This window comes from Malania oleifera, chromosome 5 (genome assembly GCF_029873635.1).
Source record: "Malania oleifera isolate guangnan ecotype guangnan chromosome 5, ASM2987363v1, whole genome shotgun sequence".
Lineage (NCBI taxonomy): Eukaryota > Viridiplantae > Streptophyta > Magnoliopsida > Santalales > Ximeniaceae > Malania > Malania oleifera.
Genome location: NC_080421.1, coordinates 34,487,715 through 34,631,893, shown reverse-complemented (window position 1 = coordinate 34,631,893; position 144,179 = coordinate 34,487,715). Strand labels below are relative to the sequence as shown.

Sequence of the window (144,179 nt, the reverse complement as noted above, 5' to 3'; positions counted from 1 at the left end):
TTTGTCAACGAGTTGCTGATTCTGAATTCAGACAAGTATCGGTTTCTTTTCATCGACGAGAACCCTGTGTTCGTCAACGAAGTTTGCACATACCTCGTCGCCGAGTGCCATGTATTCGTCAATGAGGGGTGCTCTGAACTTTTAGGCACTCTCAGTATATTCTTGTCGATGAGAACCCTGTGTTCCTCGACGAGGGCATGTGTTATACTCGTCGACAAAGCCCTATGTTCGTCGACGAGGCTCTTCTTTCTACTTTTAAAAAATCCTTTTAAGTTCTAAGTAAAAAAGTCCTTATATATATTCATGATGAATGATCCCTGATTCATTGTAAGATGTCTTAAATTTAGTAAAACATGTTTTGAGGGAATGTGTGTGTGATATACCCATTTCTTGCTTTGAGTTACTCCATATACAAGGGATTTACAAAGATAAATTATCTAAGTCTCACACTCAATCTTTAGAACACTTGCATACTATGTAGAGTCCATGAGTTCTTTGGTTTGAGTGGCTAAGCTTTTGGTCATGTCACGAGTTGCTTTTGGTTGATTTGAAACTTGCATGCTTTGGTGTCGTTCTGTGCAACTGAACAGGACTAGAGAAAGAGGTTAGTAGCCTTAAAGAACTGCTAATGGGTTGTTGTCATCAAAACATAGTTGGAATGAAAGACCCTTAACCACTTGGTCTAACAATCTTCATTTGGAACAAATGGATATGAAGACTGTGTTTCTTCATGGTGACTTGGAGGAATGAATTTATATGGTACAACCGGAGGGATTCAATGAAGACGGTGCTTCTTCAATGATTGCTGTGTGTATGTGAACAAGCTTGACGATGGTTGTTTTATTTTGTTGTTATTGTATGTCAATGATATGTTGATAGCTGCAAAAAAATTAATTGAGATTAATTAGTTAAAGGAACTGTTGCATAAAGAGTTTGACATGAAAGATCTTGTTCAGCCAAAAAGATACTTGGGATAGAGATTCGTCGGGACAGAACTGCAGGGGGGTTATAAATATGTCAGGGCAATTATGTGGAGAAGGTGTTGGAGAAGTTTAGCCTGGCTGATGCAAAACTTGTGTGTACACCTTAGCGAGTCATTTTAAGTTGTCTACTCTAGATTGCCCAAGTATGGATGATGATATCTAGGACATGTCAAAGGTCTTCTATGCTAGTGTTGTGGGGAGTTTAATGTATGTCATGGTGTGTACAAGGCCAGACTTGGCACATGCTATGAGTGTGATGAGTAAGTTTCTTTCTAATCCAAGTAGACAACATTGGGAAGCCATCAAGTGGATCTTTAGATACTTATGGGGTACATCGGACAATGGCATCGTGTTCGGCAAGCAACAGGGTAGTCCTTCAGTTATAGGGTTTGTAGATGCTGATTATACAGGGGATATGGATGACAAAAGGTCTACAATAGGTTATGTTTTTACCCTTGTAGGAGGACTTATATGTTGGAGATCCATGGTTTAATCTCTAGTGACATTGTCCATAATTGAAGCTAAATATATGGCAGTTGCCGAAGTTGCAAAGGAAACCTTGTGGCTTACTGGTTTGGTCAAAGAGTTAGGATTACAATAAGATGAGGTTGTGTTGTGTTGTGACAGCCAGAGTGTTATTTACTTAGCAAAGAATTAAGTGTACCATGCTAGAACCAAGCTTATTGACGTGAGGTTCCACAGGGTTCGGGATATGATTACTTCGGGTGGACTTATATTGGAAAAGGGTCATACATCTGAAAACGCAGCGGATATTTTGACAACACCAGTCACTAGTGAAAAGTTCAAGCATTGCTTGAACTTACTCCATGTCTCCAAGTGATAAAAGGGAGACAAACTCAATCGAACGTTCTAAGTTCAAGGTGGAGCAATCAGATATGTTTTTCAAGTCCTCCTAAGGGGCATATAATCATCAAGGTGAAGATTGTTTTATTTGTGTGTGACTTTTATACTTAGTGGGGCTCAAAGACAAAAGATGAAAAGCATAAGTGTTGATGTCTTGTGCAGTGCAGCAATGACTCGTTGACGAGTGTGCCTCACTTGTCAATGAGTAGATACCGAGAGCCCAAAAAATGCAAAACTTCTAAGATATCGAGAGTAGGAAAATAAGAAATTCAAAGACTCGTCGATGAGAGAGTCTCACTAGTCAACGAGTGGACCTCTCTGTCTCGCCGATGAGTTCCTTGCTCTTCGACGAGTGCGCTCTAGGTTGGGAGAAATAATTCAAATTTTGAATAGGAACATTAGGATTGTTGGGTATTTGGAGGGAAGCCTCCGAGGGGTTGTTATATAAGTTCTTCTGGGCATATTTTGACAAGTGTGAGATCATTGTATCAAGTGTATTGTGTACTTTCATTTTCATAGTGAAATTTTTGTGCCAATTGCTCCCGTGGATGTAGGCTTTGCCGAACCACATATATTATCATGTTGTTTTCTTTATTTGCTTTCATATATATTGGTTGTGCATAAATTGAGTCTTGGTGTTTCATCGTTTGATGCAATTTACATATTCCGTTGTGCATCATATACTCAATTTCTACAGCAGACGTTAAGAACTTGATAGATTCATTGAATTACCTTAAGTATCTCATCTTAATAAAATCCAACCAACTTAATTTTATCATAATTTTTAAATATATTTTTTACAAACATAAGTAAAAGTAATTACATGAATTTTGCCTTATAAATCATCATTTAGAAAAGGTTTGAAATTAATGTTTTTTAAATGCAATCAATGTTAAAACATACATATAAATATTAATGCTAAGAAATGATTGATTGACGAAAATATGACCCATACTGCTCTTAACAATTGTCACATAATTTTTAAATGCAATTAGTGGTAAAACATAATTTCACTCATAATCATGAAATATCGATATAGACACCGATGGAATAGATAGGCAAGAGACATTCATGCTCAATGATAACATAAAGACTACTTATTTTGTTCAAGTAAGAGAACACTATACAAGTCATGACGCAAGTAATTTGATAGTCATTTACAAATCCCTCAAGAATACATGTAAAGCCATCTCTCTCCCCCATTAAATCCCTATTACATTGTCACCCCCTATTCCTAGGGTCCGACTTGAGAAATCCTCCAACCGTTCAGCTACTGTGAGAGTCGAGGGAAAGTCACGAATCCCTTGCCTTCGCGGCCATGTTTTGAGTCCTCGAAGGAAGTGGAAGAGTCCGTCAAAATGCGCCATATCCTTAATGTCGAGCATTAGGGTTTGGAATTGTAATGCCCCGAACTCGTAAACCCAGTCCGGTGCATTATACCTAATTAAAAGTGTCATGAGGCGCCCCGAACCCCCCTTATGGGACCCGGATGCCACATCATTCATTTTCCTGTACCTGTTATTCCATTTATAATTATGCAGCGAAAAACATAACTACAATCCTCAATCAATATAATACCATATTTTTCTACATTTATCTACATTCCAACATAATTCATATAATCCACCTGTATTCCCATATAAACATAAATCCAAGAACATAAACCACAAAACCCAGTATTCACATTCATTCATTTCTCAGATGACTTAAAACATAAAACATAAAGCATAAATTCATACATCCCAAAATATCATCAAGTTTATACCCATTCCCTTCCTTTCTCTAACTCAAAAATGCTATATTAACCTCGCTCTCTAAGCTCAATTCCGTGGAGGTCCTAAAAAAGAATAATTTGTATTCGAGTGAGACACATCTCAGTAAAAGAAGAAACAATATATTAAAATAGTGTGTGGCTAACATGAGATTTGTATATAACATATAAAAATCATCATTTACATTTAATCATAATTTCTAAAATCCTTTCCCGAGCCTGATCAAACACATGCAAGGTATTTTACCAACGAGATTTCCTAAGGATTGAGGTGATTACCCTCCCATACAAGTAGCACCCATCTGCTATGATACTTAGGCAACCCGAAGGTCACAACTAAAGTATACCAGGGCACTCACCTTACTCAATAAACCCTCAGGTGAAGAAGTAATTTCGTACTCACATAGTTCATACAATGGTTTACCAGCAAAGGCCCCCGAGAATAAGGAAATCTACCTGCTCATACAAGTAGTTTCCCTTTGCCCTAGTACGATATGTAGCCTATAGGTACATCTAATACCTACTAGGGCACTTGCTTTTCTCAGCAAGCCCTCGGGCGAAGAGTTTGCCCCGCTCGTATAAATATATTTATCATAATAGCATGAATACTGATACTACAATATACAATTCATTCCTACTTTAATCCATATTTGTTATCTCTTTATATACACCTTTTCATGTTCTAAATAGTTCATACTACGTAGTTCGCTTTCATAGTTCACATACATAAAACTCATATAAAGTCCACATTACATGGGTCTCATGTAAAGTCCAACCTATGTGGATCTCATGTAAAGTCCACATTATGTGGGCCTCATGTAAAGTCCACATTACGTGGATCTCTTGTAAAGTCTACATTAGGTGAGTCTCATCTAAAGTCCCCACATCACGTGGTTCTCATGTCATATACATCATCTGCAACAGTCCACATTGCGTGGATCTTGTGTAAAGTCGACAACACGTGGATCTCATGTCATATCAAACAATACACATGCAATACATTTTTTTTATCACATTTTAGTATTCCTAACATCTCATAAATGTACATATCATAATTTATCACATAATTTCCATTTTACTCAAGCCACACAATTTAGTAGTATAATTCAAATATGTTTGTTAAAATAAGTCAACCCTCATTTATTATTCTTATATTAAAATTATACCTTTAATTTCTTACGTAATTATCCTAAAAAATCTTCCACTTTTATATGTCCATTTTCACATATACATAATAAATAAAACAATCCTAGGCTCAGAATACGTAATTTAAACGGTTGGCATTTTTAAACCCATAAGAAAACATATACATATATATATATATATATATATATTCGTAACATACTTCATTTTCCAATTAATTCATAAAAATATGATTTAATATATATTTTTCCTTACCCGCTTTCTTGAACTACGCCAACAAGAATCCCCAAAAGATGTCTATGATGCTCACCTGGACCCTGGTTCAAAAACCCTAGTTTAATTAAATAAATCTTGAATAAACTATTATTTCTACATTTTCTCAACTTAGGAGTGTTTCCCGAAAAAGCCCAATTTAGAAAACCGTTTGCTAGATGTGTAGGGAATCTTCCCTAGAACACCATAGCGATCTCTAATTGTTGATTCAGGCTGAATCGGGGCCGAAAAGCTAGAGAAAAGGCAGAGGGGTGTTTTAGAGAGAGAAAGGACAGAGGAAAATGTAATTTCTTCTCCAAGAAGCTTCCCCAAACCCTTTTATACTCGACCTTGCCACGTGGCCTCGTCGACGAGAAGAGAGGGTTCGTCGACAAGTCATGGAAAGAACTTCATAGACGAGGAGATTCATTTGTCAATGAGTCTTAAAACCTGAGATTTGCTCATTCGACATCTTCTCATTGACGAGGAACTAAACTTCGTTGACAATCTTTTCAGAATACTTGTTAATGAGGACATGTAACTCGTCGACGAGGTCTGCTATTCCCTTTCTTCCAAAATTTTCCCTTTTCCCCTTTATTCCTTATTTATCTATTCCATTTATCATTTTCCTAATTATTTAATCATTAAATTTTTTTGGGTTGTTACAGGAATTCCCCTACATAACTCCCTATTGATCCTGTCTGTCGTAATTTATATACCTTGCAACGCGCCATGTACTCTGTATTTCTTGGGTAATTTTGTTCTTTTAAGGCATGTTTAAACTCTTCCCAAGTATTGATGGTACATCGGTTGTTTTGCATGTCTTCACATTTGGTTCTCCACCATAACATAGCATCCTTCGTAAGATATACCGTTGCAATGTTAACTTGGTCCTCCTTTAGGTCAATCCTTGAGCACTTAAAGTAGTGTTCTAGATCAAAGACAAAGTTGTCTAACTCCTTTGCATCTCGAGCGCCCCCACAACATTTTGGTTTTGGCACCTTAGTACGAGTTTCCCCACAAGTATCAATAAATGTTACAAAATATTTTTTGCCTCCTATGGCAGGTGTACCATTGACTCACTCGAAAAATGAGTAGCTCGGAAGCTATCCCAAGTATAGGAGTTACGTCGTGTAATATTAAGCCTAAGGTCTAGATCGTCTCCTCAGGGAATGCGTTTTAATCTCAAAATTTACGTTCATCCAATCAAAATTAAAAATGTACTGAACTCAGTTCAAATTCGGGATTTTTCAGAATTTTGGAGACTTAAACAAAAACTTAAATTAAAGTCCTAAAACTAGCATGCTTCAATTTAAAGAGTACGAATGGAAACTCTAATCTACCTAAGGAGACATCAAAACACGCGCTAATTAAAAAATGGTAACATTGATCATGGAATTAAAGCACGTAATGGAAACACAGACAAAATTCAAATACAGATTAAAAGAAAAAAACTTTAATACAAACCAAGAACTTGAACCAAAGTTTAACTATCAATTGACTTAAATGAGAATAAAACACAATAGAAACATAAATAAAAGGAACTAAAGGAATGATAAATAAATAAAAGGAGTTAAATTAAATCCATCCAATCTAATAATAACATTAATTAAAAGAAACATAAATAAATAAATATTAAACTCCACTAAAACAAATTAAAATAACTTAACACCCATTCAAACAATCTTCAAAATTCTAATAAACAACTAAAGAAGAGAAAAGAAATATTTTTTTGCAATTGAAAACAAAAGAAAGAAAATAAAAGAATACAGAAGAGAGAGAGAGAGAGAGAGAGAGAGAGAGAGCATGAGAGCTCGGCCATGGCAGCAGATGCAGATGCTGCTCATGCTACTCGGATATCTGGCTATGCAGGAAAACTCTCGGGTGCTGGCAGTGCTGGAGTGACTGGTCGTGGCAACTGCTGTTGTGGAAGAAGGGAGCTGCTGATCTGGTGGTTGCAACAGTGGCCGAGCACTGGTTCTATGCTCTGCTTCTCGGCTGGTGGCTTCTGTGGTTAATCTGCAAAGGAGATCCCAGGCTTGCTGCTGGAGTTGCTGATATGGGGCTGGTCGTGCTCTGCTGAGTAGAGGGCTAGCTGGAATGCTGGAGGATTGCAGAGGAGGGAAAGGATTAAGGGAGCAGGAGCAAAAGAGTGAGAGAGACAGATGGGAACAAGAAATAGCAAGAATAAGGGAAGAAAACTAACGGAAACAGAGGGGAAGCAAGGCAAGGAAAATAAAACAGAGTAAGAAAGAGAACAGAGGAGTGAAAGAGAAAGGGAGCAAAGAGTGTGGCTGGGCACTGCCCAACAGGGAAGAAGGAGAAGAGAAAAAAATATTTAAAGGGAGAGGGGGAAGGTAGCCCTAGCGAGACCTGCGACCAGAGTTAACCCGATTGGAGCTGACCCGGCTTGCATGGCTGGGTCATATCACATATCCTTATATATATTTTTTATTATTTTTTTTGTTCTCTGTTCATCACCAAATTTTACCCTTTTGGAGTCCGTTTCTCATAAAATTTAAAACATAAAAGTTGTAGATAATCTTTTTCTTTTTCTCTAGAAATTTGAATCTCCTTAATTGGAGCTTGAACAAAAAAGTTATACACAAAATACGAACAGGTGTCGGTTTTGGTTTCCGAGATTTTTCCTGCAACAAAAAATTACCAAAAATTCATAAATTGTGCAATAAAACTCAAGAATGATAATTTTGGCACTTTATTAAAATATTGAACAAATTTTGACATTTAATTAAAAATATAAACCGTAAAACCCGGGTTAAGATGTCCAATTACGCAGTTTTGATGCGTAATCAACCATGCAAGTCAAATACATCACTATGCACAAATTGAAGTAAAGAAGAAATTCTGGAAGTTTTGTTAGGAAAATATTTTCTAGTTCTTTTGGTTTTAATACATACACTGCACTTATCATCCATGTCATTTACATATCTAGGAATTATTTCCATATTAGTCATATCATGCAATTTTGTAGTATTAATATGTCCTAAATGATTATACCATAAATAAAGTGAATCAACAATATAAACAGAAACATTCACTTTATTTATATTAAGTTTCAACATACCCTCACGCATATAGCCTTTTTCCCCCAAAGACTCCACCCTTGGAGAGTACAAATTTGTCAGATTCAAATACTAACTTAAAGCTAACTTATTAAGTAGGCTTCCAGAAACTATATTCTTCCTAATTTTTTGGACATGGTATACATGAATGAGAGCTAAAACTTTTCCAGAAATAAATTCAAAAGTGACATCTCATTTGCCTTTGACTACAGTAGTGGACGAATTTCCAGTGTAGAGAATATTGCCATCTTCCACTGGTTCATACTTTGAGAATGAACTCTTGCCTTTGCAAACATGTCTTATTGAACCTGAGTCAATCCATCATGCACAGTCATCTTCAACAACATTGATTTCAAAAATCAAAGTCACAAACTTAGTAGAGTTTGTTCCATCTTGCTTTTTCTTGAGACGACAACACTCATTTTTGTGGTGTCCATGTTTTCCACAATGGAAGCATGAACCTTTCTTTTTATGATTTTGGTTATTGACAAAATTGAACTTCCTCTTCAGATTCCCTCTCTTAGGATGTTGAGGCTATTTAGTAGCGTCCTTCTTCCATCATATACACTTTGGAAATATGCTCTTCTGGAGTTTTTTTATTCTGCCTAAACACTTCCTCAATTTGGAAATGTTGGCCTAATAGTTCAAGGGACATATTATTCTTCCTGTGCTTCAAATATTTTCTAACATCTTTCCATGATGGAGTTAAGTTATCAACAATAGATAAAACAGAAATACATTCATCGATTTTCATATTATGTTGATTAAACTAGTTAAGGATATGTATAACTTCATGAAACTACTCTACAATAGGCCTACTATCAAGCATGGTAGAATTGAAAAAAAAATGTAGTCAGAAATTTCTTACTAGTCGCATCATTTGTTAAATACTTAGCCTCAATTGCATCCCAAAACTCTTTTGTAGTAGCCATATTTTGATAGAGATCGAACAAATTGTCTGACATTGAACTGCAAGTGTGGCCTTTGCATATATAATCATCTTGTTCCAATTTTAGCCTAACACGTCCTTGAGCCAAAGTCTCATTCTCATTCACTGTAGGTTTGAGGGTAGTCAAAACATAAACCACTTTGAGACCTACAAGAAGAAAGTGCATATTTTTTTGCCAGCGCCGAAAATCACTTCCATCAAATCGTTCAAGTTTGACAAAATTCGCAGCGAATTCCCATAAGGTTAAAGAGTCATCCATTTTGAAAATAACATGTAGTGATTCCAAAAAAAAATTTTAATTAATTAATTAATAATTAAATAATATAATATAATATAATAATATATTAAAATAATATAATAATAATAATAATATTATTATTATTATTATTATTATATATATGAGCAATCCTTCCTGAAAAATTAGGAAGGATTCAATTAAATTGATATAGAGAGCCCCCCTTATTCTCGCCAACTCTCTCTTTCTCTCTCTCCTCTCAATTTCTCTCAAATCTTCAGCCAAATCGACGATCGGACACCACCACGGAGTCCTAACTTTGATCCTCATCATTTTAATTGGAACAAATTCGTGGTTTGGGGATCCTAGGCTCCACTCCAAAGTTAAGGTAAGAAAAATGAATTATGTCTGTCGTTTTAGAATTTAACCGATTAATGGGAGCGTGTGAACCTGGGAATGTTAAGAAAGTAATTATTCCCAGATTTAACTAATTAAACTAAAATATATGATTACAAGATTTTGTGCTCCGAACACCACAAACATTAGTTTAGGATCCTTGCAAGCACATTCTTAGTATATAGGTATGGGGAATAAATTATGTCAGACATTTTCTAAAATTTAACCGATTAAATTATAATATGTGGTTACAGAAATTGATATATATGTTTTCTAGGTATTTGGAGATATGAAAATTGGATTTTGGATTATTATTATTATTATTATTATTATTAGTTGATTAAACCTTAAAGGAAGATGATTCATTTTATTTTTAGTGAAGTGTATGTATATTCTTCCAAACAGTTATTAAACTATGATTTAATACTCAAATTGTGTGGCATGATTTTTAGAAAAGTTGTATAAAAATTATGGAATTATGATATATGGTTGTGTGCTGAGATATGATATGATATGATATATATATATATATATATATATATGATTGTGTGCCGAGATATGCTATGATATGATTTCATACAGAATAAATTGAAAACATGTCAAATTTTATACAATTATATTATATGAATTATTCTATATGGTAGTAGAGCCCTGATGGTCTGTTTCATTGATGTTTGGATCACAGTACCATAACTATGATAAATCATGCAACCACACTACTCGGGAAGGGTGTTGGTATTGGAAGTCGATTGGGCCTGCGGAGAGATGTTGATCGCCTCTGGGTCCGGACTAGGCTGCGGTAAGTCAATCATACTACAGATGCTATTGACCCTATGGGTCATACCCAGTTTTGATAATGATAAATACTCTTTTTATTTAATGGTTGATTGTGTATAGGATCAATTGGAAGTATCATATGGTGCACGCACATGAACTTGAAGAAGATAAAGACCCAGAACATTTATTTGTTGTAATTTAATTGATTTTTATTCGGGTCTGTAATAGTAAATAGGAAATGGTCTATAATAATCAATGCATTACATGCATGATAGGGTAAATAAACTCAAAGGATTATTGAATGATCTCAGGTCGACCGACGCTAGATTTTTGGGATTAACTCACAAAGACCATAGATTGTTTTTAGGACCCTAAATATTGCATAAAAAATGTCCCCCATAGTCTTGAAACTAAACATCATATAATTAGGGACAATTTAGTAAAGGGAAAAAGACCGAAATGCCCAAGGATGGCATGTTCGGTCGACCGAACTCAATTACATTGAGATCTTCGGTCGACTGAACCCCCACTAGGTCAATAAGTTGACCCTTCGGTCAACCGACTAGAAATGTAAAGCGTTGTTATGGTCAACCGAATTGACACGTGGGGATCTTCCTACCATACGGTCGACCAAACCTAGCCAAGCTTATATAGCTTGGTCGACCGAACATCCCTGGGGTCAAAAGTTGACCCTTCGGTCAACCGACTAGAAAATGAACTCCAACGCTCTGGTCGACCGAACATCCTCGGGAGAAGGCCAACCGCCTGGTCAATCAAACCTCCTAACTCAAAATGATCTGGTCGACCGAACCACGTGGATTTGGAAAATTGCCTTCCACCTGATCAACTGTCCTTTTAGTTCGAAATACTCCTAGTTGACCGAATTGAGACACTCGGTCAACTGAACCTTAAGTACGGTCGACTGGTGCCTCAAGTTAGCGAATTTCACCGAGGTTAAAACACTATTAAAATTTTATTAACCTCACTTAAACTCTTTCTAAAATGACCAATATATCCTCAACAGTTATAATTTTGGAGAATTCTATATATACCCTCTCATTTGCAAAGATTAGTATAAGATTAGCAAAAACAATTAGCAAATTTTTTCTAATTTTCAAAAGCTCTATTTCTCACATTCAAGCTTCATTTCTTCATTCTTACTCATCCTCATTGCAAACCTTGCTAAGTAAGAGTGTTTTTGTGAGTTTCTAGTTAAGCTTACACTTTCGTTAGTTCTAGTTGATTGAGATATATTTTTACTCGAGAGTAAGCTTGAGTTTTTCTAGGAGACTTCATTTTAAGTCTTCCGTAAAAAAACTTCATTGAGCTTGTGAGTTTTGCACATTCATTACAATACCCAAAGAGTTCATATTGTGTTTTAGTTGCGAAAAATATTTTACAAATCGTTTTCAAATATCTCTTGTGCTTATCTTTGAGAAATATTTTGAGATATTTGCTTGCGTACTAAAGATCTTTATTGCTATATCTTTTGATTGATATTATCATCTTGACACAAAGATCAAATAATTTTTACAAACCATTTTTGAATCTCTCTTGTGGTTTATTTTGAAAAAAATATTTGTTGAGATATTTGAAATATTTTTGTGATCTTTGTTGCTGCATTGTGATTGAGACTATTATTTTGACCCAAAGATCCTATTACCTATACTCTCATATACTGATTGCAATATTTGCACAAATCTTTGAGAGTAGACACTAAGACTACATTGAGTTTATCATATCTTATCATTTGGTAGTGTGTTGATTATATTGGTAATATCTGCTTTATGTAAGAAGCATTAAACGTGTACGCACATTATTGGTTAAATTTTTTGTATTCCGAGCACATACCTGAATAGGGAGACTATCTCTGTTGAATAGTCCTGAATTGGCTTAAACCGAGTTGGGAAAGTTAGGTGCACCATCCTAGTAAGGTGTAGGTTGAGGTTAGTTTCGTTAATTGACCTAGCTGTAAATGGTGCTGCTCCACCCATTAAGTGAGCTTATAGTGTAATCCTTGTGTGGGTGTGCCAAGGCGGGGACGTAGGCAGTTTGCTGAACCTCGATAATATTTCTGGTGCCGTCTCTTTTATTGCTTTATTGTGCATGATTGGTTAAATTTCTATTATAGTTTAAATTCTGCTGTATATTCACATTGATTTATCTTATATGCACTAGATTGACCTTCGACTTGTGTAATACTGATGTTAATGGATTGACCTAGGGGACAAAATTTTTAAATACCAATTTACCCCCCCCCCCTCTTGGAATTACAGTAAAGCCAACAGACGCGTGCAATTTGACTTAGCTTGGTGGTGGACCAGCCATGGCTAAGTCAGGCCTTCGGGCCGCACAACCTAATCATGTGGGGATATTACATGATGATGTATGAACGCTCATTCTGAGGAAAATTCGTTATGTATATGTATATGTATATGTATGATGATTTAATTATTGCAGAGAATTATGTGTTCGATACGACATGTTTTAAAAAGGAAATATGTGTTTTCATTATATATAGGTGTGAATTCAAGTTATATGTTTTGTGAGTTAAATTTAATTAAATAATGGATGTATATTTGGAACACTAAAACTCATATTGCCACACACTAATAATAATTTATTCCTTCTTATTGAGAGATGTCTCATCCTAAGAATATTAAACATTTTAAGAAATCCAGATAGCCGAGCGAAGCAAGCTCCGATGTAGAGGAAGCCTAGTTACTGTAGTTCATGGTATGTGTTTTTGGAATTGGGGGATATTTTATGGATTTTTGGGGGTTTATGTAACACCCCGAACCCGAAAACCTGGTTTGGGGCGTTATACTTGAATAAACCGTGTTTCGTGGTGCCCCAAACCCGCATGGTAGGACCCAAGTGCCATATAATCCATTTTCCTATACCTATTATTCCATTAACAATTACGGAGCGGAAAACATAACTACAATCCCCAATCAATATAATACCAGAGTTTCTAACTATAACATCCCAAATAATCCATCCATCAACCTGCATCTACATATATATACATATCTCCAACATTAGGTATTCACAACCATCCATAATTCAGAAAACTTAAAACATAAAACATAAAAACTTAATACAGCTCAAAAATATCATAAAGCTTATACCCTTTCTTTCTAACTCAAAAATAATATAACAACCCCGAGCTCTCTAAGCTTGATCGCGTGGAGGTCCTGAAAGAGATGAATTTGTATTTGGGTGAGACACATCTCAGTAAAGGAAGAAATAGTATATTAAATCAGTGTGTGGCCAACATGAGGTTTGTAAATAACATATAAAATCATCATTTGCATTTAATCATAATTTCTAAAATCCTTTCCCAAGCCTGATCAAACACATGCAAGGTATTTTACCCACGAGAATACCTAAGGACTAGGGTGATTACCCGCCCATACAAGTAGCACCCCTCTGCTATGATATTTTAGGCAACCAATGGTCACAACTGAAGCATATCAAGGCACTTACCTTACTCAGTAAGCCCTTAGGTGAAGAAGTAATCTCATACTCACACAGTTCACACAATGGTTTACTAGAAAAGGCTCTCGAGAATAAGGAAATTTACCCGCCCATACAAGTAATTTCCCTCTACCCTAATATGTTATGCAGCCTACTGCTACATTTGATACCTACTAGGACACTTACCTTTCTCAACAAGCCCTCGGGCGAAGAGTTTGCCAGGCCCATAAACGTACCATGTTATACTAGCATACATACTAATACTACTGTAATACATTATTCTATTCGTCATTATTATGTATCTCTCATTTGTTCATGTTCTTAACTTTGACATTTCTTAGTATTTCACTTTACATGACTCTTTCCCATTTTATATTGTTCACATTTCATTTCCATTTCATTTCATTCTTTCATTTCATTCTTTCATTTCATTCTTTTCATTTCATTCTTTTCATGCTTTTGTACTACAACTCCTTTTAACTGTACATCAGTTAGTCCACATAGATATGTGCTAAATTTGCTACTACAACTCATTTTACCTATCATCAGTTAGCCTACAGCTCCTTTCAGCTCTTCATCATTTACATGGTTACATTAACAATCACATGCAGTATAGTTTATATAACATTTTCTTTCTTGCTGCATTCCTTGTATAACCTGTATCTCATACGCATAATATAATTCAACACAGAATTTTCATTTACTCATGCCACACAATTTAGCAATATATATTTCAAACATTTTCTGTAAAATAAGCCAACCCTCATTTATCATTCTTATAATGAAAATGTACATTTAATTTCTTACACAATTAACCTGAAAAACCTTCCTCTATCATCAGTCCATTTTCACAAATACGTATCTAATAAAATAGCCCTAGGTCCAAAAATCATAATTTAAATGATTGCCATTTTAAACCCATACAAAACATATATATATATATATATATATATATATATATATGTATATAGACACACACACACACACACACACACACACACACACATAATATAATCCATTTATCCGTTTAATTCATAAAACCTAGTTTAATATATTTCCCCTTACCTGCCTTCTTGAACTACACCAATAGGAACCCTAGAAGATGTCTGTGGCGCCCACCCGAATCCTGAATCAAAAACCTTAGTTTAATCAGATAAACCCCAAATAATTTCTACATTTCCTCAACCTATAAATCTCAAATAAGCATTTAAAACCTCAAAACTAAGAATCCTAACCCTTACCTTAACTTTGGAGCGTTTCCCAAAAAACCCAGTTTAGAAATCTGCTCTGCTAGATGTGTAGAAAATCTTTCTTAGAACACCGTAACGATCTCTGTTTGTCAATTCAAGCTGAATCCGGGCTGGATTTGAATAGAGAAGGTAGAGAGGACTTTTTAGAGAGAGAAAATTAGAGGGAAATAAGTTTTCTTCGCCATGAAGTTTTCTTAAATCCTTTTATACACGGTGTTGCCACGTGGCCTCATCAATGAGAAGACAGACTTCGTCGATGAGTCATAGAAGGAACTTCGTTGACAATATATTGCGTTCATTGACAAAACTTAAAATCCAAAATCAACTTACTTGAGATCTTTTCATCGATGAGGGACTAAACTTCATCGACGATTTCTAAAAGAACACTCGTCGACGAAGACAGGATATTGGTCGACGAGGTCTGTTGTTTTTCTTTCCAAAACTTTCCCCTTTTTCCCTTTATCCTTTATTTATCTATCCCATTTATTATTTTACTAATTATTTAATCATTGTAATTTCTCAGGTCGTTACAGTTTATATGTATATTTATGGAGACTTTAGAACTCTGGTATTGTATATAAGGATCACATGTGTTATGTTTTTCGCTACATTGATAGGATGTATTTATGGACAGGTGTATCCCCGGTACCCCACTTTGAGTCTAGGTTGACTTTGTTGATATTATTATTGTATCAGAGTATTTTTATAGTGGAATTTACAGGGTTGTTACAATTATGGTATCAAAGTCTAGGTTGCTAGGTTCTAGAGACTTCAGTGGATAGCAATACCAAAGTATAGGAATGGATCTTGATGAGGGTAGGAAATTGATAGACTAGGAATTTAGAAAGTCATTATTGGAAGTTAAGTTAGAATCTTGGGTTTTGGTTTTGCAGCCTGGAAGCGGGAATCCATTGACGGTCTTCTATGATTTTCCTGCAACGACGGTTTCAGGAAAATTACAGCAAACCATTAATGGTTTTTGTTTCTGAGCAAAAAGACTGGAACTTGAGACATCAGCTGGTTGGATAGGTTTAAATTTTTGTGAGTAGAGGTTTGGTTCTTGAAATGGTTATGTGTATAGTTAACAAAAGGGTTAACGAAGGTTTTTTGGGCTAAACCGTTGATGGTTTTGTGTGGCTGGTGCAAACTGTCAACGGTTTCCTCAAAATAGGCTCTTGGGATCTCAGTTTTTCGTCAACGGTTTCATAGGTCACGAAAAAACCGTCAGCGATTTTGTGTTTGAGCTACGTGTTAATGCTTATATTGAAGATGTAAAATGTTAAATTGTTTTCTTAGTTAGATAATAGTACCTGTCACATTAAGATATTGAAATTCTAAAACTATTTTTGTCCTATATTCAGGATGGACCCGAGAAATAATAACACAAATGCTGGAGGTAGTAGCCATGTAAGGGATTCCAGCTCGGGTTCCAGTGACTCAGATCAAGTCTTGCGTAGCGTGGCTCAGCAGGTTATGTCAGAGATAACACAGAGCTCCAAGGAGCAGGGTTGCCCGCCAGTAGATTGGGGCTGCACCATAGAGAAGTTCACCTAGATGAATCGCCCGACTTTTCCAGGAAGTGCCTACCCAATTATAATAGAGAATTGGATGTAGGAGATTGAGAAGATGCTAGCAGTATTGCATTGCACTGAGGAGTAGAAAGTTCTCCATGCTACATTTAAGCTGACAAAAGAGGCTGAGCAATGGTGGTCAGCGATGAAGCTCCTGGAAGAGTAGAGGTCAGTACCTGTAGTATTAACCTGGGGACATTTTAAGGAGATCTTCTTTAGCCGGTACTTTCCCACCTCCATTAGAGATGCTAAGATGGAGGAGTTTCTGAACTTGACCCAAGGTCATCAGATAGTGCAATAGTATGCAACTAAGTTCATGGAGCTATCCCATTTCACCCCATTTATAATCTTAGATGAGCTCAGAAAGCACAGAGGTTTGAGAGAGGCCTGAGATAGAAGATATATGATCAGGTGGCGGTATTGTAGGTGCATGATTTTTCGGAGTTAGTGGATAAAGCCACCATAGCAGAGATGAGTCATAAAAGAGGCACAGGGGTACTGAGTTAGAGGAAGAGGCCCATGCCTCTTGGTTTTTAGGCGAGTACAAGTCAGGGATAGTGGAGGAGAAACAATGTGGGCCAATGGTAGGTAGTGGAATACCGAGTCCCTTAAGGTAATCCAGCACCCCCTACTTGCCCTAGATGTAATAGGATACATTCAGGGGAGTGTTGGGATAGGATAATTACATGCTATCGATGCGGTCAGTTAGGCGACATGGCGTGAGATTGTCATCCGCCACCAAGCAATGCTCCTGCTTCTAAACAATTTCAGGGAAACTACTAAGCACCTCAAGACAACCAGCAGAGAAACACTACTCGGGTGCGGGTCTACTCTCTCACACCATAAGACACAAAGGCAGCAGGCAATGTGGTGAAACGTACCATTTTTATTTTGTCATATAAAACTGTTATTTTCTTTGATTTAGTGGCGACTCATTCATTTATAGCTTGGGAGCTTATTAAGTTATATGGAATATAAGCTCAGATAATGGATGTCGGTTTATCAGTGGCTACACTGATAAAAGTTGTTGTGGTGTGTAGGAGAATACTTAGAGATTGTCCAATCAGTATTCAGGGGAGGTCACATCTTGCTAATTTGGTGGTCCTCAACATGCATGGATTTAAGGTGATCTTGGGGATGGATTGGTTGGTTGCTAACTATGCCAATATTGACTGCTATAGGAAAGATGTAGTCTTTAGACCTGCAGGGGAGTAGGAGTACCGATACGTTAGGACGTGCGTGCGCTCCTCACTACAAATGTTATTAGCTATTCAGGTGATGAGATTGCTTCTGGAGTGATGCTAGGGATACCTAGCCTGTGTGAAGAAAGTGTTAGAGGGGGAATTAAAGTTAGAAGATATCCTGATAGTGAGGGATTTTTTTATGTGTTTCCAAAATATTTTCCGGGGTTACCTCCCGATCGTGAAGTCGAGTTTTCTATCAACCTATCTCCAAGAACAGCACCGATCTCTAAGGCTTCGTACATAATGGTTCCAACGGAGTTGAAAGAATTAAAAGAACAGTTATAGGAGTTATCGGATAAGAGGTTCATCAGACCCAGTGTATCCCTATGGGGTGCACCAATATTGTTTGTTAAAAATTAAGATGGGTCAATGAGGATGTGTATTGACTATAGGGAGATAAATAGTGTGATGATTAAGAAATAGTACTTGCTACCCCATATTGATGATTTGTTTGACCATCTCCAGGGAACACGAGTTTTCTCTAAGATTGATCTTTGATCCGGGTACCATCAAGTGAAGGTCAAGGCAGAGGATGTTGCAGAGGATGTTCCAAAGACTGCGTTCCGAACTAGGTATGACCATTATGAATTCTTGGTTATGCCATTTGGACTAACTAATGCTCTTACTGCATTTATGGACCTGATGAATAGGATCTTCCATCAGTATCTAGATCGGTTTGTGGTGGTGATTATTGATGACATTTTGGTTTATTCAAAAGCCCCGAGGATCATGAGAATCATTTGAGGATGGTGCTTCAAGTGCTTAGAGAAAGGAATTTGTATGCTAAGTTCAAGAAATGTGAATTCTTGTTGGAGCAAGTGGCATTTCTGGGACACATAGTATCTAGGAATGTATTTCAGTGGACCCGAACAAGATAGAGGAGTAGTTGTTTGGACAAGACCAAAGAATGTCCACAAGGTCAGAAGTTTCTTGGGATTGGTGTATTCCCAAAAGGGGGGTGCATTGGGTATTTAAAAATTTTTCCTCCTAACTTTATCCAAATCAGCAGTATTACGCAACCTAAGATTTGTCTATGCAATTATAAATCCAATCACTCACAATAATAAATCACAAACATTCAAGTGTAGAAATTTAAATTACGGAAATTAAGAGCAAGCACAAGAAATGTTATTGGGGTTCAGCCAATACTGCCTACGTCTCTACCTCAGCTCACAAGCTCGAGGATTCTACTAATACTCACTTAACAAGAGGAGCAGCACCATTTACAACCAGGTAAAATTCACAAGGCTGACTTCAACCTTTACAAACTCTCCTTGCGGGATGGAAAAGGCCCTAGGTCAAATTCACAGGGTTGACCCCAACCTGATCCTTATGGGCTAGATCAAACCCCCTCAAGCCATGCTTGGAATACAATCAATGAGTATGATATTTTACGTACAATTCAAATGCCTCTCAACTAAGCAGATTATGTACCCGATTTAGCACAGTATAATCAATGCACATCAAACAGATAAGAACTATAAGTTCGGTACAAATATGTGCAATACCACTCAATGTAATGTCACTAAGCAATCAAGTGCAAGAGTGTATTGTCAATCTATTTTTGAAACAATATGCCAGTATATATATCAACCAAAGATAGGGTTTCAAAGTTTTTGAATAATGTGATTAAATATCTCAAAATGATATTCTCAAAATATAAGCACAAGAGATATTAGCAATCCAAGCTTGCAAAAAATGTTTTCTACAAAAACACAATACAAGCTCAAGAGTCTTGCCATAATACTCTCAAAATTTTCTCCACAAATGAATTTATGGATTAAAATCAATGGGAAAAATTTATAGCTTACTCTCACAAGAAAATCAACATTCAATCAAAACAAAGAGAGTATAGCTTGTGTAAGGGATTGTAGGTACTCTCAAGATAATCTCACTTAACAAGATTTTGCAAAGGAATAAGTAAAGGAGGAGTATTTTGACTTGGAGTATGAAGAAGGGCTCTCAAAAAATTCAGAGAAAATATTTGCTAATTAAATCCCTAATCCCTCTTTAATTTTTGCAAATGAACACATATATATAGTGTAATATCCTTAAAATTTTCACCATTTTTTTTTTTGTAATAAATTACTCCAATACCTGCATGTAATGGCACCCCTATGCAGCAGAAAAGCATAAATCACATAACCACATATACATATATTTACAATACCAAAATTCAGTATTTTCAACCATAGCTATATAAAACGTCTCTCTCTCCAGTGTCAACTACTCAAAAGTACAAAACCCTACACAAAACTTACCCTATAACTAGGGTGACCAAGTGATCTCTATCCGCGAGCCTAATCTGCTCGCCTAACTGGCTCACCTGAAAAATGTTAAAGTAATGAGGTGAGTCAACACTCAATAAGTGGAAATATGCTATTACTAGTGCATGGCGACCAAGTCATAAAATTATAATAATAATATTTAAAAACTGCATAATCTGGAAATTCTGTACAACACATGCATAAAACTTAAAATATTTGTATCCTTTGAACTTTCTATCATTCATAGTGTTACATCATACTATATACAATAAAAGTTGTAAAAATGTATACATATACATAACTGTTTTCTTTCCCTAGGACTCTATATGTCATTATTTGACCCCTCATGACAGGGTTGTGCAGCCTTTAGGTGGGACTTAACCTGGTCGGCCCTCCAGGTAAGTCACTATACTCTACACTACCTCAACCTAGCCAAACTGCATACTCTCCTAGGCACGAGACTGGCTGTTACCTCGTCAAACCGGCTTCCTCAACCCAGCGAACTAGGGAGCTGCATACTCTCTCCGAGCATGACTGACGGTACCCACACATTATCTGAGATATGTGGTTGCACTCTATCTATATCTAGCAACGGTACCGTGCTCTATATTCTATATTTATACTGTATCTATCTGTAATCTTTTCACAGGGATCTGATACTATATATATACATACTATACTCTTTATACTGTTTTCATTATATTTCCAAAATAACCATAACACTGTATTGTTGTACTGTAAATATTATAATATCTATAGCATCTTGATGTTATAACTGTGTAATCTGTCTGTATTTCCTTTTTATATAATCTTTTTGTACTTCCTTTCTGTATAATCTATGTGTTATGGCATTTAGGAAAACATAACTTTCTATATATACTGTATATACTATTCTGAATAAATATTTGTATACTAATATGTATATAACTATCTATATAATCATCTGAAAGATATATATATATATATATATATATATATATATATATATATATATATATATATGCAAATTGTGTCTATATAAAATCTGCAATTTTCTCACTATATCTGTATAACTTGAAATACTGAAAAACTATATAAACTCCATATCAATATCATATACTCAGGCCACACATGCTTTAAAAATTCATATCTTGTATAATATCTGGTATACATGCATACATATATAAAATTTCTAATAACATAAGTAAATCTCCTAGCATAACATATTTTCCTTACTTGATTTCTGCTAAAACCCTTCTACTGTAACAAGTCCTACACCCGCAGGGTTCTCCACTCAATACCCTGAAAACCATAAATCCCAAAACAAAACATTACTATTTCTACGTCTATTACATTTCTTACAACTGCTGGAAACTCAAATTCTGAATAAAAGACCTTACCCTAGATTTGGGATAAATTTCAAATCAACTTTCCCCATGATCTACTTCGGCAGACTTGCAGAGAACTTCGCCAGGAGCGTCGTGGTGGTCTCGGATCTTCAATCCAGCGAGCAATGGGGCCAAGATCGAAGAGAGAAGGGGAGGGAGTCGTAGGAGAGAGAGAGAGAGAGAGAGAGAGAGAGAGAGAGAGAGAGCGAGAGAGAGAGAGAGAGAGAGAGAGGAGGAGGGTTTTGCGCTGAAATTCTGCGTAAAACTGAGTTTAAGCACTATTTATATTGTGGGATTCGTCGACGAGCCACGAAACCTCTTCGACGAGTCCTTCAATAATTTCATCGACAAACTTCCTCCCTCGTCGACAAATTTCAGTCTGTCCCAAAAACCCTTCTCGGTATCTTCTCGTCGACGAATCTTGGTTTCGTCGACGAAGCCCTCTTATATCCTTGTCGAAGAATCCCCTGTGTTTGTCGACGAGGACCTGATGATTTCCCCCGATTAATATTCCCAAAGTACAATGCCGTTGATGAAGTTGACTACCTCCTTCTACTACTGTTTCCATTTCCCTTCATTTTTATTATTTAAATACCATTTTTATTATTCGGGTCCTTACATATAGCCTCACTTAAAAATATTACCGTTGGGACATAAGGGTAATAATTAAAATTGTTTTAAACATGTTTAATCAAAATAACCCTGATTTACCCTTAATTACCTGCGATAAAAATAGGTCAACCCCAGAATTTTGGTCGACCAAGCCATAGGTTCGGTTGCCCAAACAGACACATGAGAAAAAATAATTTTTGAAGTTCGGGTGCCTGAAAAATGGTTCTGGTGGCTAAGTGTGAGGTGATTTCCAATTTGTCCAAGGTTTGGTCACTCGAACTTAAGTTCAGTCTATTGAACTTACACTTTCGATTGCCTGAGCTCAAAATGAACTTAAAGTTTGGGCATTTGAGGACGCTGGGAAAAGTCAAGACTCAGGTTCGGTTGACCGTGGAACTTTAGTCCAAAAAAGTTCGGTCGCCCGAGCCACAGTAAATATTTTGACTTTTCACCTGTTCGATCGACCAAGGTATTTTCAACGCACAAGTTTGGTCGCCTGAAGCCCTTTCAAACTTGAGATTTGGTCTAGATTTTGGTCCTAAGTTACCCTGGTTTGCATATATATTATTTATAAGAATATGGATATTTTTCCTAAGTGATTGTGCAAAGACCTAGAGTCTATCTAAGGACTTTTTACTTATTCCCAAAAATCCGGTGTCAATCGATTGAAGGGTGATCCCGAAGGTCAATCTATGGTCTTTAGCTTATAATCCCTACCATGCATGACATGCATTAATTATTACAGACCGATAAATAATTAATATTGCAGACCCTGAATGAATGAATATAAAGAAAGTAAACACTTTGGGTCTTCTTTTTCTTCAAGTCAATATGTGCCACCACATGATTTTGCCAATTTGATCCTGCACACAAACTTAGCAAACATTAAATACCTTGTATTTTTCATTATCAAAAATGAAATAGGACTCAAAAAGTCAACATGAATGGGCCACTGAATGTGAACAAAGTTTCCAAGAATTGAAATAGCAACTCGTCATTGCTCCGGTTCTGATCATCCCATCAAGAGATGGTGATTTTGTGATTTATAGTGATGCGTCTAGGAGAGGGTTTAGGTGCATACTAATGTAACAAGGGAAGGTTGTTGCATATGCTTCTTGGTAGCTCATAAAATACGAGAAGAATTACCCAACGCACGATCTAGAATTGGCAGCAGTAGTTTTCGCGTTGAAAATTTGGAGGCACTATCTGTATGGGGGTAGGTGCGAGATCTTCACAAATCACAAAAGCCTTAAGTACTTTTTCACACAGAAGGAATTAAATATGAGATAAAGAATATGGCTTGAGCTGATTAAAGATTATGATTGTACCATCAGTTACCATCCAGAGAAAGCTAACATGGTAGCTCATGCGCTGAATCATAAGTCAGGAAGTGCATCAGTATTAGCAATAATAATTCAACATCAGATCAAGATGGATTTAGAAAGATTGGGTGTGAAATTAGTAGAGGGAGATCTCCAGGCACTCATTGCCAATAGAGTAATTCAGCCCACTTTACAGGAAAGAATTAAAACTGCTCAGATAAAAGATATGGAGTTAGTAAAAATTGTGGATAAAGTGTGAAGTGGACTAAGGCTAGATTTTAATATCTCAGATGGTGGAGTATTGAGGTTCTGTACCAAATTATGTATACCTGACGATGTTGAGATTAAAAGAGCTATTTTAGAGGAAGCACATCGTTCCCTTTATACAGTGCATCTTGGAAGCACTAAGATGTATAGGGATCTACAGGAGTCTTTTTGGTGGAGTAATATGAAGAAAGAAATTGCTCGATATGTAGATTAGTGCTTGACATGCCAGCAGGTGAAGACTAAGCATTAGAGACTGACGGGATCGTTACAACCACTTCACATTCCCGAGTCGAAGTGGGAGCATATTTTTATGGATTTCGTTATAGGATTACCATTGGTACTTCATACATAAGACGCTATCAGGGTAGTCGTTCACTGATTGACGAAGACTGCCTATTTTCTTCCAATCAAAGTTAACTATTCTATAAGTAGATTGGCAAAATTGTATATACAGGAGATAGTTAGATTGCATGGCGTACCAATGTCCATCGTATCAGATTGGGACTTAGGGTTTACATCTCAGTTCTAGAAGAGTTTGCACAGAACCTTGGGTTCTTAGTTGACATTCAGTACAACATTTCATCGTCAGACCGATGGACAGATAGAGAGGACCATACAAATACTAAAGGACATGTTGCGGCCCCATATGTTAGATTTTGGTGGTAGCTGGATCCAGTGTTTGCCACTGGATTAGTTTTCTTATAACAACAGCTATCAGGCTAACTTCGAAATGACACTATATGAAGCATTGTATGGTCGGAGGTTCTAATCTTCATTATATTGGGACAAGAATGGTGAAAGGCAGATTTTGGGGCCAGAGATTATACAATAGACTTCTAAGAAAATTAGACCAATTAGGGAAAGAATTAAAATAGCCTAGAGTCGACAGAAAAGTTATGTTAATACCCCCCGACGAGAGCTGGAGTTTGGTGTGGGGGGTTATGTATCCTTGAGAATTACACCAATGAAAGGAGTGATGAAATTTGGGAATAAGGGTAAACTAAGCCCTAAGTATATTTGGTCGTTTATGTAACCACGGTATTCATCCTCCATAAGTGAGAGTTATTAATAAATTTGGGACCGGGCCGTTATTTGGTTAGCCATCGGCTCTTTTTAGAGTCGGGTAAACAATTCAGTAATATCTAGAAGAGATTGCAATAAGTAACGGTTAGCAAATTTCAGGGACGAAATTTTTATAAGGATGGGAAAATGCAGTGATTCCAAAAAAAAAAAAATTAACTAATCAATTAAATTATAACAAGGATTAATTAAATAATATAATATTATATAATATTATATTATATTATATTAATATAATAATATTATAATATATATATATATATATATAGAAGCAATCAATTAAATTGATATAGAGAACCCCCCCTTATTCTCGCCAACTCTCTCTCTCTCTCTCTCTCTCTCTCCCCCCCTCCCTTTAATTTCTCTTAAATCTTCGGCCAAATCGATGATCGAACACCACCACGAGGTCTTAACTTTGATCCTTGCCATTTTAATTAGAGCAAGTTTGTGGTTTGGGGATCATAAGTATCACTCCAAAGTTAAGGTAAGAAAAATGAATTATGTCTAATGTTTTAGAATTTAACTAGTTAATGAGAGCGTGTGAGCTTAGGGATGTTAGAATAGTAATTATTCTGGGATTTAGCTGATTAAATTAAAATATATGATTACAGGATTTTGTACTCTGATTGCCGCAGGTGTCGATTTAGGATCCTTGCAGGCACATTCTTAGTAAACAGGAAAGGGGAATAAATTATGTCAGACATTTTCTAAAATTTAATCGATTAAATTATAATATGTGGTTACAAAAATTGATATATATGTTTTCTGGGTATTCGGATATATGGAAATTGGATTTTGGATTATTATTATTATTATGAGTTGATTAAACCCTAAAGGAAGATGATACATTTTATTTTTAGTGAAATGTATGTATATTCTTCTAGACAATTTTAATACTCAAATCATGTCGCACAAGTATATATTGATTATTAGAAAAGTTGTATAAAAATTATGAAATTACGATATATAGTTGTATGTCGAGATATATATATATATATATATATATATATATATATATATATATATATATGGTTGGGTGTCGAGATATGCTATAATATGATTTTATTCGGAATAAATTGAGAACATGTTAAATTTTGTATGATTATATTATATGAATTATATTATATGGTGGAATGTTTCATTGATGTTTGGAGCATGGTAAAAAGCTTAATACTAATATGTCACGGAATATGTCACAGCCCATACTTAATACTAATCAGATCAAGCGCCGCACTCTCTTCTGCTAAATAGCTTAATACTAATATGTCACGGAATATGTCACGGCCCGTGGCATGTGCTTACTCTGGTTGGGGTTTGACTCGGAACCCAAAGCTGACGCAACAAACACGAAATGCTACAAACATTCTGAGAGCTTTTTCTTGTTTTAACTTTTTTTAAAATATATATATTAAATAATACCTCATTCTGGGAAGTATTTCCCAGAATGACCCTGACATAATCTCGCTACTCCAAGTAGCGATATTTAACCAAATGTCGCTACTTGGAGTAGTGAGATTTACCACGTGTCAACTGGAGAATTATTTTTCTAAAAACAAATCTCGCTACTTGGAGTAGCGATATTTTACCAAATGTCGCTACTCCAAGTAGTGAGATTTTTCACGTGTCAATTTAAGAATTAGTTTTGTAAAAAAATATTATTTAATATTTATATTTTAAAAAATGATAAATAAGGAAAAAAACTCGGTTCCTTGTGCTGTGGTGTTTTTTGGTTCGTTGGATGGATCGTCTCGGGTGGACAGCCCCAAAATGCGCAGAGTTGGATGGCCCACGTCAGCCCAGATTTTTCAGTATCTGATTGGACAATATCAAATGGTTGACAGAGAGCTTAGTCTCTTTGGATGGCAGCAAATCCCAAGATGGGATTTAAAATTTTTTATAGAAATAATTACTAAATATGTTTATATACATTATATTATTTTTATTGCTTATTAGTATTCGTAGTTGATTGATGCTAGCAAAAATAGGATGGTAGGAAATAATGGCTATATGCAGGCTACTGTGCATGCTCTGCAGCAACTGTTCAGAATTCTGACCTGCAAATCACATCCATTATACTGACATGCACAATAAAAATGTAATTCACCTTTTTAGTAATTCATTTCTTAAAAAAGAAAAGTTTCTTTAATAGGGAGGCCTAAGGGTGGTTATCGCTTGAGACTAATTAAGAAAGAGGAAGAGGAGGTCATCTGTAACACAATTCCTTAGTCCCAATTTTAAGTCTTAGTTACTTTTAAAAATAAAAATAAAAAAATTAAATCTAATTTTATTGATTTTAGCCTATTTTTTAAAAATATCTTTACTCATATTAATATTTAAATTAGAAGGATCCGACAGTTTCATTTATTACGTCAAATGACAAAAATACTTATCATAGATAGTGCTAGATCTTGGGGATAATAATAATAATAATAATAATAATAATAATAATAATAATAATAATAATAATAATAATAATAATAATAATAATAATAATAATGCAATTATAATTTTACAAAAAATTCATTAATATTGTATTGCTGCTCCCTTATGTTTTTGGATCCATTTAAATGTTTATTAAGATTAGGCAAGACAACAAAATTAAGAAGTTTATCCTCATTTCAAAATTGTTTCATATACTATTCAAAATTTTGAATTTAATATTTTTCATAACAAATTTGTATGATATCCCCCCCCATAGTACAAGCATCAAGTTATCTTTTACTTTACAAGCCAAGAATTAATTAAAGTATTATACAATATATATTGGAAATATTTTTTACCCTTTTTATAAAATATTAAAACTCAAATCCATCTCTAAATTCCAAAATTATGATTTATTTTGATTTCTCTTTTACCTACCTAACTCCTAATCTTTCAATTTTTCTTTTTTAAAAGATTCCATAATGATAATGATAAATTACAATAAGACACGTAAAAAGTGAATGCTTAATAAAAATAAGTTTAACAAAAACTATTGTTTAATAATTTTTTTTCGAGGGGATTTTAGAAATTAGCTCAGCACTCATATGCTAATATATTAACTATATTTAATTAAATAGGAAAATATTTATATATTTTATTATTGAGTAGGAAATATTTAAATGTTATGTTCCATTTATTATCGCTATCTGTAGCACAAAGAGAGTCGATGATCCATCAATTTATCATATTGTTTTTTTGATCGAAAAGTAAATATATTGATCAAAATGAGTATTTACATGGAACACTAGGCAGATGTAGGGGGGGGGGGAATGAACTCCATCAAAATTACAAGCAATAAAGTTAACACTCAGGATCTTAAGAGAGCCTGAGCAAATGTAGGGACCTTTTGGCCTAATACTGTGTATATATGTTTCTAAATGGTCACAATCAACTCCATTGGAGATATGAATTTTCCTTCAAACCTTTTCCTATTTCTGGCATTCCATATGAGATAAACAGTAGAGGCCAACCAACTCTCTTACCAACCAAAAGGAACAATACAGGTTTCCTTCAAACCCAATACGCCTATCACAAGTAGGTAGTTTCCTTATAATTCCCAGCTAAAGAGTGAAAGCATGTATAGGGGTACTTCCACTCTTCCAAACCACCATGGACCAAGGAACCGTAGTTCCTTTAGTTATCCAGAAGTTATAGCAAATGAAAGAGCTAGAATGATCGAGGTCCCATTCCTCAAAAAGCTGAAACAATGCATCCAGGTGGTTCGCACATCTTCACATAATCTGATTCTTAATTCTATTGAGATTTTTGTATAGTGAGAATTCATCATTTGATATCTTGGCCTCCCACAGACTTGAACCTTTCAGGTAGATTTGATTGACACATTTGGACCAGACAAAGCCTTCTTAGAGTGGATATTGCAGAGTGTTTTTGTGAGCAAGGAAAGATGCCAGGCTTTCAGATCCAGCACACCCAGACCACCTATCATTTCACATTCCCTCTCATTTCCCATCTATAATTTCACAGTCCCTCATCTTTCATTCAGTAGTAGTTGTAGGTCACCATCCGAGGGAATGTCGTGCAGTTTTTCTTGGGAGAAATGGGATGCATTAAGAGCCTTTACATGTTTTTTTAGGCCCTTAGATCCCCCAGAATCCATCTCTGATTAGCAATCACCCTAGCCAATTTGCTCCAAACTGTACCATTTGTCCAAGTAAGGGAACACCCTAATGATCTCAGATCAGATAGACTAGTCATTACTCCTCCAATGACTACTACAATTATACTTATGGAGTCTTTTGCTCATTTCAAAACTTATTGTTCTTGATGTTGAGAATTAACATGAAATTCCCCAAGTGTCTGTGAGGAAGAAAGTATCAAAGGCTGCAGCACAGAAAAGTCGTTAACTGTTACAGAGATATCTGATGGGGAAGATGAAAACGATGATTTTAGCGATGAAGATTTTAAGGTGGATATGATAGCTAGTCGCCCAGAATATGGAAAGAATGGGGGTAGAAGAAAACAAGTAGCAACAAATGCTAAATCGATAGCAACAGCTACATGAAAGAAAAGAGGAAAAGATAATAAGCAGCAGCCTCAACTAGTAGGCCAGAAGCTGCTGACGAACATTTTAATGCCTGCAGAGAATCCATGTATTTCACCAGAGAAGAAAAGCAGTTCAGTGTTCGGCAGGGTAGGTGGTAATGAAGAGAAGGCAATGAGTAGCTGAGAGAAGGTGAATTCTGATTTTGCTTCTCCTTCAGACGACAATCCCCCTTCAGATTGTCTTTACATTTCCGAATGTTAAACGGTTTCACCCTTCATGAATCATACAAAATGAGCTAAAATTTGGAAATTATTTCCTTCTTTTATGTTATCAACATATTCTAGCATATAGAGTTGGGACAACACTGTCCTGCATTTAATGTTTTTTAACTTTTACTTCATCGTTTATGTATCCATTATCGATAGGAGTTAATAGAACTTCCTCCTTTATAGATCATAGGTTATTATTTTCGTCTGGCTCATGTTTAACTTTCTACATTTTGGATTGTCATTACATTTCTGATTTAATTATTGGTTCTATTGTGCCTTTGCTTAGCATTTGGTTTGTTCATTCAATGATTTCAAAGTATTCCAATGTTTTCCCTCGTTTAGTTCGAATTCCATTTCATTGAAGCTGTTCATTCATATCTAAATTCGCAACTTGGTATTAATTAACAAAAAATCTTAATTTATATTTAAAATAAGAAGACATACCCTCCTTTCCATATCAATCTTATTATGAACAAAAGATTAATGCTCCATGCCAAGGAATCTATTAGCAATATGTTTGTGGTCAAAACATTAAAATTCTTATGTTCATGAAAATTTTGTATCTTCAGTAACACAATTCTGAAGCATCCAAAAGTCGAAGGATACAATGATGCCACGAACCAACTGTTGTGGAAATACAAATGGCTCGGTATACACTTTTTAGGATTATATTTTTTTTGGTAGTTCTAAAGATAAATCATCATATCATACAGCTCTTTTACTGAGTATACATTTCAACTCTATTCAAGTTGAATTGCACCTAATTGACTTCTTTCCTTTTTCCTCGGGTGCCCGTTTGGTGTTACTTTCAATATTGTGAAATTAAAAGTAGAAATAAAACCTAAGAAGCATACATAGAGAGACTAAATTATATTTCACAACGTTACATTCACGAGATTTGTATACATTGAACCTATCTAAATACTATACTAATTTCGGCAGAGTCCTGTTTACAAATTGAGCATATCCATCCACGCACCTGTGCAAATAAAATATTATTCAAATACAATTGATACCAGTATGTTCACAACGTTACATTCACGAGAATCGTATACATTGAACCTATCAAAATATTATACTAATTTCGGCAGAGTCCTGTTTACAAATTGAGCATATCCATCCACGCACTTGTGCAAAGAAAACATTCTTCAAATACAATTGATACTAGTATGTTCACAACGTTACATTCACGAGAATCGTATACATTAAACCTATCAAAATACTATACTAATTTCGGCAGAGTCCTGTTTACAAATTAAGCATATCCATCCACGCACCTGTGCAAAGAAAACATTCTTCAAATACAATTGATACCAGTATGTTCACAACATTACATTCATCAGATTCGTATACATTCAACGTATCAAATTACTACACTAAATGATACCTGCTTGTCACTTTACCTATTGCTGCTCTATAGATTCAGAATTAAGAAAATTACATTATGTACAAATGATACTCCAAACAATTACATTATGTACAAATGATACTCCAAACAAGTAGAAATAAAGGACAAATGATATATTCTATACAAATAGATGCTGTACAAATGAAGTCATTAATAAATACATTATGCCCAAATGAATAATGAATAAATACATTATGTACAAATGAAGTTGTAAACATATATCTGATGTACAAATGAAAGTATGAACTAATTAACAAATACATATATCGCCTACTCGGTACCGCATGGAGGTCGTCTCCGGTGTCAGGGTGGCTACCGTCTGCGTCTGCCCTCACCTGGCTGCTCACCCGCATCTGGCATCCAGTCACGTCGAAGGGCTACATGTTTGTCGTCTCTGCCCATACGTACTAGATAATCCCTCTTTAGGTGAAGCGGACGGGGAGCTATGTCGTATGTAGTCTCTAGACGAGTCTGAGCTGGCAAGCCGGGTGCATCCACCTCCTCCACATCGAGAGGGTCGTCTAGTAAGTACGACATCGACGGCATTGCAGTAGAGTCAGATCGATAATCCGCCGGTCTACTAGAGGGTCCCGCAAAATCAGCAGCTGTCGATGGGGCATATGGTGCGAACGGCCCAAACACATACTCCTCATGTACAATGGGCGGTGAGAAGGCCGGACTCGATGGACGGCTGGAGGTAGCTGCTCGACACCCTCGTACTGGAGCTGCTTGACCACCTCGTGGGGTCGGGGGCCAACGTGGGGTAGGGATCCGTCGCCTGTCCTCGTTGACAATGTCTAAACCAACTCTCGCTAAATCGCTCACAGCGGGGTCTAATGATAGCGAGTCGACCTGGTGTAATATGTCAGCCTGCAGCATACAAAAATAGTGCTTACAACGTTGAACTACTAATGTAAATGGTAACAAATTAGGTATACGTTTGAGTAAGCGTACGAGGCTCATGTAGACCGCCGCAGTCCTATCTACGAAGCGACGTGTGATCGACCTGTACCACGAGTAATACGGATCCTCCGGACGCATCGGGCCATCTTCCCGCACTCCCTCGACAATGTACTCGCGCCTATGTACCCATATACTCACGTACATGGTGTGCTTCGCAGCCCAATCTGTGTTCCCCCACCGCGACCATCAATCTCGTGCAAGTCCTCCCCATGTACATCGACCCCCGAAGTACAGAAGCAACCAGGGATGCCCTATCGGAAGCCAAACTGGCGCATCACTCGGTCTGGGAGATGCCACTCGACAATATGAAAACATATAAGTGGCACTCGGGCAACCTAAAGGTTCGACCCAACTGCATAACCAGTTGGTAGGTCGGCAACAATGTCATCAGTGTAGGGCGCCTATACGAACTGCGCGTATACATATAGTAAATGTCAGAGGTGGGACGGGAATATATGCAAATATTGAAAAATACTATCAATACACATAACCGAGACTACCTCCCGGTGCATGTCCAGCTCGAATCTGTACCAGGGCAGCGTGTGTTGCGCAACATTAGGCGCCAACAACTGATCCCTCCACCTGTACACAATAAAACGTAAGTTAGCAAGGTGTAACCACTAGTACGTACTACAACTGAAGGAAATGATTTTAAGTGGAGTTACTAACCTCCACGCGAGTGGAGCTGGGGCTGTCCGTCCTCATCCCTCTGAATAAGACGTCGGACACCGCGGCACGTAGGAGCTAACGACGTGAATCTCTCCCACGCCCAAACCTGCAATAAGCGGAGTGCTCCTCCGATTTGTGAGTGCGACACGTCAGCGGCGCAGCACATCTCCCGGTACAGCCAGGCTAATGTCGCAGCACCCCAACTATAATGGCGTATCTCTCCTCGCTCCGCGAGTAGTGGAAGGAACATCAAGTGTGCGTAACTCCCGATAGGTCGTAGAACAGCGTCCCACATATCAATCGCAGCATATGGGCACGTGCGTGACACGCTATAGTTTGATCATCAGCATCAGCCGGAAGCTGGCGAAACATCTCCCCCTCTAGAAATCACATGCGAATGCGGGCACCGACAAGCTCAGCATCTGGAGGCACCACTCCTAACAATCTCTCACACATGCGGCAAAGTCCTCCCCCCTGACCGATGCCTCCATCCTGTACTGGTCTAGCTGTACGACCAATGATGGGCAACCCATCAATCGGTAGCCCGAACAACACCGCGACATCCTGTAATATGATAGTCGCCTCCCCGTGCGGCAAGTGGAAAGTGTGTGTCTCTGGCGTCCATCGTTCGACCAACGCGGTCACAAGATGCCAATCCAATTGGATATGGCCAATATGATATATCCCATAAAAACCCGCGTCACATATCCAATCAATAATGCGAGGGTCTGCGCCTATCCTATCTTGTACGCTCTGACTGCCCCCCTGGCAATATAACACGTCAGCATGCGAATCGGTCCACGCCTGACTGGACCGGTGCCGATCGCCCATACTCAGTACAGTAGTATCGGACGGCCCTGGATCTATCTTGCAAACAAGCCAGAATATTGAAAGCATTAACATAGAAATCATAAGAATTGAGTATCTGTCCCTGGTGCTTTGTATGGTGGAACCGAACAAAAATCTCAGGGTTTATCCTATATGTGTACAAGTGAAAATATCTCACCAAGTTTTCATCTGAACATACACTATTCTCGATTGATGGACACAGTGACTCAGTTGCTCAGAGACAAATTGAGCATGGAGCATTCACGTGTTCACCGAAAAATGAAAGCGGTCTGAGGATTTAACATTTGGAAACAAATTGTTCAGAAGGAAGGAGTAGAATGGCAGCTGAAAACTTGTCGTGATGCGAGGAGTATGAGTATGCAAATCCCGGATAACCTATAAGTTATAGGTCAGTGCGAAGGTCCAACTGCATCCCCAGGTTGGGTCCTTCTTGGACATCTTGTGCGGTTATGTCCTTCTTGACGGCATATGCTACACGTGATATGTTTTCGACCTTCCCGAGCATCCATCTCGTTATGTATACGTGAGCTCCTAGGCCAACCTTTATGTCGAGCGTATGCAGGATTTGCCTGCAAGTTTGGCAACGAGCAAGTTGGCCAATATGCCTTATGCATGATTGGATAAAATTCTGCAGCATATGTTGCATAGTGCTCGACAGTGCTCTTATATGGCTTAACAAACTGGCTCGCATTTAGCCGTGTCTCAGCACAAGCTGCAAGAAGGTGCGAGCAAGGATAGTGTAAAGATTGCCACTTCTCGCAGGAGCATTCGCGCCTCTGGATGCTCAAAGTTTGGACATTGTTTCCTTTATGGGGTCCCCGCTGTGCGGTCATGATGCTAAAAGTACCCCTAGACCGGTTGAACGTCGTGACTCGTTGTCCGGTCGCCTTCAGCTTCCTTCTTTCCATTGCTAGCAATATATGCGGAGTTAACATATTTCCTCTAGATATTGCGTTACGAGCAGACTGCCGTCGGCTATTAAAGTAATGTGCAACGCGATAAAATGTTAGTTACACGAGAGCCGTTATGGGAAGGCTACGTGCGCCTTTTAGGACGGCGTTGAAACATTCGACCAGGTTGGTGGTCATGTTTCCATACCTCTTTCCACCGTCGTGGCACTGAGTCCACATATGAGGAGGGATTTGATCGAAGAACGACTTGGCTGGCTCTCCACCCTCATCGAATATCCTCTCCATCTAGGTGTCAAATTTTCTCACATGATGCTCCCTTCCCGCTCGCTCAGCCATTCGTTTCATATTGACACTCCGCACTTTCGTATTAAAGTTGCTGACGACATGTTGAAGGCAAAATTGGTGGTGTGCACGTGGTGGTTGCCAATCAGGATAGCGCTGCACCGCAGCAATAATCCTTGGACGTCGAATTGATATGAGGCAAATATCGTCCCTATCGGTAATCAAACGCAGAGAACACAGAAACCAATTCCATGTGTCGAGGCTTTCCTCTTGCACAATAGCGAATGCAAGGGGAAATATTTGCCTATTTGCATCGGGGCACGTCGCAATAAAGAGTTTGCCCTTATACTTACCGTACAAGTGTGTCCCGTCCACACATATAACGGGAGGGCAGTGACGAAAACCCTGAATAGATGCTACAAATGACCAAAATACAGATACGAAGGTTGCGCTGTTAGTGCTACCTGGAACCGGAGTTGACCTCCACCTGACTATAGTCCCAGGATTGTACACGCGCATCGCTTCCATCCACTTCGGTAACGTTTCATACGATTTCTCCTAATCACCAAAGACTTGGGCTATTGCCTTCTGTTTGCCCAACCAGACCTTCTTATAAGAGATTGAATACCCGAATCGACAATCAATGAACTCCTTCAATGTAGCGATCGACGTCGTCGCATCTCCCCTGATCATATTCTCTATCTCCCCAGCAATGAGGGACGACGTGATTTGGTTATGGTCCTACGATATAAGTTCATTCAGACACGTATGCGGACCACAGTGTATCATCCGATACATGGCACGCAATCTCCACGCGCAATCGTGGTCCTTACACCTAGCAACCCACAACTCAGGTGTAGATCGCACCACATGGAAGTCATAGTGGGTGCGAGCGTGATATATTTGCACTGCGGCGATCAGCTGATCCTTCGAACCGAAGAGCATCCCCTTACTCAACTTAGAGGATTCTTCCCAACGAGTGACGCGTATGGGAAGCTCATCAATCGCAGTTAAATCTGCAGCAGCTAGGTCAATATGACCGTACATCGGAAGCTCGCCGATGAATTGCGCGTCAAACGTTGCGTCGTCCGTGTCATGGTGACATAAGTTCACATCATCGGGGACATCATTTAACCCTTCACCCATTTCCTGCTCGTGCATGTGTTCGTCTTCAATATGAACATCATTCGTAATGTTCATGCCCTTGTCCAATGCGTCGTTCGCAATGGCAAACAACGATGTTGGTCCCGCACTCGAGACGTCTTCGCAACCTCCCTGTGGAAACGTGTGAGGAACAGGTGCTTCGTACTCCGACGGCTGGAATGACGATCTCGGATATTCGTTAAAATCGACCGTGGACATAGCACGAACCTCCCCACCAACATCGACCTGATGTGTTTGTTCGGTGTCTTCACCGACTTCATCCAATTGCTCCGCGAGCGCATCTGGTTGCCTAACTGCAATTACACCCACTTGAGGAATGGTCTCGACATACAATTGCATCGTTAAATATGTCTCACCGACACAGTGTGCGTCCAATACAATGCGCAACCCATAATCATCTGATATCGGAACAGCCTCGTAGAACGCTGTATTATTTAACTCTAGCGTAGGGTATCTTGCGGTCACCCGTAATGCATATTGATCTGGATCAATATGCAAATATTTATATATCTTCATATATAATTTACTTAATTTACACCTACGGCCAATTCGAATAAGTCGAACTGGCCTACTACTATACCTAACACCATCTAATGCGGTTATAATGTTCCTCCTATATATAAAAATACCGTGACTGGATCACTGCTTGAGCTTCTTGCCATTTAGATTAGCGATCGGGAAATAAAAAAAACCTACGCAAGAAAAAATTGTATGTATAAGTGATGTGTAAATGAAACGAAATAACTAATAACTATAAACCAAATAGATGTATAGGAATTCTAATGAATGAATGAACTTAGAGTTTGGACCTAAAAATAAATAGATGAATTCAACGTCTATGAATAAACAACATGAATATGTATTGATTTTCCCCATATGACATATACTTCGGATTTTCCCAAAATTGTAATTCAACTTAGAATCCAAAGAACTATGAAATGGTGCTCTTAAGAGTAATTTTTCCAAAATGGTACTTCGTACTCTGCCTCATCATGGGTTGGGTTGCCACTTATTTTGAAGTTCAATTTTGTTAAGTAGCCTTTTAAGGATTCATTTCTAATCCGAATAGCCATACTCAAAGCAGTTGAAGGGATCTTTTGGAAAAATGTTACTTAGGACGCATAACATCCCGATTCATGAAATGGGAATGGGATTGTCTTATGGCAAGTGCTTTAAAATGTGAACACTACATTTATATCGATATATTGGTGAAAAATACATAAATTCGGGGAGGAAAAAACTCATTACTACTCTCCTCTAATAATGTGACCTTTTAGCTATCATCTCTACGGTGTTCCCAGTCAGCGTCATCGACGGTGACTAGTCGAGGCCGGCTTCGCCCTCGTACCGTTAGATCTTTAATGGTGCTCTGTCGACTGTGGCCTCCTCAGGCACCCCCCACCCTAGGATCTTATACATATGGGGCTTGTCTCACGATGAATTCCCCACCTTATCTGCTTTTACTTCCTTTGGATATTTTTATTTATTTTTTTCATTTAAAATATAATTTTTGCAAGTTTCAGTTTTTTAGTGTGATTGGTGAACTAAATTATTAGGTAATTTTAATAAAGTATATTAATTTATACAAAGACACTAATCTTCCCAAAAATTTGATAAAAAGACAATCACATATCCTAAGGTTTCAAGAATTTTAAATATTATACTAGGAGTTTTAAGAATTTGTAGAACGTCTGCTGATATTTCAAGAATTTCAATGATCTCTCTTGAGATTTGTTAAAAATGCACAAATCTCACTTTAAAATTTGTAAAAAGACAAGTTTTTTTTTTAAGATAAATTTCATTTTCTTTTAACAAACATCAAATGAGGTTTTTAACATTTTTTATACTTTAGGAGACGTTCGTGACATTTTTGAAATTTCAGGAAAGATATTTGTCTTTTAAGCAAACTTAAAAAAAATGAATATCTTTTATCCTATTAATTATTGTATTCTAGTAATCATAAGAGAGGGAGAGGGGACTTAATCCCGTCACTAGGACCTCTTATTTGACAATAAAAAATTCACAAATGATACTCCTTATATTATAATTATAAAGTTCTATTCTAATCTATTCCAAATGTTTCAAACATGCGGCTCAACATGAACTTTATTATGTGGTTGGTTCAAGGTATAAACTTGATTCATTAGGAATTGAAACTAAAATTCAAGGAAAATTAAAGTTTGAAATTAAATATAAGAAACATCAAAGACACGTGTATATATATACTCTATGCGTTATCTATGAAATATATCATAGGCATTACATTCTTAAATGAGTTAAAATTATTAAAGTTTGTGTAGGAAATAAAATAAGTCAAAATTTAAATTCTAAATTTCGTTAACTTATAGAAAAGTATATGCACTTAATACGATAAATGACAATACAATTTATAATTACAATGTGCACTTACATTAACTCAAAGCATCAATTAAAACCATATAATTTACATGTTCTTGAAAAACTTTAGTGGATGTGCCCAATTATATTAAAAACAATAGAAGAAAATTCAAGGATTGAATAACAAAATTTTCCATTTTGAAAGTAAACCATATGATCTAATTATAATTGCACAATTATATTCAAAAGAGTAGAAGGAAATTCAACAAATTTAGTGAGTGAAGGAAACTTCAACAAATTCTAGGGCAGGAAAGATAATGCATTTTACAATGAAACAACAATCCAAAAAAAATAAATAAATATTGAATAACAGTTTGAATGTAAAAAATAAAATATTATCGGCAAAAAATTAAATTCAAATACCAAAACAATGAAATTCAAACCTTAAGAGTAATGTTTATCCACGAATCTTTTAACACAAATCACAAACTCTCTCTCCGATTATCGAAGTTTTGGATGAAATAAAAATAATTTAAAAATCTATGCACTGAACATGAAAAACATAACTTATCTCATCTCCTTATATAACTTTCGATTTGATGAAATCCGCAACGGTCACCTGCTCCGGAGTCTTCCTTCAACGGCAACCTGCTCGGCTCTATAACAGGTACTCTGTTCATGTAAGAAAGGAGGAAGAACGGGCGAGATTATTTTGAAGCAAATCTCGCTACTCCAAATAGTAAGATTTACCACGCATCAAAAGGCGGTTGGCAGAGTATTAATTATTCCAATAAAATCTTGCTACTTGGAGTAGCGAGATTTATCACGTGTCAAAAGACGGTTGGCAGAGATTTACCACGCGTTGAAAGGCAGCTGACAGAGCATTAATTATCCCAATTAAATCTCATTACTTGGAGTAGCGAGATTTGCCACGCATTAGCACGAGCCCTTCAGTCAAAAGTAAATTTCGCTATTTCAAGTAGCGAGATTTGATTAATATCGCTATTTGGAGTAGCGAGATTACGTTAGAGTCATTCTGGGAAATACTTATCAGAATGAGGTATTATTAAATATATTTAAAAAAAAAATTAAAACGGGAAAAAACTCAACATTCTGAGGCTTTGAGCGAATAAAATCAGTCCCGGTTGCCACTCCAGGTCCTCTGCTCTTAATTCCAGGATCGCAAGCCCCTTTGTGTTTCACACATCTCGACATCTTTTACCCCCTGCCATGCTTGATTCTCAACTCCAAGGTAGCTTGCTCTTTTTCAGAAACCAAAATCCTGAACTGGGTTCTACTCGGATTCTATTAAAACTACCTGTTTTGGCTTTTTACGAGCCCAAGGGATTTCAAATTCTTCCTCTTCAACTATAAAAATGTCGTAATTCATGTAAGCTCTTTTCAATCTTTTGGGTTGTTGCTCTTTTTCCGCCATTGGAGTGGGAGTTCTTCTTGGAAGGGGCATACGTGCTGTCCGCAATACTCGGTGTTTGGATAATGGCATGGCGTTTCATTCTGTTCTGCATTTTTAATTTCTATTTTCATTCAATCGCCAGCAAGTTCTTGTGAAGAACATTGAAGGGTTGGGATCTTCTGGGGTTTGGCTTTGGTATAGAACCGAGTGTCGGTTTTAGTATCGCTATACTCACCAAGTGTAACAGAGAAAAGCTTTTTTTTTTTTTTTTGGGTGAGGAAAAACTCAAAAAGGAAAGCAAAGCCGAATCTTACTTCATAACTGTTCTTGACTGTATAGGTTTACCGCTACAATATTGAAAATTTTCCATATATAGCCTAACCCAATATAAAAGTAATCCCCCGTGATACGCTGTCTTCGTTTGTTCTCCTCTCCTTTTTTGCACTTCTCATGATTTTTGGGGGGGGGGGGGGGGGGGGGGGGGGGATTTGCAGAATGGTGAACGCAAAATTAAGCATATGGTTAAATTTCCTAGTCCTTGTGTTGATCTTGCTGAGAGCAGAAGGTCGCAATATCAGCATTACCTATGTCCAGAGCGCAGTGGCAAAAGGAGCTGGTGAGAGCTGCAATTGCATTAAAATATATATATAATAAGACTACATCTTTGTTTCTTGACTTTATGTCCAATCTTCGTTGCTTTATTGCAATTTTTGTGGGTGTTATCTTAACATCATATTCAAGGTTTTGGAATTTGATGTCTTGTGCAGTTTGCTTGGATGGGAGCCCCCCAGCTTATCACTTTGATAAGGGGTTTGGTGCAGGGGCTGATAATCGGTTGGTTCACTTAGAGGTTGGTCTTTTTCATTTCTTATCATATACCATTTGTTCTTTCGTTCCACTCTCATTTTTTGCGAGGCTATGCAGAGCCCTGGTAACGCGATGTGGGGGCTTGTTTGTTTCTTTTGGCTCCTCAGGGAGGAGGATGGTGCAACAATGTCACAGATTGTCTTACTCGAAAGAGCACTCGGTTAGGTTCATCGAAGGAAATGCTAAAGCGCATTGCTTTCACTGGGATTCTAAGCAAGGAGAAAAAATTCAACCCAGGTCCAGCCTGATAGATGGCTTATTGTTTTATGATTTTACCTCTTTCTTCAAATGGGGTCTGTGGATTCGCAAAATCCTTAATTGCTATCTAAGAGAAAATGTTAAACTTTACTTCAATATCCAGACTTCTATAATTGGAATAGAGTCAAGATCAGGTACTGTGATGGAGCATCTTTTACTGGTGATGTGGAAGAAGTCAATCCAGTAAGTTGTTTGAATTATATAACGAAGGCTCTTAAACTATACTATTTAAGCATTTTCAGCTCATTTTTTTTTTTTTTAAATATGTCAATTGGATTAGGCTACTAAACTTCACTTCAGAGGAGCGAGGATAATTCCGGCTGTCATAGAGGATCTATTAGCCAAGGGAATGAAAAATGCTACAAATGTATGCCTCATACGATGATTCCGCAATTTTTGTCTCATTTTTGTTATTCTTTTTAGTAACTGATATGACATTATGACAGGCTGTTCTCTCTGGCTGCTCAGCTGGTGGATTGGCTTCCATTTTGCATTGTGATAGCTTCAAATGCCTACTTCCTGTGGATACTAGAGTTAAATGCGTTTCAGATGCTGGTTATCCATGCGTAAGCTCATTATGAGATTTTCTGCTTCAATATTGTATCCAAAGCCATGTGAAAGTTATTCTACTTTACATGAAAATAAGCATCTTGTGCTCTATGACAGGAAAGATGTCAATGGAGCCTAATATATTGAAAATTTCTATGATGGAGTCGTCACAACGCATGTACTCTCTCTCTCTCTCTCTCTCTCTCTCTCTCCCACACACACACACACGCACACTCACACTACACACAGATTTTCATTTTGGGTAATAATTTAATGTTTGTTGGCACAGCATTTTGTCAGACAATAATGCACAAAAAGGGAAATTTGCCGTCCACTTCAAGTCGATTCATCAATTTTGGTTTTTGATTTATTTGTTTTCTGTTGTGCAGGGATCAGCAAAACATTTGCCTTCATACTGCACTTCACGAATGAAAGCAAAGTTGGTAAGTTGGCGGTTCTGATAATTTTCACTCTTCTCAACTTCTTTGTTGCTCTTGTCGATAAATTTTACCTTCATTTTGCAGTGTTTTTTCCCCCAGAATGTGGTCAGACAAATCAAAACACCACTATTTATATTAAATTCAGCCTATGATTCATGGCAGGTTAGCTCATTTCTGGTTCCTGTTAAAATTCATTGTCAAGCACGTGTGAATTATTCTTCCCATTACAGTTTTATGTGGAGAACTCTTTTATGTATGTACCATTTTATTTCCTCATAATACTAGACTGTTTGATTCAATTTTTAAAAAAAATAAATTTTGAATATTGGAGTGCAGGGTACTTGATGCTTTTGAATAACTTGGAATGAATGGAACATTGATAACATGTTCTTGAAGGCATCTATGGATAAAATATATGTGACGAAATCATGCACTTTAGGGTTAGATCATAATGTGATGTTGATGAGTCATCCCTTGGAAGTATATTTCTCTTTGTTATTTTGCTTCTACCTAAAATATGTTTTTCAATTACATTCTTAAAACAATTTGACATTTTTTCTCTTGCTACAATGAACAATTTGTCATTCTTTAGAGGCACACTGCTAACCTGTTTAAGGTGGCCACACAAGTTTGAACGGCACTCAATGCAACATTTCTTCAAATGGAAGTTCTTTGTTATTTCTTGATATGGAATATATGTTGCCAAGTCTGACAGGTTGTGAATGTACACCACCTCTAAATTACTACTATTTGTTTTTGTTTCTATTATTGATGGCAGTTCAACATGTAAAAATGAGTGTGAAAAGATTGATAAGATGCCTAGATATGTTTTGGTGCCTTTCGGCTTTCAAAATCTTGAAGAGCAAAAAATGCATGTTAGGTTGGAAGATGAATTGGCTCAACTCTTGCTGTAGAAAATTGTTTGTGTTTTGTTTAGCTATATTCCTTTTCTGGGTAATCCCTTTAGTTAATCTATAGATAAGACCTTTCATTACCCTCATCATAAGTCATTTCATTTCCCTTATCATATGGTGCACTTATCCTTCATGTTGGACCCATATCATTCATGTGGAACATATCCTTTGGGACATATCCAACATGGCATTACATGTTTACTTGTTTAGTCTCATTTCTATAGAATTATTATTGTGCTTCTGAATTTAGTTCTTGTTATGTCTCCCTTCTAGAAAGGAAAATGACAATATTTATTGTCCACTGGTAAAAGTTGTAACGACTTGCTTAATTAAATGGTTTTTTTTTTTATACTATGATATTCTACATGCTCTGATACCATACTGGGAAAAAAAAACCCAATCATAACCTAAGCAGCAAGAAATAGAAATTGAATAAACATATCCATATGTAAATATATACAATACCATACCATACAATACCAATACCAGAGTACTAACATGTCTCCCAAAATTTACACATATAACTGAATTCCCAAAATACCCTCAGCTAGCTAAGGCAATACAGAAATCCTCCACTATACTCACTTTATTGACAGGGCACAACAGATGCCCCTCTACCTCTGAGCCTGGTCTGTTTGCCTACCTGGATCACCTGAAAAATGTTTCAATACTAGGATGAGCCAACGCTCAGTAAGAAAAATATGCTTTTATTAGTGTGTGGCAAATGAGCTACTATATATATATATATATATATATATATATATATATATATCATGAAATTTGTTTTCATATAAACATGAATAACTGAATACAAAAGTACGGTACAAATAATAAAATATATCACCCCTTTCCATGTTGCTTAACATAGCAGTTTTTATAGGTTATAATTCAAAATACTTCTAGCGTACATAAGTAGGGTCCTTGTTTCTGTAAATCAGTACGTACGTAATAGTAACTGAAACTGTTTCCTGTGGCTATCTGTGTGTCATGACTTACCCCCTCATGACAGAGTTGTGCGGCCCATAAGCTGGATTTACCCTGACTGGCCAACCAGGAATAAATAACTGAACTCCGTCAATCGATCTGCCCACATCAACCCATATCCGGATGGGGAGCCTAACCTCTTCAAGGGCCTAGGTGATCGACTTTATCACGTATTATCTGAATAGGTGGTTGCACTCATAAAGTAACATAATATCTGTAGCAACGGTACCGTGCTCTGTAACTGCAAGTCCAACAGGGTCTGATATCATATAATATATTTCTATACATAACTATCTGATTTACCATGATTCTGAAGTAATCGTAATAACCATGATACTGCATAACTGTACTGTAATTCATATGTCGTAATACTGAGAACTAAATAATCATAACACTGAAACTGCATAATCATAATACTGATATTCGAGTAATCATAAATCCGTATAATCATGGTACTAAAATCCATAAAATCATGGTATTGAAATTCGCATAATCATAATACTGAAATTCATAAAATCATGAAATTAAATTCATAAAACATATCCCCGTACCATATTCATATTCACAAGCCACACCATGCTAAATACATAATTTTCATAATTAAATAAACTGTATAGTATTTTAAGAAATACCTAGCATAACATATTTCCCTTACCTTAACTTTGAAAAGCCCCTATGATAAACTAGCCTAACACCCGCAGGGCCTTCTACACAACACTCTGAAACCAACATATGTCAGAACATAATATTAGTATTTTTCCACTTACATTATTTCCTATAATTGCCATAAGGCCAAAAAGGGACTAAAAGATCTTACCCTGAATCTTGGATAAAATCTAACTCTATTTTTCCGACGATCTGCTCCGGCAGATTTGTAGAGAACTTCGCCAGGAGTGTCGTGGTAGCCTCAAATCTTTGATTCGGTGACTGGTGGGGCCAGAATCGAAGAGAGAAGTGAGAGGATTCGTAGGAGAGAGAGAGAGGAGAGAGAGAGCGGCGCGAGAAATGAATAAAAATCCGGTTTTTATCTATTTATAGAGCTAGATTCGCCGACGAATCCTTCAGTAAATTCGTCGATGAAGTCCTGTATTCGTCGACGAAATTCAAAGCAGCCCGAACCGTCTCTCGGTATTTTCTCGTCGATGAAGCCTTGTATTCGTAGACGAAATCCTAAAGACCTTCGTCGACGAAGCTTGGGCAATTTCCTGAAATTATGATTATCCCCCAAAATGCAAAGTCGTCGACGAACGCGGTGCTTTCGTCGACGAATTTTACGGCTTCTTTCTGTTTCTGTTTGTATTTCCTCTCCCTCTTTATTATTATAGTGCTATATTTTTTTTGGGTCACCACGAATGTACTTTTAGGATTGAATTTAATCCACGAGTTCTCATCATTAGCAGAATATATTCCGAAGAGTTTCTAAGCACTTCATCTCTCCAGTTTATGATCCTTGCTCCCCTGGTAATTCTAACTCTCTGCAATTTTGTTACTCCTCAGATACATAACATTTTGGCACCCGGTGTTAATGATCCGCATGGTCACTGGCATAAATGCAAGGCTGATATTGTGCAGTGCTCACCTTGTCAGCTTCAATCCATTAAGTTATAGTCATAAATTTCAGTGTTGCATAGAATGCCCAAAGAATGATTTATAATTAGAATTAAGAAATTGCATATCAGGCCACTAAAAAAACTATTATAATTCACTATTTGTTAATCAAGAAATTTTGTTTTTATTTTTAGAACTTTTTTGTATAAATGGAAGTAAAAATAATTTTAAATGTTGTATTTATTCAAAATTTGTCTTATTTATTTACTCTTTAGTTTTTCACATAAAATTTAGTATTCTTACATAAATAAAATTAAATCGAAAATCACGGTAACATTATTTAGTGCCGCTTCTTAACAATGACCTGTTGCCTTCATTCTAATTTTTGTTTTGTTTATTTGTTTCAAAATTTTAATGCAAAAATTATAAACATGACACTAAAAAATTTATAAAATGTCAAAAGCTGGGGGTATTTAGTATGAAACTAGAGCATAAAAGACTAAAATGACATGCAGATATTAGTTGAAAAGATTAAAAGGTAATGAATCAAAGCGAAAGCTCCCTGAAATGTTAAAGGGTGTCTATATTAATTTTTAATTCATGTACCTGTTAATACCTGTCCAAGCAGCTAGCTGAGTAATGAGCTGGTCCCAAAGGGATATTCTACAGCGAGTTTGGCTGTCGAAGAACTGGCTGACGGATTTGGTGTTTATTTTCAGATTTTAGAGCACAATTTTTAGCTGCATTGGCAAGGCTGGATGGTGTTTCATCTAGTGGAAGGTTTATTGATAGCTGCTATGACCACTGCCAATCAGAAAAACAGGAAACATGGTTTGGAGATGAATCTCCCTTACTGAATAAGACCGCAAGAGATTGCTCCATCATCATCATCTTCTTCTTCTTCATATTGATATGTTTTTTTCATTCTCATACACAATTGCTAAAAGTGTCAATAGAAAATCTCATATTTCTTGCATGAATTATGTGTATATACATATACACTGCAGACAATTGCAAAGGCAGTTGGGGACTGGTATTACGATCGGAGTACTTTCCAGGTGGTAGATTGCGCTTATCCATGCAACCCTACTTGACACAACCAGGTTTATGGCTAAAAAGAACACCAATATTCTCATGGAGTGAAGAGATACAATTGGGTCATAGTGAAATTTATGAATAATGTTGCGGGGTAAAATTTGCTAGGATGCTCTTTCGACTTCCGTTGATCTGAAAGGGGAAGAAAATGAAGGCTTGGAGGACCCGAGGTGTACTCCGGGGGATCATTCCGATGCTTAAGTAAGAGAAATGCTTTTAGAGAGGTTGAATGCAATAGTAGAATGAGTTGAATGACTTACCTTGGTCTTTTCTCCAGATCCCTTCTTATAGGGGCTCGAGTTGACCGTAGGTTGGCTCAAATTTATTGCGCGGGGGCGTGAATCGCTCCCTAGTCATAAGTGCATGCACCTATTACTCGGCTATTAAAGCTACTGGCGTGGATCTCTCCTCCTCTTTATTGGGTTGGAGCTGATCACTCGTCAGAATGTCAGACCCGGAGAAGGTGCAAGATAGGCGTTGACTTGCCCTCATTGGCTAGATTATTTTGGGCGTATCAAATAAGCTTGCCAAATAAGTGAGGGAACCAACTCCACCAGACTTGTTGCTTGGGTCATTGATTGTGATCTCTTATCATTAGCTCAATAAAATCTTTTTATTTGAGCTTATTAATATTAATATTATTATTATTAGTGTTGAAATGTATGATGTGCATCAAAAAATTTTCAGAAAAGTTGAGTTTTAACAAATTTTTCTTGCACCCAAAAAAAAAACAACACCTACAATAATTAGCACACCCATATATCAATAAAAATATCATAACATTTATGAGAGAGAACTTATCTAAAGACCTTTTCGACTTAATTTATTTAGTCGATTAAGCACTAAAATTAACTCAAATGGTAACTCCTCAAAAAAATTGAGTAGCAACGTATGAAAATACCCAATGTAGCAAGATTTGCAAAGAGTAGTCACCCTTGGTTGAAAAAAAAAGAGGCTAAAGTGGAAGCCAACCTTCAATTCCTTGAATATCTTAATGATCAACTCAGCCACATTACCTGCCAAATAGTATCATGCTTGATAAATATTGATCAATAGTGAGAGCATGAGGAAACGAATTAATTGTACAAATTGAGTTGGCAAGCATGATAATAAGGATGGATTCCCCTAATTTTGTTCCTATGTGCATGCTATGAGCTCTATCTTTAGTGCACACTTAATAATGGGCCATACCGAAATCAAAATGTGTTTTAAGACTCTCTCTCCCCATGGTCTATTTCCTCTCTAACTTCATATTTCTCTCTTCTTTTTTCTCTTTTAATATTCTCTATATTCTCTTTATATCTCCATGTTTCTCTCTTCTCTATCTCCACATTTCTCTCTCTCTTCTCTTTCTCTCCATCCTTTCCTTCTCTCCATCTTTTTCTTTCTTCTTTTCTCCCTCTAATTTTCTCTCTCATACTTCCTCTTAATCTCTTAATCTCTTCTCCATCCCTATTCTCTCATTTTCCCTCTATTGGCTTAGTGGCACCCAAAAAGTAGTGCATTTACTGTAATAGCAATTTGTCACCAAAAGCCAGAGTATTAGAGATGGATTTGAAGTTGTCATTAAAAGCTCGAGTAGTAGTGACAACTTTGAAATAGTAACTAAAAGTCATAGTGTTACTGACGCATTTGAAACCATCACTAAAAGTCAAAGTATTAGTAATGAATTTGACTCCGTCATTAAAAGCCCAATAGTAGTGATGAATTTCGACTTCAAAATAATTTGAGTTTTAGTAACTTTTAGTGACGATTAACCGTCATTACTACTAATTGAGTAGTAGTGATAATTTATGAAAGTGTCACTAATGGCCACTTGAGACAGTTGAAATAGTATTGAATATTGAACTGCCACTAAGCCATCATTAATAACTAATAGTGACAGTTCTGGCTTATTGGTGACGATTTCATTTTGTCACTAAAAAGTTAATTTTTTGTAGTGTTATAAGCATAAATTCAAAATAATAAATCCTAATAATAGAGAACGGTTATAAAACTCAACAACCTAATCATAAATTGGGACAAATTCATAAAATTAAAGGTACAATTTATTATAAGTAACATAGTTGTCTTATGTGTATCTGTCTTGTTGCTTAATGATGGACAATCTTCGCCTAATGATTTAGGTGATGATATGATGAATGATCTTTGGTTGATGAAATATGTGACCATCATTGCCATGTGACTTCATGTTCTTTATTACCTAACTAGCTAATTATAACTTTTGTGTCACTTGAGTGATAAGAAATTTGTGACTCATTTGCAATATTTAACTTATGCCTCTTCTAGGCGATTCTCTACTTAGTCACTTGGGTGACTAGGCAATGGGTGATTCACCTTGCCTAGGAGACCTATTTTTTAAGACAACCATCTTAACTAAACAATCACTATTACATTTCGAGGAGGTGCACATGAATGGCACAATCAACAAGCATAAAAAATAGATTTTTTCAATCATAATTTTAAGTACAACAAGATAATTGTTGTAGTATGTGACCAATATCAAGTGGAACACATGTATAGAGAAAGTAAGTTGAAGAAAACTAGGAAGCTAACCTAAAGAAAAACCGTCGACGGTTTTCTATAAGTACATTGATGGTTTCTTCCAAAAGACAATTAGGAAAAAAATCGTCGACGGTTTTGTTTGACATCAAATAATTTTTTATTAATTAGGACGATTAATAGGTTGGGGGTGCCCCTGTGGTATGGTACAGGGGTATTTGAGGAATTTTCTAATACTTCTGTGTAGTTAGGATTAATATAAATACATATGATGTAACCCTATTTTGGATGATAATGAAATTCATCCGTCGCTTGCTCCCGTGGATGTAGGCATATTGTTGAACTACGTTAAATCTATGTGTGTTTCTTGATTTTTTTATCTCTGTGTTTTTCCACATTATTCATCATAATTGCTGCACGTTTTTCATCAACAATTAGTATTAGAGCCCAGGTCACGATGTCTGGGATTTCTTCTATGAATTTCGACATGGTCAAGTTTGACGGATCTGGAAATTTTAGATTATGGCAAAGGAGGGTCAAGGATTTGTTAGTGCAGCATGGCATGGTGAAAGCGTTATACAAAAAGCTGTCAAAAGGCATAAACGACATTAATTGGAAGGAACTAAAAGTGAAGGTTGTGGTAACTATCATACTTTGTCTGGTTGATGACGTGATGTATCATGTCATGGACGAGGAATCACCGGCGGCAGTTTGGTTGAAACTGGAAAGTTAGTATATGTCCAAGTCAATAACGAACAAGCTTTATCTTAAGCAGAAACTGTATGGTCTTAAGATGTCAGAGGGTTCAAATTTGAACCAACACATCAACGTGTTCAACCAGATCATCAGTGATTTGAAACGATTTTATGTGAAGTTCGAAGGCGAAGACAAGGTGTTGATGTTACTAAATTCCCTACCTACTTCTCATACGTACAAAAATTTGGTTACAACTCTTATGTGGGGAAAAGAAACTCTTGAATTAAAGGAGATCACAAGTGCTCTATTAGGTTTTTATTAGACGAAGAAAGTCAGTGATAAGAATTTACAAGGGGAAGGGATTGTCGTCAAAGGTAACCAAGAACGTGGGAGAAGCAATTCTAGGAGCAAATCGAGTAACAATAAATCTCGGTCTAAGTCCAAGAAAAGGGAGGATATACAGTGTTTCAAGTGCGAGAAAAATGGGCACATAAAATGAGATTGTCTAGAGAAAAAAACAAAAGGAATACAGAGAATAGAGAGGATCCATCAAAGTTTGCGAATGTAGTGGAAAAAGAAGACTCAGAGAGTGGTGACGGGGATATGTTGTTGGAATTGGTGTATTCCCAAGAGGAGGGTGAATTAGGTATTTAAAAATTATCCTTCCTAGGTTAGGTTCAAATCGCAGTTGATTACACTACCCTTTCCTTACTAGGCAAGAGAATACCCCAACTCACATTTACAGGGCTGACCCCAACCTTTACAATCACACCTTAGAAATGTGCACCTGATTTTCCTAACTGGGTCTAAACCATCCGGTGGTTTCTTAACTGGGTCTAAGCAATCCCATGCACGTTACAGATAAGTGCAATCCGCTTCCAACTACACGTCGGGAATACAAAAAATATGAAATATTTTTCATACAAACAAGTGCTTCTCAAAAAATAGAGATGTACAACAATAAGCACAATACACTCTCGTACGATATGAAATAAAGCTCAAGTGAGTGTGGGTATTTTTCTCAAAATAAATATTTTAATATATATATATATATATATATATATATATATATATATATATTATGAATACTTGAAGATTTGAACCCTAATAAAAATTTTCTCCAAAAATATTTTCAATCAAAGTATATGAGAACTTGGGGTTTTGCTTTCAAATAATTTATGCTCAAATAAAAATGAGAGACCTTTTCAAGCAAAAATATGTGAATAAAAATATGCTTAAGGTACTCTTAATCTACTGAAAGATTATCTCAAAAATATATTTCAAAATAAATATAGGAGAAGCCTAGGGTATTTGCTCAAAAGAAATATTTGCAATAAGGATTAGTGAGCCTTCGGAATCTTGCAATAAATGTGCAAGAATCACAAGCTATATGAAATTTACTCCCAAAGATATTTATCAAAAAAATATGTGGGAGAAACTATAATCTTACTCTCAAAAATGATTTTGAAAAATGTAAGCTAAGTGAGAGTAAAAATGATTTTGATATGGAAAAATGAATGCCCAAGGTGAATGCTCTCTTGAAAAAATTTTAAAAAATAAAAGGAGTATGAGAGAGTAAAGGAATGAAAAAAACAAAGATATTTGTATAGGATTTTCAATTTAATCTCATGCTTAAAAATGAGTAATGAAGGGGTATATATAGAGTCTAGGAGAATTTTGACCGTTAGGGACATAACGGGTATTTTAAAATTTGTTTAATTAAGTTTTAACCTGGATTAGCATAGTAAAAATTTGAGAAGCCAAGAGGTTTGGTCGACCAAACCAAGGCGTCGGTTGGCTATCTCTCATAGCACAGTTTGAATTTCAAAAGGGTTCGGTCTGTCGAGCAAGGGGTCGATTAGCTAACCTAGGGTGATTTTCCTATCCTTCGTGATTTCGGTCGCTTGGCCTAAGGTTCGGTCTGTCAATCTTTAAAGGCCTGTCAGCCAAGACAAATTTGAACTAAAATTTTGGTTGCCCGGAGATGGTAGAGAAGCCAAGTTTGAAGGTTGGTCGATCGTGGAAGTTATGTTCATTTTCTAGTCGATCAGTCGAGGCATGGTCAATTGTTTGACTTTTGGCCTTAAGTGTGTTTGGTTGACCGAGGTGATTTAAATAGGAAGGGTTCGGTCAGCCGAAGCTTTTTAATTAAGCTTAAAAAATGCAACGTCGGTTGACCTGAAGTCTTTGTAAATTTAATTTTGGCCATATTTTTATCCTAAATAATTTTCTTGAAAATTTGTTGGTCCCCTATGGTCAGTCTATGGTTATTTTGAGCTTTCAATCACATCATGCATGTCATGCATTATTACAGACCAAATTATAAAAAAAAAAAAAATGCATTTACAATAAAATTCAAATGTCTTTTTGTCGTTTGCTATTCAGTCTTTATGGAATACGCCAAGTTGTATGCGCTTTAAGTCCTGTCTTGCCGTCTACTTTCCTCTTCCATGCGTGTGTTCTAAATAATTAACTTGTTTAAGTACTAGTCACACACATTAGACTCAAGTGCTTTGTCAACATCAAAATAGGGATTGGACTCAAAAAGTCAAGATATATTTTTCATTTCATCTAGTTCAAATCATCTTACAGATTCTTGAATTCTAGATTCGACATGTTCCTATCATATGACACCCAATAAAGATTGGTTTGACACCTACAGGTTAGAAAATTTTGATTATGTTCTAATGGGTAACGATACATAATGCAAAGTTTTTGGAATAAGGAATATCAAAATTGAAATGTTTGATGGTATTGTTATAACATTGTATGATGTTAGACATATACCGAATTTAAGGAAGAATTTGATTTCATTGGGAACTTTAGATTGTAATGGGTTTAATTACAAGTGTAACGACCTCAAAATTATATCATTTATATATATATACAATCATATCTATGCAGTGGAAACATAAGTTATACAATAATATTTACTGTACCATACCAGAATTCAGTACATACAGACTATAGCCCTAAAACATCCCCCCCCCCCAGTATCATCTAACCCAAAAATACAAAACTCTGTCACAAACTCACCCTATAACCAGGGTAATCAAGAAATCTCTATCTGCTCGCCTAATCTGCTCGCCTAATCTGCTCGCCTAACTGGCTCACCTAAAAAATGTTAGAATAATAAGGTGAGTCGATGCTCAGTAAGTGGAAATATGCTATTACTAGTGTGTGATGATAAAGTTACATATATTTTAAATGACATATGAACTGTAATAAAGGATAAATCTGTAAAGCATATCTTACACTTTTCGCAATTTAAAACATAATTGTATCATCTGAGTTTTCTATTTTTCATACTGCTAATATCATACTATATTATCAAATACCGTAAAACTGTATACATATACATAACTGTGCTTTATCCCTGGAACTTTGTATGTCATGATTTGACCCCTCATGACAGGGTTGTACAGCCCGTAGGCGGGCCTTAACCTGGTCGGCCCTATAGGAAAGTCACTATACTCTACACTACCTCGGTCCGGCCAAACTAAATACTCTCCTAGGCGCGGAATTGGTTGCTACCTCATCAAATTGGCCCCCTCAACCCAGCGAGCTGAGGAGCTGCATACTCTCCGAGTACAGTTGATGGTACCCACACACTATCTGAGATATGTGGTTGCACTCTATCTGTATTAGGAACAGTACATGCTCTGTATTCTATATCTGTATCTGTATCTGTCTGTAATCTTTTCATAGGGATCTGATACTATATATATACATATATACTCTTTTACTATTTTCATCATGTTTCCAAAATAACCATAACACTATAATTATGTACTGTAAATACTGTGATATCTGAATAACTGTAGCATGTTGATGCTATAACTGTATAATATGTATTTATAAACTATCTGTATAAACGATTTGTATACTCTGAGTGTTATGGCATTTAGGAAAACATAGTTTTCTATATACACTGTATATACTAATCTGAATAAACATCTATATATTGTTATATATATCTGTCTATGTAATCATCTGAATAAAAAACTAAATATGTATACATATTCTTTCTATATAAAATCTGTAAATATCTAACTATATTTGCATAACTTGATATACTGAAAAACTGCATAAAATTCCATATCAGATAATATCTACTCAGGCCACACATACTTTAAACTTTCATATTTTGTATAATAACTGGTATACATGCATATATATATATATATATATATATATATATATATATATATGTAAAATTTCTGATAACGTAAGTAAATCTCCTAGCATAGCATATTTCCCTTACCTAGTTTCTAAAAAGCCTTTACTGAATTCTAGCCCTACACCTGCAGGGTTCTCCACTCAACATCCTGAAAACGACATCCCCCAAAACAAAACATCAGTATTTTATTGCATACAACATTTCCTATAACTGCAGGGAAATCATATTCTGAATAAAACACCTTACCCTGAATTTGGGATGAATTTCAAACCAACTTCTCTCACGATTAGTTCCATCAGACTTGTAAAGAACTTTGTCAGGAGCATCGTGGTGGCCTCAGATCTTCAATCCGACGAGAAATGGACCCGGAATCGAAGAGAGAAGGAGTGGGAGACGTTTTAGAGAGAGAGAGAGAGAGAGAGAGAGAGAGAGAGAGAGAGGGTATTTGCGCCAGTTTTCTGCTGAAAAATTCGAGTTTTCACTATTTATAACTTTGGATTCGTCGACGAGACACGTCATCTCGTCAATGAGTCCTTAAGGAATTCGTCGACGAACTTCCCCCCCTCGTCAACAAATTTCAGACTGCCCAAAAAATCTCTCGGTATTTTCTCGTCGACGAAACATGTCCTCGTCGACAAGTCCCCTATGTTCGTCGACGAGATGCTGAAAAATTCCTTAGGTTATTAAATTCTCCCCTTCTTATAAAATTTCGTCCTCGAAATTTACTATTTGGATTGAACACCATTGTACACTCTACCATCTCATAATGGTAAAGGGTCTATTTATTTTATTACTTATCCTCATTTATGGCGGAGGAATACCATGGTTACATTTTATGTTCTGGGAGATTACACATATAAAACTAAAAACTATCCACTATCTAAAATCAATACATGTACTTGCAATAGAAACACTATTTAACTATTATACTTTACTTTATTACCTCTAGACCTCTTGAAACAACTGCAGGTATCTCTGTCTGATCTGCTCCTCGAGTTCTCAAGAAACTTCCTCTATAGCGTGATTCTTCCACAAAACTTTTACTAACTGAATTTCTTTGGTGCGCAGTACTTGTGTCTTTCTGTCTAGGATTTGTATTGGCACTTCTTCATAAGCTAGTGAATCCTTAAGCTCTATCTCTGCATAGCTAATGATGTGGGACGGGTCTAGGACATATTTTCTTAACATAGCAACATGAAACACGTTATCAATTCTAGCCAAATCTGATAGCAAAGCTAGCCTATAGGCAGCTGATCCTACTTTCTCTAGTATCTCAAAATGACCAATATACATAGGGCTCAATTTGCCCTTCTTTCCAAATCTCATAACCCCTCTCAGAGGAGCTACCTTTAATAATACTCGGTCTCCCACGTCAAACTCTAATTCTCAGCGGCCAGTGTTTGCGTAACTTTTCTTGCCGATTCTGCACAGTACTAATTCTTTTTTTAATTAGTCGGATCTTGTCGTACGCCTGCTGCACAATCTCTGAACCTAACACTCGCCTCTCACCAACCTCATCTCAGAAAAGAGGAGAATGACATATCCTACCATATATTGCCTCGTAGGGTGTCATACCGATACTAGCCTGGTAGCTGTTATTATAAACAAATTCAACTAATGGTAGAAACTGAGTCCAGCTACCCCCAAAATCTAGCACGCAAGCACGAAGCATATCTTCTAATGTCTGGATCGTCCTCTCGGTCTGATCATCTGTCTAGGGATGGAAAACAGTGCTAAAAGTTAAATGTGTACCCATAGCCTCCTGAAAACTTTTTCAAAATCGCGAAGTAAACGGAGGATCTCAGTCGGAGACTATGGATACCGGCACACCATGAATGCGAACTATCTCTTGAATATATATATATATATATATATATATATATCTGTCAATTGGTCCATGGAATAATCAAATTTAATTAAAATGCAATGAGCGGTCTTCATCAAACGATCAACAACCACCCAAATCGCATTCAACCCCTAACGCACTGATGGTAGTCCCGTAATGAAATCCATCGAAACGCGATCCCATTTCTACTATGGAATAAACAATGACTGCAACTGTCCTGTCGGATTCTGGTGCTCAGCTTTAACCTGCTGGCACGTCAAGCACTACTGAACAATCTCGGCTATCTCCCTCTTCATTCCACTCCACCAGAAATACTCTCACAGATCCTTGTACATTTTAGTGCTACCTAGATATACGGTGTATAGGGATCTGTGAGCCTTCTCTAATATAATTTTCCTGATCTCAGTATCTGCAGGAACACAGAGCCTAGTACGAAATCGCAAGGCTTCGTCATCTGATATGTTGAACTCCTCACCCTGACCATCTCGCGCCTTAGCCATTACCTTTGCTGACTCTGCATCACCACCCTGAGCTGCTTTAATTCTCTCGTATAACGTAGGCTAAACCACTAGACTGGAAATGATTGCTTCAGGACTCTCCTCTATCAATTCTATGTTGAGCCTCTCCAAATCCATCAGAATTGAATGCTGAATTTCCATAGTTGCCAGTACGGGTCCCCCTGATTTCCTGCTCAGAGCATCTGCCACTTCATTTGCCTTCCTTAGATGGTAGCTAATGATGCAGTCATAGTAATTAATAAGCTTTAGCCACCTTCTTTGTCTCATATTTAGTTCCTTATGAGTAAAGAAATACTTCAGGCTTTTGTGATCCATGAAAATCTCGCATTTCCCACCATATAGGTAATGCCTCCAGATCTTGAGAGCATATACCACCGCAGCAAGCTCTAAATCATGGACAAAATAATTCTTCTCATATTCTTTAAGCTGTCTAGATGCATACGCAATATCCTTGCTGTGCTGCATCAACACGCATCTAAGACCCTTCAAAGAGACATCACTGTATATCACAAAATCGTCCTCCCTTGATGGAATAGCCAGAACCGGCGCCGAGACCAACCACTGTTTTAATTCTTGAAAACTTTGTTCACAATCATCGGTCCAAACAAACTTCACATTTTTTCTCGTAAGTTGTGTTAACGGACCCGACAACCTAGAGAATCCATCTACGAAACGCCGGTAATAGCCTGCTAATCCTAGAAAACTCCTGACTTCTTGAACATTTCTCGACCTTTTCCAATTCAGTACTGCTTCTATTTTACTTGGATCAACTAATACTCCCACTTCAGAGATCATATGGCTAAGAAAGGTAACCTGCCTTAACCAAAATTCACACTTCTTGAATTTTGCATATAATTTTCTTTCCCTTAATACCTGCAACACTAGTCTCAAATGATGCTCGTGCTTCTCAAAACTTCTCGAATAGACCAGTATATCATCAATGAACACAACAACAAATTGATCTAAATATTGATGGAACACCTGATTCATTAAGTCCATAAATACTGTAGGTGCGTTAGTCGACCCAAACGACATCACTAAGAACTCGTAATGTCCATATCTGGTATGGAATGCGGTCTACAATATATCTTCTACTCTAACCTTCACCTGATGGTAACCCAATCGTAGGTCAATTTAAGAATAAACCCGAGTCCCCTGAAGTTGATCAAATAAATCATCGATCCTAGGGGTAGGGTATTTATTCTTGACTGTTAGTTTATTTATCTCCCTATAATTAATGCACAATCTCATGGTTCCATCTTTCTTTTTCACGAATAAAACGGGTGCTCCCCAAGGCGACACATTGGGCTTAATAAAACCTTTATCCAGCAACTCATGTAACTGATCTTTCAATTCTCTTAATTCAACAAGAGTCATACGATACGGTGCTTTAGATACTGGTGCAGTTCCCAGCAACAGATCTATAGTAAACTCAATCCCACGGTCAGGCAGCAAACTAGGCAATTCTTATGAAAAGACATCTGAAAATTCTCTCACTACTAGTATATCAGCTTGTCTCAATTCTTCTTTCGTCAATTCTTTTATGTATGTGACATACCCTTGATAACCACTCTGTAGCAATCTCCTCACCTGAATAGCCGACACTAGCTGTGGTGAGGCACGTACACGTGACCTCACGAATCTATATTCTTACTCATTCGGGGGGGGGGGGTCTGAAAATCACTTCTTTCTAGTGACAATCTATGCTAATATAATGAGTAGCTAGCCAGTCCATGCTCAGTATCACATCAAACCCCTACATATCTAGGACCACAAGATTGGCTAACAGCACACTCTCTTGAATACTTACTAGAAAATTTCGAAGCACTTTCTTGCATTTTACCACGAATCCAATCGGCGTACCCATAGATAATTCTACATCTAATAGTTGTGTCTCTACCCCAGTTATTCTGACATACCCCGTCGATATAAAAGAGTGGGTGGCACCTGTATAAAAAAAAAATAACAATTTAATATGGTAAAGCAGTAAGGGTACCTGTGACCACGTCTCCAGCCATCTCAGCGTCTCCCGGCGTCAATGCATTGACCCTCACTGGTACAGTATTCCTTTGCTGGCCTCCGCAGGGCGCCTGATAGCCACCTCAAAATAGCTTAGGAGCCGGTGCATAATTCGACGGCATATGACATGATCGAGCCATATAGCCAGGCCTCCTACAATGATAACAGACATTCTCCCCCAACCGACACTCATTAGGGTGTCTCCGTCCACATCTAGGACAAATGCCAGGAAGCTGTTAGCCCTGAAATCCCTCGTGCTTTACCATTTGCCTCTGGCCTCTGCCAAATCTACCTCCTCTCCAAGGGCCTCGACTAGGACCCACCTGAAAATTCGAGGGTGCGGTCTTCTTCTTCTGACTTTGCATCTTAGTCTCCCTTAGCAAACTTTCCTCTACTATAATAGCTCTGACAACCAAATCTGAGAAATCTTGGATCCTCAGTACTGCCACTTGTCTGTAAATATCTCGCCTCAAGTTCCTCTCAAACATTCTCACCTTCTTCACTTCATCTGGAACAATATAGGGGCAGAAACGCGATAGTTCGATAAATCTCACAGCATACTGCTGGATAGTCATCAACCCCTGGGACAGACTCAGAAACTCTTATACCCAAGCCTCTCTAACTGAGGCAGGATAGTATCTATCAAAGAACACGTCCCTGAATCATGCCCAGGTCATCGGTACTGGAATCGCTCTCTGCTCCTCAAACAGTCTAGTGTCTGACCACCATCTCTCGGCCTCCCCCGCCAGCCTATATGTAGCATATAAGATTCTTTGCTCATCCGTACAATGAAGTACTGTCAAGATCTTCTCCACTTCTTGCATCCAATTCTCTGCAACTGCAGGGTCAGTTGCTCCAGAAAACGCTGGTGGGTTCATCTTTATAAATTTCTCTATGGTACATCCCTGAACTGGAGATGGACCTCCCTGCTATCTAGAACTTCGTGTTATCTCAGTCATAACTTGCTGAGCCACACTATGTAGTACAACATCTGAATCTCCACCCCCTGCCCCACAAGGACTCGCTCCATCATCACCACTGGCATGAGCGCTACTGTCTCCTGGGTCCATCCTGCAAATATGTAGAACACCGTTTCAAAATCCTATTTCCTATACAGACCCAACTTATTCCATTTAACTAAAACTTCAAATCCTCTATTAATTATCCCTCCTGATCCTAATCCCAAAATCCAATCCTACAATCCAAACACACGACTCGTTGATAATTTACTATGGCTTTCCTGAAATCGTCACCTCAAGAAAAACACAGAAACCACCGTGAAAAACCTGTATCTAGACTACAGAACAAACCTCAAATCATTTTTCCTATATTCTCGTATTATTTCCTACTGCACTCTAATACCAAATTGTAATGATCTCAAAATTATATATATATACAATCATACCTATGCAGCGGAAACATAAGTCATACAATCATATTTACTGTACCATACCAGAATTCAGTACATACAGACTGTAGCCATAAAACATCCCCCCCCCCAAAGCATCACCTAACCCAAAAATACAAAACTCTGTCATAAACTCACCCTACAACCAGGGTAATCAAGAAATCTCTATCTGCGAGCCTGATCTGCTCGCTTAACTGGTTCACCTGAAAATAATAGGGTGAGTCGATGCTTAGTAAGTGAAAATATGATATTACTAGTGTGTGGCAACTAAGTTACATATATTTTAAATAACATCTGAACTGTAATAAAGGATAAATCTGTAAAGCATATCTTACATTTTTCACAGTTTAAAACATAATTGTATCATCTGAGTTTTCTACTTTTCATACTACTAATATCATACTATATTATCAAATACCGTAAAACTGTATACATATACATAACTATGTTTTATCCCTAGAATTTTGTATGTCATGATTTAACTCCTCATGACAGGGTTGTGCGGCCCGTAGGCGGGAGTTAACCTAGTCGGCCTTCCAGGAAAGTCACTATAAACTACACTACCTCAGCCCGGCCAAACTGCATACTCTTCTAGACACAGGACTAGCTGCTACCTTGTCAAACTGGCCCCCTCAACCCAGCGAACTGAGGAGCTGCATACTCTCCAAGCACAGTTGACGGTACCCACTCACTATCTGAGATATGTGGTTGCACTCTATCTGTATTAGCAACGTTACCATGCTCTTTATTCTGTATCTGTATCTGTATATGTGGTTGCACTCTATCTGTATATACTCTTTTACTGTTTTCATTATGTTTTCAAAATAACCATAACACTATAATTATGTACTATAAATACTGTGATATCTGAATAACTGTAGCATCTTGATGCTATAACTGTATAATCTGTCTTTGTAAACTGTTTGTATAAACTATATGTATACTCTGAGTGTTATTGCATTTAGGAAAGCATAACTTTCTATATACACTGTATATACTGATCTGAATAAACATATGTATATTGTTATATATATCTATTTGTGTAATCATCAGAATAAAAACTGTATATGTATACATATTTTGTTTATATAATATCTGTAAAATATCTAACTATATCTGCATAACTTGATATACTGAAAAACTGTATAAAATTCCATATCCGATAATATCTACTCAGGCCACACATACTTCAAAAATTCATATTCTGTATAATAACTGGTATACATGAATATATATATATATATATATATATATATATATATATATATATATATATATGTAAAATTTCTGATAATGTAAGTAAATCTCCTAGCATAGCATATTTCCCTTACCTAGTTTTCTAAAAAGCCTTCACTGAACTCTGGCACTACACCCGCAAGATTCTCCACTCAACACCCTGAAAACGACATCCCTTAGAACAAAACATCAGTATTTTCCTACATATAACATTTCCTATAACTGCAGGGAAAACATATTCTGAATAAAATACCTTACCCTGAATTTGGGATGAATTTCAAACCAACTTTTCCCACGATCAGCTCCGGCAGACTTGCAGAGAACTTCGCCAGGAGCGTCGTGGTGGTCTCAGATCTTCAATCCGATGAGAAACGGACCCGGAATCGAAGAGAGAAGGCGTGGGAGACGTTTTAGAGAGAGAGAGAGAGGGTAGTTTGCGCCAATTTTCTACTGAAAAATCTGGGTTTTCACTATTTATAGCTCCGGATTCATTGACGAACTCCCCCCCCCTCGTCAATGAATTTCATACTACCCCAAAAACCTCTCGGTATTTTCTCGTCGACGAAACATGTCCTCGTCGATGAGCTCCTCTTATATCCTCGTCTACGAGTCTCCTGTGTTCGTCAAAGAAATGCTGAAAAATTCCTCGGGTTATTACAACAAGTATGCAAGTGGAGTAATGAAGGTGAGTAAGGGTGTCTTAATAGTGATGAAGGAGCATAAATTAGCAGAAAATATTTATGCACTTCTAGGTACGTACCACAGTTGTAGGTGGAGCTACAGCTGCAGAGTCTGATTCAGATAGTATAGTCTTATAACATATGTAGTTAGATCATATAGGTTAGCGTGGGATGATGGAGCTTCATAAGATAAATCTATTGAAAAGTGTCAAAACATGCAAGCTTAATTTCTGCAGGTATCGTTAAAACTAACCAAAGTCACACTTGATGAGTTAATTGCGAAAGGAAGGAGGATACAGATGTTAAATTGTCATACTCGACATGAAAGAGGTGGTTCGATTCATGGCCTTTAATAGGGTTGCTTATGGTGGTTGGTTTTGGTTGACATCGTTGGACAATTATCTTAGTTTTGTCAAGTATTTCATAGACATATGGTGTTGTCGGGACATGGGATGGATCATGGTTAAGGAGAAATCATGCTTGTCACAAAGTGTTGATGTCAAATGCTTGTAGTGTTGACATTTTGACTAGGCAGGGCAATTACTTGGTCGTTTCTCTTTTTAATGCTAGCAAACAAGCTTGATTGGTGGTAAATTCCTAGGTTTTCCACAGACTAGTGATGTAGTTCCATTGGCGATGAGTGTGAGCGGTTAACTAAGGAATTGACTAAATTGCAAAAACGACATGTTAATTTTGTAGTTGCTATAAAATCCAAAATATCAATAATGTTAAGTGACATAACGACCCTTACAGAAACCTTGAATAGCAATCTTGGCTCAATAGATGGTGACATTACTCTTGCGAAGAGGGTTATCTCCTCAAGTTTTAGTGGGGTGAGGCCTCTCAAAAAATTTGAGTTTTTGTACCAAAATCCTTTGAAGGAATTTGTAGTGCAAAGAACTTCGAAATTTTCCTATAGGACATGGAGTAGTGTTTTAAGGCTGCCCACATTCTATAGAATGATAAGATTGCCATAGCATTAATAAACCTATCAGGTGATGCTAAGTTATGGTGGCATACACTGACATAGGATGCTGCAAATGCAAGTGGACCTCGAATTAAGATGTGGAAGACTTTGAAGAAGGAATTGAAAGATCAAATCCTTCCTTACAACAAAGCTTCGATTGCAAGGGATGCCCTTAAATAATTGAAGTAGACTGTAATCGTGTGAGATTATGCTGAGGAATTCATTTTCTTAATGTTGGACATAAAGAACATGTTAGAGGAAGAAAAATGAGCCACCACTTTATTTCTTTTCTTTTCTTGAGAAAAAGGGTGAATATACAGAAAACCCCAGGAAGAGAGTTAGGGATCAGGAGTTCAATTGTGCGTAAGGAAGGTCTGGATGGTTGTCCTCCTTGCACCCCTATCAACACCTATTCAAGGAAGAGTTATCACACTTACGTGTGTGTGTGTGTGTGGGTGGGTGTGTGTGTGTGTGTGTGTGTGCTTCTTGAAAAAAAAATGATGTTTTGTGATGCCTATATAAGGGTCTGAACCCCACGAAGGCTTTATTACTCATCTTTCATTGCAGGATAAATGGCTCATTTAACATAGGGCAAAATGCAGATTTTCCAAAGAAATTGAAGTGCAAACTTTTCTTGTGCGAGAAGCCCATAAGGAAACAAATGGATGATTGAAATAGAAGAAATAGAAGAAAAAATGGGTCGTTAGGAATAATAATAATATTCAGAATATTATTAACCCAAAATCCAATTTCCATATGCTAGAATATTTAGAAAAATGTGTATATAATTCATATAATCTCATATTACAATTTAATTGGTTAATTTATAAAAATTCTTGATATAATTTATTCCCCTTACCTCACCCTAGGAGTGGTGCTTACGACGCTTCTATGACAAGTCCACTCCGGTTAAAATGTCGATGGTGGAGATAGGAATCCAGTGATATTTTCCGTTCTCCAATCGGCGCACGTATCGCCGAAAAATTAAGGAGAGAGGAAGTGAGTTGAGAGGAGAGAGAGAGAGAGAGAGAGAGAGAGAGAGAGAGAGAGAGAGAGAGAGGAGAGAGCGAGAGAGAGAAGGAATTGGCGCAAGGGGGTTCTCTGGATTCTTTTAAAAAAATTATATATATATATATTTATTTTATTTTATTTTGATTCTTTTTTTTTTAGGATCATAACCCTAATCAAGTATAACTATTTTTGGGATAGTTACAACTCGAATTTTTTGACAAAGGAGCTGCTAGGATTTTTTAGCTGCTCGAATTTTTTAAGGAGGAGCTGCTCAGATTTTTGAGCTGCTTAGATTTTTTGACAAAGGAGGAGCTACTTGAATTTTTGAGTCGCTCAGATTTTTTAAAGGAGGAGCTACTCAGATTTTTTTTTTTTTTTTTTTTAAGGGAGCTACTAGGATTTTTGAGCAACTTGGATTTTTTGACAAAAGAGGAGCTGCTCGAATTTTTGAACTGCTCTGATTTTTTGACAAAGGAAAAGTTGCTCGGATTTTTAAGCTGCTTAGATTTTTTGACAAAGGAGGAGCTGCTCAGATTTTTTGAAAAAGGAGTTGCTCTGATTTTTGAGCTGCTCAACACAAAGAGGGACTCAAAGAGCTGCTCAGCTAAAAGAGGGCTTCAAAGAGTTGGTCAGCATGAAGATGGACTTAGAGAGTTGTTCGGCTAAAAGAGGGCTTCATCTAAAAGAGGGCTTCAAAGAGCTGCTCAGCACAAAGAGGGACTCAGAGAGCTGCTCGGCCTAAAGAGGTCTTCAGAGAGCTGCTCGGCCTAAAGAGGTCTTCAGAGAGCTACTCGGCATTGAGAGGGCCTCAAAGAGGTGCCCAGCATAAAGAGTGCTTCAAAGAGTTGCTTGGCACAAAGAGGGCATCAAGGAGCTGCTCGACCCAAGAAATAATACAAAAAATGGCTCGACAATTAACTAAGTGGCTCGGACAAGCCGGTAAGCTACAAATGGGTTGAAAACAACTCGGACGAACCGATAAAGCTGAGGACAAGTCAAGAATGGCTCGGCAAGTAATTCAGCAACTCAGATGAGCTAATAGAGCCATGTGTGTGTTAGAAATGGCTCGGATGAGCCGGTAAAGCCAAGGACGAGTCACGAACGGCTTTGACGAAACACATGCAGCTCAAACGAACAAGAATGGCTTGGACTTGTAGAATTCAAGAACCACTGAGGCTCGGGCGAGCCGATAGTGCCATGGACTAAGTCAAAGAACAGCTCGGGAAAAACAAAAGGCGGATATTTCCCAATGCTTATAGTCTTCGAACCTTAGAAACCAATTTCAAAAATTCAAAACTTGAAAAAGGGGGGGGGGGCAACTGATATACTCTGAAAATGTCCCCATTAAAGAGGAAGATCGGCTGTCAATTCACTCATTAAAATGCCTTCCATAAACATGAGAAGACTAATCACCACATTGATGGGGGCAGTTACAAAACCACCCAAGTCAATGTCTAGCCAGAGTGATTCACGTCAACGCTGTAATAACCATAAAGACTAGAGCGATTCACGTCAGCACCATAAAACACTCATAAATTACGCATCACCGTAGGGACAAACTCAACCACTATAAAAAGGAGCACAAGGATGAGGTAAGGACATCTCATTCCAACCTATTCTTTACTATTGCAATAAGCCTCTCGATAAAATTCTTTTACTTAAGCATCAAAGTAATCCCCCAGAGTACACCCCAAATCCTTCAAGTCATTTATACTCTCTCTCTTTCCAGGCGGTCATGATTGAAGAACGTCTCCAAAGATTGTTCAGTTTTATTCAACTACATATTTCAATAAAGATAAAAGTGTTAATCTTGAGTTTCTATTTTGGAAAACGTCTTTATCATACTAGTCCCTCAATCCAAATAGTACTTAGGCAGTGTTTAAAAAGCAACATTTCAAGGCATATTTGAATTTGTATGAATTTAAAAGAAATTCAAGTAACATTTGGAGCATAGATTTGAGGTTTTGAAGTTGAATTTGTGTGGATATAAAAAATTTTAATATAATTTCATACTATGTTTTGTTCAAATCTATACAAATTCAAATTTAAATGTCGAAATCCATTCTCCCAAATGCAGGATCAATATAATTTTATATTACATTTTGTACAAATCTGCACAAAACCAAGGAACTACTGAGAACCTCTGAGGATTTGTTTGGTAGGCACCATGGATGAGGTACACTAATATGTTGTACAAGTGTGGAGAGTTTCATTGGGTACCACTAGTAGGGCCATGGAGAGAGGTAGCCTCTTCTCCTCTTATGTTCAGAAAGCAAGTCGAATCTACCCAATTCATGCCTATGATGCATGGCTTGGCCAACTCATAATTCACCTACCATCAGGAAGGGGGCTAAAAATATATTGGAAAGTTTATTGCAACCTAAAGAGTCATTCACCAGATAGATTCAGACAATCGTGTCACCAAGGTTAAAGGAAGATATAGTGATCGGGGTGCTAGCTAGATTAATCCTTGTGTTACGTACTTCTAACCATTGCCCCTCAGGTAGCTCTCATCTCTTAGAAAAGGTATGAAATTAATGTTTTTCAAATGCAACCAATGTTAAAACATATAGGCTTGTAACCGTCACACGTGGAAAGCTAAGAAATGATTGATTGACAAAAATACAATACATATTACTTTTACCAATTATATCATGTCACATAATTTTTAAATGCAATCAGTAGTAAATACGTACAACCCAATAACTATAACATACGCAAAAGATAAGAAATGACTTTAAAAAAAAAATGACAACCTAGGAAACAAACCTTCCACATATGCGAGGACGGACCACAATATTTTTACTAGTCATACCGTGACACATAATTGTAAGAAAATATTAAATGTTTTAGGTATATATCCCAAGTTAATAAAAAATAAATGCATATTATGAGTCAATGGGATGCTAAAAAGCTTAATACTAATAATTTCTATAACATTTGTCACGCCACGTCCTTAATTAATTTCTAAGCCACATGCCACGGCCCGTTTCTTAACGACAATTTTCATCAAGTGCCGCATTCTCTTGTCGAGAAGAGCTTCTTTTTCTTTCACTTCCATTTCCTGATGAACTGCGGCATGTGCTTCGTCTGGTCGGGGGGTTGACTCGGAACCCAAAGACGACGCAACAAACACGAAATGTTTCAATCATTCTTTATTTCTTTGAGAGTTCTGGGAAGACTGACTAATAAAATCAAACAATCAAACAAACAAACAATTTCATTGGTTTACGCGCCTTTGAAGAATTGGAGCGAATAGAATCAGTCTCGGTTGCCTCTCCAAGTCCTCCGCTCTTAATGCCAGGATCTATATAAGGCAAGCCCCTTTGTGTTACACACATCTCGACATCTTTTACCTCCTTCCATGCTTGATTCTCAACTCCAAGGTAGCTTGCTCTTTTTCAGAAACCAAAATTCTGAACTGGGTTCTACTCGGATTTTATTAAAACTACCTGTTTTGGCTTTTTCCGAGCCCAAGGGATTTCAAATTCTTCCTCTTCAGCTATAAAAATGTCGTATTCATGGAAGCTCTTTTAAATAGAACCGAGTGTAGGTTTTAGTCTCGCTATACCCACCAAGTGTGACAGAGAAAAGATTTTTTTTTTTTTTTTTTGGGTGAGGAAAAACTCAAAAAGGAAAGCAAAGCCGAATCTTACTTCATAAATGTTCTTGACTGTAAAGGTTTACCGCTACAATACTGAAAATTTTCCATATATAGCCTAACCCAATATAAAAGTTATTCCCTGTGATACGCTGTCTTCGTTTGTTCTCCCTCTACTTTTTTGCAATTCTCATAATTTTTTTGGGGGATTTGCAGAATGGTGAACGCAAAATTAAGCATATGGTTAAATTTCCTAGTCTTTGTGTTGATCTTGCTGAGAGCAGAAGGTTGCAATGTCAGCATTACCTATGTCCAGAGCGCAGTGGCAAAAGGAGCTGGTGAGAGCTGCAATTGCATTAAAAATAATTATATGACTAAATCTTTGTTTCTTCTTGACTTTTTGTCACAATCTTAGTTGTTTTATTGCAATTTTTGTGGGTTTTATCTTAATATCATATTCAAGCGTTTGGAATTTGATGTATTGTGCAGTTTGTTTGGATGGGAGCCCCCCAGCTTATCACCTTGATAAGGGATTTGGTGCAGGGGCTGATAATTGGTTGGTTCACATAGAGGTTGGTTTTTTTCATTTCTTATTATATGCCCTTTGTTCTTTCGTTCCACTCTCATTTTTTGCAAGGCTATGCAGAGCCCTGGTAACGCGATGTGGGGGCTTGTTTTGTTTCTTTTGGCTTCTCAGGGAGGAGGATGGTGCAACGATGTCACAGATTGTCTTACTCGAAAGAGCACTCGGTTAGGTTCATCGAAGGAAATGCTAAAGAGCATTGCTTTCACTGGGATTCTAAGCAAGGAGAAAAAATTCAACCCAGGTCCAACCTGTTAGATGGCTTATTGTTTTATGATTTTATCTCTTTCTTCAAATGGGGTCCGTGGATTCGCAAAGTCCTTAATTGCTTTCTAAGAGAAAATGTTAAACTTTACTTGAATATCCAGACTTCTATAATTGGAATCGAATCAAGATCAGGTACTGTGATGGGGCATCTTTTACTGGTGATGTGGAAGAAGTCGATCCAGTAAGTTGTTTGAATTATATAACGAAGGCTCTTAATTCTATACTATTTAAGCATTTTCATGCTCTCTCTTTTTTTTCAATTTGTCAATTGGATTAGGCTACTAATCTTCACTTCAGAGGAGCGAGGATAATTCCGGCTGTCCTAGAGGATCTATTAGCCAAGGGAATGAAAAATGCTACAAATGTATGCCTCATATGATGACTCAGCAATTTTTGTCTCATTTTTGTTACTCTTTTTAGTAACTGATAAGACATTACGACAGGCTGTTCTCTCTGGCTGCTCAGCTGGTGGATTGGCTTCCATTTTGCATTGTGATAGCTTCAAAAGCCTACTTCCTGTGGATACTAAAGTAAAATGCATTTCAGATGCTGGTTATTTTATCCATGCGTAAGCTCATTATGAGATTTTCTGCTTCAATATTGTATCCAAAGCCATGTGAAAGTAATTCCACTTTACATGAAAATAAGCATCTTGTGCTCCATGACAGGAAAGATGTCACTGGAGCCCAATATATTGAAAATTTCTATGATGGAGTTGTCACAACGCATGTACTCTCACTCTCTCTCTCTCACACTCTCTCTCTCCCACACACACACACACACACGCACACATCCCACACAGATTTTCATTTTGGGTAATGATTTAATGTTTGCTGGCACAGCATATTTTCAGACAATAATACACAAAAAGGGAAATTTTCAGTCTACTTCAAGTGGAATCATCAATTTTGGCTTTTGATTTATTTGTTTTCTGTTGTGCAGGGATCAGCAAAACATTTGCCTTCATACTGCACTTCACAAATGAAAGCAGAGTTGGTAAGTTGGCGATTCTGATAATATTTCACTCTTCACAACTTCTTTATTGCTCTTGTCGATAAATTTTACCTTCATTTTGCAGTGTTTTTTCCCCCAGAATGTGGTCAGACAAATCAAAACACCACTATTTATATTAAATTCAGCCTATGATTCATGGCAGGTTAGCTCATTTCTGGTTCCTGTTAAAATTCATTGTCAAGCACATGTGAATTATTCTTCCCATTACAGTTTTATGTGGAGAGCTCTTTAATGTATGTACCGTTTTATTTCCTCATAATACTAGACTGTTTGATTCAATTTAAAAAAAAAATAAATTTTGAATATTGGAGTGCAGGGTACTTGATGCTTTTGAATAGCTTGGAATGAATGAAACATTGATAACATGTTCTTGAAGGCATATATGGATAAAATATATGTGACAAAATCATGCACTTTAGGGTTAAATCATAATGTGATGTTGATGAGTCATCCCTTGGAAGTATATTTCTCTTTGTTATTTAGCTTCTACCTAAAATATGTTTTTCAATTACATTCTTAAAACAATTTGACATCTTTTTCTTTTGCTACAATGAACAATTTGTCATTCTTTAGAGACACACTGCTAACCTGTTTAAGGTGGCCACACAAGTTTGACCAGCACTCAATGCAACATTTCTTCAAATGGAAGCTCTTTGTTATTTCTTGATATGGAATATATGTTGCCAAGTCTGACAGGTTGTGAATGTACACCACCTCTAAATTACTACTGTTTATTTTTGTTTCTATTATTGATAGCAGTTCAACTTGTAAAATTGAGTGTGAAAAGATTGATAAGATGCCTAGATATGTTTTGGTGCCTTTTGGCTTTCAAAATCTTGAAGAGCAAAAAAAGCATGTTAGGTTGGAAGATGAATTGGCTCAACTCTTGCTGTAGAAAATTGTTTGTGTTTTGTATAGCTATTTTCCTTTTCTGGGTAATCCCTTTAGTTTATCCATAGATAAGACCTTTCATTACCCTCATCATAAGTCATTTCATTTCCCTTAACATATGGTGCACTTATCCTTCATGTGGGACCCATATCATTCATGTGGAACATATCCTTTGAGACATATCTAACATGGCATTACATGTTTACTTGTTTAGTATTTTTGTGCTTCTGAATTTAGTTCTTGCTATGTCTCCCTTCCAGAAAGGAAAATGACAATATTTACTGTCCTCTGGTAAATGTACTTTTAGGATTGAATGTAATCCAAGAGTTCTCATCATTAGCAGAATATATTCCAAAGAGTTTCTAAGCACTTCATCTCTCCAGTTTATGATCCTTGCTCCCCTGGTAATTCTAACTCTCTGCAATTTTGTTACTACTTCCTCAGATACATAACATTTTGGCACCCGGTGTTAATGATCCGCATGGTCACTGGCATAAATGCAAGGCTGATATTGTGCAGTGCTCACCTTGTCAGCTTCAATCCATTCAAGGTAATAGAGTCAGTAGATTTCAGTGTTGCATAGAATGCCCAAAGAATGATTTATAATTAGAATTAATAAATACAACCATTTAAAATTATTTGTTAATCAAGAATTTTTTTTTTTTTTTTTACAACTTTTTTGTATAAATGGAAGTAAAAATAATTTTAAATGTTGTATTTATTCCAAATTTGTCTTATTTGTTTACTCTTTAGTTTTTCACATAAAATTCAGTATTCTTACATAAATAAAATTAAATCGAAAATCACGATAACACTACTTAGTGGCGCTTCTTAACAATGACATGTTGCCTTCCTTCTAATTTTTGTTTTGTTTATTTGTTTCAAAATTTTAATACAAAAATTATAAACAAAACACTAAAAAATTTATAAAATGTCAAAAACTGGGGGTATTTAGTATTAAACTAGAGCATAAAAGACTAAAATGACATGCAGATATTAGTTGAAAAGATTAAAAGGTAATGGATCAAAGCGAAAACACCCTGAAAGGTGAAAGGGTGTCTATATTAATTTTTAATTCATGTACCTGTGAATATCTGTCCGAGCAGCTAGCTGAGTAATGAGCTGGTCCCAAAGGGATATTCTACAGTGAAGTTGTATTTGAAAACTTACAGCATAGGAAGAAGTTGGCTGTCGAAGAACTTGCTGATGAATTTGGTGTTTATTTTCAGATTTTAGAGCACAATTTTTAGCAGCATTGGCAAGGCTGGATGGTGTTTCATCTAGTGGAAGGTTTATTGATAGCTGCTATGACCACTGCCAGTCAGAAAAGCAGGAAACATGGTTTGGAGATGAATCTCCCTTACTAAATAAGACCGTAAGAGATTGCTCCATCATCTTCTTCTTCTTCATATTGTTCTATTTTTTTCATTCTCATACACAATTGCTAAAAGTGTCATTAGAAAATCTCATATATTTCTTGCATGAATTATGTGTATATACATATACACTGCAGACAATTGCAGAGGCAGTTGGGGACTGGTATTACGAACGGAGTACTTTCCAGGTGGTAGATTGCGCTTATCCATGCAACCCTACTTGCCACAACCAAGTTTATGGTTAAAAAGAACAACAATACCCTCATAGAGTGAAGAGATACAATTGGGTCATAGTGAAATTTATGAATGTTGATTGATAAGCCTGCCAAATAAGTGAGGGACTCAACTCCACCGGACTTGTTGCTTGGGTCATTGATTGTGTGATCTCTTATCATTAGTTCAATAAAATCTATTTTATTTGAGCTTATTATTATTATTATTATTATTATTATTATTATTATTATTATTATTATTATTGCACCCAAAAAAAACCTACAATAATAAGCGCACCCATATAGCAATAAAAAAATCATAATATGTGAGAGAGCTTATCTAAAGACCTTTTCAACTTAATTTATTTAGTCCATTAAGCACTGAAATTAACTCAAATGATAACTCCTCAAAGAAATTGAGTAGCAACATATGAAAATAGCCAACATAGCAAGATTTGCAAAGAGTAGTCTCCCTTAGTTGAAAAAAATAAGCTAAAAGTGGAAGCCAAGCTTCACTTCCTTGAATATCTTAATGATCAACTCAACAACATTACCTGCAAAATGGTATCTTGCTCGATCAATATTGGTCAATAGTGAGAGTGTGAGGAAAGGGATTAATTGTACCAAATTGAGTTGGGAGCATGATAATGTGGACGGATTCCCCTAATTTTGTTCCTATTAGCATGATATGAGCTCTATCTTCTATGCACACTTAATAAGGGACAATACCGAAATTAGAATGTGTTTTAAGGCTCTCTTTCTCCCTTGGTCTCTTTCCTCTCTCACTTCATCTTTCTCTCTTCTTTTTCTGTTTTAATATTTCTCTCTATTCTCTTTATATCTCCACATTTCTCTCATCTCTATCTCCACATTTCTCTCTCTCCTCTCTTTCTCTCCATCCTTTCCTTCTCTCCATATTTTTCTTTCTTCTTTTATCCCTCTAAGTTTCTCTCTTGTACTTCCTCTAAATCTCTTTATCTCTTCTCCTCCCCTATTCTCTCTTTTTCCCTCTATTGGCTTAGTGACACCCAAAAAGTAGTGCATCTAGTGTAATAGAAATTCAACACTAAAAGCTAGAGTATTAGAGATGAACTTGACGTCATCACTAAAAGTTAGAGTATTAGTGACAAATTTAAAACAATAACTAAAAGTCATAGTATTAGTGACACATTTGAAATCGTCACTAAAATTCAGAGTATTAGTAATGAGTTTGACTTCGTCATTAAAAGCTCGGTAGTAGTGACGAATTTCAACTTCAAAATAGTTTGACTTTTAGTAACTTTTAGTGACGATTAACCGTCATTATTACTAACTGAGTAGTAGTGATAGTTTATGAAAACGTCACTAATGGCTTCTTGAGACAATTGAAATAGTAACCAATATTGAACCACCACTAAACCGTCATTAATAACTAATAGTGACGATTTCATTATGTCACTAAAAGTTAATTTTCTTTAGTGTTATAAGCATAAATTCAAAATAATAAATCCTAATAATAGAGAAGGGTTATAAAACTTTACAACCTAATAATAAATTGGGAAAAATTCATAAAATTAAAGGTCTAATTTATTATAATTAACATAGTTGCCTAATGTCTATCTTGTCGCTTAATGATGGACAATCTTCGCCTAATGATTTAGGCAACGATATGATGGATGATCTTTGGTTGATGACATATGTGACCATCATTGTCATGTGACTTCATGTACTTTATTACCTAAGTGACTAAGTATAACTTTTGTGTCGCCTAAGTGATAAGTAATTTGTGCCTCATTTGTAGTATTTAACTTATGCCTCTTCTAGGTGATTCTCTACTTAATCACTTGGGTGACTAGGCAATGGGTGATTCACCTTGTCTAGGAGACCTATTTTTTAAGATAGCCATCTTAACTAAATGATCATTATCACATTTCAAGGCGGTGCACATGAATGGCACAATCAACAAGCATAAAAGATATTTTTTTTCAATCGTAATTTTAAGTACAACAAGATAATTTGTTCGATCTTAGACGATGGATACAAATTAAGGTAATCCAACCATTGATGTCAATTCCAACTAGTACAATACAATAAAACTAGAATTTTGTTCTCAACATTCACAAGACCAATTGACAATATATTGTAATCCTCAAGTCTTATATGTAATACTTTATTATCATAATTATTGCAACACGAATGGAAGCATTAAAATAACTCTATTGTTTCTATCACAAAAGAAATTATTTTTAGTCCTTGAACAAGTAAAACAATTTTCTATTAATGTTTAGGGACTTATGTGGGTGTCTTCTCCAATTATATTACCATTGCTATTATCACCTAATGTGACATGGTCACTAGCTTTGGAAGTGAAACTTATAAATTCAGCCTTGTCATAGTCAAGTGCCTTGATAAGGCTATCAAGATACCTACCCTATTTCCTTTTCTTCTATCCACCCTCAATGATATCCACAAACTCCATATTCTTATTAATTTATGGTATCCAAACTCTTTTTAGGGTTGGTATATTTATAAATATAATTTTTTTCTATCCAAACTTATTTGATTCTCACATTTTTGGTTGTAAAAAATCTTGTTTTATAAAAACATGATTTTTTTTTTAAAAAAAATGTGCCCCTTTGTATTTTAAAATTTTATTATGCTAAAAGTGCTTGTTCCAACTAATTTTCTAAACAAGTTGTCATAAAATCATTTCTCTCAAATGTCTCGAAATTTAAGCCACTTTCTTTCAAAATATTTCACTATTTTCCTATATAACAATTTAGATTGTCTAGACCATTTTCTAAATTATTAAAAGAGATCTTGTAACATTTGAAAATTTTTATTTTAGACAATCATTTTCATTTTCCAATTATTCAAAACTTATTTATTTCAAAGCATCTCATTTTTCCTTTTTAAAACATCTCATTTTAAGTGTTCAATTTTATTTTTAAACCAACTTTTGATTTTATAAAGTACCAATTTTTAGTTTAGCTTTTTCATTTATATTTAGATAATACTTGTAACTCCTCTATAGTACAAGGATTTGTACAAATTTTCATGAATCATTTGCATCATGTTCTTCTTCTTAGTGAGCCATGAGACATAGGTTCTTCAGTAGCGACCAAGGGCTGAAGAAATGAGATTATGAGTTTAAATATATGTAATCGCCACTAACATGTTTTATTCTAGGTGTGAACAGGTCACATAATTTTGTGACAAAGAGTTAGATGAATTGCCCCTAACTTGATAAACCCATAATACTATATTAGGAGATGAAAATGAAGGAAATGGAGGTGATAATGAAACAAACATACCTTATAAAATGGAGTGCACAAGACCACCATTTTGTGGTTTGTTTATACGAAGAAAATGCTCTCCATTTATTATAAAATAGGGGATGATGCTTCTTTTTATTTTTTATTTTTTTAAATAAGAACAATTCTATTGAAAGAAAAAAGATAAAAGCATTATTGAGAATTACACTTGAGAGTTTGTCTCATATTGAAAAAATTAAGTGGATGATGAGTGTTTATATGCATGGTTGACTTAATACCTAATAGGTATAAACTTTTAGGTCAATTTGGTGCTCACTTATATATATAAAGTGCCCATGAGGATTCTCCAATACTAGCAAGTGGTATCAGAGCCAACGGTTTATAATCGATGTGCTAATAATTGGAAGACCAAGTGTGTGATCGAGATCAATAAAGATCATCTAGCTATGGTAGATGGAGATATGATGAGTGGTGGACAAAAAAAATCCTCCAAAGAACAACTAAAAAATTACAATAAAACTACTCTCCAATCCCTTAGAAAGTCAAGCAACCTCCCAAAAAATATAAATAAGTCCAAAGAGAAGCCAAAAAATTACTCCATTCCTGAATAAATGAGAAGAGGTTGTGTGAGCCTTAAATTTCTCGTATTCCTCTAAATTCAAAGGGTCTAGAATAGCAAAGACCATACATGTCTATATGTATGAGATAGTACTTGGGGTAAATGTAACGACCCTAAATTCCTTTAAAAATTTTAATGTAATTTAATGAATGGAAAGTCAACCCGAACCCGTAAGTAACGGGGACACCTGTCAATTACAGCGGAAACCGAAGCAGCAATAAACATAAAACTAAATCATCCATCCATAAAGAGTAATACCAGAGTTTACTACAACATCATATAACTGTATTTATATACATCCTCATAAACATCAAAATAACTTTAGGATCAAACACAAAATACTCCTGATCCTAGTACAAAATCTTACCCTCCCAACGGGGTAATATTACTGACTCAACGGCGGTCACAACCCGCCGGTCACTCAAGGCCTCCTGAAAAATTAATTAATGTTGGGGGTGAGACACATCTTAATAAGGAAAAATAAACTAAATACAATTGTGTGACAACATGAATATTTAAGACACTTATCCATATACAGTACATTTCATAACTCTATAAACATTCATCATATCATACTGGATAATCATATATTTTCATATTTGTTAATAAATCATAACATACATAAAACATCTGTTATAACTGTAATACTGAAAACATACTCAGGATGAATAGCTAGCTGGTGTCATGTATTACCCCCCATGACAGGTTGTGCAGCCTGAAGGCGGGACCCGACAATGGTTGGCCGACCACTACCGAATCAAATATGTCTGTAAGTATGATGGGCCCGCTACACCCTGATCCAAACTGCCAGGAGGACGTCCACACTCTACTGAAAGCCTCATCGACTATCCATCTTCCACCCCCTCATGGGGTGGTTAACACTAATCTGAACATAGATATCTGATCTATATGGCTACGGTACCGAGCCCCTGAACTGAATTAAACTAATATCCGGGTTTTGATAACTTATAATACATGATCATATATAATATCATTATGGCCTCGTGCCGAACATATCGTAATTACGGTCTCGTGCCGAACATAACATAATTACGGCCTCGTGCTGAACATATCATAATTACAACCTCGTGCCGAACATAACATAATTACATGGCCTCGCGCCGGAATTATTTCAGATATATACATTCTGAAAATAAATCAATTATCATGTACTCGTCAAAATTATCATAACATAACATATCCTTTCATAATACCTGAAAACGTACTTTGCTCATAAAATCTTTCATATCATAATACGTTTCACCTAAAATAATATTCATGCCACACATGCGCTATATAAAATCATACTTCTTATTCTAAAATTGTAATTCTCTGGCATCTCATATATACATATACATTTCAACATAATATCAGTATTTCTCAAACGTACATTTCATCCATAATATACAAATATAACATATGCTTTGTAACACCCCGACCCCGAGGGGCCTGGGATATTAACTTTTTACTACTAATTTACAGCGGAAGCAAATAAACTCAATTTTATTCAAACCAGAGCGCTAATTATTCATGTTACAATCACTTATTTCAAATGAAGAAAATTACACAAACGTAAATATCTGAAATCATACTAATGTTTCTAAATAAATCTTTATTTTTCTAATCCCCACCCGCATGCTTGCTAAGCCTGATTTCCGACATGTCCTTCAGAGTTATCTGAAATAAAATATGATTGGGGTGAGACGACGCTCAGTAAGTAAATAAGATTATTATTAGTGTGTGGCCAAAATGAGCTTTTAAAGAATTTCGTAAAACAATATTTAATACTATAACTTCAAGACTGCTTTTAGAATAAACATAAATTTAAAAATTCCTGCATAAAACTTTTGTCATCAATTTCAATAGTAAATTTTTATAATCATATACTATAACTGTTAAATTAAACTTTTAACTTTAAAACTGTAAAAATATTTAATGATAAACATACATATACTTTTCCTTATACGTTTTCCTTAGATCGTCATTTAAACACCAAAATGATCCTTTTCACGTAAACTTACACTTTTCCTTCAAATCATCAGTAACTTTGTACACGTAATTAAATATGTATAAACATATATTATAAAAATCACCCTTAGGCCTGTTTGCCGTAAGTCATGTTTACCCCCATGACTGGGTTGTGCGGTCCGAAGACTGGACTTAGCTGGCTGGCCGACCAAACTAAATCAACGTACGTAAACTTTAAGTGAGATTTTCCTTATTAAGTCCTGGACTTAAACCAGGTGTGCACTCAGGAGAAATCCACTAACATAAATAACCACTCTGTAAACAGTGTGGGTGCACTCTGATCCGTATAAACTTTAAGCTGCGGTACCGAGCATCTGTAACTTTGAACTTTCGTTGCTATAAGGGGTTTTAAAATCATCTTATTATAATTTATGCAATTTAAAATAATATCGTGAAAATCTCATCTTTACTCATATTTTCATAAAAAAATGTAACGTAAAAATAAACTCATGCCACACAATTTTTGTGTTAAAAATATATATAATTTTATTTTTGAATAAAAATAAATGCTGAAAATTTACCCGAGGGGATTAGAACATTTCTTAACCCAAATATAGATGCAAGTATATTAAAGATAGAACTGGTATAATTAAATATGCGTAAAAATAAACTCATAGAAATTTTGTGGAACTAAGTAACATAATTAAAATTTACGTACAAAATAAACTCGGGTATGAATTTAAAATAAAAAGAAACTAACATAATCAAAATTTACTTACCTTCTTCTTTTACCGTGTGCTACGAACACAATAATTATCTTTAAGAAATGAGATCGGAAAAAGTGGGTGATTAAGAATTTATTCAAAAATTCTCTCTCCACCACAAATTCTTTCACTCACTAATCCTTCTCTTCCTTGGAAAATTGTTGTAAAAAATGAAGGTTGAGAGCTCCCTATTTATAGGAAAATTTTGGGGAAGAAATAGAATTTATAAAAGTGTGGGGAGATGGGTGAAATTAAAATTTTAAAAATTAAAGAATGGGCAAGGGATGGGCAAGGTATGGGTTGAGTGGAGGCTATTTGGGAGTGCTTGCCACCATTCCCACTAAATAAATTTTTAATTAATTACTTACCTAATTAATTAATCCATTACCTAACTAATTATTTTATTATTTTATTATTTTTCTTAATCATTATTATCATTATTATTATCATTGTTATTAATTTTAAACTTGAGTGGAGGCCATTTGGGAGTGCTTGCCACCATTCTCACTAAATAAATTTTTAATTAATTACTTACCTTATTAATTAATCCATTACCTAACTAATCATTTATTATTTTATTATTTTTCTTAATCATTATTATTATCATTGTTATTAATTTTAAACTATATTTAGTATTTATTTTATTTTATTTTATTTTTAAACAAGAATTAAATTTAAATTTTAAAAACTCATGTGGGCCCCACATGGTCTTGTGGGCCCCATGTAGTCTTGTGGGCCCCACACAATTTCGAGACCCAAATGGATCGTACGTAATTCCAATAACTCTTATATGATTTTATGCATCCTGCATAGTTTTGAGACTTATGAAAACCTTCATACGGTTTCGGGACTCATGTGGGCCCCACACAGTCTTGTGGGCCCCGCATAGGATACCTATATTATTTTTATTTTATCATATATTTCTTCAAATTATATCAGTTAAAACATTGTTTTATGTACTCATTTACGTATATAAACAGTGTCTTGTGGCTCCGGGACTCATGTGGACCCCACATAGTCTTGTGGGCCCCACATATGATACCTATATTATTATCATCTTATTATGTATTTCTACAAATTATGTCTGTCAAAACACTATTTTATGTATATATACTTATTTACGTATACAAACAGTATCTATCCTGTTTATCCTATGAAATTCCATTTTGACCAGGCCGACCTCCAGGGAGCGACTGAGCCGCAATGGTCTCTGAGCACTCGCTAAGACAAGGTCTTTCTTAGGCATCAAACATGGAATCAAGGATCCTACAGAAAAACACTTCCGTATTGATATTAACTTAATGACTATTTTTATTATTTTATTATTATTGTACTTTAATCATATATATATATATATATATATATATATATATATATATTTTGGGTCATCACATGCTTTTCTGAAAATAAATTTACTCATAATTAATAATAATTTGCATGGAAAGTAACTGCTTTAATTTATTCCCTTACCTGACTACTGAGAAAGCCTCTAAATATCCTGATCTAACCCCCCCTTAGGATTTTCTGATCAATACCCTGAAACTGAAAACTTCCAGTATTAAACTTTAGTATTTCTACATGTATGTCATTTCCTATAACTGCTGTAAGACTAAATTTGGCTTAAAAAGTCTTACCTCAACTTAGGGATGATTTCCAACCTATTTTCACCAACAATCCGCTCCGACAGATTTGGAGAGAACTTCCCCAGGAACGTTGTGGTGACTTCGGATTGTCGATCCGGCGTAAATCTGGCCCAAAAATGATGAGAGAGAGAGAGAGAGAGAACCGAAGGGGAGAGAGAGAGAGGAGAGAGTTTGCTTAAGGATTAAGTTAAAAATTCGTATTTTTCATATTTATAGAACTGGATTCGTCGACGAGCCACGTCATTCGTCGACGAATCCTTCATTAATTTCGTCGATGAAATTCAGTCATCGTCGACGCAATTCAGTCGGCTCAAAACGCCTCTCGGTATTTCTTCGTCGACGAAATTCAGTCTTCGTTGACGAATTCTCTTAAGCTCTCGTCGACGAATCCCCTGTATTCGCTAACAAAGCCCTGATGATCCCCCCCCCTTCGGTTATTCCTTCCAAAGTGCGATGTCACAGTAAATTTGTAATATGATACTTATGAGATATCTTTTGTTTGATAGGTATGTTTTTATCTATAATTAATTGGCAGCTCTTGCCATTGTATGTTTATTTTTATTATTAAATAATATTTTCATGTTTTGCAATATATGTATTTAAAAAACTATATTTAGCTAATATTTTTATGTTTTATATTTGAGAGGCATTAGTTTTTGCTTAAAAAAATATTTTGATTTCTATAAAATGCCTCTTAATTTTTAACAAACATTTTTTCTCAATAATTTAGCATTTGGATTCAGATATTAATTACACTTATATTCAAAAGTCATTTCACATATTTAGAATTGTGTTTAGTTTCCTACAATTAATCCTTTTGTGTTTGTAGGTAAATTATAAATGTTTTTTTTTCATGATTGCTTTACTTATTATGGTTGTGGTCGTTTTACTATAGATATTATTTTAAGATTAGTTCGTAGCATAAAAAAATATTCTCGTAAAACTATATTCTCAAAAATCTCATTCCTACCAATAGAATGTCTGCCTTATAAAAAATATTTTTATTTGATTACCGTTGTAAGATTTTTAAGAATGTACACTTTTATGCCAATGTTTAGTTCAAAAAGGAGATTCTAACATATATTTCAATAAGATGACTATTATGCCCTTAACGTCTGTCTAACTAATATATGGAGAACAATAATATTTTCCAACCCAAAACCTATCAAAAATATGTATTTAATTAAATCTATATCTTAAAATTTTCTACAATTATAAATTTAAAACATTTAATACTTCATAATTGATTAATTAAAATAATTGAGGGCAATATAATGTTTAAATAATAACTATTATATTAAATTAGTATACGACAATAATAATATTACTTTTATTTGATGAGTTACAAATGTCAATTAAATGTTAATTAACATAAATATCTACACTTTAATAGACATTTTAAAAATAATTTGTCTTTAATTAACACTATTCATATTCTAATTAAAAATCATTAATAGTTATACTAACTTAAATTTTTTTTTTATTTTATTAATAATTTATTATTTTAAATATAGTAATAGAGTGTTACTATATCACATTGTAAGGACATTATTGTCCAAAAGTCAAAATAATGACGACAAATTGGTCTAAAAAGTAGGATTTCCATGGTCTACGAGGGGAGGCGGGAATAGAATGTCCATTGTTGCTTGAAAATTCTTACATTGTCGAAGATGTGAATATTTTCACCATCAAGTTTCTATGCTCAAACAAACGTGAGAATGAAATGTCATAGACATCGCAATTTCGGGAATCTGGCATTTGGTTTGCGATTTTCTGATAATGTGATGTCAATAACATCTCAATCTCATGTTTATTGGGGCATGAGAATCTAAAGTAGGAGAAATTCTCATTCTTAAGAATGTAAGGATTTCAATGAAATATAAATATTTTATTCCCACATTCTTGGATGAGTAAATTTAATGGAAATCCTACTTTTGGACCAAATTGCTCTCATTATTTTGTTTTTTAGACAATAATACCCATGTAATCATACTCTATTATTAGTTTTAAAACAATATTACTAATTAGTTAAAAGTGAAAATTTTAGATTAGCAAAAATATTAATTAGTTTAATTAGAAAATATATAAAATGTTAACAATATTAATTAGAAAATTGTAATTAAAATTTAACTAATTATTAATTAGGAAGTAATTAAACTTTTAATTATAAAATATTAAAATGAAATTTAAAATATTAATTAACATAAATTTTACTTAATTTTTAATTATAAATATTAACTACAAATATTAATGAAAATATTCTAATTAAATTTTTAATTAGATAATATTTAAGTGTCTATTAAATGTGTTAATATTTATGTCTATTAACATTTTAATTGACATTTGCGATTTATTAAATAAAAGTAATAATATTTTTTAATCACAATTTAATGTAATTAATATTTAGACACTGTTATTATCCTCAATTATTTTAGCTAATCAATTATTAAATATTAATTGTTTTAAATTTATAATTGTTAAAAATTTTAAAATATGAATTTAATTAAGTACATATTCATACCCTATGTTTGAAAAGATTTTAGGTTCGGAGTTGTATTAAATTTAGATAAAATGTAATATAAAATTATTTTAATATTTGTCCAAATTCACCCAAATCTAAATCCAAAGTTCGAAATTAAAGCTCCAAAACGCAACATTATAATTTTTGTATTAAAGAATACAACTGTTATTTATGTATTCGTTAAGTACACATTAGGATGTAATGGTCATCTTCTTAAAATACCTATTGAGTTTTTCATGGTAAACCAAACGCTAACATGAGAATCATATGAACATTTTTAACAATCTTACAATTCAAATAATTTTTTTTTTATGGAATACGAATTTTATTTCTAAAAATAAAAAAATTATAAAAAAATCATAATATTTTTTATACATCGAATCAAATAACATCTTAGGATTTTCAAGCACTATGGTTCACTTAAAATAACTATTTTTATAAAAAAAGATGTGATTGACTGTCCTACAACAAACACTTATTGTAAAAAGTGCATTTTCAAAATTACATTTCTTAATAATTATTTAAGTGAATTTTGAAAAGCAATTTAAAATAACTTTTTGATTGCTTATAAGTGACATTATTTATAGGACGAGTCAATTTTATAAATATAAAAAAATTTAGTAGCTATCTTATAATTTCAAAAATTGCCTTAGAGGATAATCATATATTATTTTATTATATATTATAATATATTAAACATAATTCAATTCTAAGATGAAAAAGAACAACCCTCTATTAATTTAAATCAATATTAAAAATTAAAAACACTGATTTAATTAATAATATTATTTTAACATAAATTAATACGATAATCATATGTTGTAAATATAAATTAAGAATAAGATTATTTTTAATTAAAAAATGATATTATAGGATTTTTACTTAATAAAAAATAAATATTAATTAAAAATAACAATTAACATAATTATCAATTAAATTGCTGATTAAAATTTAACCACATATTATTTTACTATGTATTATAACCTATTAATTATTAATGAAATATAATTAGATTTTAAAATGTCTAAAAAAAACCATTTATAAATTTAAATTAACATTAAATAAACTGAAAATTTTAATTTAGTTATTAACGCTATGTTAACAAAAATTAATGTGATAATCATAGGTTATAAATAGACATTAGCAACAAGATTATTGTTAATTAATAAATAGTATTATATTTTTAGTTAATATAAAATATTTAAATTTTAATTAAAAAATTAATATAATTATCATTAAAATTTTTTATTTTAAAAATATCAATATTTTTAATTAACTATATATATATATATATATATTATTTTACTATGTATTATGACAAATTAGTTATTGTAAATCAATTTGAACAAAAAGTATTTATTCATTTAAATTAATATTAAATAAATTAAAAATTTAAATTTAGTTGATAATATTATTTTTATATCATAATTCAACATTATAGTAATATATTATAATATACTTAATAATAACATTATTGATAACTAAAAATAATAATTTTATATTTTTTTAATAAAAAAATTAAAAATATTAATATTTATAATTTAAAATATGTTTAAAAATAATTATATAGTGCTCTATAAACTTAGCTTCATACAAACCCCAAAAATAAATAAATAAAATAAAATAAAAAATCAGACAATCAAACAAACAGTGATGGATAAAGAGTTTTTTTCCCGTTTTATCCTTTTTTTTTAAATATATTAAATAATACATTTTTTGGGAAAATATTTTCCAGAATAACCTTGGCGTAATCTCGGTACTTGAAGTAGCCAAATTTGTCACGTGTCATTCAAAAAAAAATATTATTTAATATATATTTTTAAATAATGATAAATCAGGAAATAAATTCTTTTAATATATTTTAAAAAAATTAATAAATCAAGAAATAAATTTTTCTGTATAATAAATTTAGCATTTATTATTTGTTTTGAGTAATTAGCATTTATAAATTGGGAACGTTTTGGGAAACTTTCTATACCCGTCCTGCGATTGGAAAATTTATATATATAATAATTATTTGAAACTAGCCGTTGACCACGGGCAAGACAGTATTTATGACGATCCAAAATAAATTTTATTTTAAGAAAACACTTGCGTCTCTCCCCTTTTTATATTAATTATTTTTTACAGGAGATAATAAAAATTATTTTTACATTTAAAATTTTCTTATTTTAAGAAATAATAATAAAAAGTTATGAAGATTTATTCAAATTTTAAAATACAAAATCATTTATAAAATTATTATATACTATATATATATATATATATATATATTACACTATTTTAAAATTTTCTAAAATATCCATATAATTATCTGTAATTTTTACCTTGCATGCATTGCTTTGGTTCTTTAATTTTTTTTTAAAAAAAAATACCAAAAATTGATAATTTAATTGATTTAAAATATCCACTAATTTTTTTATTTTTTATTACTCATAATTTTAATATGTATGGGTCTTTTGGAACATCTCAAGTGATGTCAACCGCCTAATTAATCTTAACAATTAGAATTTAAACTATGATATCATTTTTATTTTTTAATATTCATTTTTGTACAGTGATGAAGCAGTTTATCATAAAAAAATCTGGTATTAAATAAATATTGAAATTACTGCTTGTAACTTTGCAGTGTTAATAATAAGTATTTTTCTTAATTGATATTGATATTGATAAAAAAATCTCATATTGAATAAATATTAAAATAATTTTTTTTTGTTGTGTCGATATATATATATATATATATATATATATATATATAAATTTTTAGGTACAAATAAAATTGGTAATTTAAATAAAGTTCAAAATTTTAATTTATTATGCAATAAATTTTTTTAATATATTTTTTAAAAAAATGATAAATCGGAAAATAAATTATTCTGTGTAATAAATCGAGAAATAAATTGTTTTAATATATATTTTTTAAAAATAATAAATCAAAAAATAAATTCTTCTGCGTAATAAATTTATTATTTATTATTATAATAATGATAAATCGATTTATTACGTAGAAGAAATTATTTCTTGATTTATCATTTTAAAAAAATATATATTAAAAGAATTTATTTTTCGATTTATTACGTAGAAGAATTTATTACGCAGAATAATTTATTTTTTAATTTATTATTTTTAAAAATATATTAAATTATATTTTTTTATAAGAATGACACAAGACAAATCTCGTTACTCCAGTGTTATTCGAAAAATATTTTCCTAAAAAAGGTATTATTTAATATATTTAAAAAAGAAAAGAAAGGATAAAACGGTAAAAAACTCGACGGATAAAACATAGAAGAGACGAACAGGGCCAGCTCCTTCGTGGACGACTCGAGCCCTTATTCTCGCGGCCCCATCCTCATAGCTTCCTATCCTTCTTCGCCGGACGTCTCAACATTCATCGACGGCGATCTTGGCTTCTGGCGAAGGGCTTGAGGGCTCTTCTTTGCTCGAGTTCCTCCCTGTTCGCCGGACATTTCACTCTAGCACTCGGGACCCCCCATCTTCCGAGCCTCCTCTTTCTCGAAGGCTCGAAGGCTCTTCTTTTCTCAACGTGAGTCCCTCCTTCCTCCTTCCTTCCCTCTTCTCCATCCCACCTGTTTTTTTTTTTGTCAAATCATTTTTACTAGTTCGAAACTATTGAATGCTCAAGCACAATATTGTTGTTTCAGTGTTTTAGAAACCAAAAGTTAAAAGGAGGGCTGCTCAAGCACAAAAAAATGCATCTTCAGAGTTTACTTGCAACACCATCCTGCCCCACTGCCTATTTTTTGTATATTGTTTTTTTTTTTCAAATGATGGATGATGATATTGATATATAGATATCAGTAATTTATATTAGTATCAAACCATCAATATTAATATTGTTATTATGGAACTATGGAACTTGGACTGCTGCGGTTGCTCTTTTGCTCAGTTGCTGCTTGCTTAACTTAGTTCACTTGATAAATGGATCATAATAATCCTATTTCCTCAATGTTTTTCATTTGAAAGGAAAACCATGCCTAAACACACACACACACACACACACACACGCATATATTATATTAACTAACATATACCCACGGTGTCATATCCTTATTTTAACCAAATGAGCATATCATGATGTCGGTATTGTGTTGTATCTGTCCCTTGTCAGTATCGGTGCTTCTTATATTAGCAGTTGGTTGGGAGGTGCATTTGATGAATCATGTGAAAGGGGAAATTTTCAAATTGTTTAACAATATAATTTTTTTTAAAAAAAAATAGCAGGAATAGATATATTGTTTGCTAAGCATTATACTGAAATATTATTGAGCTTGATGTCGTCATGTATTTTTTATCTGGATGAGGCAAATCTATTTTAGTTGCAGATGGATATATCATCAATCAAGTTGGAATTAAACAATGGCATTCTAAAAGTAAATAACCAAATTATAACGTCTAAAAACATTATAAGAAGTACAGATAAACCCTCACTCTCTCATCATAAAACATAGTGATGAGGGCAAGCCAACCCAATAGTAGAAAAGGACACATTGCGAGAGTGAGCCGCCAATAGCTATGCATATTCTACCAATCTAGGGAGATTACCTGGATAAGAGAAAGTTTACACCTCAAGAGTAACTTCCACAGACAAAAGAAGGAATTGGAGGAGCTTTTAGCAGCTGTACTGGACGTAATTGCTCCATGTGCCAGCTTAAAAGGAGGGAACCTTGGTAACAGTCAAAAAGGGACCCCAAAGTCATCAACCTTTTAAGACTCTTTAGTGCATTCTTTTGTCTATGATTCCAGATCATAAGCGAGCAAGGCAGCTCAGCCTACCTGAACTGTCCTACTCCCAAAATTTTGCATTAACATATTGCCATTGCCTGTGGGAAATAGACAATAACCCATAGTGAATGCAAGGAGAAATTACAATCAAAGCAGCACCCTAAGCGTGGTCGTCATAACCAAAGGTCACAAGCATCCCTACTTATCTCATCTGCACAAGGGAGTAGGGATGTTTCCATAGCCTCTACCAAGGCTTTGCAATAAAGGATTCACACCATAAAAGGATCCATTTGAGATCTAGAAGAACAGAACAGACAAAGTCCTCCAACTCAGCCGGGAACTACTCAAGAAAAATGCTTATAGAGGGAGGAACAGTTGGAACTCTCCAATGTTCACACTAAGAGTAGTAGGGCTTCACACAAAAAAGCATGAAAAAAGACAAGCAATCAGTTGTCAGCAGCTAAAATTCATCAGGGATCATCCTCCCAAACTTAAGCTCAAAAAATCTTCATTTGGTAAACAACTCGAGATGAGTGCAACACTAGGACAGGTAACGAAGAGTTGAAGACCATATAGGAAGAAGGCCTTGAGGATGAATCAGATCTCCAAAAGATACCCTTTTTCACCCCATATATCATAGAAAGACCTAGATTGACTGGTTTCATGATGCTGCCCATCAACTTTCAGTGGCATCTTGGATCTGGTAGATCACCTTTAATCTTTCTAATCACTGATGCTTCTACATAGAATATCCGATGCAGTCATGCGTGGCATTTTCGGTGACCCTAAAGAAGGCAGCTCAGACGTGGTATTTCAGATTCCCACCAAGGCCAGTTTCTTCATTCAAGTATTTCAGCTGCCTATTTCTTGATCATTTCACTAGCTTCCATAGTTATCCTAAGTCATCTTGTACTCTCTTTCATTGAGAAGGCATTAGAAAGAGATTGAAGTAGGCATTGGAGGAGAAAGACATCACCTTGGAAAGAAATTATTATGTAAAAGAAGTATGATAGTACTTTATAATGGTTGGAAAATATGAAACTAGCCCCATAAAGAAGACCTATGAGTTACTTGAAGCACAACATCATATCTGTTTGTGCAAAGATCTTACAAATAAAATCAATTAGTGAGGTTCCTTAGGTAGAGTTGTGTGCCGCAAGGAAGATAGGAGCCCATGGCGATGAGATTGACTATTGAGGTGGTGAATGTCGTTTCTAGAGGATCTACTTGGGGAGATAGTTATTACTGTAGAGCGTGGAAGGTGTTAGCATGAAGAAGTTTTGTGGAGGAAGACCAAGCTTACACAGCTTGGATTGATGAGCAAATAGCTTTTTATGAAGATAATAGAGTCCATGTGCCTTGAGATGACGCATTGGTGATCTCCCTCACTACTTATGAGGTGGAGCATAAACTCATGTACTAGGGTAGTTTAGATGTGGTAGTCAATGTTTGTTGATTTTCTCATTTTGAAAACAACCTTGGCATATGGCGCTTTCTTTGACATACCAAGCTTGAGTACTCTTAGAGCTATTTCATCAAGGTGTGATATTTGGATATTTGGGATTGACCTTGGGGATTAGAATCAGAATGGACAGTTTCCATTCCATGTGTTTGGATTTTGGAAATTCCATTCCCTTTTCAATTGAATGGGGTTTTGACTTAATGTGTTTTTTGATTACAACCTCTCATGCAAGCATGAACTATACATTTTTGCCTAGAAACAAAACAAAAGGCTATACACCAATTTAGCAATAACTACAACTTTCATTCTTTTCCCAAACCATGCTTTGCAAATCCTTAAACAAATTACAAAATAGCTCCAAAGTTATTAAATATCAAAATGAAACCCCAAAAAACACTAAAATATCCTCAACATCCCTAAATTAACTAGAATCCCTAATATACACAAATATCCTCAACAAAAACAGGGGTTTAATTTTTAAATGTGATTTCTTTCACTCCTCGAGAGGCTTGAGGTAATGAGATCCGTTGCCCCCTTTCCTATTAATTTTGGTCATCGAGGTGCTTAGCCCCATGCTAATGAAAGCTACTACAAGAGGGATCTTTAGAGTTCTCAAGGTGGGCAGAAATGGAAGGCTTACAAAAGTTTCTCATCTTCTCTTTGTAGATGATACTATTATTTTTTGTGAAGATGATCCACTCCATATCCTCAACCTCTAATGCATTTTGTTAGGGTTTGAGGTCATCACATGCCTAAAAGTGAACCTTGGCAAAAGTGAGCTTATTCTAGTTGGGGAGAACACAGGGGGGGACTTTCCTTGCTAGTATTTTGGGTTGTATGATGGGAACCTTTCATTAATTACCTTGGTCTCCCGACTCCCTCCCCCCCCCACCCCCCACCTTGGAGCCAAATTCAAAGATAAAGGAATTCGGGCCCTATTATTGAAAAGTTTGGAAAGAGACTGGCAAGTTGGAAAAGAAATTCCTTATCAAAAAGAGACAGACTCACTTTTATCAAGAGCACTTTGATGAATCTTCCAATTTACTTCATGTCTCTGCTTTCTTTACCGGCCTCAGTCACTAGGAGATTGGAGGGAATTCAAAGAAGATTTCTTTGGGGAAGCATAGGGGAGGAGTTTAAATATAATATCACTTTGTTAGATGGGGAGTGGTCAAACAATCCATTTATTCGGGAGGTTTTGAGTTGAAATCCCTCCTCACTTTCAATAAAGCCCTCCTTTGAAAGTGGTTTTGGAGGTTCAAAAAGTAGAAAGACCACCTTTGGTGGAATACCATTGTTTCTAAATATGGGCTTGAGCACAATGATTGGACAACGCACAAGAATAGAGGTCCCTATGGAGTGGGAGTATGAAAATTCATCAAGAAAGGATGGGATGAGTTTTTCCAATTTGTAACATTTCAAGTGGGAATGGGGCCAATGTTTACTTTTGGCATGATGTTTGGTGTGAGAATCGTAATCTTAGAGGCTAGAGCTGCTTTTCCTTCCATCTACAACTTGGCTTGTGACAGAAATGCCCTTATCAGCCATCTCCAAAGCACTAATCAAGGAATTTTCTGGGACATTCCTTTTACAAGGAATGTAACAGATTGGGAACTTCACACACACTCTGATTTCTACAAATTTCTATACAAATTCCATCACCAAAACATCCCCAACGAGCCAAAATGGGCTTTGGACAAAAATGGTGTTTTCACTGTTAAATCTTTTTATAAGAAGCTCTCACTGCTGGGAATAAATTGCAACAACTCTCCTTGGATCTTCATTTGGATGACAGCAGCCCCTTCAAAGGTTGCCTTTTTTGTCCATATATGGAAATATTTAACCCTCGATAATCTGCAGAAAAGAGGGTTTACAGTCATGAATCAGTGTTTTCTATGTATGGCTGATGCAAAATCAGTCAACCATATTCTTCTCCACTGCCCCTGGACAAGGTATTTGTGGAATTTGGCTCTTTCCTTGGTTGCGCAGCATTGGGTTATGGCAAATTCAGTTGGAGGGGAGATTTGGGCTCTAAAAGGCATCAAAGCCACAAAGGAGAAGCAAAAGGCTTTGAACCTTGTCCCTCTTGCCATCTTTTGGTATGCTTGGGAAGAAAGAAATAAAAGAGCCTTCAAAGAGTCATCTACTTCACTTCAGACCTGCAAAGCCCAATGGATTACTGCTGTCTCCAGCCGGCTTAGTGGGAAATTTGTTAATGATCATTTTGTAATCCTTGATGTTTGTGACATGTGAATGGTTGACGTTTTGTACAACAGATTGGCATCCCCTTGATGCCTTGCTAATATAATTTATTTTTGCTGATAAAAAAAATCTTTGACTAAAACATAATCACCTAGAAATATCTATTGGTGGTTTTCCATCACACTAGCACCAGTTTTCATAGGTTGGTGGATATAGTCTTGTGTGCACAGGTAGTTGCAACATGGAAGCCTACATAAATTAAACAATCTATTAGTGAAGATTAAGCAAGTAGGGCAATGCATCACCAACCTAGAAGAAGTTCTCGGAGTGTTGAGGAAGTTCAGTATCACTCTTACCACATCACCTATGCATTTGGTATTTTTTTGCAGAAAATTCCTTGGGTTTATGGTAACAATGGTGGAATAAAATCAAATCTAGATAATATTGTCTCTCTAATAGAAATGGCCTTTGCAAGTCTAAGGAATTTTTCTTTACAAGTCCCTTGTCCTCTTTTTTTCATATTCTTTCTTCTAACTTCATTTATAATAGGGTGAAATTGAGGATGGTTGTTGGGGGACCTATTTTGTTGGATAAAGGGAAGGAAATGACCATGTCAAATGTTCACAATGAGTTTTTATTAGACTATGAAGAAAAGGAGAGCGACTCGTTTTCTTCACAATATTGAGGAGTTATTGATTGAGTGCGAAGGACAAAGGGAGTTACACATCTCAAGAAAAAGTGGAGACGTTTCTTTTGAAATTGGACAAACTACGAGATTGGGGTTGAGGAAACTTTTGGTGCTTCTATATTTGGTTAGTGCTGTGATAATAGTAACTAAAGAGATATAGATATAGTTGGCATTTTGGTTCAAGAAGAACTTAGCCAAAATTCTTTAGGGGTTTAATTTTGTAGCTCAAAGTTCTTGATTCCATTGCCCCTAATTTTATCAAATTTTAGAGACAAGGAATCTTGAAATAAATTAACCAAAGGCTCCATTGGTAAACAATACAATGTTTGTAGGTATTCTCCCTACTTTGCTACTACATCGTACAAACTTTGAGCTTCGTGTGTGCCATGGGAGTCTATTGATGAGGGGACTTTCCAAAAAGTCCTTTTAGATGATGTGAGGGATAACCAACTTGCTTAGCATCTCCTTAATGAGTTGGGTCTTAGTTTGGCGAATCCTAGCGAAAAGAGGGTTAAGCTTAGCATAGATGAAACTAGGGACCGGAAAGAGGCAAAGAAATTGAGCAGGGAGCTGGATTGATTAGCATATTTGGTTTATTAGAAGGAAGGAGGCAGGTTCTTAGGGGTCATTAGTGGTTTCAAATAAGGCTCGTTTCTTGGAAAGTGCAAAGGTCAAGGGGCGTCAGTCAGAGGAGTGGTTAAAGAGCTAGTTAAAAAGGTTAGTTTGGATATTTTGTTTTTTGCAGGGGACTTAATTTAGGAGAAGTAGACACTTTTTAATCAATTGCATTTGCAACTCTAGGAGTAGAGGTTGAGTGTCTCTCCCATCTTCTGGCAAGTTTGGGGGCTAAATAGTGGTGTAGGATACGAGGATAGCTGGTAGCTGCTCTTAAGGATTGTGGGGTCTTTCTCTCTATTGGTATTATTAGAGCTTAGGGTTTTGAGGAGTGGTGGTTTATGTCAGCTTATGGACCGTCTTTGTCCTCGCTTTTGCTGTTGACTTAATTAGTGTTTTTAGGCTTTGTAGTCCATGTTGGTTATTGTTGACCAATGAGTGGGAAGATGTTTTTCCAAATGTTGTTTCAAAGATTCTTGTTATGTCTATCTTAAATCATCCATGTGCTTTTAGATTCTAATCTTGTTTAGTTGGGGACCCACCGCTCTCAAATTTGAGAACATGTGGTTGATGCACCCCTCCTTTCGTGATAGTGTTAGGGATTGGTGGGAGAGTGTCAATTCTAGGGCTAGGAGGCTTTATTGATGAAAAACTTGAAGTTTGTTAAAATCAAGTTTAAATAATGGAATAAAAAAGTTTTTGGAAATTTCAAAGAGATTAAAAATAACATTCTCTAAAATTGTTCATTTGGATAGGCTAAAGGAGTGTAGGATGTTGGGTGAGGAGGATAGGGCCAAAAGGGCTCATCTTTATAATGATTTGGAGATGTTATTATTTGAGAGAGCATATAAATTGGAGTCACAAGTCAAGGATTAAGTGGATTTTTTAGGGAGCGTAGGAGGTTGGAGGGGTGGAAGAGCGTGTACTTGTCTCTTAGGGGATCGTATTACAATCATTAGTACATTCCTTTCTAACATGCCCATTTATTTCTTCTTTTTTAGAGTTTCCACGAGTGTGGCTATGGTGTTGGGGAGGCTGATGCGTGATTTTCTTTGGTCCTGCACTCGGGAGAATAAGAGGGACCTATCTTGTTAGTTGGGATGTGTTTAGAAGATCTATGTGGGAGATTGGGCCTTGGTAACGTGGTATATAGAAACATCTCTTAAGTTGGAAAACTGTTGTGGAGCTTCCTTTAGGTAAATTCCTTTTCGCACATAGTGATAAGAAGTATGGAGTTCATCGTAATGGATGGGATATTAGAAGAATTGGCATGTTTCTCATGCAGTTCCTTGGAAGTTTAATTTTGATTCTGCTCGCTTTTTCTTTCTTATTACTTGGTCCAGAGTGGGCAATGGCAACAGGGTTCAATTTTGGGAGGATGCTTGGGTGGATGAGGTTTCACTTGAGAGGTTGATGCCTCGTCTTTTTATGCATTCTTCACTTTACATAGTGCACCAAATCAGCTCTTTCTTTCCTTCTGAGGGGGGCTTTATTTCTTAGGATTTCCATTTCTTTTGAAATCTCAATTAAATAGGTTTATGAGCTCACTACTAGACCTGGAAAAGCGGATCGAGTCAGATAATCCGTGCCGGATTAGGAAGATTTTCGGGTAAGAATATTACAATCCATATTTGACTCATTTAAGTTGCAGATTTTTGGCGGTTCGAATCGGATAATCCATGGCAGATGGCGGATAATCCGTCATTCTCATCCCTAATATAATTTTTTTTACCATCCAATGAACAATTTATTTTATAACACAATAACTAAAGTTGTTTTTAAAATTATAATTTGGTAATATATTAAACATTTAATAACTAATCATAAAATTATAATTTTTTTTTTAAATTTTTCAAAGCATAAATTTAGAGACTTTTATTTTGATCACAAAAAAGGTGAGTATTTGGGCTTGAGTTTGAATGTGGGCATAGGGTAGACCTAGAGATGCATATAGGTAGTGCAAAAGTTGAGAGTGTGGGACTAAGCATTGGCCAATAGAGCTTATGCTAATTGATTTGATGCTGAATAAGCATGAGCATATCGGATTATCAATGAATTTAAACATTAGTTGTTAACGGATAGGTGGATATCCATTGGATAAAATCTTAAATCTACCAACTGACGACTCATTTAAAGGCGGATAAAAAAATTCCAAACCATATTAGACTCATTTAATGTGCGGATCGGTTATGAGTCAATTTAAGCCGTTCAGATTCGTTTTGGATTAATGGATTTTTATCCATTTTTCCAGGTCTACTCACTACCCTGCTTAATTTTCTAGATCATTTGCTCCTTTAGTAGGGGTGATGAGAGAGTTAGGATGGGGATTCTTCTGGTCCTTTTTCTCTCAAGTATCTTTTTTCCTCCATCTTTTGAAATTTCCTACTCCCAATCATTATCGTTTGAGCCATAATGTTTGGAAGGCAAAGGTTCCATTTAAGATTCAGACTTTCATCTGAACTATGACTCTCAACAAAATTAATATGCATGACTATCTACAGCTTAGAAGATTCTATTAGGCCCTCTCCTAATATTTGCATGATGTGTCAAGAGTCTAATGAAACAAATGCATACCTTTTTGTTCATTGTTGAGTGGTCAACCATCTAAGGAGTGCCTTTCTTTTTCTTTTTTTTTGTGTTTTCGTGACACATGAGTGGTGCCTCAGGTTGTGGAGATTACTTGCCGGCCATGGAAAGAGTGGAAAAGGAACAGCTTTATGGAGATGTGCATTCTTTGCTTTTCTGTGGACCCTCTGGATTGAGAGGAATACAAGAATTTTTAAGGTTGTAGGATAGAGTAGTGTTATTGGTTTCTCTTCTGGCTCTTTCGTTTGTTTGTTTTTTTTTTCCTTCTTTGTTTTGTTTTTTATGTGTGGGGCATCACCATCCAACCTTCTAAGGAATTGGAGGGCAGCATTATATATTTGTTTTAGCTGTTTTTTGGAGGATGTCTTGTCCTTCTCTCATTGTTCTTTTGTCTTTTCTCATAATATATTTTTCTTATCCAAAAGTAGTAGTAGTAGTGGTAGTACTAATAATAATTATCAATGTTTTAAAAGGTGAAGAAGTATGGCAAGGTGTTTTGACCTGTAAGAGGCGAGGCATAACCTTAAGACATTGAGGCATAAGCCTTTTGAGAATTTTTTATGAATAATTTACACATTACAAAAAAAAAAAAAAACCCATGAAACTCACTAATAAAATTTTAAAAAACCAAATATAATTTGTAAACTACTTGTTGTCCATTTAAAAGTTGCTAACTTGAATTCATTACGTATATCATGACAAGATGGCTATAACATTACAAAATTCAAATTAGTTTCAAGATCTAAGATAGAACTCAATTATTTTGTAAGGGTTGATGTATAAGAGATCTAGAAATCAACAAAGTTTCAACATTCCTTCTATATAAACATGTAGCTAAAATTTTCTAGCCAAATCTAACTTGAAACAACCCAAAATGCATAAGCCCCAATTGGAAAGGCAAAAGGTATGCTTCCTGTTCAAATGCATAATTCTCATCATGTAATGTGTTAGCATTTTTGGTGTTTAGTATTTTAGATTGAGCCTCAAGGTGTTCTAGGGATGCCTTGCCTTGATTTGAGGCTTGCCTCAATTGAGCCTTTTAAAACATTGATGATGGTGGTTGTGATGATAGCAACATTCAGTTTGTAGTTGACCATCAAATTTTACCTTCAGTCGCATATATGGAAGAGGTTAAAAAATGCTGCCTATACAACAGTTGAGTTGCTTAATTCTCATGGGGCATGCAAATGGGTCTATAATGGCTTAGTAGCTAATGTTCCCTATTTCTTTTGATATGTTCATATTTTAATTGTTTGAATCCTAAAATCTGCAGTTATTGAACTTCCTGAATGGATTTGGCTTTCGTTCATAAAGCGTGGGACAAGTGGGCATCTAATAATGTTGGCTCTACAGGTGAGAAAGCTTGAGCTTTTCAAGTTGACTCCTTTCATTTTTGTTTACATTTTCTATATTTAATTTTAACTCTGTGTACTGTGAAGAAATAAGTGAAAGATTTATTTTAACTGGTAGGTAAACCACTGAAGGCTGCTTTGCTTATTAACTATGATCCTACTGGACCATCCCGCCTCCTGTCTACAATGTAAGAAAACAAGATTTGTAAGCTTCCTAGACTTTGTCATGGCTATGTTTCATTTGGGAACATCTAATCTACTATTTCATTTTCCTACCTTTTTTATTTTTTTCTTTTGGTTTTTTTTTTTTTTCAATGGGACCATAATGACTTTGCTGTTCTATTTTGAGCCACTTTCAGAACGTATTTTTGAATGGGTTTTTTGAACTTGATAAAAATTAAATGCCAGCATGCTGAAGAAATGATCTATATCAGTTCATTTGATTTTGTTGTAGAAGTGTGATTTTAGGGAAATTTGCTTGAATAATTTGCAAGTGATTGGAGGGTGGTTCATTTGTTATTTTTCCTTTTCTGGTTGGAAGATAGCTTGTTCTTACTTTGCCATGTTCTATTTTTCTCTCTTAATAATTTTTTTCTTTAAAAACCATCAGTATCTCTATGCTTTTTTTTTTTTCTTCTTTTTTTTCCTCTGTAAACGATTATATCTCCATATGATGCCATTAACCTGCTTTTTCAAATTCTCTGTGAAACACATTGATGGTAATTTAACAGCATGTCCATGCCTCAGTTGCATGCTAAAATCAACGGAAAATTATTTTTGCCCTTGCTTTTCCACGTTATTAGTGTATGTATTCTTTGCTAATATTATGGGAGCAGTAAAAACATTTTTACATGGGTGATATGAATGCCAAATTTTCTTTCTATTGTTCATGCCAACATTGCATTTATTGGAAGGCATTGTATCTTTGTCCATTTACGAGTAAATTTGTCATGTGCAACTGTACAATGACAAGAAGAAGCCTTAAGTCCCACTTTGTATTGTGCAACTGTGCAAGTAAATAATGCGGTGTAAGTTGAAGAGATTAGGACATCTACCAGTGAAGAAAGATATACCATGACCTAAGCCCGGAATGCAATTGGAGGTTAAATGAACATAATTCTACAGCACAAACTGATTTCCTCTATATAGAAAATTACAAACACTGGTTTTGCTATATAAAAAAAGTAAATAAAACAAACTCAGGTTATTCTGGTGGCTATGGTTAAAAGGCTTGCACACTGTTTAATTTGAATTTGTGTACCATAGTTTTTACAAACAGCTGATTGAATTTCTGTACCACAGAATTATTTTTGTTAGCGTCATGTAAGAAACATACCTCTATTTGAAAGAGATTTTACTTCATGATTTTGTGATTCTTGTGAAAGCATGTCACTGGAAACACATTTATACACTTGCTTATGTTTTTTCATTTGGATTGTAGCGAAGCATGGGATTTGAAGCTTCGTTTGATGCTTATAGTGCAGAGCAAGAAGGGATAAAGGCAGATCCAATTGAATTGAGTCAATTTGTTGATCTTATCAGATGCAACAAACTCCAGAGTGAATGCTTCTTCATCGGACCAAACCAGTGTAAGTTCTGTCACAGCTGCCAAGTATTTCTTGTACCTGTTTGGTCATTAGCTGAATCAAGAAAGAAAACCCTAACTTGCAGTTTAGTTCTCGAGGTTGTTAAGCTTATCCTTTGACATTTTTGCTTCTCATCACTTATGATTAACAAAGGTCAGAATGAACACCTGGTTTTGATTTTTTGAAGCTTCCCACTGAGCTCTTTTCTTCATGATGGGTTGTCCTCTATTATTTGAACTGTTAGTCTACTCTTATCTCTATTATTCCTGACAGGTAAATTGAGTTGAACCATGGTTTTAAGATCTGGAGCAAACCAGCATGACAGACCTGGGTTCAACAGGGACCCTGGTCACCATGTAACTCAGATTTTTCTTGAACCAGTGTCAACCCAGCCAACGTGAGGCAACTTGGCCTAATTTTGCCTGAACCAACAAGTGGATCAGGTTGATTCCCCATTATACACAAAAGAAAACTCTCAAATGTGTGTTGGACCTAGTAAGGGATCAAAACTTCACAGGAGTTGTGCTGCTGGGCATTTGACCAACGCATCAGCACATGGCCAATGAAAGTGTAGAATATATTTATAAACATATTGACTGGTTTCCAAAAATAAAATAAAATCAATTAACTTTTTTTACCCAAAAACTAATATTTAATATTTATTACACATGCAAAATGCTCTTTTAATTATTTATTTACAACAAATATAGAATATATTATATAAATTGTGAAAGAATATCTATAAGATAGATCTACAATATTAACTTACTGGTTTGACCAGCAGTCCAATCACCATGTCATCCATTGGACCAATTGAGTCTCCTGTCCAGGTCAGACTGTCCAGGTTTTAGAACAATGGTTTGAAAATTCTATCAAAGAACAAAAAAAAAAGGATAAAAAATAAAAACATTGGTTTGAAAGCTTCAAATTAACTTCCATGCTTCTGAAACAAGTGGTAATTTCTACTTGATGAGTGTTTCTTTGTTGTCAACTAGCCTAGCTGGTCTTAGCTCTTACAGTCTACTCTATTTACATTGACGTGTTGGTTACGGTTCCATTTTTTATGATATTTATTTAATTTTTTTTAAAAATTTTAATGGTTGTGTTTGACTTCAGATATGGTTACATCAAATCACGAGTTCGGATTTTGTGCAAGGTGTATGAACTCATCAAGGCCTGCAGCGGGTGGAGGTGCTATCATTATGCAGACCACAGCATTCCTCTTGGTTGCATTGTAAGCATAGACCATGCTTTTTTATTCTATATTCTGGTTTGCTATCACTTTTTTTGAAATTTAGTATGTTTTGGCCTAGGCATGTTTTATTAATGCAAATATCGGAATAATATTGGAACTTGGTAGCTGATTGATAAGAGCATGGCCCTTTCCTGGGGGTGTGTTCTGATTTGTTGCAGCTATGAGGGTTCTATTGGTGCCGCATCTCTTGCTATGGCAGCTGCAGATCAGTTCTCATGGCAATTAGGTCGGAAGAATTTTTGACTTCATACACCGTGATGGCACAGTTTGCAAGTTTTCAGCATTCACTCCTGGGGCTCTAAATGTCTTGTTTGCATTTTCTTAACAGAAACCTTTATTAAGGTTCGATGTGGTACAGGTCAATTAACTTGTGCAAAGAAATCTTGTTATGAAATTTATTGAGCTGAACTTGCCACGGATGCAACTGGGGTTTGAGAACTTTCCTCCTAAATTTGATCTCAGAAGACTAACTAACCCAGTTGAGCATGGTAAATTTATTGTACAATTCCACCAGTACTAGAATCTAAAAATGGATAGTTTTGTGCGGGTTAGATTTGTTCTGTTGTTTGCTCTTTCTGGGGCTTTCAGGTGTCTGAATTCTGAGTTCAAGTCAATTGGAGCAGCTGCCTGTAGCTACTACCTAGATTATTGTGATTCCAAGTTCCTCTCATTGATTGCTCTCTTTTAACTTAAATATTTGCATGGGAGTTGGCTGATTAGCACACAAACTTGTCTGGAAAAAGCCCATTTTAAAATAATGAAGCAATGGTGGGGGCATCTTGTTCATAAATTATACATTTGAACCTAAATCCATGCCAGATTTCTGCATTTCTTCACTACGGAAGCTAGGGGTGTTCAACAACCTGCCGAGCTAGGCCAATTTCAACATCCCAAACCCAATCAACCCAAAAAAAAAATCAGATTTGAATAGTTTATAGCTCAGTTGGCAGTTTTTCATTTTATGTAACTTGATTGCCGATTTGTGGATGGTGCCTACTCTATTTGACCCAGCGTGACCAACCTATAATGCATATATGTCAATAATAATAATAATAATAATAAGGGCAAAAGACACTAGCTTTTCTTGAGGTTTGCTAAAAAGACAATGATACCTTGAAGTTTAAAAAATTTCAGAGACCTTTCTCGAGATTTTAGAAATTTGAAGGACCCCAGAGGTTTGTTAAAAAGATGTTGACATTTTCACATATTTTGTTAAAAGACAATTGTTTTTAAGATAAGTTTGTATCTTTCTGGTAAATTTTAGGAGAGATTTGTGGCATTTTTAAAACTTCAAGGGAGGTTTATGAGCGTCTTTTATCGTAATAATAATTAGGGTCTACAACTTGTAAGTACTTATGAAAGAATGCATGCGAGGATTGTCAAGTCGACATATTAGTGTTTTATTTTTATATTTTAGTACTATAATGAACACTTATGGCAAAATATGTTTTTTTTAAAAGCCAATTTTTTTTTGAATTATTTAAGTGAAGTTTAAGAAGCAATCAAAGATAGCTTTTTGGTCATTTATAGGTGTTCGTAGGGATGGTTTTGTAAATATAAAAAAATTTAGTGATTATTTTATATTTAAAAAATTACATTAGAAGATAATGATATATTATTTTACTATGTATTATAATATATTAATTATTAATGAAACATTATTCAATTTTGGAAAGAAGAAGTAGTTCCATCTATTAATTTAAATTAATATTAAAAATTTTAAAAACTAATTTAATTAATGATATTATTTTAACATAAATTAATATGATAATCATATTTTATATATAAATTCATAACAAAATTAATGTTAATCAAAAAATAATAATATATTATTTTTATTTAATAAAATATTTAAATATTAATTAAAAACAATGGTTAAGATAATTATTAATTAAATTGTTAATTAAAAAGTAACTATATATTATTTTATTATACATTATAATCTATTACTTATTAATAAAATATAATAAATTTTGTATTAAATAAAAAACCATATATAAATTTCAATTAACATTAAATAAAATATAAATTTTAATTTAGTTATTAATACGATTTTTAATATAAATTAATGTAATAATCATATATTACAAATATACATAAATAAGATTATTTTTAATCAATGAAGAATATTATTTTATTTTATTTAATAGAAAATAAAATTTTAATTAGAAAATTATTATAATTTTCATTTAAATTTTTAATTATAAAAATGTTAATATTTTTATTTAAAATAACTATATATTTTATTGTACGATGTATTATGACATATTAGCCATTATATTTCAATTCTAGATTGAACAAAAACTATTTATTAATTCAACTTAACATTAAATAAAATCAAATTTCGAATTTAATTAATAATATTATTTTTAACACAATTTAATATGTTATAAATGTACATTAATAATAACATTATTGTTAATTAAAAATAATAATTTTATATTATTTTTTAATAGAAAATATTTAAATTTTAATTGTAAATAATTAAAATAATTGTTTAAAAAATATTAATGTTTGTAATCTTATATATATTTTAAAATAATCATATAGTACACTTTAGTAAAAGTAAATATTCGAATACCACTTATTTTAAATACAACCGAACACCACTTAACTTTTAACACTTTTCCAATTCAGTACTTATTATCAGTATTTATTAAATTCAACACTTTTTTTTTCCTAAAAAACACTTCAACATAAATGGTTCCAAACTATCCCTTAAATATTCATTTGGAAGACAATAGACATTTTGCTTTTATGGTTTAAAGTGGCAGATAGAATGTATGTTAAATAATAAATATAATGTATTTTTCTTGTTTCTCAAAATCTTCTTTAAATTGTTTTAGCAATGAAAAATTTAAAATTGTATAATGCTTATTATGTTACATAGTATTAATCTAATATATTTAATTTGAATGATACTAGCATAACTAGCGTTTCTAATCTAACATATATAATTAAGTTTTGCCAAAACTCTCTTAACATATATTCTTGTCTGTCCTCTTCCTTTTTCCTTTGCTTTTTTATTTTTTATTTTTTATTTTACCTTTAAACAAGTTAAATTGCCAACTCAATACAACATACTCGATAATCAAACCAACTCAAACCACTTAAAATCGTATTTTCAATGGTTCGGTATAGGATTGTTTTTTGGCCAAATTGGCAAGGTTGGACCGTTTAAAATTTTAACCCCAATCAGTCCCATGAACACCCTAAGCAGAATTGCTTTATTTATTGCAAAATTTTCTTGAAAAGTGTTAGATTACCACTTTACCTAAAAGTTTAAGTTGTTAGTGTTAGAGATGGAGCCAGAAGACAGCCAGGAGACAATGTGTTGCAAGCTTGGAGCTGAGTCGAAAACGCGGTGAAATTTATCTCTCCATTAATCCCTTCATTATAAACTTCCATTTGTATTCATTATGATTTAAATTCCAAGCCTATAAAAGGAGGGTTGTGGAAGATGTAATGTATAGCACAGAGAGTGTGCAAACAGTGCAAAGAGAGCATAGAGAAGCTCAGAGAGAGAAGAGAGGAAGAAGGGAGGAATAGAGAGAGAGAGAGAGAGAGAGAAAGAGAGAGAGAATTGTAATATTTTCCGGCGATAGTGAATACTTGGTGTGTGCTCTGTGGACGTAGGTCGTTATTGACCAAACCACATTAAAATTTTGGTGTCACTTTGATCTGGATGCTCACTGGTTCCTAACAAGTGGTATCAGAGCCAGGTTGGAGCAGAAAAGCCTGATCGGAAGTGATCCCGAAATTCAGAGCTCTGTCTAGTTGAACAAAACTGTGTTTTGAGGCTACCATCGCATTCAGCTCACTGAGACAAAGAGAAGGGTGCAAGCCAGAGCTCGAACGGAGTTTTGTAGAAGGCTCACATGCCCCCACGCGCCTTGCTGGAGCAAGACACCTCTCCATGCGCCAGCCACGTGCCGCACGCGTATTCTTTGCCCTATCCATCTCAACTTGACCCGATTCACACCCAGACTTGACCCAGCAGATGACTCAGACTGGGTTAACCCAAGATTCGGCTTCACGACTCGGATCCGACACGCCGTTTCAGACCCGACCAGCCAGCTCCACCACATTAGTGGCCACGTCAGCAAGGGCCACATTAGCTGGAGGTGGCACGTTAGTAGTACCCCATTGCCACGTCATCAAGTGGGACCCACCCCTACCATGTCAACAGGTCCCACGTCAGCAGTGGACCCCACTTCCACGTCAGCAGGTGCCACGTCAACAAGCTTGACCGAGTTTGACCAGGTTTGACCAAACTTTGACTGAGCTTTTCGAGCGACTTGAACCATTTCTAGGGTTTTTCGATTATTCCGGATCCAACCACGCTATCCATTTGAGCTAATTCCATCTCTAGATCAGTGAATCGAGATGTCAAATGAAAAGAGCTCAAAAATCGAAATGTTCAACAGGAACAATTTCAGTTTCTGGAAGATGCAGATAAAAAGATTATTTGTTTGGGAAAGAATTGCACTTACCATTGAAGGGTAAGCCAACATTCATGAATGAGGACGAGTGGGAGTTGCTTGATCGAAAAGCCCTCGAAGCCATCAGAATGACGTTGTCGAAATCTGTGGCTTTCAATATCAAACATATAACATCTACCAAGTCTCTGATGGATGCACTCTCTAATATGTACGAGCAGCCTTCAGCTGCAAATAAGGTACATCTCATGAAAAGACTATTTACAATGAACATGTCTGTAGGTGAGAGTTTCAGCGAAAATTTGAATAACTTTAATGAGTTGTCTGATTAACTCGCCTCAGTCAGGATAACGTTTGATAATGAGATTTGGGCCCTACTGATTCTCAGTCAGTTGCCTAAAAGTTGGAATGGTGTCGTTACTGTCATCAGTAGCTCCGCAGGAAAATCGAAGCTTGTATACGATGAGGTCATCAGCATGATTTTGACGGAGGAAATAAGAATGCAGTCGAACCATGGCTACACTTCGAGTTCAACCTTGAACATGGAGAGTCGAGGCAGAGGAAACAGGCATGGACGATCAAACAACCATAGAAGATCTAGGCCCAGACGGTCTAAATCCAGAAATTCCAAAGGTACTCAGGACATAGGTTCCCAGAGTACAAAAGTTATTGAGTACTGGAACTGTGGAAAGACTGGTCATTATATGAACTAGTGTAGGAGTCAGAAGAAAGAATTCGAAATGAGGGCAAAGATAGAAGCAAATATTGCTTCTGAGAATGATGAGATGTTGATTTGCTCTTTGGAGAGCAAGCAGGAGTCTTAGGCCTTAGACTCCGGAGCCTTATTTCATGCCACATGCTGCAGAGATTGCCTAGAGGAGTACACACTAGGTAATTTTGGTAAGGTGTACCTTGGCAACGATCAATCTTGCGACGTAATCAGCAAGGGAGTTGTGAAGATCAATATAAACAGGTCAGTATGGAAGCTGAAGGATGTCAGGTATATTCCAGACCCGTGAAAGAATTTGATCTCAGTGGGTTAGCTAGAAGATGAGGGATACACGATGAAATTCATTGGCGATGAATGGAAAGTTTTAAAGGGTGTACTAACGATTGCGCGAGGTAAGAAAAGTGGAACACTTTTTCTAACCTCCAATGTCTTTATGTCTATTTCAGTTGCTGTAGGAAATGACGAAAACAACATCTAGTACCAACGACTTGGTCACATGAGCAAGAAGGGACTCAGGGTGATACACTCAAAGGAAAAATTGAGTGGTCTACAGCTAGTGCAGGTTGACATGTGTGAGGATTGTATAGTCAGGAAATAGAAGAGGCTTAGTTTTCAGATAAAAACCTATGCCTTAAAGAAGAAGGGACTAGAACTGGTCCACTCAGAATGTGTCGGGACACATCAGCAGAATACCGATAATCCTCAGGTGGAGGAACCAATGGAGCAGATTGTCGCACCACCATCTCCTACTCCAGCACCGGAGCTTAGGAGCTCTACTTGGTCCCATATACCAAACAGAAGGTATATTGATTACTTACTTCCTACAAATGGAGGAGAGCCCGAATGCTCTGATGAAGCATGTCAGGTGGCAGATACGAGCAAGTGGGAGTTTGCGATGAAGGATAAGATGAAGTCACTCACCTCCAATAGAACGTGGAACTTGCCTAAAGGCCTTCACAACAAGTGGGTGTATAGAATCGAAGAGGAGCATGACGGCTCCAAAAGGTACAAGCCTCGGTTGGTAGTCAAAGGCTTTAAGCAGAAGGAAGGGATTGACTACACCGACATTTTTACACCAGTTGTGAAGATGATAACCATCAGATTAGTCCGCAGAAATCGAGCAGATGGGAAGATGGTGACTACAGAGAAACTAAAGTTGTGTTCAACTTCAGTTGATTTTCATGCTTGAAGATACATATTTTGAGCACATCATTTATTCATGATACAAGTTGAGGAGGCGTCTCTGTCTCCAAGTGAGAGATTATTAGAGATGGAGCCAGAAGATAGCCAGGAGACAATGTGTTGCAAGCTTGGAGCTGAGTAAAAAATGCGGTGGAATTTATCCCTCCATTAATCTCTTCATCATAAACTTCCATTTGTATTGATTATGATTTAAATTCCAAGCCTATAAAAGAGGTCTATGGAAGATGTAATGTACAGCACAGAGAGTGTGCAAACAGTGCAGAGGGAGCATAGAGAAGCTCGGAGAGAGAAGAGAGGAAGAAGGGAGGAAAAGAGAGAGAGAGAGAGAGAGAATTGTAATATTTTCCGGCGATAGTGAATACTTGGTGTGTACTCCATGGACGTAAGTCGTTATTGACCGAACCACGTTAAAATTTTGGTGTTACTTTGATCTGGATGCTCACAGGTTCCTAACAGTTAGGCTATGAGCTAACAATGTATATCAAGCTTTAACACTCCCCTGCACATACAGCCCGACAGCACGTGAAGAGATAAACACATGATAAATAGTACCCATAATAAGGAATGCAATATTTTTTTTTTTTTTAAATTGTGGGCAGCAAGACTAGAACCCAAACCTACTGATAACTTGCTATGATATCATGTTAAGCTTAGGTTGTGGGCCAACAATGTATATCAAACTTTAACAAAAAGAGCTTTGGATTGTGTGCATTAAAATTTTAAGCAAGGAAGGTCTTACTTCCTCCCATTCCGAACTTGAAAAACATTAAAGAAAAGAAAAGAAAAGAAAAGAAAAGAAAAGATCTTCTCTATGGATGATAATGAAATATATATATATAGATAACATATATATGGGTTTGTTGGGACTTTGCATTTGAAGTGGTGAGAACTACTAGTAAGGTTGAGGAAAGAAAAGCTGTTGTCTAACAGTAACGGTGATTGTTTTTCTACTTTTAAATTAAGAAAGGGATGAAATAAAAATTTAGATATGAAGCATTACGAAATTAAATTAAATTTTATTATTTTCTGACTCCATTTCATTCTACCTGCCAAACAAACATTGGATTAGATTGAACGGGGCTAGCTGTGGAGTCGCACTGTTGCAGGGAAGAAGAGCTGAAGGGTCATTTTAAGCTTTGGGCTTTAGGGCAGCGAAGGGCTGGAGTTTGAAACAACTTTTATTTCTGGTTTTTGCCCACAGCATTTGTCTAGGAAAACAAAGGTGAAAATTGAGGCGCAATTCCTCCTTTGGAGTTTTGGGTTTTTGTGGAGCCTGGTTGCGTTAAATTTGGATGATGATCTGACCTTTTATTAATGAGAGATTTCTATCCTAAGGCTTAATCCATGGAGTGAAGGATTCTTGGGAAAAAATTTTGGGCTCGTTTTGTAGCCCATTCGGAACCCTGTGCGCAACATGTAAAATGATTGTTTTTGGGTGATTAGGGTAAGAGGTCACACTTCGCGAGAGAGCGAGAGAGAGAGAAAGCATTGTACTGCCACACTCTCTGTATTTATCTTCCTGATAATAGTGAAATCCTTGCAACTCCGTGGACGTAGGAAAAATTGCCGAACCACGTAAATACTGTCTTGTGCGTGTGATTGATTTTTCTTTGGCATGTATTCTTTATCTATTTTGTTTCTCACAGGTTTCGGGAATTTGTTCTTAATTCCCAACATGGAGGGATTGAAAGAAACTTGTTAGAAATAGTTATGTTCCATGCTATGATTTGATGAAAATATTATGTGTATGTTCATTTGTTTAATGATCACTTATTTAAGTAAATATATTCCAATTCACGAGCATTCCATTTTTAGACTATTTCATTTGCAAATTAAGCATAAACTTAAAAAGAATATGTTCAAAATATTAGTGAAATTGGGAAGACAAATAAATTGACGTGCGGTTATGTCTCTTTAGGATGGTTTATTGGCTAAGTAGAGGATTGAATTAACCTAAATTGGACAAAATGGACCGTCTATAGTTATTATGTCGGACTATGTTTGGATGGTGACACTCATGGATTAGACTAATTATGAAAAGGATCAAAATATCCATCCTTGTCTTCTTTCTCCAAAACACCCTACTCTTGTTTAGATATGAAATGAACTTTTGATCTAAGATTTCGTACCATACATTACTATAGTTTGAGAAGCAAGTTCAGAGGCCAAACTTTCGGGTGAGCTTTGAAACCACTTTTGACTCTTTATTGCCAATGCCAACAATTTAATTGACTTTGAGCTCCATCGACACACCTTTGAAGTCCTCCTTCTGAATACTTCCATTAATGCAGTCAAAGGCCTTAAGAATTACCAAGTCCTCCACTCTGCTCTCTATGAGCATCTTTGCAAACGATTTATCTACCCAAATGAAGCGTGCCAAATCAAATGATTCAAAATCATGGATTAGCATAGGAGAGATAAGGGACTGTTGACTATCTGACTAGAAACTCCTACTCTGACAATGATCACAAAGCATTGACTAGGAGAATCCATAATGTGCAGACGTAAAGAGGTGTGTTTTGAGGAGGGGGCATCTTTGTTGCTTAAATTGTATTTTTAGTCTAGTTGAGACTAACCGTTTTGGCAACTTTGCAATTGTGGTCTAGTAAGTGATCGAGTGACAAAGATTGCTTCGACAAAATCACCTAGTTGTTCTAGCAACTAAGTAGAAGGTCGCCCGAGTAATTAGCCACTAATATCACTTTTTTAGCCTACTAACATAATTAATGTACTAGCTCAAATGCATGAATTTTCGCCTTACATGGATGGCACAAGGAAAAGACCAAGAATATTCTAAGTATACATTGCCCAAGAAAAAAAGGGTATAACAATTTATGATCGGTTAAAATCAAGGTCATGATTTACGACTGCTCATTTATAAACATTATAAATAACTAAATGGAGTAGCCATCAGGGACATTGATTGTGCCATCTTTGTGCACCCCCTCAAAATGTGACGATGATCATTCAATTAAGATAGTTACCTTAAAAAAGAGGCCACCCTGACAAAGTGAATGATGTGTCACCTAGGAGATGGAATCACTTGTCACCCAAGTGACACAAAATTTGTACGTAGCCACTCAAATGATAGAAATCGCATAATCATTAGGCGATTACAGTCACTTAAGTCATTAGGTGAAGTTTGGTCATCATCAGGTGACAAGGCAGATAAGTATTAGCCAAGTATGCCAACTATAATAAATTGAACCTTTAATGTTATGAAATGGTTCTAATTTGTTATTATATATTAAATGTTTTACAAACATCATTTATGGGTTCTCTACTATGATTATCCCTTGGGTTGTGTTGTTGGGATAGAAAAATCTTCAAAGCTTTTCTTTGGAAGGAAAATAGTTAGAACTGGTTGTTGCATGGTTAATCAAGTTGATGTTTGTTAGCCTTTAAAGAAATGGGTCTTGGTTTTAGACTTATCTCTAACTAAAACTTAATTTTTGGCCTTAAATGTTGTTTTTTTGTCCCACATTGGTAGAATACTTCCACATTAGTATAAAAGGTTGTTTTGAATTTTTTTATATTATTTGTCCCACATTGGAGAGAAGTATTTTTTAGACTTGAGGTTGAAGCTATATGAAGAGCTCAACTCTTCATTTGTAAAACACACCTCAAAGTTGTACTTTGTCAAGTAGTGGATTGATCATCGGCGCCCCAGGACGTAGGTAATTCTATACTGAACCTCGTAAATTTCTTGTCTTGTTCTTTTTACTGTTTTATTATTAGTTTTTGCATTGCTTTAATTTCTTGTATTCAATAACAATAGTTGTAGTATTGGGGTTTGGCACAAGTGGGGTGCCCGGCACAATAATTAGTATCAGAGCTAGGTTGAATAGTGTTGATACGGAGGTGTTCCTCTGTTAGGATCCTTGATTCCACATTTGCTGCCTAAGAAAAACCTTGTCTAAGCAAGTGCTCAGAGACCATTGCGGCTCAGTCGCTCCCTGTAGGTCGGCCTGGTCAAAGTGGAATTTCATAGGATAAAATAGGGTAGACATAGTTGGTATGTACTATTCATCCTATGCCTTTTGCTTTGTTGGTTGCTATTGAATATATAGAAGATGGCGGAAACTAGTGCAGCAGTAGAAGAAACATTGTCCACACAAACTCCAACCCCTTCGGCTTCGACATCATCATCGAAGACGATAGTTAATGCTCGGTTTGAGGTGGAGAAATTTGATGGTACCAATAATTTTGGTATGTGGCAATGGACATCTTGTATCAGCAAGAACTAGATATTGCTTTGGATGATAAACCAGTAGATATGGGTGATAAAGATTGGGAAAAGATCAATCATCTGACATGTGGTACAATTCGTCAGTGTCTCGCCAAAAATCAGAAATATTGTGTTATGAGGGAGACATCTGCAAAGAAATTGTGGAAGACATTGGAAGATACATTTATGACCAAGAGTCTGAAAAATCAGATCTATTTGAATAAGAAATTGTTTCTCTTCCAGTATCAACCAGGTATTTCGATTAATGACCACATAAATGCTTTCAATAAAATTTTGGCCGATTTGTTAAATTTGGATGAAAAGGTGAAAGATGAGGATAAATCCATATTGTTACTGAATTCTCTCCCTGATGAGTAAGAACATTTGACCACCACTTTATTGTATGGAAAAGATAAAGTTACTTATGATGTTTGTACTACATTGATTAGTACTGAATGTAGAAAGAAGGATCAGAGGGTCCATAAGGAAATAGCAGAAGCACTAACAATAAGGGAACGTTCTCAGAGTCGTATGCCTGGAAGGAAGAGTAAATCTCATGGGAGGAGTAAATCTCGTGGGAGACCTACTAAAGATGAATGCGCCTTTTGTCGTGAGAGAGGGCATTGGAAGAAAGATTACCCTAAATTACAACAAAAGAATAAGGGCAAAGCACATTCTAATGCCAATATAGTCAATGATGATGGAAGTGAGTCAGATTTTTCTCTTCTTGGAACATCTTCATCACATTATTTTGGTGAGTGGATTTTGGATTCTGGTTGTTCCTATCACATGTGTCCAAATAGGGAATGGTTTTCTAATTTTAAAGAATTAGATGGTGGGGTTATTTTTATGGGAAATGATAATACTTGTAAAACAACTCGAATAGGATCAATACAGTTGAAATGTCAAGATGGAACTATTAAGACCTTGACTGATGTTAGGTATGTTCCAAGCCTAAAGAAGAATATGATTTCATTAGGTGCCTTAGAATCTAAAGGGTTCACTATCACTTTAAAAGATGGAACCTTAAAGGTTAAATCAGGTGTGCTGGTGGTGATGAAAGGAATAAGGAAAAATAACTTCTATTATTTACAAGGTAGTATAGTTATTGGCTCAGGAGCTGTTGTTTCTAAGAAAGATGCAGGTTCAGATACAACCAGGTTATGACATATGCGATTAGTACATACAGGAGAAAAATCTTTACAACAATTAGCTAAGCGAGGTTTGTTAAAGGGTGCAAAGGTATGTAAACTTGAATTTTGTGAGCATTGCATTCTGGGAAAACAAACTAGAGTGAAATTTGGCACAGCAATCCGTCAGACTAAAGGTATTTTAGACTACATCCATACAGATGTAGGGGGGCCCACAAAAACGGCTTCGTTGGGTGGTATGCATTATTTTGTCACTTTTGTTGATAATTTTCCATAAGAGTTTGGGTGTATTCTATGAAGCATAAAAATGAAGTGTGTGATATTTTCCTTAAATGGAAAAAATTAGTTGAAACTCAAATTGGCAAAAAGATTAAACGACTCAGATCAGATAATGGTGGTGAATACATGAGTGACCCATTTATGAAGGTATGTCAGGATGAAGGTATTGTTTGACATTTCACAATTCGAAATACACAACAACAGAATGGGGTGGCAGAGCACATGAATCAGACTTTGCTGGAGAAAGTTCGATGTATGCTATCTAATGCTGGGTTAGACAAAAGGTTTTAGGCTGAGGCTGTTAGATATGCGTGTCATCTCATCAATCGTCTACCATCATCTACAATAGGGGGCAAAACACCCTATGAGGTATGGTCTGGAAAGCCTGCTAGTGATTATGATTCTTTACATGTATTTGGTACTATGACTTATTATCATGTTAAAGAATCTAAGTTGGATCCAAGAGCCAAGAAAGCAATATTCTTGGGGATAAGTGCAGGATTCAAAGGATATCGTCTTTGGTGTCTAGAGATGAAAAAAATAGTTTTCATCAGGGATGTGACTTTTGATGAACTTGCGATGATGAAGAAAACAATACACAAGGAATCACAAGTTGAAAAGAAGACCAGTGGTACTCAACAACAAGTGGAGGTTGAGACAATTTTGGGAAACCCAGTGAGAAATGAGACTACACAAGGTAACTCTCTAGTTATTGTGGGGAATAATGTACAAGAAGAGGAGATTTCAATTCGAGAATCTTCATAGCAACAAGAATCAATTGTTTCTCAAAGGCCAAGACAAGAAATTCAAAAACCTACTCGGTATACTGATATGGTGGCCTATGCACTTCTAGTTATGGATGATAATCTTCCTTACACTTTCAAAGAAGTAATGAGGAACTCTGAATCAGACAAGTGGAAAAGAGCAATGGATGAAGAAATGCAGTCTCTTCATCAGAATCAAACTTGGGAGCTAGCCCAGCTGCCCAAAGGTAAGAAAGCAATTGGTTGCAAATGGGTTTATGTAAAGAAAGAAGGATTCCAAATGTAAATAATGTTCGCTTCAAAGCTAGATTGGTAGCTAAGGGCTACGCACAGAAGGAAGGCATTGATTATAATGAGATATTTTCTCCAGTTGTTAAACATTCTTCCATTCGAATTTTGTTGGCTTTGGTAGCACAATTTGATCTTGAATTGGTTTAGCTCGATGTAAAAACTGCATTTTTACATGGTGATTTGGAAGAGGTAATCTATGTGACTCAGCTAGATGGATTTCAGGTTGTTGGAAAAGAAAATTGGGTATGTAAACTGGGTAAATCGTTGTATGGTTTAAAACAGTCTCCAAGATAGTGGTACAAATGATTTCATCAGTTTATGATGGGTCAGAAGTACATCAGAAATAACATGATCATTGTGTTTATTTTTGCAGACTATAAAATGGATCTTTTATATATTTACTCTTGTATATTGATGATATGTTGATAGCTTCAAAGAATAGGGAAGAAATCAACAAGTTGAAAAGTCAGTTAAATCAAAAGTTTGAGATAAAAGATCTTGGTGAAGCAAAGAAGATACTTGGCATGGAGATACGTAGATATAGAATGAGAGGAAGAGTTAGTTTGTCTCAGAAACAATATTTGAAGAAGGTAGTACAAAGTTTTGGCATATCTGAACAGTCAAAACCAGTAAGCACTCCTCTTGCTCCTTATGTCAAACTTAGTGCGGCTTTATCTCTTAAATCAGATGAGGAACGTAAGTATATGTCACAGGTTCCTTATGCAAGTGCTGTTGGTAGTCTGATGTATGCAATGGTTTGTACTAGACCTGATATTTCACAAGCTGTTAGTATGGTGAGCAGGTATAGTAAAGGACATTGGCAAGCTGTGAAATGAATTTTGAGAAATATTATGAATATGATTGATATTGGATAAGTATTTGAGAAAAATAATACTATTGATCAACATGTTGTTGAATATGTGGATTTGGATTTTGCAGGTGATTTGGATAAACGTCGATCAACTACTGGATATGTTTTTATATTTGCTGATGGTCCGGTGAGTTAGAGGTCTACCTTACAGTCTACCATTGCCTTGTCTACAACAGAAGCAGAGTACATGGTAGCTTCAAAGGCTGTTAAGGAAGCTATTTGATTGCAAGGTTTACTTGAAAATTTGGAAGTTGTTCAGAAGCATATAGTTGTGTTCTGTGATAGCCAGAGTGCTAGTCATTTGGCAAAGAATCAAGTCTACCATGCATGAACGAAACATATCGACGTTTGGTTTCATTTTATGCGGGATATTATTGATGGAGGCAAGATACTTCTTCAGAAGATTGCTACAACTGAAAATCCCGCAGATATATTGACCAAAATTGTGACAACAATCAAGTTCAAACATTGTCTGGACTTGATTAATATCCTGCAAGTCTGAATAATTTTGGAAGGCGCCGATGATGTGGAACTCCAGAAAATGTTGGTGACTGAAAAATTTGTTGAATTTATCGTCAAGGGATTTGTTATTTTTTTGTCCCACATTGGTAGAATAGTTCCACATTAGTATAAAAGGTTATTTTGAATTTTTTATATTATTTGTCCTACATTGAAGAGAAGTGTTTTTTAGACTTGAGGTTGAAGTTAAATAAAGAGCTCAACTCTTCATTTGTAAAACACATCTCAAAGTTGTACTTTGTCAAGAAGTAGTGGATTGATCATCGGTGACCGAGGACGTAGGTAATTCTATACCGAACCTCATAAATTTCTTGTCTTGTTCTTTTTACTATTTTATTATTAGTTTCTGCATTACTTTAATTTCTTATATATTCAATAGCAATAGTTGTAGTATTGGTGTTTGGAACAAGTGGGGTGCCCGGCACAACATTAAAATGTCATGGACCACTTCTGTACCCAAATCTTATATTTGATTCAACTGGATTCATTCCAACAAGTTCAAGGATAGGAGCATCTAGTTTATTTAACATCCCCCAAACTATTCTTGGACTTGGAAGAGAATTTTGAGGGCGACTTGGCTTACCCTTGGATTCAAAGCCTTATTGGACTAGCAATGACAAATTTCTATTATTCAAGAGTTTTAAGAAAAATCTACCTCATGTGTCATAGTATTCGTCTTTAGGATCATAGTAGTATTCTCAATTTTCATTTTTGGACCACTCTACCCCATGTCATAGTATTCGTTTCAGTTTCTTTTTCAATTACATCCTATGATCATTTACCAAGATAAATCTTTTTCCAATCTTTTACTAATATGTTCCTATTTCAAAGTATTTCACACTAGTTCAGCTGGTGGATTCCACCAAATATTAAAATTATGTAAAATTTTTAAATTTAAACAATCAAGCCAAATTATCTTGAGGTCAAAATATTAGCATCATAAGCATAATAATAATGTTCAAATTACTAGACGATGAAATATCACAGATATTAAATTATCTTGAGGACAAAATATTGGCTACATTGGGGCTTGGCTATGTGATGAGAGGTAGTCCATCTCCCATTTCATACCCCTTTCGGGACTTGAACCTAATATCTCCTACATTAAAATCCCAAGTTTTAGCCACTAGGGTGTCTCTTCATAGACACATCCAAATAAATATTTATCAATAATAAGTCTCTTGGTCTAATACTTTCATATAAAGTAACACATTAGATATTTACATAAAATTTACGACCCACTTTGAACATTAATTGTTCCTATTTGTCATTAATTGTTCATACTTGTGATTTCTTAGGAAACACTTCCTTATGATTTGTATTTAATATTGATTAATTCACAAATCAACAGAAGCCTTGCGATTAAAATATAATCGCACACTTAATAAATAATAAAGTTGCGTCGAAGGTAATTTATGAAGGTAAAATTACTAAGCAATACATTTTTCACCTCAGGCATCATGTTGAGGCCATAAGGAAGTTCATGCTCAGAGTACAACAAACCTAGTAGGGGTATATGCCATGCGTTTATTAGAAGCTAAGAAGTAGAAATCTCATAAGCATCTACCACAAGTGAGGGAATCAGTAAGCAAACACTAGCCCTAATAGCATCTTCTTCAAGCTATCTTATGAGGGTCAAGGTTGGAGACAGAGTAGGCAATTAGAAGGAATTTAGTACATACAGGAAATGCAAAGGAGATCCTCCCAGTAGGAGCTTGGTTGGAAAGTGTTGATAATCATTTTTGTCCAAATAGTAAAAACTCTAATCTCAAAACACTACACTATGAACTGAACTAAGATAAGACCTTACTTCTTCCTACCTCCCTTTCTCTCTCTATATATCAATCTAGGTGTATTTTAATTTACTCCTTCTTGGCCTATTTTAATCTTGTGACGAGATCTGAGATAGTCCAAAATGGTTAGGAGTAGTACAAAAAAGGTTTAAACTTTTTGCATGAAAATTGAGAAAACACTATCTTTGAAATTTCTTCCTTTTTCTACAATTTTATACCTTGTCCGTTTCTTCTAGAATTTTTTAGCCATATTTGTGTTTTTCTTCATATTAGTGAATTAAAAATTTTAAGTCATTTAAAAAATCAAAAAATATTTACCAATGTGTGACAACACACACTTGTGTATATAGTCAACCATGCATGCACACGCATGTGAACACATGCAACGGTTGTCTTCAACCTTGGGCTCATTCAATCAATTTATGACACGCAGTCAACTGGCTTGATGCGAGACCCCTAATTTCACATGTGTTTTTTAAGTTTTTTCTCATCGCTTCCATGTATCCCATGTTTCCTAATCTCTTCCCCAAAACCACCTATTTTTGTACATGTTTCAAATTTTTTTTTTTTAAAAAAAAATTCTCTATTCTCTCCTTTCTCTCTATAATACCCATGCATGAGGGAACTCCAAATATTCTTGCGCAGTGGGAAGGAAACTTGGAGATGTGTTGTTTTGCTCTCTCTCTCTCTCTCTCTCTCTCTCACCCTTTTCTCTTCACTCACTCTCACTCTCTTTCACTTGCTTCATTTTCTTTCTTCTTCCCAGTATTTTAAATCTCTCAAGTTAGTCTCTTTCTAAAAAAAATGCAGTATGTGCATGTAAAAGTATGAATTGATGCATTTCATGTAGGATATATATATTTCATGTAGACAACAAGTTTGTAAAATGTAAAATCTAAAGGCGTCCAACTTCTTCTCCACGAACCTTACTTGACGGCAGCGACTAAAACCCTAGCTCTCGCGACGACTACGGCAGGACTCCTAGCCCTCGTGATGACGGCGACTTAGTGCCGTTTGGGATTTTGCAGAGGAGACTCAGACGGCGGTCTGTGTCATCTTTTGAGATTTGCAGACTGCCTCTCTCCCGCTCCACATCCTTAGCCTCCTCCTGTTTGTGCGTGTTTCTCCAGAGAGAAGAGTCACCAGCTGCAACCACGGTCGCCCACTTCGTCACCTGCTGGGTTTCCTGGACTTTGAATTCGGCAAGCCATTCTTCTACCGGTACTCTAAAACATCCTTAATCAGGTATGTCTCTCTTCAATTTTCATTGAAGGAAGACGCCTACAGTCTAGGATTCGATGGCAGTGCCAGCCGGCCCTTTGGGGGATCCTCCACCAGTGGAGTCTCTTTCAAAAGGTGGTTCAGGAACTTTGTCGTATGCCCATGTAGTTTTAGGTTCTCATGCTATTAAACCGTTGTATTCCTCTTTCAAACTTGCCATGAGATATCCAATTGATGTTGATGGAGATATTGGTTTTATATTCTCGGAGGCTGAGATGAACAAAGTGGCGGAAGATTTTAGGTTTGCACTGGTTTTAAAATTTTTGCAATCTAGATCATCCATTGATGTTATCCGTTTGAATATCATAAAGTTGTGGGGCCTTTCGGAGATCCTTTATGTTAGTTTCATGGATGATTTTCATGTACTGGTTCAGATGTAGAATGAACAAGATTTTCTTCATGGATGGTCTCGTGAAGGAAGGATTTTGGCTGGATTTCCGTTTCGTCTTTTTTGATGGACAAAGGATTTCAACCTAAAGCAGGAACCATTCTTGGCCCCTCAATGGTTATTTCTCCCTGGTCTTCTGATGCACATGTATAGACCTAATTGCTTACAAATTCTAGCAATGAGGTTTGGTCAATACCTGGGAACTAACAATGCTACACTTAATTGAACTAGGGCTACAGGTGCGAAAATGTGCGTGGAAGTGGATTTATTGGCAGATCAAGTGGATGTTTTCCCGATTGTTGTTTCAACAAATCAGAAAATTTGGTAGGAAGTGAGATATGAAAAGCAAGGATTTTATTGTGAGAAATGTCATAGATAGGGGCATTCAAAGGTGGTATGCCGAGGGGGTGAAAGGAAACAAAAAAATAGGGATGGAGGTAAGGATATGGAATATGGTAGACAAGTAAATCGACAAGAAGTTTGGCGTGTGAAAAAATTGGATAGAGGGAAGGAAGTTCAGAGAGAATTGATAGGTCCATGCATTATCGAAGAACCTGTAGAGGGGGCTCAAGCTCAAGAGGGTGCAACGACATCACAAATTTTGCCAGTGGTTGAGACAGTACCACAACGTGAGATGGAAGAGGGGGAGTTTGTTCTTGAAGATTCGAGGCCTGAAGTGGAGACTTTGCAGCGAAATATAAATCAGTATGAGATTGTGTAAAGGGAGGAGAATGTTGAACCAGTCTTGGGTGCTCCTGACACGGATATTCTGATAGTGGAAGATGGCATAGTAGTGTGTGATCAGTTGATGACGTCTAATAATATGGTTACAGAAATTTTGGAACAAGAGTGTACCTTCATGGCCAGGTGTGTCCCACATAATTGTGAATCGGATAGGGAGGTGGAGACAAATAATTTAGAAAAACTCCCTTTGGAAAAAGGCTTTTGTTCGGATGATGATTTACATGTTCTGATTGTTAAGTTGAAGGATATTAATGGGCAAAGTGAGAAGAAGTCTCAACGGGTTATTACCCATCCAAAGAAACTTGATTTATGATTAATACAATTCTAGTGTGGAACGTGCGGGGTTTAGGCACGTCGAAAAATCATTTACATAAGTTAATGAGGAATTTTTCGCCTTCTATTTTGGTTCTTTTAGAGCCATTTTCTGATGAAAGTTTGATGTCGCAATGGGCTAATTTTCTAAATTTTCTGAATTTTTGTGCAAATGCTTCAGTGGGGGGTAAAATTTGGATATTTTGGGAAGAGGAAGTGCACTTTGAGTTACAACATATGTCTGATCAAGCTATTTCAGGTATTTTTAGTTCTATGGACCAGATTTTCTTAGCTTCTTTTGTTTATGCTAAATGTCGTCAAATAGATCGCCAGGAACTTTGGAATGATTTGGAGTTTGTAAAGAGGGATGAATTCCCTTGGTTAGTGGCGGGAGATTTTAATATTATCCGTTCAGATTCGGAACGTATTGGTGGTCATATAAGGCCGTTATCGGCTATGGAGGAATTTAACAATTGCTTGGACAACTGTGGTCTTATGGAATTGGTTGGTACTGACAACAACATCTCTTGGTGTAATGATCACAGTGGTAATTATAGGAGTTGGGCAAAACTGGATAGGGTGCTTTATAATTCGAATCTTCTCCAAGTTTTTCCAAATATTTATTTTGAGTATGGAAAGAGGAGGACTTCAGATCATAACCCATTGATTATTCGATTTCATAGAAATCTACATCACTATGGTCCTTTCTCCCTTTAGGTATTAGAATATGTAGAGCACGCACCAGTATTTTAAGTCTTGTGTGGAGGAAGCCTGGAGGAAGGAGTCTCATGGTTTGGGTTTAGTTAGACTAGCTAGTAAATTGAAACATATGAAAGATGCAATTCGAAACTGGAACAAACAGGTTTTTGGATATGTACAACAGAACATTAAAAAATTGGAGGAAAGTATGGAGGCTCTAGAGGCTCAACTTCAAGAAGGGTATTCGCTTGAATTGGAGGAAGATTTTTTCCTTACTAAATTCGAGCTGGAAGCATGGGAAAAAAGGAAGGAGATTCGTATTTCTCAACTAGCCAAAAAGAAATGGATGGAGGCGGGGGATATCAATACAAAGTTCTTTCATGCTTTTGTGAACCAAAGGAGGAAGAAGACTATGATTTATTCATTGAAACTTCCAAATGGAGAAGTGTTGGATTCTATGGAAGCTGTTCATAAGGGTGCAGTAAGGTATTTTCGAACGTTCTTAACAGGTGTAGGACCCAATCGAATAGCTAACCTTGTTGATATAATATCTCCTATGGTTTCTGAAGAGGAGAATATTGATCTTTGTCGTGGACCGTCTGAGGTGGAGATAAGGGATGCTATTCTTTCAATCCCGAGAAATAGTAGCCTAGGTCTGGATGGTTTTGGCTCAGCTTTTTTCCAGGATTGCTGGGATATTGTAAAAGAAGACGTGATCGATGCAACTAGAGATTTTTTTGCTAGGTCTCCTCTTCCTAGATTTTATTCTACATCTTACATTGTTCTAATCCCAAAAGTTCAGAATCCTCAGAGTTTTGACAAGTTTAGGCCTATTAGTTTTTGTAGTGTTGTTATCTACAAAATTTTTTCAAAAATTATTATTGCAAGGATGACAGGTTTATTGTCTGCTTTGATTTCTCCGGAATAGGGATCTTTCATTCCTGGTAAAAGTATATTTGAAAATATTTCTTTAGCACAAGAAATGGTTCATTCTCTGCATAAGAAGTCTAATGATGGAAATGTAATGATCAAAGTTGACATGGCTAAGGCATATGATAGAGTCGATTGGGATTTTTTTAACTTGGTTCTTGAAAGCTTTGGTTTCTCTCGAGGATTCTGTGGTTTAGTGGCAGAATGTGTTTCCTCTCCTTGGTTCTCCATTATGATGAATGACACTTATAAAGGGTTCTTTAAACCTTCTCGAGGGCTTCACCAAGGAGATCCTTTATCTCCTTATCTATTTATTATTTTACACGAAGTTCTCTTTCGACTTCTAAAGAAAAATTTTATGGAGAATTAGACAGGGGCTTACTATCATCCTCATGGGGCGCCTTTGATATCTCACCTTCTCTATGTAGATGACTTTCTTATTTTTTCTAATGGCAAGAGAAGTTCCATTCGAATGCTTATTAAGACTTTGAAGAAGTATAAGGATTGGTCTGGTCAATTGATAAATAAAGAAAAGTCAAGTATTTTTTTGCCAAAGAGAATTACTTTTGCTCGAAAGAGATCTCTGTTAAAAACGACTGGCTTTGCAGAAGGAGGTTTTCCTGCTACATATTTGGGTGTTCCTTTGGTATCGGGTCGGCTTACGGCCCATATTTTAGAACCCCTAGTTGATAAATTGAGGAAAAAGATAGTGGGTTGGAAATTTAAGCTTTTATCTCAAGGGGGCCGCCTAATTTTAATTAAGCATGTATTATCATCAATGGCGGTTCATCAATTGGCGGTATTGGACATTCCTACTAATGTCTTCAAAAAGATAAATTCTATGTTATCAAAATTTTTTTGGAGTGGAGTAAATGATAAAAGGAAAAGGAATTGGTGTTCCTGGTCTAATATTTGTAAGCCTATTTGTGAGGGTGGTTTGGGTGTTAGTGATTTGGAAAAGGTAAAAAAATCATTGCATATGAAGTTTGTGTGGAGATTGTTAACTATGGATAATCTATGGACTCAATTCTTTAAAGCCAAATATTTGTATAAGAAACACCACTTGAGAGAAATGAAACTAGAGAAAGGAACCATATTTTGGAGATCGATTGTTCGTGTGATTCCTAAAGTTTTAGAGCATGTCTGTGTTCAAATTAAAGAAGGGTTGGCTTCTATCTGGTTTGATCGTTGGTTAGCCTCTGGACCCCTTTGTGCTAAGGTTCAGGAAATCAGTAACCATAAGCTTCGAACTCGAGATTGTTGGGATAGAGATGGGTGGAATGTTGATTTATTAGTGGAACTGTTGGGTGAAGATCAGGCTGAGGAAGTAATGAACTCTGCTATTTCTTGCAAGGAGGGTCCTGATACAGTAATTTGGGAAGCTTCAATAGATGGAAAACTCACCACGGCAAGTGCTTGGGAAATTATAAGGGAGCATAAAGAGGAATTCTCAGTTGCAAAATGGATCTGGCATCCTATGTTGCCAAAAAGGGTGTCAATTTGTATGTGGAAGTCTTGGTTCGCTTGTCTTTTGGTTGATACTTGTATTAAAGAAGTAGGTGTTCATATGGCCTCTCGATGTGATTGTTGTTCAAATGCTAAGATTGAATCTTTAGACCATGTGTTTTGCACCGGATCTTTTGCTCAGGAGGTATGGAAAAAAGTAGCAGTGGCGTTGGGTGTTAGTTGTATGGCAACAAGTACTTGGAAAGGCAGAGTTAATGTCTGGTTTAGTTGTGCAAGACGGGCCTCACAGTTAAGCATTTTGGTAGGTCTTATACCTAGTCTCATCATTTGGAGACTCTAGACTCGTCGATGTAAAGCCAGGATGGAATCAATTTTATGATTCGGTGAGAACTGTGTGGCTTGATATTAAATATTGGCTGAGATCCATTTTAGACAAGTTAAAAAAATGTGCACCTGCTTCTTGCACGGATATTGCAGTCCTTCATGCTTTGGATATTCAAGTAAAAATGTGGGGGTTTGTCTTCCTCGTGTAGTCAGATGGTGTAAACTTGGGATAGGTTGGGTTAAGATGAATGTGGATGGGAGCTGTAGAGGTAACCCAGGGAATTGTGGTGGTGGAGGCGTGATAAGAGATGAAAAAGATTTATTTAAAGCAGCTTTTTCCTCATTATTGGGTTATGGAACAAACAACATAGTTGAATTGAAGACGATTATTTTAGGGATTAATCTGTGCAAAGATCTTAGATTTGATCAAGTGGAGATTGCATGTGACTCTGCTTCATTGGTTCAGTGGATAAATTCTGGGAAGTGCTCAGTTTGGAACTTATGGAATTTGTGGGAAGAACTTATGCTAGCATTAAGAGGCATACAGTTCAAAGTGGAACATGTTTACAGGGAGGCGAATAAAAGTGCAGATTTGTTTGCCAAACAGGGTGAATCTGGTATTTCTCGATCATATAGTTGCCAAGATGATCTTTCTCAGCAAGTCAGGGGAATGATTCAATTGGACTTGTTGGGTTTTCCTTCTTTGCGCTTATGATGTTTTGTGTTAATTCACTTTTAGTGGTTTAGTTTCTTAAAAAAAAAAAATTCCATGTAGATTACATGCATGTAAAAGTATGAATTGATGCATGCCATGTAGGATACATATATATATATATATATATATATATATATGTTTCATGTAGACAACACGGTTGTAAATGTATGTTGATATGGATTTTTACATGTATATAAATGATTCGATGAGGATTGGATGCCTCTAGATGTGTAGAAGTATTAATTTATGCATGGGTAGGATTCTATGTAGAGAGCATTTAATAGGTGTGTTTTAAATATGAATGTACATATATGAGTTTTTGTGTAGAAGTATGAGTTTACGCATTTGTATATATGATTTCATATAGATATCATGTATATACATTTGCTTTAAATATAGATTTATGTATGCCTATATGTGTTTCCATGTAGAAGTATGAGATTATGCATGCGTATATATGGTTTCATGTAGATAGTGCATATGTAGGTGTGATTTAAGTAAGGACATATGCATAATGTATGATATTGTATGATGAAGTATGTGTACTAGTTAATTAGTGAGTGAATTCAAGTATGTGTCATTGATCAGTGGTTGTTAACTTTGGTGTATATCTAAGAGGGGGGTGAATTGGGTATTAAAAATTTCTCCCCTAGGTTCAACTAGTTTAGCAACAGTATATTTACAACCTAGGGTCAGTCTACTCAAATGCGCTGATAAGTATACTATGTGGAATTTAAATCATACGCATCATTCACACAATAACATACACGTGCGGTAAATATAAAGTGCGGAAATATAAATAGACACACGATATATTATCGGGGTTCGACCAACTGTGCCTACATCCCCGCCCTGGCTACACCAAGACAAGGATTCCACTAATGACTCACTTAATGGGTGGAGCGGCAACTAATACAACCAAGTTAATTAGCACAGGGCTGACCTCAACCTTTACAAACTCTCCTTGCGGGGCGGAGAAGGCCCTAGGTCAAATTCATAGGGTTAACCCCAACCTGATGCTTCTGGGCTAGATTAAACCCCCTCAAGCCACGCTTGTAAATACAACAATATTTTTCTCAATCAAGTTGGTACAGTGATTGTACTTTCATGTAAAGCAAATATGTACCCCAATATGCGCAGTATACTTAATCAATCACATACACATCAACAATGTAAGTAAATGTGAGCTCAGTGATGTGTGTATATATATATATATATATGCAAATAACACTCAACAAGATATGATCACAATAATGTTCAAATGTATTCAATATAAGCAATATCTTGGAATCTAAGCAAAGTACTTCAGTAGCAAATCATTATTCCAAAGATATGAATCAGATAATCAAACTAGTTCAAAAGAATTTTCCTCAATGAACTAAGCACAATACTAGTTTGAAAATGTTTTGCTTGTTTAAAAAAAATCTTTGCACAACCAAAATCCACGCTATTAGACACTTGCAATAATGATGCAAATATCCTAAGCTCACTAGGTTATCCCAACACAAGATTTATAGTATGAAAATCTGTGGGATAAACCTAAGCTAAACTCCCCAAAACAAGTATTTCAATCACACAAGCAAGTGGGAGTATTAGCAACCTAATATATACTAGCACAATCAATATACTCTCACAATACTAAAATGTATCAAGAGAATGAAGATATGAGAGTACTTGGGTAAGAATAGGATTTTGAAATAGAGAGGATTTTTGTAAATGATTTTCTGCTAATCTCACTTTAATCCACACAAATGAAGCCCTATATATAGGCTAAGACCAAAATATAACCGTTGGGGACCTATTGGGTATTATTAAAAAAGTTTCAAATGGTTTAAACACAATTAACCCAACTTAACCCATTTTTACCTCAATTAAAATAATTTTAACTCAGCAAGGTTCGGGTGGCTGAACCTTGGTTCAGTCGCCCGAACAGACACAGTAGTAAAAGGTCTTTAAATAGGTTAGGTCGCCCGAGTTATAGTTCAGTGGCCCGAATTAAAGTCAGAAACATTTCTTCGTAAATTCGGGTGCCTGGTCGTTCGGCAGCCCAAACTCGTGTGTTCGGTCGCCCGGGGTCTGATTTGAACGTGAAGGTTCGATCAACTGGGTTGGTGAAAAGTACCCTTTAAAGGGTTCAGTCGCCCGAGGACGATAGGGTCATTTTAGGTTCGGTTGCCTGAAACATGGTCAAACTGTTGACTTCTCAACAATTCGGGCACCCAAGGAGTTTTGAACTCCTGAGGTTCAGTCGCCCGACCTCTCACATACTTACCCTATTTTGTCTAATTTTATTTCAATTATTTCCCCTGATAATGTAAGTGATTATGGGGACTTTGTGCACAATGTGTAGGGACATAGGGTCTTTTCAAGTACGCCCAAAAACCTGGCGTCGATCGACCGAAGGGTTCCCTAAGGTCATTCAGTCTTTATGGTCGATCTATAACATTTCCAAGCTTACAAATCCTACATGCATGACATGCATAGATTATTACAGACCGTTCCTACTTAAATATTACAGACCCAATAATAGTGAAATGAATTAAACCATGAAAATAGTTTTCAGGGTCTTTAGGCTTCACTTCAGGTTGCCGCATGCCATTATATGAGTATTTTCCAATAAGAACCTGCACACAAACTTGACAACCATTAAATACCTGAATATTTGTCATAATTAAAACAGGGTATGACCCATGGGATCAACAGTGGTGTAAAATCTTTTTGACCTTTAATGAAAAATCTATAAAATATTTTTCTAAAAATGAAAATTATTCCTTTTGGTTCCTCATAAATCTTGGAGTCTACCCTCCAAGGAATATTTTCAAATAAATAAGAAAATGTTTTGTGAACTATATAGACTTGATCTTCTTTTTGGGTGTGCAAGCAGCTTACTATAAAGTAAGTTCAGTAAAAAAAAATTAATTGTTTTGAAAAATAAATTAAAATTATCATCTAAAACATTTTTTTTTTTTAAAAAGACACATGCGCACGTAACTATGGTAACCATTCTAAGAATGAGTGTTGTAAGGGTGTTAATTGGCTAATTATCATTGAGATGGTTAACGTACCAATCATCTTCCTTGCTCACAAATGTACTTTCAAACTCAAAATCTATAATTTTTATAATTTTAGGATTTTTTTCTTTATTTTTTACCATATAAAATAAAGTGGTGACTCCATGGCTTGTATATAATTAAATTAAATTGTGCAATTTTTTTTTTCAAGCAGTTAGCCAATCCTAGATGATTGGTTAACTAACCTAAACAAAAGGACCATCTTGACCCCAAGGGTGGTCTGCAAGTCCCTTCTCTTTTCTTCTTCTTTTGGAATGGCTATGCAAACTGTGTTTCCTGTTAGTAGCCTAGCCAAAGCCCGACATTAATAGAAAACATCCCCAAAGTAGCCAAAATGCCTTTGAGATTTTTTGGGAAATTTTTTAACCTCAAAAGGCACCCTCCTAAGAGGGGTGTGTCAAAATAAATGGAGACCCCATGGAAGAACGATGATATGCCAAAGATTCACACCTTTTGGTTTTTCCTATAAAGAAGAGAAGCAAAAGCAAATAAAATCAAACACAAGATAACAAACAAATAAGACACAAGGAATATGAATAAAAGAGGATAACTTATACTTATTAAAGTATCATGAAGTATTTTTACCATGAAAAGTAGTGACTTAGTAGCACAAAATCAACCATCATCTCATACCAACAAGGAACACAAGGACTGTTGTTCCCTTTACTAAATATTGAAGTTAAAACCCTTTTAGCATAGAGTACACTTTGGACTATAGGCTATAAGAGCAACTAATAATAGAAAAATACAAGAAGTACAAGTGTACCTTCCTTCAAAGAATTTTAAATGGCCCATTAAAGTTGTTATTGTTGTAGTGTGTGGCTTATATTTTGAGTGGAACACATATACATAGAAAACATGGTTTGGAAAAATAGAGAAGTTGGTTTGCAGAAGAAACCTGTTAACTTTTTGAGTCTAATCCCCGTTTTGATATTGACAAAGCACTTGTATCTCATGTGTGTATTTAGTGCATGAGTAGGTTTATAAGTCAACATGCACACAAATGAGAGGTACAATGGAAGCCATGAGGATCCAAAAGCTCACACACACTTGGTGAATTCCATGGAAATGTGAAGAGGAAAAGAAGACACATGATTTTCCTTGTAATGCATTTAGTTTATATTTTAATTCATAATAATGCATATCATGCATGATGGGATGAATGCTCAAACAAAGACCATAATCTGACCTTAGGGAACTTAATTTTTTTTGAAAAACCCTTTAATCAAAATGTCATACTCATACATACAAGGTTAAAAGTTTTAAGGTCAAATTTTGGGCAAAATCTTAGGTTTTCAATGTCCTCAGTCAACTGACCCACACACATTATAATCACCTCAGTCGACCGACCATAGTCTTTTGGCCTATTCTCTAAAGCCTCGGTCAACTAGCCACTTTTGCTTTAGAATACCTCAGTTGATTGAACCTATGAAGGATTGGAAATTGCCTATGGCCAGCCAACCGACTCGCTCCTCAGTCGACCGAGTCCCTAAAGTAATTTGAATTTTTGCCCTAGCTCGGTCGATTGACCTCTTGCTCAGTCAACTAGACCCATAGAAAATTCAAATTTTGTCTTAGGTCAGTCGACCGGTGCATTGCTCAGTAGACCAACCCTCTCGGTTTGCCCAATATTTTCAGCACTAAACATGCTTAATGTTTGTTTAAACATTTCTAAAATGACAAGCGTATCCCCAATGGTCATAATTTTTGGGTGCTCTATATATAGCCTATTCCAAAGCATGATTAAGTATGAGGTTAGCTTAGAAATTCTTTGAAAATATTTTTTGCTAATTTTTCTTACACTCCTACATACACAAGCTTTAACTTATTCTCTTTCTCATATTTCTTTGTAAAATCTTCTTAGAAAGAGAGCATTGAGTTCATCTTCTTCCTTTGCAAAGTTATTGCAATTTGAAGTTAGAATGAATACTCTATATTGTGGGCATTATAGATTTCATTGCTAAGCTTATACTCTCTCATTCATTCATTCATTCATATTCGATAATCATTTTTTTTAGAGTGAGCTTGAGTTTTTCCCATGCTATTTTATTTATAAATATTACTAGGAAAAATCTCTACAACTTATGAATCTTTGCACACTAATTGTAAGATTCAAAACCTAGTCTTTGTGCATATTGGAAAATATCTTTAAAGCTAATCATCTTTATATCCTACATCTCTTCGTTGAAAAATATATTTTGGAGATATTACTTGTGTTTTGTAAAAGATCTTTGATATATGCTTAGCAAATATTATATATTTAAAACAAAGATCATATTCACTATCATCTCTCACATTATATCATAAATATATTTTTGAGAGATTTCATATAAACTCTATTGAGCTTAAACTCCCATCATACTAGAGTGCATTGTATTTATTGTTGTACACATCTGCTTATTGGAGAAGCATTTTATTTGTACAAAAATCATTTCATTATCTTTATATTTCAGGCGTGGCCTAAAGAGGAATACACTGTCTTATAAGGTCTACCGGTTTGGATCTAACCCGGTTAGGTGAGCAAGGAGGTGCACCATCTTGTAAAGTGTGTACGGTTTGGTTCTGTCCGAAAAGTAAACTGAGGAGACTCTGCCTCGTAAGGAGAACTGGTTGTGGCTAAGCCCCATAATTAGGCTGAGGAGACACCGCCTCGTAAGGAGTATAGTAAATGGCGTCGCTTCGCCCAGTTGAGTGAGCATTTAATGGAATCCTCTTGTTGGTTAACTTAAGGCGGGGACCTAGGCTGGATTTACTACAAAAAATAAGGTTATTAGTGAAGGATCAAAACCGTCGCTAATAATCACAAAATCATCACTAATAGTATTAGTGACGGTTTTACAAGTATTAGTGACAATTTTGGAATAGTCGTCATAACTGCGGTTAATAATACTTATTAGTGACGAATTTTAAACGTGTCATTAATAATAGAGTATTGGTGACAGATTATAACCGTCACTAAAACCCTAAAACTGTCACTATAAATTCTACATTGGTTCCGCTCAAAATTGTCACTAATAGTAGAATATTAGTGACGGTTTCAAAATCGTCACTAATACTAGAGTAGTAGTGACAAATTTCAAAACCGTCACTAATAGCACTCTATTAGTGATGAATATCAAAACTATCATTAATAATAGGCTATTAGTGACGGTTTCAAGTAGTAGTGACAAATTTCAAAACCGTCACTAATAGCACTCTATTAGTGATGAATATCAAAACTATCATTAATAATAGGTTATTAGTGACGGTTTCAAAACCATCACTAATACTTAGGCTTTAGTAATGTTTTCATATTCGTCACTGATAGTGTGCTATTAGTGACAATTTTGAAATTCATCACTACTACTCTAGTATTAGTGATAGTTTTGAAATCGTCACTAATAATTTAAAATTATTATTATTATTTTAATCATTAATTCTTGTTAAAATCTGTAATTACATTTTCATATACATAACATTAAACCATAATTACAAAAAAAAATCATAAATTATTGAAAATTCTAATTCAAATTCGAAATTCAAATACAAATACAAAATAGAAATTCAATTAAAATACAAAAATTCCATTGTTCAGATAACAAAAAAAATTCAAAATTCAAATTCAAATACGAATACATTATATAAATTCAAATTAAAATACAGAAACTTCATCTGTTCAGATAACAAAAAAATACAAAAAAAGAAAAAATCAAAAACTGCATCTGATTATAGTGCATGGCATCGTGTTGATGTTGTGACAGCCACAAACCCTACAAATTAAGAATTATATAAAAAAAATAGTATATGATTTTTTTTTATTACATAGGAACTCCAACCACCAACAAGCCCTTCGGACCCCTGGTACAGCACCAAACCTACGGATCAGCATCCTTCGCTCCTAGGTCTCACTAATCAGGGTAAAGTCCGGATGCGGACATGGCTTCGGTGCATCAATTAGACATTTTGCCAACTTGACTCCTGAGACACATATATGTATACGTACTATAAGTAACAATGATTTGATAGCAAAATAATCGAACATTCGGACATAGTTAAAAAAAAATGATACAATTTTAAATAGCTAAGTTTTATGAGTTTAGAAAAATTTTGGTAGCATTTCATCTATAAATAGAACATTTTCCATAGAGATATGCTCCAAACTTGGGTGTTTATAATAAATAGTTCACAATAATCCAACCAATAATGCATTTTATGAGTGCACCGGAGCTTCATATAATAAGCATTAAGTAATGTAATGTGTTCATCCAAAAATAATCTATATCAGAATATAGTTCTATGAAAAAATAGAATGTGACGTTCATGGTTTACATGACTTCCTTAGGATATTTGTGTTTCTTGTCTTTCTTTTTTTTATCCTTTATATACGGATCTTGGAATAATTGTTTGCGTGAGGGGTGGGAGAGCTTTAGGTTTATGAAGAGGTTGGCATCTTTAAAGTTGGCCTTGAAAAGATGGAATAGGGATTCCTTTGGTGATGTGTACATTTGAAAGTCTGATGCCCAAAGGGAGACTTGAGGATATTGATCATGCAAAAGACTTGGGTAAATATCTCGAAGGATGAAGTTAGTAGGGGATTTTATTTTAAGAATGATTTTAAGGCTTTGCTAATGAAAGAGGAGATAAGTTAAAAATAAACAGTTGGCGTTCAACACAAGCATGTATTCCAGTAGTTCAATTTACAATTCATATAACATAATATCATCCATAAAAAAGATTTAGTCATTCGATGCATTATGGATAGTAATTTGCAATGCTGTTCACATAAAGGATGAAGTTTAATATTCGTTTAACTTTCACTCATCCTTTCAAAAATATTTTAACATTCATTTTATCATAATTATCTTTGTACATGGTTTCATTTTGAAAAAATGTTAACGAAATTTTGGCAGCATGCTGTCTGTAAATTGGACATTTTCCCATAAAATTTGTACCTAAAACCTGATTGTTTTCAGCAAATAAATCATTTCAAGCATGCAACAACTTAAATTCACTACTAGCATGCAATTCACAATATACTGCATCAGCCATGCAGTTGGCATTCAACACAAACATGTATTCAAGTAATTCAATCTAAATCTCATATAACTTAATATCATTCATCAAAAAGACTTAGTCATTCGGTGCATTAAGGATAGTAATTTGTAATGTTGTTCACATAAAGGATGAAATTTAATATTTGTTTAACTTTCACTCATCATTTCAAAAATATTTTAACATTCATTTTATCATAATTATCTTTGAACATGGTTTTATTTTGGAAAAATTTTAATGAAATTTTGGCAGCATGCCGTGTAAAGACCCAGAAAATTAGATTAATGAAAGTAATAAAGAAGAGAAATGAAAGAGAATGAAAAAGGGGAAAGGAGGATCAGCAAGGATTCGTTGACGAACCCAAAGACTTCGTCGACGAATGCCCCTATAGTTCTCGTCGATGAAGTACACGTGTCTCGTTGACGAGAAGATACCAAGAGTCAAGAAAATTAAGAGAATTTCAGGTTCTTTGACGAACCTGCCTCCTCGTCGAAGAAGTGCCTTCATGGGTTCGTCGATGAATCACTTGAACTCGTCGATGAATGTCGACCTTAAATAGTGAAACCCTCATTTCTCAGTGTGATTTCTCTCTCCTCTTACTCACTCTCTCTCTCTCTCTCTCTCTCTCTCTTCAATTTCAGCTTCGTTATAGCCCGGATTAACGATCGGAAACTGCCACAAGGTTCGTGGGGAGATTCTCTATAACTTAGCCAGAGCAGATTTTCAATTTGGAGTTCCGGGGCACCATCCCAAAATCAGGGTAAGTAAGTTATTTTAAGATTTAAGTATTGATTTAGAGTATATAGGGCTTAGGAAGTGTTAAATAATAATTATTCTGGGAGATGAGTTAATTGATCTGGGAAAAATGTGATTTTTAGGATTTTGAGTTTTGGACATCGCGGGCGTAGGATTTGGGTTTTTAACGGACCTTTTAGTAAGTCAGGTAAAGGGAATAAATTATAATAGTATTTTAGAAATTATGGGTTAAATAAATATGTGAAATGGTGATATGATATTTTCACTATATATATTGATATGAATAACAAATGAAATTGTGTGGCATATAAGTAATACTGAATTGTGATGTTTTGGAATATAAAATGTAATTATAAAAATGTTTTCTATGATAAATGGGGAAATGTGAGAATATGATATTGAAAACTAAGGTGTAGTCTTAAGAGGAGGGGTGAATTGGATTTAAAATTTTCTTTTAATTCTCTTCAAGAATCATTAACTTCTTTTTCTTCTTTTAATGAATTCTTTACTTCTTGTTAATTTATTCAAATAATAAATACTTAAAAACAAAATTTAATCCACAAGCAACAAAGTATTTAACCAACTAATCAACCAATCAATTTTCCAATCATCCACAATATTCAAACTAAGATAGAAGATTCAGCTTGTGTTTGTTTGCGGCCCTGTAGTTAATGAATTTGCTTTCTTAAGATGAGGTGCAATATCAAATCCAATACTCTTTCCAAAAGCTTAGACCTTAAATAAACTTTCAGTTTAAAGAGTCTTTGAGTGTTTCACCAATCAACGTACTCCCTTACGATTTCTACAAAGAATGGATCAACCAATATACTCCCTTTTGGTTTCTGCAATCCCAAAAGCAAATTAAGCTTAAGTTTACTTAATATCAAATCCACGTAGTGTTTATGATTAAAGAATTTAAACATCTACGCATTTTATATATATGCTGAAAATAAAGAGCAAAGGAAAGAGAGAGTAAGACCACGATTTTTACGAGGTTTGACTTATACCCAGCCTACGTCCTCGCCTTTGGCAAACCACCAAAGGATTCACTAAAACTAGTTCATTTTCCAGGCGGAACAACACCGTTTACACACTCCTTTGATTAGGCTAGAGCCCGCCTCTCCAAACGATATACCCTCGTTTGGTCACTCCTTCAATTAGGCTAGAGCAGCACCTCTCTAAGCGATATCCCCTCGCTTAGCCAACAATCCTTGAATCGTCACAATCTACAAGAGATACAACAAATAGATGTGTACAAAGAGTGCTTTCACAAAGAGCTGATTAGTACAAGTTAAATCTATATACTTCAATCAAATTCACAATATGAAATACAATTGAAGCTTAAAAGAGATTTCACCAAGTTTTCCTTCTAGATGAGAATCAACAATTCAGAAACACAGAGAAAAAATTGATCAGTTGCTTCCACAAAATTTTAACAATATAGATGTGTAAAGATGAGAGTATGAGAATTTCAGTTTTGAGAATTGATTTTCAATTGTTTGGTATAATTTAATTTGCAAAACCATGTATTTATAGAGTGAGTTATCTTGTCTCCCAATTGCTTGGAGTGTCCCCTAAGTTTTTATAACTTTTAGCTTTTAAAAACTCATTTTTAAATTTTCCCGTTTAAATTCAAAATTTAAATTTTCGTAGGGTTAGTTGGCTGACCAGGCAACTAGGTGGGTGTTTATACAGGGTCAGCTGGCTGGATAGGCAACTGAGACCTTTTTGTCTCCCAAAAATTAATTCTATTAACTGGTCAGTCGACTGACTGAACACGGGTCATTCTGGTCAGTTGGCTGACCAAACAATTTGCTAAGGTGCTGACAGCTTCGACCTCATTTTAGTATTTTGGTCATAACTTTTTATATATAACTCTAATTTTTGACGTTTTTGGTGTCAAAAGAAAGGAAGAAAAAATCCTACAACTTTCATGTTGAACATTTTTAAAAATAATGAGTTTTTGATAGAGAAAAATGCTTATCAATGCGGATGTAGAAAAATTAACAGAATTTGGAAAAATCTCATTTTAGTGCTTTTCATTCCAAAAACAATTTTAACCTTTTTGAAATAACTTCTAACCTTATAAAAATAATTTTTAAGTATTTTAAAAGGTATCTAGGTCCAAGTAATTATCTTAAGAGCTTCTTGTATCCATATTGAAATCGAATGAAGTACTTACATAAAGACTTCTTAGATTTTTTAACATTCTTAAACACTTAAGTCTTCATGCTTTGTCTTGGCCCTTTCTTCAAACTTTAATATCAAGTTAGTCCCCTCATAGTCATCAAGCTTTAATATATCATCCATGCCTTTAAGTATTCTTTAAGCTTCATATGATCATGTTCCTTTGGAATATAAGCTTCAATTGATCCTTGTGAGTACTTGACCCTGCTTTCACATATGTGAGATCTGAAATATCATCACTCAACCAAATATGTTAAGTTCCACTTTTTTGTTAGCATTAAAATAGGATGTTAAGCCTTGTAAGTCCAACAATCTCGTCCTTTTTTATGATGACAAACAATGAGCAAAAATATAAGTAAACCTTAAAAAGACTCCCCCTTTCAATAAGCATCATCTTCAACATATTTGTAAAATCAAGATTGTTATCAACACCAATTTTAAGATCATTCAATATCATGCATATCAATACCAATTTCAAGGTCATTCAATGTCATGTACTTCTCCCCTTTGTCAAATACTTCTCTCCCTTTTGAAATATAATTCAAGCTTCAAATTTTCAAAATATCTCAATACCAAATTCAATTTTTAATTTTTGCTCAAAACTTCACCCCCTTTTGACATCAATCAAAAAGAGTAGGATATAAACAAAATAAATCAAATTTTTGAGCATATGAATATCAATCATGCTTATCAAGTATATGATACCAATTTAGTTTTTCATTAATTCTAATTCCAATTGAACTTTTGAATTTTTAATACCAAAATCAATTGAAAAATTATGATTTGATACCAATTGAAAATTTATGATACCAATAAAAAATAATAATTCATGATACCAAAAAAAAAATTAGGGAGAAACAAAATACAAGTTATGAGTCATAATACTCCTGAATTTAATACATTCAGATTTGATACCAATTGTGCTTTCTAAATTTATCGTCCATGTGTCAAACATTTGATGTATATGCTCATGGATATCAAATACCAATATCATATCAATTTCATAATTTACTCATGAATACAATTATACTTGACATGCTGAAATACCAATTTACATATTCATGGATACTAATACACTTTATAGATACCAATGTTAATGTCACATTATGCACAACTCATGAATACTCTATTATTTAGATTCAAATTTATCCATTTATCCATGTGATCCATCATAAGCATACATGGTCAAGAATTTATCAATTCATATCAAAATTCATGTTTCTAAATCAAGCTTCATAACTTTATGCTCAAATTTTCAAAATACAATGAACCATATATTATCAATATTTTCATTGTCTTTAAAAATTTCAAGATACCAATTTAAGATGTACGCATGTATCATATTGCTTTCATATAAGCATGGAGTAAATCATATCATGTGCTTTGTACTGTACTTTTGCTTGGATTGTTCTTATGTTGCTCAAGTATTTTATTTTAAACTTGTTTAACAGTTTTTCCTTCAATCAGTCGGCTGAACTTCTGTCCAGTCGGCTGACCTATACTTTCTCTTTAAAGGTTTTGTTCAGTCAGTCGGTTGATCATATGGTCACTCGGCTGACAATTCTTCTGCCAAGCTTTCTTCTTTATCAATAAGCTTTGTTTGCTTTAGATTTTCTTTTCTTTTGATTTCATTTAAACATCCAAACTTCATGTATCCTAATGCTTTCTATTTTATGCCTTGTATGATTCATTCATTGATTTGAGGCCAACAATTTTCATGAGTTTCAATAAGATAAGTTTGAATAATTTTATCCTTATTCTCTATTTCAATTTATTCAATATATTTGTATGATGTTTCCATAAATTTAATATCAATTGAAGTTGAAGAATTTAGTATTTCATTTTTGGTACCCATATTTTCTTGGGTCCGGATGGTTTAACAAGGGATGTTTCTTTAATTCTCCAAACGTGTTTAGTCTTCACACTCTTTCTTTTAAATGGACAGTCAAACTTTATATGTCCCTTTTTCTTACATTGATAGCATATGGTGTTAGTGTAGGCATTAGAAGATGTGCTAGCATAATCTTTGGATGCTTTTGAAAAATAACCCATGTAAAGATGACTCACTCGAAAAATGAGCAGCTCGAAAGCTATCCCAAGTATAGGAGTTCTATCGTGTAATATTAAGCCCAAGGGCTAGATCGTCTCCTCAGGGAATGCATTTTAATTTCAAATTTTACGTTCGTCCAATCGAAAACAAAAATGCACTGAACTCAGTTCAGATTCGGGTTTTCAAGATTGTGGAAACTTAAATGAAAACACAAATTAAAGTCCTAAAACTAGCACGCACGGAATTAAATAACCATAATAAAAACCCTAATCTACTTAAGGAAACACTAGAGCATACTAACTAAAAATGAAAACCTTAAACATGGAATTAAAAATACGCAACCACAATCACAATTTAAACACGAAACAAACAAAACTCTAAACCTAGCATGCAATGAAATTGAGAGCAAAAACGGAAACTCTAATCTACTCAAGGAAACATTGGGACACGCGTTAATTAAAAATGGCAACCTAGAACATGGAATTAAAAACACACAATGGAAACTAAATTAGACACACACTAAAAAAAAACCAAACCTACTAAAAATCGAACCTTTAGCATAATTAAGAGATCAAATCAAGACTCACAATTTAAATGTAAACATGAACTCAACAAAAATTTAAAAGACATAAACAATAACGGAACACAATAAAAACACAACCTTTACTAATCATAGACCCTAACTAAATCGAATTTCGACAAAAAAAAATATCTGAATTTAATTAAGAATGCTAAATTAAAATAACTATCAATTAGATAAACAAAGAGATTAATTTAACAATAATGAAATACTCAACATTACTCAACTTAAACAAAAAAGAAATAAAACTCCAATAATATTAAAAAAAAACTAAAATTTCTTCAATATTCCAAGATTCAAAGAAAAGTAAATAAAAGAAAGAAAGAAAGGAAAAGAGAGAGAGAGAAACAAATCCACGGAGCCGTGAAGTTGCTGCTGTGCTGGAGAAGTTGCTGCTGCGCTTTGGTGGTCCTACTATGGAGTCGGCTAGTGTTCTGCTATGCTTGGGGACTGTTGAAGATGGTGGAGGAGGCTGGCCGTACTGCAAGAGGGCAGAGAAGGCCAAGAGAAACAGAGGAAAGGGGGAGAGTGAGGGAGGAAAGACAAAGGGAAGGAAGAGAGACAAGGGGAGAGAAGCAGAATTGAAAAGAACAAAAAAAACAAACTAAAGAAGAAGAAGAAGAAGAAGAAGAAGAAGAAGAAGGAGAAGAGGAGAATGGGGAGCCATGGGGGCTGCCTAAGCAGGAAGGGAAAGAGAAGGGTTAAATAGGATAGGGGGGGAAAGCCCTAGACCCGAATAGGAAACCCAAATTGCTATATTTTTTCAGTTTTTTCATTCTCTGTTCATCACAAATCTAACTCTTTTGGAGCCCGTATCTCACAAAACTCAAAACAGGAAAGTTATAGATAATCCTTTCCTCTTTCTCCAAAAATTTGAATCGTCTCGATTGGAGCTCAGAAGGAAAAGTTATGCACAAAATACGAACAGGTGTTGGTTTTGATTCCCGGGAATTTTCCTGCGACAAAAAATTACCAAAACTTCATAAATGATGCAATAAAGTTTAAGAATGATGATTTTGGCATTTTATTAAACTATTGGATAATTTTAGATATTTAATTAAAAATATAAACCGTAAAGCTCGGGTTAAACGTCCAATGACGCAGTTTCGGTGCGTAATCAAAAGATTCTTTTCCTTTTTATTTTCAACCCTATTAAATCCAATGCATTCTTTGTTTAAGGTCATCCTTTGTGAGCCTGTCATTTTGTCAAAGTTTTCCTTACCTTTTGTGTAGTTGTAAATGATCTTTTCTTTATCTTTAATTTGATTTTTGAGATCATTTATCTTAATATCTTTCTTTTCATCAACCTTCTTTTGTGATTTCTTTAACTCTTGAGACAATCTTTTGATTTTATCCTCTGATTCAGATATATATATATATATATATATATATATATATATATATATATATATATATGTCTTTCTCATATTCTATAGAGGATAGGGATCGAAGATCTTCTATCATCTTTTCATTATTGCTTTCTAATTTCTTGATTTTCAAGTCTTTTTCTTTTTCAGCAAGATTTTTAGCTTCTAATTCTTTTATTGCCGCTTCATACTTATTTTCTATTTTCTTGAGTTTTGAATCTTTATTATTTTCAGAAATCTTAATTGATTCTAACTCCTTCATCATTCCATCATTCTTGTTTTTCAATGATGTGTTTTGTTTAATTACTTTGATTAGCATCTTATGTACTTTGAATAAATCATTTTGAAGTTCTTCATAAGATGACATGCTTTCATCATTTGATTCATCACTACTATAACCATTAACTGATTTGGATGAGGAGCTTCCCTCATTGTCCCATGCCATAAAGCAAGTGTAAGTAACCTCTTGGTCACTTGATTCACATTCCGAACTACTTGTACTATCCCAAGTAATGGCTTTCATGGCCTTTTTATTTTTCTTTTTAGACTCTTTCTTAAGTAGTGGACATTCCGGTTTTATGTGTCCATCCTTTTTGCAATTATAACATGTGGGGATTTTATTCTTTGATTTCTTTGTATTAGTTTCTTCTTCATTTGGTTCGGAGTTTTGGTTTCTTATTTTGAATTTGTTTTTCCTTCTAAGGATTTTTGTAAGTTTTTTAGATATGAAGGCTAATTTATCTTCATCCATTTCATCTTTTTCCTCATCACTAGAGTTTTTGTTTGAAGTTTTAAAAGCTATAGATTCTTGGGCTTTAGTTTTTCCATTTCTTTCATTCATTGCCATTTCGTATGTGAGGAGAGAACCTATAGGTTCATCTAAGGAGGTGTTTTTCAAATTTCTTCCTTTTGTTATGGCAGTGGCTTTTGGTTCCCATATAGGTGGCAACCCTCTAAGAATTTTTCTTATCATCTCATAGGTAGTGTAGGTTTTTCCTAAGGCATTTAGGAAATTTATTATGTGAGTAAACCTAGTGTACATGCTAGTTATAGATAAGAATCAACAATGCAGAAACATGGAGAAGGATTGATCAGTTGCTTCCAAAAAATCTTAGCAATTTAGATGTGCAAAGATGAGAGCATGAGAGCTTTTAAGAGTATGAGAGTTTCAACTTTGAGAATTGATTTTCAATTGCTTGGTATAATTTAATTTGCAAAACCATGTATTTATAGAGAGAGTTTCCTTGTCTCCCAAGTTGTTTGGAGTGTCCCCCAAGTTTTTATAACTTTTAGCTTTAAAAAACTCATTTTTAGAATTTTCCCGTTAAAGTTCAAAATTTAAATTTTCGTAGGGTCAGTTGGCTGACCAGGCGATTAGGTGGATGTTTATACAAGGTCAGCTAGCTGGACAAGCGACTGAGACCTTTTTGTCTCCCAAAAATTAATTCTATTAACTAGTTAGACAACTAACTGAATACAGGTCATTCTGGTCAGTTGGCTGACCAGACAATTTGCTAAGTTGCTGACAACTTCAACCCCGCTTTAGTATTTTGGTCATAACTTTTTATATATAACTCTAATTTTGACGTTCTTGTTGTCAAAAGAAAGGGAAGAGAAAATCTTACAACTTTCATGTTGAACATTTTTTAAAATAATGAGTTTTTGATAGAGAAAAATGCTTATCAATGCAAATTTAGAAAAATTAATAGAATTTGGAAAAATCCCATTTTAGTGTTTTTCATTCCAAAAAAAAAATTAACCTTTTTGAAATAACTTCTGACCTTATAAAAATATTTTCCAAGTATTTTAAAAGGTATCTAGGTTCAAGTAATTATCCTAAGAGCTTCTTGTATCCATATTGAAATCGAATGAAGTACTTACATAAAGACTTCTTAGATTTTTTGACATTCTTAAACACTTAAGTCTTTGTGCTTTGTCTTGGCCCTTTCTTCAAGTTTTAATATTAAGTTCATCCTCTCATAGTCATCAAGCTTTAATATATCATCCATGCCTTTAAGTATTCTTTAAGCTTTATATGATCATGTTACTTTGGAATATAAGCTTCAATTGATCCTTGTGAGTACTTGACCTTGCTTTCACATATGTAAGATCTGAAATATCATCATTCAACCAAATATGTTAAGTTCAACTTATTTGTTAGCATCAAAATAAGATGTTAAGCCTTGTAAAGCCAACAGATATGTTTCATTGAGAAATGTAGAAATTCGCAAAATGAGATATATATATATATATATATATATATAGTATTGTGAGAATGGAATAGGAATTGAAAAGATGGGAAAGAAATAGTAAATAAGGAGAATATTGAAATGTGATATATACCATTATGAGATGAGATATGAATATGAAAATGTGAATATTGGAATGTGAATGTTGAAATGTGCATAATAGAATATGAATATGAAAATGTGAATACTGTAATGTGGATGTTGAAATGTGAATATTAGAAATGTGAAAATTGCAATGAGAATTCTACAATGTGAATACTGAAATGTGAATACTAGAAATATGAATATTGCAATGAGAATACTGCAATGTGAATACTGAAATGAGAATATGAAAATGTGAATATTGCAATGTGAATGCTGCAATATGAATACTGAAATGTGAATGTGAAATGTGAATGATGAAATGTGGAAATGAGAACCCTGATGGACAATTGTTGATATTGAGCACAATACCATTGCTAGTGACGTGTTAGTGCAACCACACGATCTCATGGTGAGTGTGGTGTTGACAGTTGATTGAGCTGGTGAGAAGGGTAGTTTTGCCCCCTGGGTCCGGACCAGGGTTATGGCAAACGAATCATACTACAGACTCATGGATGGATTTCCTATTTTGATCTAACCGGGTCGGCCAACCGCGGTTAGATCCTTGACCATGGGGGGAAGCATGGCGTGAAGAATGTCCTCAGGGCAGTCATGAGTTACAGACGTGGATGTGTTGGTTACCGAGGACACTCATGTTCTAAATGATGAAATTAAATTGAAAGTGAAAAGAAAGAGCGTGAGTTTAATAACCTAGATAAATAAGGCAAAGTAAAACTCTCCGCCTGAGGGCTTACCGAGTAAGGTGAGTGCCTTGATAAGTATCAGTTGTAGTCGTACCCAAGTTAATCGGGCAAGGTTACAAACGATACCAGAGCAGAGGGGAGTTACATGTATAGGCGTGTAATCTCCCCTATCCTAGGGAACTTCCGCTGTTAAATATGTGTTGCATGTGAATGAGTTGAAAAATGTAAATAAAGCTTATAAAAGCTTATGTTTTATATCTATATGATTATAAGAATAATTGGTGTATATTTCTCAAATGGTATTATCACTTAAATGAATATATATTAGGATATAATGAAACTTATACTATTACACATTGTAAATAATTTATTCCGTCTTACTGAGATGTGTCTCACCCAAATATCTAAATATTTCAAAGAACTGAGAAAGACCAGGTGATAGAGCTCCAAGATAGAGGGGAGCTAGTACCCTGATAAATAGGGTGAGTGGTATGAGCTAGGGATGTATGATTTCCCTAGAGTTTTTGGTTGATTTTTGGGGATGTGTTAAAATGTATATATATATATATATATATATATATATATATATATATATATGGATATTTAGTACTGTGGGTATTTGTATTATGAATGGTTATAAATATTGACTTCCGCTGTTAGGATTGCTTGTATAACTGATTAATCGATACCCGCTTTGATCGAGTTATGTTAAAATGGTATCAGAGTTTCTGACGTGGTCGATGTTTGAGTATTATTGATTTATTTATTTTTTTGAAAGAGATGGTATAAAAATTAAGGTGTCACATGTCGTCTGTAAATTGGACATTTTCCAATAAAACTTGTACCTGAAACCTAGTTGTTTTCTGCAAATAAATCATTTCAAGCATGCAACAACCTAAATCCACTACCAGCATGTAATTCACAATATACTGCATTAGCCATGCAGTTGGCATTCAACACAAGCATGTATTCTAGTAATTCAATCTACAATTCATATAACTTAATACCATTCATTAAAAAGATTTAGTCATTCAGTGCATTATAGATAGTAATCTGCAATGTTGTTCACATAAAGGATGAAGTTTAATATTCGTTTAACTTACACTAATCCTTTCAAAAAAAATTTAATATATGCAATATTGGATTGGGGAACCAACGGGAACAAAGCAATATAGAGAAACTCTAAAAAAATATTACTAGTATAAAAGTTAAAATATAATTTAACTAACCCTAAATAATGTAATGTGTTCATGCACCCCACAAACAATTTATATCAGAATATAGTTCTATGAAAAAATAGAATGTGATGTTCATGGGTAATTAGTCTTTCTATTTGCTTGGAGTCTTGACAGCAAATGTGAGTGGTGGTTTTCTTCAGTGTATGGACATACTTGTTTTGGATATAGATCTTTATTTTGACTAGATTTTTTGTATGCTTTTGATCTTTGTTTCCCTAATTGGGTCTTAAGTTGGGATTATTATCACAATTTTCAAGAGTTCATCAACCCCTACTAAGCTTTAAGCACATCCTCATCACATTTGATGAGACCATTAGTGACCTTTTAATTGCCCACATTCCATCAACCGATGTACTTTTAGTGTATTTTGGATCCTTTAGTTCAACTTACTAACATTGTATACTATAGCATAGGATATGTTCCTTTTAGACAGAAGATGGTTGATTTTAGGATTCACAATGCATGCCTCATAAACATTATGAGGAATAATCAACACCGTCTACTTGAACATGTTATACGGTAATTAATGAACATGGATAAGAGTTGGATGAAAGCTCAAGGTAGGTTTTTTTTTGTAGAATACATTAAAATAGTACATGATTTCATAGAGTCTGCACATCTTCGTGCAGACAAAGCCAGTAGAATAATACTTATACCCTTTCTTTGCCTGTGCTGATTACATTTCAACATGGTTAATAGGAGACTATATTCATACTAGTGGATAGGTAAAAATGAATGTTGATATAATCCAGGGCGCAAAACCGGATATCTATCTGGTGATTTTGTGGCTAACCTTGCTAGTGTGCTTGACACCACAAATGAGAATCATTTGTGAGTTAAAGATAAAATAGAACAAGCAACCCATGTCTTTTTAAGTAGAATGATTTATAAGTCGACTCAAGATCCCCCTAAGGGTTGTATTATTAGTCTCAGTTTTAAAAACTATCACTAATATAGTGGATTATTAGGGACAGTTTTCTTTAACTATCACTAATAATGTAAGTATTCATGATGGTTTTTTAAAACTGTTGCTAATAATACACGTTAACAAAAGAACAATTTGTGTTTGATTGGTTGAGTTTAGACGATGAGTTACGATCTTTCGTTAGGTGCTTGGGTGCTTGTGCGCTAGTTGGAATAGGTTGTGTAACGAAGTATCTGCCACATCGGGTAGCTATGCAATTCGGAATGGATAAATCACTTCTGGGCAAGGTTGACATCTTGCCCGTCCCGCAAAGATCATTCCAAGCAGGGGTTTCCATTAGGCACTACAACTAGTGGAAGAGTCATATGTTGACTTGAGGAAATTGTAGTGAAGTATGTGTTTATGGATGAGTAATCCTAAGACTTCACCATCTGATCAAGCAAGAATGCACAGGGAAGGTTGTGATTCCTCTGCATTGAGGAATCTTAGCAATTGTAGTGAAGAACCTTCCAAGATGAAGGTAGAGCCGGTAAGTGAATGGAGCAACGAGGAGGAAGATTTTTCGTCGAATACAGAGTTTTAACCCATTGATGCAAGTGAAACTAATTTCAAATCAAAAGTGGCACCAATGGTTCCACTTGAAAAGGGTGAGAGTAGTTGTCATGACCCAGTCGCATAAAGGAGTACTCTAAAACCATCACCAAGGTGTAATGAAGTCTAGTTTCATTTGAAATGTCATATTATGATATCTTAGAGGGTTTTGTTCAACGTTTTATAGGTTAACCACCACACAGCCATGTCACTTGCTAAATGTGCAAGAAAGTTCCGGAAACTTGATCTATCTTGGTGTCTCAAATTTTCAAATGCGGGCTTGGGGTTGATTGTGGACAATTCCAAATCACTGGCTTTGTGTTGCAGATTTTAGACATATTCTTGGATGGCCTCTCAAATTATTGGATTGAAGTTGGCTCCAATTCTAGAACGTCTCTAGGAGGCTGGAACTGTAACCTTGTAGTGTTAAGCTCTACAAGACCTTATCCTTTTAACATACGACACATAAATTGGACCCTTGATCTACTGGTGTTTTCAAATTTCAATATTGCATCGAATGCTTGATCAACAGTAGCATAGAGAATAGGAGATGGGTGCCACAAGAAACATACCTGAGTGCATCCAAACACCTAAAGCACCGCTTGTCACGCCCCAAACCCGCCAAGTGGGGCCTAGGGTGTGATGTGATCCAATCACCTATGTCTGATACCACAACCTCAATTATGCAGCGGAAAAATAAATAAACATTGTCAATAGTATACTAAAGTTCTATATAAACATCCCAAAAATATCCCAACATCCAGTATCCATATATATATACATCTCAGAAAACTAAAAACATAAACCCAAAAATACATCCAAGATCCGTACCTCTCACAAAAATGTTATATCAACAAACCCAGTCCTGAGCTCACTAAGCTCAATCACGCGAAGGTCCTTAAAAAAATGAATTGTATAAAGAGTGAGACACATCTCAGTAAGACAGAATAAATTAATGCCAGTGTGTGGCTATCATGAGTTTAGTGTATGCAAAATATCATCAGTTGTTAATTAACCACAATTATAAAACCATTCTCAGACCATACTCACACACACACACACAAAATGTAATGCCCTGAACCCCTCGCGGGCCCAAGGTGCTACTTTAGTGACGTTTGTGTACCTGATACCATTTCATAATATAAAACATGCAGCGGAATAAATAAAACATTCTCCACAATCTATTACCAGAGTCTAACCATCAACATACATCAAGGTCTTTCCATTCTCATATTACGTCTCAAACTAATAAGCGAACTAACTCGGTCTGTGACGCCCCGATTTTTCATACCATTTTTTTTTCATACAATTAATACATACACCACATATCGGCCACGTCAACCATTGATACCATATCACATAACCAGACCCGAAAGTGGGTACCGGGTACACATACATACTCCTATATACATAATCCGAACAGCGGAAGTCATTTCATAAATATATACATAAATACCACAGCGAAAACACATACCAGAGTATTACCATCCATATATATACAAGTTAACCACAGAAACTCTAGGGAAATCAAACCTCCCTAGTACAAATACTCACCCTGACAACTCAGGGTATCTGCTGCCCTCTACCTCGGAGCTCTATCACCAGGTCTATCTTGGTTTCCTGAAATATTTAA

General features: G+C 35.3%; 2 protein-coding genes and 1 pseudogene across 17 annotated transcripts; all 3 read left to right on the top strand.

Annotated features, from left to right (window-relative positions):
• Positions 1–39,427: 39,427 nt before the first annotated feature.
• On the top strand, positions 39,428–46,319 carry LOC131155447 (pectin acetylesterase 8-like; annotated as a pseudogene).
• A 6,749-nt stretch (positions 46,320–53,068) lies between these two features.
• Positions 53,069–71,542, top strand: LOC131155446 (pectin acetylesterase 8-like). Of its 14 annotated transcripts, none has more exons than XM_058108582.1 (13): positions 53,069–53,118; positions 59,985–60,169; positions 67,201–67,322; positions 67,474–67,556; positions 67,682–67,811; positions 67,936–68,015; positions 68,112–68,198; positions 68,278–68,402; positions 68,503–68,563; positions 68,777–68,830; positions 68,913–68,990; positions 70,184–70,289; positions 70,969–71,542. In XM_058108582.1, the coding sequence occupies exons 3-13, from the start codon at positions 67,202–67,204 to the stop codon at positions 71,358–71,360; spliced, it is 1,317 nt and encodes a 438-aa protein (XP_057964565.1). In that variant the 5' UTR covers positions 53,069–53,118; positions 59,985–60,169; position 67,201; the 3' UTR covers positions 71,361–71,542. The 14 variants fall into 14 exon arrangements, with proteins under 14 accessions (XP_057964565.1, XP_057964571.1, XP_057964563.1 ...); XM_058108588.1 differs by lacking the exons at positions 53,069–53,118; positions 59,985–60,169 and adding an exon at positions 66,377–66,699 and having other exon boundaries at positions 70,969–71,114; positions 71,253–71,542; XM_058108587.1 differs by lacking the exons at positions 53,069–53,118; positions 59,985–60,169 and adding an exon at positions 66,465–66,769 and having other exon boundaries at positions 70,969–71,114; positions 71,253–71,542.
• A 13,839-nt stretch (positions 71,543–85,381) lies between these two features.
• LOC131155448 (uncharacterized) lies at positions 85,382–99,258 on the top strand. Of its 3 annotated transcripts, none has more exons than XM_058108596.1 (6): positions 85,382–85,643; positions 95,669–95,748; positions 95,866–95,935; positions 97,194–97,336; positions 98,450–98,567; positions 98,747–99,258. In XM_058108596.1, exons 2-6 carry the CDS (start codon positions 95,685–95,687, stop codon positions 98,829–98,831), a joined length of 480 nt encoding a protein of 159 aa, XP_057964579.1. In that variant the 5' UTR covers positions 85,382–85,643; positions 95,669–95,684; the 3' UTR covers positions 98,832–99,258. The 3 variants fall into 3 exon arrangements, with proteins under 3 accessions (XP_057964579.1, XP_057964580.1, XP_057964581.1); XM_058108597.1 differs by having other exon boundaries at positions 85,398–85,643; positions 97,227–97,336; XM_058108598.1 differs by lacking the exon at positions 85,382–85,643 and having other exon boundaries at positions 95,713–95,748; positions 95,866–95,952; positions 97,189–97,336.
• The last annotated feature ends 44,921 nt before the right edge of the window (positions 99,259–144,179 follow it).

Excerpts from the sequence above, each read along its gene's own strand:
- LOC131155446 (XM_058108582.1), top strand. The coding sequence starts at position 67,202 with ATGGTGAACGCAAAATTAAGCATATGGTTAAATTTCCTAGTCTTTGTG. Across the intron at positions 68,199-68,277 it reads GAATGAAAAATGCTACAAAT|GCTGTTCTCTCTGGCTGCTC; the intron begins GTATGCCTCATA and ends ACATTACGACAG. Across the intron at positions 68,564-68,776 it reads ATGGAGTTGTCACAACGCAT|GGATCAGCAAAACATTTGCC; the intron begins GTACTCTCACTC and ends TCTGTTGTGCAG.
- LOC131155448 (XM_058108596.1), top strand. The coding sequence starts at position 95,685 with ATGGATTTGGCTTTCGTTCATAAAGCGTGGGACAAGTGGGCATCTAAT. Across the intron at positions 95,936-97,193 it reads TCCCGCCTCCTGTCTACAAT|CATGGGATTTGAAGCTTCGT; the intron begins GTAAGAAAACAA and ends ATTGTAGCGAAG. Across the intron at positions 98,568-98,746 it reads GCATTCCTCTTGGTTGCATT|CTATGAGGGTTCTATTGGTG; the intron begins GTAAGCATAGAC and ends GATTTGTTGCAG.